The 144179-nt window shown below is 41.3% G+C and overlaps 5 protein-coding genes across 10 annotated transcripts; 3 read left to right on the top strand and 2 right to left on the bottom strand.

The window, feature by feature from the left end:
• Positions 1-2995: 2995 nt before the first annotated feature.
• TRHR (thyrotropin releasing hormone receptor) lies at positions 2996-14367 on the top strand. The gene is made up of 3 exons (XM_054167318.1): positions 2996-4117; positions 13093-13476; positions 14287-14367. The coding sequence occupies exons 1-3, from the start codon at positions 3317-3319 to the stop codon at positions 14290-14292; spliced, it is 1191 nt and encodes a 396-aa protein (XP_054023293.1). The 5' UTR covers positions 2996-3316; the 3' UTR covers positions 14293-14367.
• A 16113-nt stretch (positions 14368-30480) lies between these two features.
• On the bottom strand, positions 30481-48542 carry NUDCD1 (NudC domain containing 1). Its single transcript, XM_054167375.1, has 11 exons — positions 48355-48542; positions 45438-45592; positions 43168-43353; positions 42090-42273; positions 41694-41879; positions 40975-41182; positions 37910-37919; positions 35741-35878; positions 34920-35045; positions 33443-33602; positions 30481-31426 (listed from the first exon to the last, which is right to left on the bottom strand). Exons 1-11 carry the CDS (start codon positions 48470-48472, stop codon positions 31134-31136), a joined length of 1764 nt encoding a protein of 587 aa, XP_054023350.1. The 5' UTR covers positions 48473-48542; the 3' UTR covers positions 30481-31133.
• A 414-nt stretch (positions 48543-48956) lies between these two features.
• Positions 48957-52269, top strand: ENY2 (ENY2 transcription and export complex 2 subunit). The gene is made up of 4 exons (XM_009905779.2): positions 48957-49251; positions 49796-49866; positions 51046-51120; positions 52002-52269. Exons 1-4 carry the CDS (start codon positions 49184-49186, stop codon positions 52076-52078), a joined length of 291 nt encoding a protein of 96 aa, XP_009904081.1. The 5' UTR covers positions 48957-49183; the 3' UTR covers positions 52079-52269.
• Positions 52270-59183: 6914 nt separating this feature from the next.
• EBAG9 (estrogen receptor binding site associated antigen 9) lies at positions 59184-79422 on the top strand. 4 transcript variants are annotated; one of them, XM_054167227.1, is made up of 8 exons: positions 59184-59417; positions 65132-65305; positions 66194-66291; positions 69176-69254; positions 69463-69621; positions 71582-71689; positions 73137-73228; positions 78853-79420. In XM_054167227.1, the coding sequence occupies exons 3-8, from the start codon at positions 66209-66211 to the stop codon at positions 78971-78973; spliced, it is 642 nt and encodes a 213-aa protein (XP_054023202.1). In that variant the 5' UTR covers positions 59184-59417; positions 65132-65305; positions 66194-66208; the 3' UTR covers positions 78974-79420. The 4 variants fall into 4 exon arrangements, with proteins under 4 accessions (XP_054023202.1, XP_054023200.1, XP_054023201.1 ...); XM_054167225.1 differs by having other exon boundaries at positions 59184-59356; XM_054167226.1 differs by lacking the exon at positions 65132-65305 and having other exon boundaries at positions 59184-59356; positions 78853-79421.
• A 2494-nt stretch (positions 79423-81916) lies between these two features.
• SYBU (syntabulin) lies at positions 81917-121160 on the bottom strand. Of its 3 annotated transcripts, none has more exons than XM_009905782.2 (7): positions 120969-121160; positions 120590-120776; positions 106063-106257; positions 88853-88955; positions 86257-86460; positions 85170-85316; positions 81917-84002 (listed from the first exon to the last, which is right to left on the bottom strand). In XM_009905782.2, the coding sequence occupies exons 1-7, from the start codon at positions 120993-120995 to the stop codon at positions 82889-82891; spliced, it is 1977 nt and encodes a 658-aa protein (XP_009904084.1). In that variant the 5' UTR covers positions 120996-121160; the 3' UTR covers positions 81917-82888. The 3 variants fall into 3 exon arrangements, with proteins under 3 accessions (XP_009904084.1, XP_054023115.1, XP_054023116.1); XM_054167140.1 differs by having other exon boundaries at positions 120590-120779; XM_054167141.1 differs by lacking the exons at positions 106063-106257; positions 120590-120776; positions 120969-121160 and adding an exon at positions 90783-91268.
• Between the last annotated feature and the right edge of the window lie 23019 nt (positions 121161-144179).

Below are 144179 nucleotides of genomic sequence, written 5' to 3' on the forward strand. Positions count from 1 at the left end.
AAGTCAGCTATGATTTTTCATGACCCTGAGCACAAAGAAGTAATAAAATCTGAAATCAGCCAGTTTTTCAGAAGGGGAAAGTCCAGCTGGGGAAGCGTTCTGAGCAAGAGAAATTGAATTAAGAATAGTTTATGTCTAGTGGGATACAGTGAGTCATTGTTCCATCTCGGCATGTGCTTGATGTTATGAGACTGTTATGGGTTTGTTGTGCCTCAAGTGAGCAGAAGTGCATTTTAATTGAGACAAATGGGGGGAAAAAATTGGACAAGAATATTGTTGGCTAAGTGGTACACAGCACAAGGTGTCTCAACATGATACCTCCCCCTCCCTCCTACCCAAAGGGTTGTACCAACAGAAATGTGCTAGTGAATGTCAGTATATTTTGGGGGCTTTTTTTTCTGCCTGTTGTTGTTGACTTGCTAACATCTGTCCTCATTTGTAGATGTAATACCAGTCAGTGCCTGGATCAACAGGTATGTGTATAAAATAGTGTAACAGATATGCAGTTAAGAGTTTTGCGGTGATCTCTGGTCCATCTGCTCTCAAAATGTCTCTGGCACAGCTGCTGGGCTTGCATATATTAATGTTGAACTGCTTTAAAATCTAGCCAGTGTATTCAGACTGTTGCATTAACACAGTATTTACTGGGAGAAAATTCTGGCTTTTAATTGATTGCCAGATCCAGTTTCTGATCTCTGACTGATCACCACGTTAGAAGTCACAGAAAATGAACTGCTAGCTGACTAGTCTATCCTCTCTGATACAGACCAGTCACAGATGCAGAGGAGTGAGGCAAACATCAGATAATACATCTTCCAGACTTCTCATTTTCACTTCAAAGTCATGTGGGCTTTTAAATGCTCTCCAGCTTCTCTGCATCCCATATCCAATGGTCCCATGGCTGACCATCACCTCTGGCACAGCAAACCCTCAGATGCAGTATTTCCTCAGCCCCGGTTCAGACCATTGACATTGCCTAGATAAGGTAGCAGAACACATGGAAACATGAGGAACAAGGCTTTATGGTGGGATGGTGCGGTAGAAAGGAATTTCAACCCTGAAAGAAAAATCAGTCTATGGAGATGCCAAAAACCTTTGATGTAGCTGGAGTCAATGGTGTTTATCCATCCTGACAACTATCACAGTTTCCTGTTTTGAACAGTAGTTCAGCACCCTGATGGGTCCCTGATTACTGTCACTAAACCTGGGATAGCTTCTGCTGGGCTTCCTCCTACTGTTGTTTTTTCTTTTTACTGTGGGGTTGAGCATCTGGGGCTAGCCCCACTATTGCCACATAGCTTTAAACCATAGATGGTTAAGGGGAATTCTCTCCACTCTGAAGGATAAAATGTTGTAGAGTTTGAAGGGGTCTGGAAAGAACCCTTTTTATGACACCCAGGCATTGCACTAGCACTGACCTTCCTCTTTCAGCTGTGTCCAGATTAGTGGAATCTGCAGATTTTATGGATCAGAATCTCAATGAGATTCCATCAATAAACTGTTGGTCAAGTAATCAGTAACCTGAATTTTCCACAGGCCACTGCTAGGCCACTGGCAACAGGTCTGATTCATTTCACCCTGTGTCTTCATCTGTTAAACTGGAGTAATGGTATTTGCTTTACTTTGCCAAGTGCTTTGAGGTCTACAGATGAAGCCCATCTGAACACAACTGAAGTGTGAATATGGGAAAAATGACTGGAAAAATTAACTGAGTGGTTTCAAATCTCAGGAATTACATGAGTCTAATTTCCAGCTCTCATTCAGATGTCATTCTCTTGTCATCACCTCTTGTTCCAGTCTGTTTAAACCCCTGGTTTTATGAACGCCATACCGTGTGTCTATGCTAGCCCTTTGCTCTTAACACTAAAATTGGTTTTAAAATCCAAGTTGCCCTTCTCCACTTGTGCTATTTATTATTTTCTTTTTTTTAACCCTTCCTGAGCAAAGAGCAGATACAATTGTCCCGAATGGAAAAACAAGCAAAGAAAACCCATACAAACACAACAACAACAACAACAAAAGGCTGGGGGTGGGATTTTAAGGTAGCTTTAATCTTCAGCCTTCTAAGACAAAAATATAAGGAGAAACAGTGTGATGAAGGACAGCGATGAGGAGTTGTCAAGGGCTCTTTCAGGGAGCCCCGTAGAAGAGTTTGCTATTGTTCCTCTCACTCAGTCAGGAAGATTGCCAGCAAGTGAAACAGGAGAGCTCTGCATCCACCTCGGGGTGCAGCCAGGTTTATGAATACTGCTGCTGCATCCCTAGAGCTTTTGACGGTGCATCTTAAAGCAGATATTTCCACCAGCACTTGGTTTGTCTGTGGTTTTACCCAATCTGACTGAGCCAGAGAAGACTTCTTTGCAGAGGAAACGGTGGTGGATCAGTAATGCTTCGTGTGTGTGTGCACATGTGTGTGACTGATCTCATTAAGAGGCAATTTGTGCGCTGGTGGTTATATTGTTGCTCCTCTACAATCCCAAAAAGAGCTGAAGGGGCTCAGGAGTGATGACAGTAATAGAAAGAGAGGTTTTGAAGATAATTGTCTGTGCAGTAAAGACAGTCAATTTTTCCTGCTGCTTTCAAAAGCTGTGATACGAATCTGTAAGCTCTGAAGGGACTCTTACAGCTCCCTACAAAGCAGGAGGCAACTGTAAATTACCATCACTTTCACAAGGACAGGGCATGGAGGAAGTCAGAGTTTTAGCAGTTGGTGTATTTTTGTTGCCAGTCAATCTGCCCTTTGTTTGCCGGGGCGGATCAATGTGATCGATATGTGAAATAGACATCTGAAAACAGAGGGAAAGCAGCTTGAACCAGAAGACCCGTGGGGCTTCACAAATCCTTTCACCTCCCGCTGTTGTCTCCACCCTCGGTAAATTGTGACTCCTCCTGGAAAGCAGTGATGCTGAAGTCTGCCTGGGCTGGATCTGCTCAGTCCCGTGCCGTTCTCTAGCCAGCTGGAAGTGCAGCTCTGCTTTCTCTGCACCGCCTCCTCTGCAGGCAGGAAGCTCCCATCTCCACAGGCTGTGCTTTCATGAATGCCTCAACCCGGCTGTCAGAAAATAGCTTTTTCACCTGTGCAAATGAGCTGGCGTCTTAGAGGGATTAACCTGTCTCTGGTAGTTGAACTTACAAAGACCAAAAGTCCAGGTGCTTTTGGGGGAGTGGAGGACAGTACAGGAATGGGACTGTGACTACATGGAGAATGTGTTCTGGGGCTACAACTCACCCATGCTCTGCTCCACTCACCCCTTTGCAGGGAACCATGGAGAACACGTGCTGATACCAAGTGCTGGGCAGAAGCAGCAGTGGGCTGATGAAGATGGAGAATGGTACAAGGGAGGAGCAGAACCAAACTGGGCTGCTGCTGACAAGCCAGGAGATTGTTACAGCCGAATACCAAGTGGTTACCATCCTCTTGGTCCTCCTTATCTGCGGACTGGGCATCGTGGGCAACATCATGGTGGTTTTGGTGGTCCTCAGAACCAAACACATGAGAACTCCCACTAATTGCTATCTAGTGAGTCTGGCTGTGGCAGATCTCATGGTGCTTGTGGCTGCAGGACTACCAAATATCACAGAAAGCCTGTACAGATCCTGGGTATATGGCTATGTGGGGTGTCTCTGCATTACTTACCTCCAGTACCTAGGGATCAATGCTTCTTCTTTTTCCATCACTGCCTTCACCATTGAGAGATACATAGCCATCTGCCACCCAATCAAAGCTCAATTCCTGTGCACTTTTTCAAGAGCCAAAAAGATCATTCTTTTTGTCTGGGCTTTCACTTCCGTATACTGTATGCTCTGGTTTTTCTTGCTAGACCTTAATACAGTAGTCTACAAAGACACTACTGCTGTGTCCTGTGGCTATAAGGTGTCCAGGAGCTATTACTCTCCTATCTACATGATGGACTTTGGCATATTTTATGTTGTGCCAGTGGTGTTGGCGACTGTCCTCTATGTCCTGATTGCTAGAATACTGTTTCTGAACCCCATCCCTTCGGACCCAAAAGAGAACTCTAAGACATGGAGGAATGACGTGGCTCACCACAGCAAGCCTGTGAATTCCAAGATGACTAACAGAAGTTTCAATAGCACTATTGCTTCTCGAAGGCAGGTAGGAACAGCAGTTTGAAATGGCTTTCTAAAATCCAAAACTCCCTTGGTTATAGATCACTTGGTCTAAACTTGTGGAAGGGGTTAAAATATATCCTCCCTTTTTTGCTAAGTAGTCAGACCGAAATTCTGGGATATGTATACACATGCATATAAATATGTGTTGCTTTTTTTCTTTCCTGTTCACTATTATATGCCTCAAGGACTAAAAAAACCTTATATTTAATTTCCTACATAAAAAAAAACAAACCAGCAATTGGGAAGAATAGAGAATAAAACTTTTTTAACTGCAGTTTCTTTATATTGCCCTGTCAAATACACAAAGTGACTCATGAGTTGTTTGTGAAATCTGAAGAGAAGGAACTAACTTGGGATTTTAGGAGACTTGAGGCTTTTGTCCCATCTAAGGCACTATGTCATTCTGCAAATGTAGTTAAGTTGTTACTTTTCCTGCCTCTAATTCTGTATAAAAGTGGTTTGGAAATCCTAAGTGTATTGGTTATTCTTATCCTTCATGAAATGCTTTTATGCACTGATGGCTCAAAACAGGGACATAGGCTTGACTAGCTTCTGTTTATATTGTTAAACATGTATGCTACAACGTGTAGTTCTACAAGTAGAATATAGTTTTATGGTTACTTGCAATAAACCATACTGCCTGGTACTCACACAGCATGCAGCAGGTAGCACAGTTGGGTGCACTGCTGAGAAATGCAGGGTACATTGCCCTGGCAGGGGGATTGGACTGGATGATCTTTCAAGGTCCCTACCAACCCCTGATGTTCTGTGATACTATGATTCACAGCTGGCTCTCAGGAGAAGGGTCCAGCTGGGTCAGGCAGTGGGATGGGAGAGTTGGGAAGCAGTACTGCATGCTGACCGACTTGGCTTACACCCTTCAGCAGCCACTGCTCAGCAGCCTGGAGGGTCACTTTGCCAAGAGGGATGCTTCTACCTCCCTGTACTGTGCAGTCCCTGCAGGAAGCAAAACCAAGCTGTGAACCTTTTCAAACATGCTGAGTTCCCCCCTTCTGTGATGGGTTGAACTTTATTTTCTTCATATTTTGTGTAAATTGCTACTGTTTAATGAGAGGGACTGTTGTCCCTTATTACAGAGACAGTGCTGACCTCAAAGGTTAACTGAGCTACCCACTGGAGCATCCAGTGCTCACAAGAGCTCTAAAACCGTGCTTTGAAATGCACAACTGAAACCTGTGGGCTAGGTTATATTTCATTAAGTGTCCCCAGTTATAGCTAACCGTCAGATTAGAAGTGTTTAGTTTTGGTTTTCTTTGTCCATTATTTAGCAGCAGAAGAAAATCAGTATCACTTTATTCTGGATGCTTGATTACATGCTCAGCATCATTTTAAAACCAGTTTGAGCCTGAGAGAACAGAATGAAATGGTTTTGCTGTACACATTTCTTCAAGTTAAATAGGAAGGAAGTTGAGAAAGCAAAATTTCCCAACACCCTTCAGCTAAACCCAGGTCACAGAAGCTGAAACTGCAAAGCTTAGCAGAGGGGAAGGATCAATATGATTAGAAGATGATATAATGATCAAGAGTGTCTCTTGAGTCCATAGAGTTCAAAGTCCCATTTACTCGATTCAGAGCCAAAGAAGAAACTGCAATGCAAATTCAACATTAAGATTTATTTAGTAACTATGTGATCATGTGGATGGATGATCACAGGTCCTGCAACAGTGGACTGAAGTTGATTTCTACTCACTCACCAGAAAATACAGACTATGAATTTGGAGCTGCACAACTTAAAACATATTTGAATGTGTAAGGAATCCTGGACCTCAAGAAGCACTGGGAAACTGTAATTGCTGTCATAGAACTAGGGAACAAACTATGTGTGTCGGCAAGAAGGATTGAATGTGATCCAAAGAACCATGAGCCAATAAAAATCTTCTGGGTGGAGAAAAGCACAGTTATGGCCATGGGCAAAAGACAGACTTGATTTGGGGAAAACATAATCATAGAATCATAGAATGGTAGGGGGTGGGGGGACCTCTGAAGATCATCGCGTCCAGCATCCCTGCCAAAGGCAGGTCGCACAGAAACACATCCAGACAAGTCTTGGAAGTCTTTAGAGAAGGAGATTCCACAACCTTTCTGGGCTCTGTCACCCTTATGGTAGGGAATTTTTTTTTCATGTTGAGGTGGAACTTCTTGTATTGTAGTTTGTATCCATTGCCCATTGTTGTATCACAGGACACCACTAAAAAGAAACTAGTTTCTTCTTCTTGACTCCCACTCTTCAGTTATTTAGAAACATTAATAAGATCCCCTCTCAGTTTTCTCTTTTCCAGACTGAACAGCCTGAGGTCTGTAGGACAGTGATAAATACAAGCTGATAAGTACACCTTTTTCCCAGACCTCTCCTCTTCCCAGGCTCAACTTTCCTACCTCCTCCCCCCAAAGCAGTGTGGTGGGGCAGGGAATGGGTGTTGTGGTCAGTCTCAGTTAGTTTAATGCTTTTGTTGTTCCTTCTCCCTCAGGAAGAAAACTCCTTGCAGTCTTCCCCTGCCGTAAAGTCTGTCCCTCCCATATAAGGTATTCCTCCATGAACTTCTCTCGTGAACCTGGATCCCTTCTCCAGGCTGCAGGTCTCCCTCAGCCCACTCTAGTCAGCTGATCACAGTTTTCCCTGTTCTCCATTTCAGGGATTCTTTTCCCAAGCCTTTTATTAAACAAATGAAAGGGGGGAAAAGTTTCATTTAGTCAACAGAAAATGTGTTATTCAAAGTACTAGGAACAATTTTCATATTTATTATGAAATGAACAAAGGTTCACTGACAAGCAACACCAACCAACACTAAATGCTTCTTTACAGCATACAGTAAGATGGATAAAAGCTAATTCTGCCTCTCTTACTTTTTTTTTTCTATGTGAGTGCTTAATTTTGCTAACAGTGCTTCTTTTCTTCCAGTGGCATATCTCAAAAAGTTAGTTGTTTAGTCCAATCATATCATCTAAGGTCCTTCCATGGTTGATTTAAACAGGTAGGTTGCCCTCTAGAGAAAGTCCTTTCTTGGACATTGATGAAGTATAGGATGACTTTTCCTCTAGAGAGACCCTTCTGTGATCCTGCTTTGGCAGGGTGTTTGGACGTGGGGATCACTGGAGGTCCCTTCCAACCTCTAACAATCTGTGATTCTGTTCTCTCACAGCAGAGTAAGCATAGATTCCAGCTGCAATGCAAGATAACATTTGCAGAACTTGCATGAAGTTCTCCATCATACTGCATGGTTTCACTTGGGGTGTTGTTATCACAGGACTTTTATCCTTTTATTTATTTAACCTTCTTCCTCATTGAACAAGTTCTTTTGGATTACAAAATCACAGTGGCATAGACACATACAGAATCACAGTGGTATATTCCAATGAACACCACCAAGCACAAGAAAGATACTATTCATAGAATCATAGAATCTATAAGGTTGGAAAAGACCTCATAGATCATCATGCCCAACCATTAGATGCTTTTAAAACACCGGAGTGATTCTGTGCACAGTAACTCAGCAACTATGACTATTCTTTTGTCTATCAGTCTAAGAAAGATTAGTATTCAAAGGAGAAGGAAGCAACTACCAAAATGTGATTGCCATGGTAATGAAAATGTATCTTCCTTAAAGTGACAAGGTTTTAAAGCAGCAAGGAAGAGCAGAATACTAGTTTAGAAGTAGAATATTGGGAATCTGTTTAGTGAAAAACATTGAAAATATTTTCCAGAACATACTCAGAAACCAAAAGATAGGGCTTGATGTTGCATGCAGCCAAGAACACATTCTCTTCTCTTTGCTATCATTCAAAGTATACCTGAAACTGGTATGAAAATGGATTAGCTCAAAGCATGTCCCCAAGACAGGAGCAGTTAGTGTGTAGTGAAGGAGGCTGCTAGGGCCACTGCTTTCAGGGAGCTTTGGTGTACGGTCAGTTACAGGTAATAAAAAGCAGGTTCTTAAAAAGGTTTGCCCTCTTATCACTCACCTGACATCAACTACTTATCCCCTTCCCAAATGATGTTTAGTTACTGTGAGAAATTGTAATATTTGGCTTTTGCAAGGAGAATTGCTGGGAACTGTGGGGTTCAATCTTTGGGCTGATCGGTTGGTCATGGTCTTTATTGTGTGGGATCCTTGTGTATTGGGAGAGAAAGGTGAGGCACCGACATGTCTGAAGACTGGCCAGGTCAAAAGTGCAGGTTTTGTCCCAGCCCTGATGGAGAAGGGTGGGAGCTGCTGGGGGAAGGTATGAATGTGTATGTTTGACGTTTATGTAAGTTCAACTCGTGTCGTTACGGTGCGCCTCTAGCAAACCTGCTAGGGTAGTTTTGCCTTTATTTTATGATAAACTGGTTGTATTTGAAATTTAGCAGTGAGCTTGTTCCTCACATTACCTTTCATATGAAGTGATTTGGAAAAGGTTATGGCAGTTTACTTAAGTAAAGTGGGCCAAACTTTCCTCTAAGCTATTTCTGTGCAGCCCCACCCATTCCAATGGTTTCTAGTGTGGATAAGAAAGTAGATTTGGCCTAAATCCTGTGTTTAGAAGCTACATTCATCCATAAAGGTAAATTTAGGTGTGAAAAAGTGCAAGGTGGAATTGCAGCGTCTTCGCATCAGGAGCCATGATGAGTGCCTCAGCCTGCAGTCGGCTTCTGGCCACACTGGAGACAAAGTGAGTGGTGCCAGAGAACTCTGTAAGAGCTGCTATCATTTGCATGTTGGCCATGCTCTGAAGTAGCTGGTGGTGAAAATCCACTGCACCTGCAGCCAGCTTAGGGAGCATTTATCAACAAATAAATAATTGTTTCAACTCAGTGCCTTGCAGTCGGTCTCAGAGATAAGACTGCTACTGGTCAGATGGATCAGGCAACTGAATTTCTGCCTGGCAATAGAGGGCTTGTGACAGATTTTGTGCTTTTGGAGCTTTGGGAGGACATGCACTGCAGACAAGTTAAAATTATGAATCCTCCTCACTGTTTTGCACTGACTGAACCACTTGGAGATGCCACTAAAGAGGTGCCATCTGTGGGCCATGCTTCTGCCTCTTCTCTTGCACTGACTGTAGACTCCATGGCAGCATATGAATACACAAGCTTAGCAAACTGGAAACCAGCTCTTCGTAGAAGTGCTTCTTTGTCAGTTGGACCAGCAGTCTGATATGGACCACACCCTCAATTTGGGGGCCAGCCCAAAGAAGGGAGGTGAGAAGAGGATTTCTTTTTTAGCTGCACTCACACAATACTTTGTCTTCAGTGTAGGTCAAGACCAGGACTTAGCAGAGTCTGAGTGCTTCAAGGCATGAAGTCTACTGGCATTTTTAAACACATTTGAAACTGCAACTGACCTGCCCTGGATTTGTCTCAGATCAGGGCACTTCGTGCTGTGATCATAGCATCTTTTTATATGGTGCTAAAAGCCAGTTCTAAGATCTTGTTAAATCACAGCCCCAGCAAGCTGAACATGACAGCAGTACAAGCTAGTGTTGTTAGACAGAAGGAAAATATACGTCAAGCTGCCAGTATACACAAATTCAACTAATAGTTTGCACACTGCATACATGTATGTCTTTGAGGCATATAGAATGCAGCCACTTGAAGAGTAACAGCCTTTTCTCATTGCTGTAATGTATTAATTGTGTGACTCTAAAATATCCTCTCCCTGACAGTGAGATTAATTTGCTCTAAGTTCAACTCAGGATTCAAAATGACAGCTGTGTCATTGTAAGTAATTCTCTGAGCAATTTTTTGTTAAAGACATGCTCAGAAGAAATATAAATTGCCAAGGATCAGTAGGTATGATAACAGGAGTCTCCTGCTGAGCACTGAGCAAAGGACTCTGATGCCTGGGTAGACTATTACCCACTGAATGCCGGAGATGATGCAGCACATCTATTAGTTGGGCTCGGCCCCATTGTTAGCCCAAGCTCCACAAATGCTTGCTTTCTTCCTTTAAATGTGGGCCATTTTACATGGTGAATGATTATTCTCAGTGGAATGGATGTGCTCAATTTGGAGGTACAGGCTGGAGCCGAGCTGGAGGGAGGAGAGGCAGCAGGTGAAAATTCTTGAGTCTTCCTCAGCCAGAGCTGGTCAGTACTGGGCCACCTCAGTCCATGCAGCCATGTTCATAAGACAGGTCCCTTTAAAGGAAAATTCACCCTTTTACCTACCTGAGACATTCATATTTTCATTCTGCTCTGTTGTGATGATTATGCACTGCAAACATGAAGAGCAGTCTAGAAGTCATAAGAAAATGTATCAGTCAAGTGACAAAAAAAGAGATAATATTTTTCAGTCTTATTTTTCACTTTTCCTAAAAACAGCTATATGAAAATAAAAAGTCAGGTTGAAGGGAGAAGAATTATAAGATAAAATTGTACCTTTTGAATATGTACATTTAAAGATCAACAGATTAAAAACCATCAATTTGTAGAGTAATTTTGCTCATTATCCTTTTCCTTATCATAATATCTATAACAAAACCAACAAGTTGGCATATGTGTGTCTGTGTTTTTCTAGAGAGCTAGAAGAAAATAGATCCCTTAGGTAGTGAGATGGAAGGCTTTCAATACAATGAGTTATTTGGTATACTCTTTCATAACTTCAATCTAAAATACACACCTACAACTGGCATGAATGAAACTTTTATTGGTGAATAGAATAGAATAGAATAGAATAGAATAGAATAGAATAGAATAGAATAGAATAGAATCAATAAGGTTGGAAAAGACCTCAAAGATCATCAAGTCCAACCTGTCACCCAAGACCTCATGACTATTAAAGCATGGCAACAAGTGCCACGTCCAATCCCCTCTTGAACACTTCCAGGGACAGTGACTCCACCACCTCCCTGGGCAGCCCTTTCCAATGGCTAACAACTCTCTCAGTGAAGAACTTTCTCCTCACCTTGAGCCTAAACTTCCCCTGGTACAGCTTGAGACTGTGTCCTCTTGTTCTGGTGCTGGTTGCCTGGGAGAAGAGACCAACACCAACCTGTCTACAACCTCCCTTCAGGTAGTTGTCAAGAGTAATAAGGTCTCCCCTGAGACTTCTCTTCTCCAGGTTAAGCAACCCCAGCTCCCTCAGCCTCTCTTCACAGGGCTTGTGCTCCAAACCCCTCCCCAGCTTTGTTGCCCTTCTCTGGACACATTCCAGCAACTCAACATCTTTCCTAAACTGAGGGTCCCAGAACTGGAGACAGTACTCAAGGTGTGGCCTAACCAGTGCTGAGTACAGGGGCGGAATGACTTCCCTGCTCCTGCTGGCCACACTGTTTCTGATGCAGGGCAGGATGCCATTGGTCTTCTTGGCCACCTGGGCACACTGCTGGCTCATGTTCAGCCTACTATCAACCAGTAACCCCAGGTCCCTTTCTGCCTGGCCACTCTCCAGCCACTCTGCCCCCAGCCTGTAGCACTGCATGGGGTTGTTGTGGCCAATGTGTAGATCTGCATCTATCCTTTCTGCAAGCAATGGAATTCTAACCCATATAGCCAGAATGTACCCTGTGGTTACAGGAATATCTGTTTCATTGAAGCATAACTTCAGGTACCCAGAAAGAAGAAATCACAGAATCACAGAATGTTATGGGTTGTAAGTGACCTCGAAAGATCGAGTCCAATCCCCCTGCAGAGAAGGACCACCTCCAGCAGGTCACACAGGAATGCATCCAGGCAGATTTTGAATGTCTGCAGAGAAGGAGACTCCACAACCTCTCTCCAGAGCTCCAGCACCCACACAGTGAAAAAGTTTTTCTATAGTTTACATAGAACCTCTTCTTCTCCAGCTTGCACCCATTGCTCCTTGTCCTGTCATTGGAGCCTGGTTCCATCCTCCTGACACTGGACTTTCACATATTTATAAACATTAATGAGGTCACCCCTCAATCTCCTTCAAGCTAACGTGACCCAGCTCCCCCAGCCTTTCCATAAGGGCGAAAGCAAAGGTAAAGAGAATTTATTGAGACCAGTCTTTCAGCAGGCAACAACAGTCTTAGGTCAAGAAGAAAGGCAAAAAATAAAACAAATACAACCAAAAAAAGCAGTCATAGCTCCCTAAAATCAGTGCCAATGTTCACACACACAGAGTTAATAAAGTCATCTCCTGACTCAGAGGAGGCTATGCCACCACAATATCCCACTGTCACACCTCACTGTGCATTCTTTTATTTGTTAAAACAAATTTACAAACTGGATTTAAGTTCTTATAATAATCAAGTCATTGATAGCCCCTTTTCTCCTGGCTCTGTAAACTTTAACATTTCAGAGTAAACATCAGATAATGAAGATCTAATTAAATATTGAGGATTTGAGGAATAGAAATTGTTTCTTCCCCCCACCATTATTTTTGGCTTTTGGAAATTCTTTCATGGTGGCTATTAAAGTAGACAGTCTATATAGACTTCAGGTTCAATTACTCTACAGACCAAAATTATGCTCAGACTCCAGCTGGGAGTTTCTGATCAGCATTTGATTCAGAAAGATTTTCTAAAGTAGGAAGGACAAAAAACCCCAAACTCCAAATTCCCCCTAGTTTTTATTAAATGACTCTTTCCAGGTGACCAGCAAATTCAGTTACTCTACAGACTATAGTACAGATTATCCTCTCCTAAAGAAGGAGATAGAATGTGATTTGAAACAATTACTTTAGACACTTCCCCCCCCATTTGAATTAATACCTCCTGCAAGCTTGAGATGTTGCAAAGTCTAAGGCCTGCAACTATTAGCTTACTGGCTTGTCACCTGGAAAGAGTTATTTAACAAGAAATAGGCAGAAATTTGAGCCAGCTTTTTTTGTTCTTCTTACTGTAGAAAACTTTTCTGAATCAGACACTGATCAGAAACTTGCAGCTGGAGTCTCACCACAGTTTTGCTTTGGCCCTCAGAGAGGAATGCATATGTTCCTTTCAGGATGGGTACTAACCTTCTGCCCCAATTCTATTTATCTCTGTGTTCCTCCAGGTTACCAAGATGCTGGCTGTGGTTGTGATCCTATTTGCATTTCTGTGGATGCCCTACCGCACACTGGTTGTGGTCAATTCCTTTCTCTCCAGCCCATTTGAAGAAAACTGGTTCCTGCTATTCTGCAGAATCTGTATTTATTTAAACAGTGCCATCAACCCTGTCATTTACAATCTCATGTCCCAGAAATTCAGAGCAGCCTTCAGGAAACTCTGCAACTGCCAGCAGAAACGGGAGAAGAAACCAGCTAATTATAGTGTGGCCCTGAATTATAATGTCATCAAAGAGTCTGATCAATGCACTGAGCTAGAAGACATCACTGTCACCAACAGCTCCCTGTCCTCTACAAAATTGTCCCTTGGTGATACATGTTTGTCATCTGAGGTAAGAGTTAATACATTATAATATTTGGTGTAGAGTCCTCATGAACCAGAGCATGTTTGTGTGCACAGGGCTGTGCTGGGCTAGAGTTCAGATGTAGCAGTGCGGTAAAGGACCAGAGAAAGCTGGCAGTGACAGGTGATATGTGACTAAACAGGACATGTTTGGGAGGGAGAACTGCCCAGTCGTGAAAAGTGGTGCTCTGAAAGTGCCTTGTACCCAGCATGAGGCGTGTGAGGAGGATTCAGGGAAAGAGGTAGGATAAGCCTTAGCCTCGGAGGAGCAGAGTGCAATTGTGAAGCATCAGAAAGTAGTGTTTGGGCATCGTGCCTCACACATGTCTCTGGAAGGAAGGGGTCATTGGCCTCTGAGTTCAGTGCTTCCTCCTGGACATGCTCTAGCTACCTGCAGGAGGACAATGGGATATTTTCTTGTGCTTCACCCCCTGGCTCTAGCTTGGGTTTAACTAGCCTGGTGCAACCATGCAGCTGGAGGTAAGAGAAGACCTGAATCTCCCCCCATAATAGCACTCTGGTCCTTAGAGTGCCAAAAGCCATGTTCATTTCCATGCTACCTGCACCATTCCCATTTGTGGCACATCTCTCTACCTCACCTCTCTTCTGCATGCATGTTACTGTTTTCACCATGCTTTTTTTTTGCACAGTACTACTTAAATGCTGTTTGGAAACCTCTATGGAACTTAGATCTTACAATCCAGATGATCCACAGAGAGGCCTTGTTTTTAATTTTCTTTTACAAATTACATGAGAATGAAAAATATTTCTTTCTCAATTTGCTTCTTCTCATTTTCAGCCCTGAGACCCACTGTGTCCTGAATACTTGGTCATATAAAACTTTTGGATGCTCTGTTCTCACCAACCTGCATGGAATGTAAAAGAATTTCTGCGCAAAGAACTGCAGGAGTCACCAAGTATCTCTCCACACCTGTTTGCATTCAGGAAGAAAAAGCAGCCTCTTAGGAAGTGTGAAGAATATACTAAGTGTGACTGAGCCCAGCACTCAACATAACTTTAAGCAGGTGAGCTGACTTCACTGCAATATCCGAATCCTTTGTCTCATGCATTGGCTAAAGTGTGTTATCTATGTTCTCAAAAACCAAGGCTGCCCAGGACACCTCCACAGATGCAGAGTGGGGCAGTAGCTGATGCTCCCAGTGAAGGTGAGAGGCAAGGAGAGGAACTGCCCTCCTGTGTGGCTGTGCTGGGCAGTACCAGTGGAGCCCACCAGACAGCAGCTAGAGCCGCTGCTGATTACAAGAATTACTCGCCATTACCCACTCCCTCACCCCACAGAAGTGCAGTTCTACTTGTGAGCATCATAATCAGACAGCTGATGACAAAGACCCTAATATCTCTTTTATTTCCCCCCCTTCTTTTTAAAAACTTTGAACAGCATGAAACAGGGAGACCATTCAATGAATTTGCAGCAGAGAATAAACAAATTAAAAGTTAGTAGAAAATGAGAAAAAAAAAAAATTTACTCATTTTTTAACCAGCTAGTTTAGAGAAAATGTGCTGATTGAAATAGAAGTCTCAGCTAATACCGAATCCTGTCAGAACTTGACAGCTATTGAAGAGTATTGGACAGGCTTTTACCAGTTAATTTTATCTTGGTTCAATAGTAATTGTGTCTCAAACTGTTACAGGAGGGTTATAGATTCAGTAGAGATAATGTCCAGGGAAAAGAGGGAAATTCAATGAATAATGACACTTTTTTCATTTGTTAGAGGTCATCCATTAGAATACTTCAGGATACATAAAGTGTTTGTCAGAAGAGAGTCACCAGTTTCTCACTGCTTTCACTCGTGTTCAGCCATATTCTCAAGCGTAAAGAGAAAGCTGAAAATACCTTGATAGACCTTAGGTTTAATTTTGTATTTGAACCCATGGCTGATGTATCCAAAAGCCTCTGTTCAATGTTGTCTGGATGGCAAGGAGGAAGCAAACAGTCTTGTGTCCTGCTCCATGGGCATCCTTGCTTTGAGTCCTGTTTTAACTTGCAGTGCTCCACAGGTGTGTCCTAACTCGGTAGAATGATGGCAGGGCATGGAAAGAGCCAACAGCAATATGTTTCTAATCTAAAGTACAAACATGACAAACTACCCCCAGAAAGCTGTTTTACCTTTCATTTCCATCAGCACTTACCTTTCATTTTGGCAAGCATAGGGAGAGAAACCAAGGGAGCATCCTGCTTCTTTCAGGTAAATTATGGCAAGTCAGTTTTAAAACCAAGCCGAACACCACACCTGTGGGCACTTGCCAGGGGCAGGCTGTACACCAGAGCCCATCCCATGAAGCACAGGAGCTGGCAGACCTTTGGCTGGGGCAGAGCCAGTGGCTGGATCCAAGCAGGCTGTGTTGCAGCATTTTCTAAACCCTCTGCATTGGGGATCTTAGTTACTGGAGGGCTGGGGCTTGCCGGCTTGTCTGCCTGGGTAACACAGGCCACCAGACACATGCAGAGGGGTCTGTTTCTGTGCAGATACTTCATCACTGTGGTATCTGAACACCCACACAGCTGGAAGGGGGCTGTGCAGATTCTACTGCTATTAAAATAATAAAGAAAAAATACAATGACAGAGTCAGTCACATGGCAGTCAAACAGGTAAAGCTGACCAGGGTTCAAGAATCAAAAGTGAAGAATACCAATGTTATTCTACATGTTAGTACCTAGCAATCATGTTCCACAAATACAATACTGTAGGAGTGACATACACTCTTGAGTTTGATGTGTAATTACAGAGCTCTGTGGCATTTTGCTGTTCACACTTGCTTAAAGCTGCAGTTTGCCACCATAAGGGGAGATCAAGGAGAGATCTCATAGTCTGTGTTAACATTTTCTCCAAGGCAACTGTCACAGTAAAATGAAATTATCTGGGAAATATTACCTGGACTTTTATATTTACTTAGCCAAGAGACATATTCAAAGTAAAAGCCAAGGTACTGTTTATGACTGAGCAAATCCTTTGTGTGCAGTCAGTCAGCACTGCACACAGCTTATCCAAGTGAATACTGGAGGGAAAGGGTGAGGAGGTGGCTGCTGGGCACCTGGAAACCCCTTCACTCTTCAAATGCTGTTATCAGTTAGGCTCCTATCCAGACCTTTCAAACAAGGTCCTACCTTCTAGACTTTCTACAGAGGTGTCAGAACTAGGTCCTTTTCTTATTTCAAAATGAGCAGACCTCCAGGACAAGCAGCAGGCAAAGAGAAGACATGCCACAGAAACCTGGTTATGGTGTTGGCAGCACGACTGGCTGGGCTGAGAACTGAGCCAAGTATCTGTGTAGTAACAGCAACACAAACTCACACTTTTATCTTGACCCTTTTCAGACTACAGACCGAACTACAGCTCTACAAACTGAGAACATCAAAAGTAAATTCTCTCCTTTATTTGCCTTTTTGCTCAAAAAGTAGCTCGCTGCTTTCTCAGCACCTGTCTCCATAGTTCTTTTTTTCTCAGATGCTCAGGTGAGGTATTTATTGCTAGTGAAATTTCATCAAGGGCTAAAATCTTCGTAGCTGATTGTGTGTGCACCATCACTCGGAACAGCAAATGAAAATTAATGATTTCACACTGGTATTTATTTGTGCAAACAGAAATGATTATGCATGCAAAATTGGCTGCAGGAATGCAATAGCTGAAATAGCAGATTTCAGCTCAGGTGTGATTTTTAACTCATAATGTGCTGTGACTGTGCCTTTTTAGATGTTATTTGTGAGATCCATGCTAATGTACTGATGCCTGCAGCTGGCACTATGAAACTGCGCTAGATATCTTGCTAATGTGATTTAAGACCTATTTCTGTGTTTGCCCTTCCATTTATAACAACAAACTTTTTTTTCTTGTACCTACATATTGTAGATTAGATAAGTGGGCATGCATTTGTATAAAGTTCTGTGTGATTTAGAGTTTATTGATAATATAGCAAACTTTGCTAGAAGTGAAGGTGAATGGATGTCAGCTACTCTTTCTATACTTTGCGGATAACAAATTCCTTTGCGACCTTTAATTCAAAAGAATTGTCTGATTGGTAACAATGTTGAAATCTATGTCTGTATCTAATGGCTTTGATGTAAGAGCTTTCCTTGTTACTGCATTTTTATTTGGAAATTTGCCCAGCATGTAACAGAAGAGATGCTGCTGTAGCATCTGATTTTTGGAGCTACACTTCTTCCCATCTGACATGCTGAGATGTTGGGAGCTTCAGTGTCGGTAAGTGGTGTAGCTGAGAAACGTTTTAAAAAACACACTTTGGTTCAAATTAGTGCATGACCTCTTTGAGGTCAAAATTAAGGCTCTGTCAAAGTAGCTCCAATGTGTTGTGAAGGACTTTAAGATGCTTGGTCACAAGTCAAATGACTGAGCTCTCCTTAGCTTCCCCCCATAAACAGTTATCCAATACAACTGATTGAAGGACTGATCCTACTTCAGGAGCTGCTGCTTTAGCTGCCCTACTAGACAGCAAATGCTTGGATCAGTCACCTGGCCTTTGGAAGTGCATAAATATTTCTTGGTGGCTTTTTAAAAAGGTGTTCTACAAAATGTGCAAAAGTAAGTTGTTCTTTCAACAGTGCTGCATATGCTTATTTATTTTTCCACTGTTGTACGAATTCTACTGTGTACAATTCAATTTTTTTACAAACTGCAATGAAATTTCAACATGATCTTTCACCATTTTGTTGCCTCTTCTTTAGACAGAATTGTTTCTTTGATGTTTTGTTCTTTTCAATAAGAGATTTTCATCGCTGCTACTGGGATACAGTGACACAGCAAACACCGGTGATTTGGTTCAGCTGAAGCGATTAGGACTCCAGGATTCCTTAATTTAGGAGCTGAATCCTGGAAGTTTGATTCACACAAACAGTTAAAGAGCAGCTGATTTATAAGGAATTTCTTTTTCACTTACCCAGAGTGATTCTGATCTCATTCTGTCACTGCATGTGGCTTATAATTCTGTTTGTTAATAGGAATGTGAAATTGTTCAGAGAAGTGTACTGCTGATACATGTAGTCCTAAAAATGAAGAACAATTTTTGTTCAACAGAAGCATTTTTGTATTTCTTTGATGCATGCCACTGTGGAGATTAATTTGTGATGGATTTTTGTTGCTACTCTAATAAAACGTTGAGCAAGATAATTATACTGCAGCTTGAATTTCTTAACAACCATTTGAATACATACACCTTTTGCTGTGCTGTCCTTGGCAATGAACAGAAGATGTAACTTTTTTTTTGTCATCCCTAGGTGAATGAGCACCCTGAAAAAGCAGGGTTTGTTTCCTGAAGGAAGAGCAGTTTGTTAGTAGTCTACCAGTTACAGTGCTTAAATGGGAGAGGATTAATGTAATCCCTTGGTCCCTACTACAGGGATCATTTATGTATTTTGCACTGAACAGCAAAAATAAACAAAGTAGGGAAAAAAAAATTATATATATTTTGGGAACAGGGCCACAGAGCAGAAGGCAGTTTGTTCTTTAGTCCCAACAAAAAACTTCCCTACTCTATGGGTACTGCCTTGCTTTCTCAGTGATGTCAACCACCTGTGCTTGGACTCAGCATTAAGAGGACAAATGGAAGTACTTGGTCTGCCCTGACTTTCCTCCAGATAGTGCATGGGAGACTCTCACACAGGAGCAGGGCTGCATTAGCTAGAGGTTAGACTAAAGCCATATGCATGTCTTATTTCTTGGGTAAATGCTCTGTCACTAGTACTAAATACAGACAGCCCATTCTCCTATCAAATCTTGCTGATTGCTGTGAATCCCAGGTAGTACGCTTCATAATATTTTGACTTGGTACCCAAATCAGGTTGTCTACATGGGCATGAATAACCCCAAAACTCAGTACATGGTGGGAGCTGACCTGCTGGAGAACAGCTCTGAAGATATGAGGAGCTGTGCATCCTGGTGAACAAACCGACCATGAGGTTGTAATCAGCCCTTGCAGCAAAGAAGGCCACAAACCTTCCAGAGTATCAACAGCAACTGACTTAATTCACAGTCACCAAATCTGCCATGAAAACAAAAGAATGCGTGATGAGAACTTAATTCTCTCCACTAAAACATGAGCATCAAAGCCCATTTAGAACAGTTATGGAAAGATTTATGGTTTCTCCAAGGGCAAGCTGTACATTGTGTGGGCAGGCATTGTCATTCAGGATGATAATCAGCAGATATTGCAAAGGGCCAGGGAGTTATTCAGCACATATGATGCATGTTTAGAAATGAAATGGGAAACAGCCCTAGCTCTTCTGTGTGGAAGACTCTTGAAAATATGACTTTTTATAAATGAACATGATTTTTTTAATGCAATAGTGGAACCTACCCTTCTGTGCAAAACAACAATTAAAAGAGCAAACAAGACTGTGAGCAGATACAGTAGACATGTAGGAGAGGCAGATGACAATGTTCCTACTGCAGTGAGAAGGGTTAGTATAATTTTTTTAGTGGTCATGTTTAGAAATAAGTTGCACATCAAAGACATTTCAAAAACAGTTGCTGTTGTACTAAAATTGGATGTAACAAAATGCTGTGTCTGATGTACTGAAAACATAAGGGAGCATGGAGTGAGCTCAGGTAGGTTTTCTAAATTGCAAACTCCAGTTTTAATTTCCCCAATGATACGACCTTCTGGAGTGTCAGACTGAAGTTCAATAGCCTACTTCTTATTCTGACTCCTTCAATTAAGTATTTTGGTGTTAAGGAAAATTATTCTGTGGGTGACAGTTGCACGTAGTGGATAGCAGTGAATTAAGCAGCAGCAGCTCAGCACGGGCACCATCCTGCTGCCATCACCTCTGTTAATAGAATCATAGAATGGTCTGGGTTGGAAGGGACCACTGAAGGTTGTCTAGTCCAACCCCCCTCTGCAGTCAGCAGGGGCATCCTCCACTAGATCAGGTTGTCCAGGGCCCTGTCAAGCCTCACCTTGAATACCTCCAGGGATGGGGCCTCAAATACCTCCCTGGGCAACCTGGAGTCTCTGGAGTGCTCTTAGCCCATGGCAAGTAACACTCTTGCAGGAAAAGGGCAAGAGTCAGCCTGGCCTGGCAGTATGCCCAGTAAGAACCTTAGGTGTTGCCACCCTCTCTGCGAAGACAAGAGAATTTATATGGTATGGAAATGGACCACACGGTGCCTGTTGGGTCTGAAGCTAGCAAGCAGATTGTGCCCTATGTGCCCTAGTTTGAGTGTAAACATAGACACAGTCATTTCTTCATGGGAACTAAATGACTTTACTAGCTTCTTCTTTTTTTTTTTTTTTTTTTTCTTTCTTCCTTTTCCCCCCCTTTGTTTTAAAAAGCAAAGCAAAACAAAACAAAACACAAAAAACCCCAGCAAACCAACCTCCTCTTCTCCAAAGGTAGCAATGAATCTTTCTTCCCAATTTCCATAACCAGCTTAAACTTGTAAAACTTGTTCTCTGCCCACAGTTTGGCCCTTAACACCCAGATCTGGAATTGGATTTGCATACTAGAAAGCATGTCTACTTTCTTGATTGATAGTAAATGGACTAATAAAAGGTATCACTTCTCCCCAGGAAATATCATTCTGCTGTTATAAACAAGAAGAAAACAAACTTCAGTATAATATGAAACTGTATTTTTCATAGGGAGACGTGTTTTCTGTTTGCAGTTTGTGCCCTTCACTAAAAGTTAGTGAAAGGACAAGAGAAACAAGCAGTGCAAAGCAAAGACAGAAGACCAAGAAATTACAGAAGGGGTAAACTCCATCTAATTAAGTTAGTAACTAATGACAGCTTTTTAAGTGCCTTTCTCAAGATTCCAAGTTTGTGCTGAAGTGCTACCTGAATTCTTCCTATCCCCAAATCAGTGGAGCATGAGCATATGCTTGGTGACCTCTGTGTGCTGAAAAAGCCCTATAGAGCAGCATTCACTAATGAATGAATATTTTTTTATCTAAATGAGAAAGAATATATAAGCACTCTCATTTCAGTCAGAGGAATCCCCTCCCTTTGTACCCCACAGCTTGATCTCACAAATACAACTGCTGCCTCTGGCACAAAAAGCCTACCATTAGTGTCCTGTTTCCTGCCAAGGAACCCACAACATAACACAACCCTGACCATTCACAGAATCACAGAAAAGAATCACAGAATTAACCTTCAAGATCATCAAATCCAACCTATCACCCAACACCATCTAATCAACTAAACCATGGCACTAAGTGCCTCATCCAGCCTCTTTTTAAACACTTCCAGGGATGGTGACTCCACCACCTCCCTGGGCAGTCCATTCCAATGGCCAAACACTCTGTGAAGAATTTCTTCCTAACATCCAGCCTAAACTGCAAAATTGTTTTAGAATCATAGAATTGTTGGGGCTGGAGGGGACCTCAGGGATCATCCAGTTCCAACTGCCCTGCCATGGGCCAGGAGCCCTCACACTAGATTTAGGTTGCCCAGAGCCACATCCAGCCTGGCCTTAAACACTCGCAGGGATGGGGCTTGTATCACCTGGGCTTCTTCCAGTGTCTCACCACCCTCACAGTGAAGAATTTCTTCCTAACATCCAATCTGAATCTATCAATTTCTATTTTTTTTCCCACTCCCACTAGTCCTATCATTACCTAGCACCCTAAAAGTTCCTTACCTGCCCTATTTTCCCCCATTTCCCCCCTCAAATCCCAGAGCACCTGGGCTCTGTTGGAGTCTCCTCCCACCCCAGGTGTGGCCACTTGGTACTCCCCACCCACTCCCCTTTTTAATCCCCCCCAGGAAAGGCAGAAGCCCCAAGCTGAGCCCATCTGGGCTGAGGGATCCTCCTCTCATCACTGGTGAGTGCCCATGGTGCACACTGGGTGATGGTGGTGGTGACAACAAAGGCCGGGGGGCCTGGTGGCCCCCCGGTTGTTAGGAGCAGGATTGATGACTACTCCAATATCATCCACGGGTGCTGGCTGGGCCTCCTTACTGGGGCTGAGCTTCTCTGTGTGGTATCTTGGCTGGTGAGGGTCTTGCCCCTGGCTTTGGGATGGGTGCAAAAATGGTGGTAGTGGAGCAGGAACTGTTTAGGCATATGATATTATGCTAATTACAGGATTTTTACCTGGAGGCCCTTTGAGTCTGTTCTCATCATTCAATAGATCTCTGCTGTTGTGCCTCATTTACAGACCATTGCTCCCCCCTCACTCCTTCTTTTCAGAAATAAGGAGGGAAAGGAGGAAAAAAGCAATAAAGCATATCTGGAAAATGCATTCCCTTATCAATCAGCTCTGAACAGGAAGCCTTCAGGAAGAGGGCAGGTTGAAAAGTGAGAATCACTTATGAATCACAAGACAAATTTCATACAGAACAGATAGAAAAAAGACTGCTTCTTCTCCATTGTGGTTATGTTTCATGGTGGGAAATGCAGGGGGCGGGGGGGGAAAGCGTTCAAGCTGGCTTGGAAATCTCAGTCACACTTCTCTACAGAAAGAATCACTGAGAAAGGGATATTGTGACAAGTGAATACTCATCCTTCATATAGAAATACCAGGTTGGAAAAGACCTTCAAAATCACTGAGTTCAACCTATCACCCACCACCATCTAATCAACTAAACCATGGCACTAAGTGCCTCATCCAGTTGCATGAGTTCTCAAGATTATGACCTCTGCCTGAAACTCCTCACCGTGCAGGGGCACAGAGAGAGCACCCTTATAGAGAACATGTCCCCCTTCCTCCCACCCTTTCCCCTCCATGCTAGTTGTCATAAGTATGCTGCAGTGTACCTGAATAAGAGAAGAGTTGTGATGCTCCCAGAAATGTTACCATTTGTCAGATTGCCTACAGCAAACAATACATGAGCTCTGTCTTTTGCTAGAAGGTACGACTAGATCTGGAATAGGGGGTTATATTCTGCTCTTACCCCAGTAATAAACTATGATCCTTAATCCTAAATGCTAATACCATTCTGGGGACAGTAAGAGAAGACACTGGGATGAATTATCTCTTCCCACTCAATGAGAGCTGTCAGAAGTCAGATTTTTATGATAATGGTTTTAGGGAAAAAGGGAAAAAAAAAGTAAAAGGCAGAAGTTCTGTCAGTACTTTAGACATCGAATCTCTACAACTGTGCCAGAAGTAGCAACTCTGTATGAATGTATTATGAATGTATTAGATACACAGTGGGGAATAAAAGACTGCATTTAAAAAAAATACCTGGAATGGGAAATAAACTCTCTTAATTCCATTGCAGTACTCAAAGGACATTCTTTGAAGTGATGTGCCTCAGTAAACCCAAGTGCATTGATTGGATATGTAGGAGTGCTGCTACCAGCAGGGCAGCTAAATGCAAATTTCTGATGTATATCATGTAAGGCTAACCACCAAACCCATGTTTATTAACAGCAGGTTTAATCTATATGCATTCACATCTAAAGGAAATGAACAAGTAACCTCTGAGCTCCACAGCAGGGGTCCAATCTCAAGTCTTCTGAGCAAAGATGGTTTTTTCCTTTGGTCTGTTGTTAGAAGGGTTTTTTTTTTTACCATTTTCCCCCTCCCTTTTGCTCTAGGCCATTTAATTATCACTAACTGTGCTGTTTAAGCTGCAAATCCCACTTAGTGGTGTTTGGGGCTGGGCGGGAGTTGGAGTTTATTTTCTGCTTTTCCGTTTTTCGTTGCTTTCCTTAGTTCACTAAGATAAAACAAACTCTTAGAGCACCTAAAAAGTAGTACAAGCCTTCACAAGCTGTGTCCCTTCTGCTCTCCAGAGCATTGCTCCTTCGTGAAGCTGTGTTTCAAGACTGGCTTTGTGCAGGCTTACATTTGGCAGGTAGATGTCTCTGGTAAGTTGTATTCCTTGCTTTTATGAAAGGTATTACCTTCCTGATTTTGACTTCAGTAAGGATGTTGCAGGTGCATTATCCCACGGCACAAGCTCTCTACCACTATGGTTGTAAGAATCATGGGAACCTCCATGCATAAAATGTCTTTGAACATTTATTTCCATGAGTGTCACTTATCTTTCTGCTGCCTTGGATTCCAATTATTGCCGTCTCAGCAGCTTTTACTGGTCTCAGCTGCACTCGCCAGCACAGCACAGGGAGAGAGAGGCTATGGCTCTGTTTGTTGTGAAGGCACACAACACATTCATAACTAGACACAGTGGCAGCTTGTTACATCCACCCTTGATCCCACTCTGGAGCTGTCAGTACAAGTTTGGCTACAATGGCCAGGATGCCCATGTCCCTTGGCCGCATGCCATAGGGCATGGTCTGCCTCACAGGGAATGCTACAGGTTCCTTAGAAGGGAAAGTTGGGGAAGTCCTGTCTGTGCAAGATATGGAAGCAAGCTCCTTTTCAGAGGATTTTTCTGTTATCAGATGAGGCAGTTGTATTTGCACTCCAGTTCTTCTTACAGTTAAAAGTTTTCAGTCTTCTTCGTGCCTTTGGATTATGTCGAACAGAAAATTTCTCCCAATTTGTACATTCATTATTAGTTAAGTTTCTAATATTTAAAGAGGCTTTGTAGTGTATTTATTTATCTTCTAGGTTTTATTTCACTTATTTTCTTGAGTTGTTTATTGTTTCTCCAGTAATGTGTCTGGAACAGGCTGAAATACGAATTACAAAGCATATAGCTAGCTAACAGGTGTTCTGCATTAACAAGGACTGTGCCTTTATGAGGTTTGAGTAAAGTTTGCAAAGCTCCTCTGAGAAAAAGACTAATAGAAGTGTTGATTATCAGTGCAGCTACCCATGCTGCTTATTTTCCCCAGGAAGCAAGCCTGTAAAAGAGAAACAAGTATTGTGGGGGGAAAGGAACATTTTCTCTCTAATTAAATTATATATCTCTGCAAAGATCAGAGTGGTCTGTTACTCTGCTGTCTTTTACAGAATGAATAAGGGATTTAAAACCTTATTTTTGTGGCCTAAATAGACAATGGTACATGAATAATTCCTTGTCAGCATGACTAGGAGCTGTACCAATATAATCCATATCTGCTGCAATCTTCAGAATGTCTTTTTTTTTTTTCATAGTCCTTCATTTCAGGAAATTGAAAATTAATTGAAATTAATGGCATGTTTTACTCATCAGGAATGGAAGGGCAAGGCAAAAACACCTTCTGCTTCTACATCTGCTATCATCAGTTCCATCAATAAATAGCTCAAATAGCTCAAAAATTGGCTTGAGATTTTTCTGAGTTTCAGAACTTTGTTGAAAGAGACAGTACTAATTACTGATTATGCATGGAGCAATTATTCCTACAGGTGATCCAGCTGGTAGTGGAAATGAAAGCAAGCAGTGAAAGGTTTGTGTACTGTTTGCCTTTTGGGATGAGTAGTTTCAGAAATGCCAAGGGTGGGAGCAATGGAAATGAGATTGCACTACACTGTCACCTTCTATGTCTCCTTTAATAATGCCACAGGAAACCAGAGGATAAAACTTGACAAATAATATTTTTTTAATCTGAATGTTATATCAAGAACATGGCTCAAAACTTGCAGACTTAAGTCTGAGAAAATAAGGGTATCAAGGCCTTTGAGATCCCATTGCCCAGCACTACATGAAGCACTTCCAGTTCCCTCTCCCTGCCTTCACCTGCCACTGTTTATTAATAGCTCAGCATGAGGACTGGTCAAGGACCATCCTTGATTATACACAGGCTGTTTCTTTTGCATGCTATTTCACAACAAATAAACAGCAGATGCACTTTGAGCAAAACATCTGGATAGTTCAGAAATTGCCTTCTTCAAGTAACACACTTCAGCATCTCCAAAATGTAAAATATCAAACTAAATGGAAAATTTGGAGTTGTTATTACCATCTGCAATGTCAGATCCTGCACTTGCCTTCAAGTGCAGCGCAGTGGTGACCTCTCCCAGACAACTACATGGATGTAGCTAGGGGCTGAGTGTTAGACCTGGTAGTAGGTGATTGTAACCTAAAAGTACTACTTGCTGCTGGAGAGTAACTCCTAGTGAGTAATAATACAAAATAAAGACTATATGAGTCAGGAAAGCTGTTTAGGACTTAACAGCCAATACTGAGGAAGAGGATGTTGTAAGCTTTACATTACACTTGGTATGCTAATCACACCCCCTGGTTGCACTAAGAAATTTCCAGACATGATTCTATGAAGCCTTTTCAGTGTCCACTAAAAGCTGCTGTGAGTAAAGACCCAGTCAGTCCTGTAAGTTAATGTCAGTGTTTTGCTAACTAAACCTGAAATTTTCTAGACTCTTAACAGAGGCAATTCTCAGCAGCACTGAATGCCAGCTAGTTTCCAGTGTTATTTCTAGAACTCAAAACAGTAAAAAACCGCTGTAGCTTTCTCTACAATAGAGCCATGCCAGAGCACAACAGATTTCTTGAGAAGAGAAAATAAGCCTTCAGCTCTGTCATTTTCAAATCAAAGTTCTGCTTTAATTTCATTGAATATATCATCTTTCTGTATTGGAACTGGAAACCCTTCCTAACTACATGAGTAATCAAAGCTGCAAAGTGCTTATGCTTGGGTGGCTAATCAGAGCTGCAGACTGTCTGGTTGCTTAGAGCTAGACATGCTTTCATGTTCGGCTGACTAATTAAAACTGAATGTTTTCTCGTGGAAAATGAGATACTCGGGGCTTAATTTGCAAAATATTTAAGTATTAGCAGCTTGAAGACTGTCAAGCTAGAGAGGAAGAACTAAAGAACCCCATAAGTACCTAGGTTTTCAATTCATGTTTGTTTTCCCCCATCAGAAGTAATCAAAGTTGGGGGACTATGACTCTTAGGGGCTGTGGTCCTCAGAGATTCCATCCGTTTCAGCTAGGAAAGAGTAAAAATAAATCCATACCATTGGGTACACCTGTTTCAGTCACAGTAAATAGCAGAATGATGGAGGGCTTGGTAATCTTCTATAATATGCCTGGTACTCATGGAGTGCTCTTCAATGCTGAGTCTTTTGCAAGACTAATTTCTCATCATTTGGAGATAGATCTTAAGGTTATGCTGTAGAATGGGCTTTGAAAGTGGCTTCCTTTTAGAGTCTGAGCATATATGGCTCCAGAAAGTTCTCTCCCTGAATCTCCAGCTTTAGGTACAAGAATTTTCATTAACACATCCAGATCCAAAAATTGAGATTTAAAGTCAGAAGTAGGTATCCAAACTGTCTGACCTCAAGACTACAAAGGGAAATGTACACAGTTAACATTTATAATTTCCATATAAATGAAACTTTCTGCTAGCAAATAGTGCTAGCAAATGGTGACAACTTCCATTCAGAGATCGTAGTTTCATATGGGATCTTTAGGCAGAATTGCATGTAGACCAATGTGGATGACATACCATGGATATAGTTATGGTACCTTCAGTTCTAGAGCTGGTTGTTTGAAGTTAGCTTGGCTATCTATACCTGGGACTTGTCTTAGTGTTAACTTAAACACAGAAATTAAAATAAAACTCCCTTTCTTTGAGAATTACAGGACATGAACTGCACATTCTTACCCTCGTGTAGTACTAATCCCTTACTCCTTTGCAGTTTGCTGAGGTTCAAGAATTTTCTGTCAGTTTGCTAGCCCAAGTAGCTCTGATGTGCACTTCCAGGCAGTGGCCAGGCAGCCTGGGTTCCCCACACTTCTTCCTAGAGGAGAGACCTGCCATTGAGAGCAGGCTTATGGACAGTGACCCTGTGCTGATTTCATTCTTGCATTCCTTCGTGGATCAGAATAAATGCACAGGAATGGCATGAGGTTAGTATTACAGTGCAATTTGTTTGTGTCATGGTGACCAACCTTGTGCTGAAAACAGTCCTGAAAATTTTCCTGTTGTTTCTGGACATGTTAAGGCAGCTTTTTAATTTATAACTAGCCTGTTACTCTTAGACAGTCCAGACCCAAACCAGGCTTGCCAGAGAGAGTTGAGGTGTATGGGGAAGGAGACCTCTAGGAAAGATGAGATTGAAAGCAATTCAATGCATTCAAGACTTGTAGGGGAAAGCAGATAATACCCAGAACTGAAATGACAGAAAACAGATAGGAGCAGCAGGGAAGGAAAAAAGCAAACAAACCAACCCACCAACAGGCAACAGGGTCACAACCTGAAAAGGCAGAGGTTTAATTTATTTCAGAACTAGATAATTAGCTACATTCTTAGTCATGGTAATTAAGAGTGTAATTTGTGATGTCTTCCTGTCATCACTGCTGAAAGTGAGCTCAAACAAACCCACTCTCTCACTTAGTAAATAAAGGTAAGTCATCTGAATGAACCAAGAGTGCTTGAGTGTTTTCTTTTATTCCATTTAGCCAAGCACTAATCAAAGAGAGCTGCTCTTGTCTTCTGGTCCTTATTGCATCTGAAAAGCTTCTTGCATCTCAGATGTGCCAGTATATAGAAAGGGGACAAAAATGCACCTATATGATAGTGCTTCTGCCCATGTAAGTTACTCCCCTTTTGATCTCGAAGGTCTCTTCCAACCTGGTTTATTCTATTCTATTCCACTTGCTCTCAAACTTGTACCAATATATGGGCACAAACCATGCATTATGTGCAGGGAGATCCATCTCCCAGGCTAGACTGGGCTTCATTATACTTAATCATCAAATGCTGAGTTTCAGAGCTTTCCACATTACAGTCTGGTATTCAAGGACAGTTACAGCTAATCAGCATAGCTATCCTCTCAAAGACTGTCCTTTAGCATAAAGCTCAGCAGCTCAGTGTCCTTCCCATTCTCATGCACTTTCACGTTGTCTTGACAGTTAAGTCACACTCAGGATTGGACACAGACTCTGCCTCTTCAGTTTTAAGGATATAGTTAATGCTACACAGTCTTGAAACGAATTGTTCCACAGAAACTAAGGATTTGACTTCCCGATACTGGTGTGAAAGAAAACCGGTTCTTACAGATGCCTCTACCTCAGCTGTGCTATTTCTAAGGTTTCTTTCCCCCTGTCAGCAGCATGTTTTAATAAAATTTCTAGGTATTTTATTTTGTGGAGCTCTTCATGTCTCTACCATCTCTGTCAGCCAACACACAAAATCAGGCAAAAAGTAAACTAACTTTTCATTCAGTGAGAATGTACATTTTTAAATGTAGCTGAGAGTATAATCAAGCTGAAAGCATCCTTTACACTTCTTGAAAAAAATATTTATCCCTCCAAAAGATAATGACCAACAATTGCAAATGGTACTGGAAAGTCACATTGTATCAAAGGATCAAAGATTTCTTTCACAAGAGAATAAATAGCTAGTGTGAAGCACACCACAGAAAACACATCCATTTTCTTTTCCAGATAAAAAGATGAAAAAGGGAGAGAGAGAGAATACATCAGCTTGCTGAGCTCCATCTTTTTTGATGAATCAAGAGAAAAGAAAAAATCAACTTGAGCTTTTCCAGGAGTTACAGGAAGAGGAGTCATAGGCTTTATTACTACAGCTATGATACTTAGAAGTATCACATCCTAGATATAAAATATCTCTTTTGTGCTGCTTCTTAGGTTCTGATTGATCTTTTTTGCTTTTCCTCTCAGCTTTCTTGTACCCCCACCACAGCTGCAAACCTCCCCGAGCAGATAAAGCTATTTGGATGAGTAGTGAGCTGAAAGTGAGCTCTCATGGGCTGGTTTGCTGACAATAAAGGCACATGAAAACAACAAAAACTGTCTCAGTTTTGACTGTCTTCAGTATTTTGTTTTGCTCTGGCAGATGAAAAGGAAAAACTGAAGCATCCCCATGGCCTGTGTACTCTTACATTGCCACATTTGGACTTGTGCATCACAGACAGAATGGTTAATTAATAACAGTGCATCACAGACAGACTGGTTAATTAATAACACAGTATTTACACTGTTATCTGAGGCAGAAGCAGCACTTCTGAGTTCCCCATACCAGTCCACAACACAGGTGCTTTTCCTGTAGGCCATTTTCTAATTGTGAGATGAAGCACAATGTCAAAAGAAAATGACACAACCAAGAGTAGAACTACACCTTGACTAATTTAATATGTAATCACTGACCCTTACTTTACTTCAGGAAAAGCTATTTTGTTGCTCTTAGAACATGAACAGATGTCACTGCAAGTATGAGTAGGTTCCAGATCTACCCATACGCATATAGAATATGCATACACAATGAAACTAACCCCTTTGAATTAATCACCTGTATAATATTCCATCCATTCCATTCATTTTTTACTCATTACTACTGAATATTGAAATACTAAATAATCTTTTTTGGCCAATAGCATTTGGGTTTGGGATATATTTTTCCTTTATGACACACACGTTTTTTACTTTGCACATCAGATGATTTTAGCTGCAGGCTTTAATTTTTCCTTATCTGCTTACTTATTTCATAGATAAACTGTGGCATTTAAAAACAGAAGTGAATACTCCAAACTCAGGGCTATGGCAAAAACCAGTCACTTGGAAAAAACGATGCACCAATCTATTCACTCATGCAGTAGCAGCCTCTGACAATTGCTCAGGGAAAGCTTAGTGCAGAAGACATTTTCCCACAGCTCTGAAAAAACTTGGTTCAGTGACAGCAAAACTGAAAAGCTTGCTCACCTGCAGACAAATTCTAATGAAAAATTTTGATTCCCCCATAAAATCTCCTTTTTAAAATTTCAGCAAATTGCACATCTCAGATAAGTTACCTAGTCAAGACTTTACCAAGTTGTTAACACAAAGTAGAGCAGAATATACTAAATAATTAATTTCCAGAGTTCACCTTTATTAAAAACAAGGTTTTTGTTGTGAGAACAAATAATCTCTCACTTGTAGCTTGAAAGCCTAAGATAGGATCATTGGTTTCCAGGGTTGTTACTAGCTGCTTAGCAACCTGTCCCACTTGTCTTCCTTCCTTCCTGTTGTACAGCACCGTGGACAGAGGAGTCGGCTGGCGGTAGATGAAAATTCGTCGCAAGCACTCACAAAGAGCAGCGTAGGAGTAATCTGGAGCACAAGCCATGAACTTCTTGTCTTGCTTTGATGCTTGGACATAACCTACACAGCCCAAAAAGAAGCAGAAGGGATAAGTAACACAGTGGTTCCAATAGCAATGTATCTGGCTATGAGAAAAAGCAAGCTTAAAAAAGTACTATGCTTGCACACTGTCATGGCTTACTATTTTTCCAGCTCTGTAAACCCCCAGTAATAAGAAGTTGGGAGGGGATACAACCAGGAAAGCTGACCCAAACTGTCCAAGGAGCTCAACCCATTTGTTTCCCCTGTCCCACTGGGAGCAGAGAGGGAGAAGAGGAAGAGAGCTAACCTGTAACAGTACAGTCACACTTTAACTGCCTATTTTCATGCCTTGAGGTTGTCTTTATCATGGTTTGTTGGTGCTGGCTGTGTGTGGCTTTTGGTTTTGTTTGTTAGGTTTTAATTTTTTGGGAGCTATTCAAGGTGAGGCTCACCAAGGCTCTGCGTGATCTGATATAGTTGAGGATGCCCCTGCTCACTGCAGGGAGGTTGGACTAGATGACCTTTAGAGGTCCCTTCCAATCCCTGTGATTCTATGATCCTATGAAAATAGTAGTACAAAATAAGAGGATAGCAGAGGAACAATATTGGGTTTTATCCCCTGAGGTACAGAAAAGCTCAAAGATATAATCATTTCTTTCCTGTTATTTTCAAAGCTCTAGAAACATTCTTAAAACAGTACCACACAGTCAGTACAAAAACTTGAAACTAATAGTAATTTGAAAAAAAAAATAATCTTAATCCTTATCATCCACTTTTTTTCCCCAGCATAATGCAATCTGAAATGAGCAAACAGAACAAAGTGTGAAATTAATCTCTTTTGTTAGAGGATCTGTTAGGATGCTTACAGCTTGATTTGATCTTAATTTAAAATAACGAGCTAATAAAAAGAATGCATATTACAAATCCACAGAAATTGCAAAAACTCAGAACAAAACCAATTATGTGGTACAGTAACCTGTGTGAGCTCTACAAAACATCTAATATCTTCCCTTGAATTTTGGGCCCAGACTGAGTGGTGTGGTCAAACAAAAGTTTTTGGGGGAGGGCAAATTGTCACACTCAGCATTTTCTGAAGGAATGGCTCTAGAGAACGCTCAGAGAACATGAAGACTACAGCTGTCACAGAAGTAGTAAATTCTGGAATAGACTGAGGTTAATGAAAATCAATTCAGCTGTTTCTTACTTGATAGGTACAACACTGGGCTACACAGACCACCTTGATCTGATATGGCAGTTCTTACTATTGCATTTATAGTTTTTGAAGTACATTCTGATTCTGAGCTTTAGGATTCTGCTCCCAAAAATGGCCAAAACCAAATTCTTAAATCTGACTGCAAGAATACAGCAATAACTGTTCTTGACAATCTTTCACAATCATGGTTTTAACTTTTTGGGCAATCTGTAATTTCAGAAGAGTTAGAGGCTTCCTGGGCCAGAGCTGGCACAGTTCCACTCTTTATTGATTCTTCCTGTCACAGAGTTTTGTGGCAGAGGGCTCCATAGTTAAATGCACTCAAGAAGTATTTCTTCTAGCTTCATTTGTACCTGCTATGGACCAGCATCATTTGCTGCTCTTAGCTCATACAACAGAAGAAATGGTTACGTACAATTCTACAGACTTGTAAGCTGGAACAACAAGGCAGGAAAAATCTAGAAGCCATTTATGAAAACATCTTACCACAAGCATATATACACCTAGACATGTCATATGAACTGCAGCTGTTGCAGTGTGAGTGTTAAGGTAGTGATTTGTGGGTTTAAGTTTTCAACTGCAGATCATTTATCCAAGGAACTCTCCTTTTAATGTCCAGGAACGTGCCTGTATCCTATGTACCGTCTTTAAAGGCTTATCTTCCCCAAGGCACAAACATTTCATTTCTTATGTTGAAGTAGTTCTCAAGTTATCATGCTGCTATGAACATAATGATAGAAACTTTCAACTAATGTAAGATTAATTATCAAAAGATCCTGTACTAAGAGTGTTCAGGTAGAAAAGTCTCAGGCAGAGGAAAGGGACACAAACCAATTTCCTACCTAAAGCATTAAAAGTTGCAACATGTTCCCACATGTTCTCTGGCTGGTCAGCATGGGGCTGCCAGAGAAGAGCATCAACATCATGCCTCAAGCAAAAGCATGGCATTTCTTTGGGATCCACAACAACTGAAAAAAGATACTGGTTGCTTCCAAGATGAATCTGAACACAGAACAAAGAAATACAAAATACCGAGTCAAAACATTCTGTCACAGATACTGCCAAAGTTAGATGACCAACAGCTTCATGTTTGCTAGTTGCCAAAATGTTTGAATACATTATGCTGCACCCCTCTGATCCACAACTCAATACACTACAGGTAGCTAATACATTTCAAGCAGATGCAATTATGTTTCTTGCAATATTTAGGGAAACATTATGTTCACTACACAACAAGTGGGACAAACTTTACCTGTCATACTGTATCCACAAAACAGCTATTTTCTTGGTGCTGTATGGTAGCCTTTAAAATCAACCTGGTTTACTTTGGCAGAGCAGATTCAAGAACAGGCATACATAAATATATATCATAGTATCATAGCATCAGTCAGGGTTGGAAGGGACCACAAGGATCATCTAGTTCCAACCCCCCTGCCATGGGCAGGGCCACCCCACATTAGATCAGGCTATACATTTAGAAGTGTACACACACATATATATGGATATATACATAAAAAGAACCAAGTCTGCAAGACACAGGCTTAAGACTTCTAGAGCTTTTCTGAGGAAATGGGAAATTATGAACTGATTCACAATGCCATCCTGTAACTATGACATTTTCTGGACAAAACAGGTTATCCTATGTGTACTTTGTGTGACAGAAGGTAGTTGATAAGGTCCAACATGAATGGTTACTACAAGCTGAGTACAGACATCTGGAAAAAAAGCACAATAAACCCACAAAACTAAAAAAAAATCCCAAGACAAGCTCATCTGTGATGCTGTCACAGATTGTTTCCTGCTTTAGACAATGGACCAAGGTTGCTCACAACCCAAATCAAGCCTCCTGTAGAAACATTTTCTTTACAATCTGCTATTTCCAGTGTGATTGACAAATAAATGTCATAAAGTGATAAAGCTCCTTAGTAAAACCAGTCAACTTTCTACCAGGCTATCTGCAAAGTTCCTGAAAAAATGCAAACTAAGGAATCTAGAACAACTTAATGCTGCTGAAAAAGACTCCTGTCTTATAACTATCCTGACATAATTTTGCTTTTTACAGATGGCTCACTTGTGGAATTTTTTATATATATATATATTTATTTAAAACAAAAGGAGCCTTGGTTTTACATTAAAATGACACTGAAGAATATATATACTGGTAGGTAATTTCTGTTGCTACTCTGATTTTATATTATGGAAGAAATGTATATGTTGTTTTAAGAGTTTGAACAGATTTTTGTTCTGATAATAGAATTCAACTTGGCTATCATAAAAAAAAAGTTCCCAAGTATTTCTGTAGTACTTTGCAGGACTTACTACATGAGTGACTTTCAAGGTATCACCATCAAATCTGCACAGGCTTGCACTATCTTCAAGAAAAGCATCACATTCTTCTAATTCTTGAGCATTACAAGGGGGGTTCTCCTTTTCAGGGTTTGGATTCTGAAATAAAAAGACAACAAACTACACTGAAAAATCTGAGTTTATATATCTATATATAAATAAAAACCCATTTTAATTCAAAAAAGGTAAATATTGTAGGAAGAATCATTTGCATATCTTTACATACTTAAAAGATCAAGCTACTATGTATTTATTCAAAATTAATAAAAACATTTCTGTTGTGGAGGATAGCAGGAGTACAACAAAATGCATTTCAGCTTAAGGAAAGTATATAAGCCTCTAAAACATGGACAATAAATGCCAATCAACACTAATACAGAGTCATACTGAAGTTTTAGATGAGATGCCATTTTCTAATTAAACCAAAAAGGGAAGTATCAAGAAAATACTAGTTCAAAATGACATTTTAGTTTAAGTAGACTACTTGTATAACAACAATGACAGAAAGTTTGAGTCATGGGTATATTTTCCTAATTTTTCCTTTTAAACATGACTTTTAGATGGTGAATGTAAATGATGGCACAGAAGCCATCGTGTAAGCTAACTTCAGCCCCCCCATGATGATGATATTACCGTTCAAAGTGTATTCTCAACTCCAGTGCCATTATTTTGTCCAGTTTCAGTTAAAAAATTAATGTAGAGTTAAGACTCCGAACAATAAATGAACTGTCAAAGAAGTGAAAATTTGGGTCTCAAGAAAAGACAGGCAAATGCTCAGGAAGTTTAAATCTCACCATTACTTCAGAAGTAAGATGCATCAAGCTTTCAGATATTTTAGAGCACTGGGAAGGGTCAATAATGATCTCTCCTCTTGTGTCACCAAGTATTAGCTCTGGCCACTGGGGTCCCTCATTTTTCTTAATTAGAGAGATCTCCAAGCTAAAATGCAAACAGAAGACAACAAGGAGTACATGAAAACACTGCATCCATTTCTCAGATTAATCAAAAAAGCTCTGAATGGAAATTTGAGCACTTCTGCTCTTCAAACTGAATTAATCATGAAAAATCACGTGACAGAAACTATTAACTTTCAATTTACAAATTAAACTCTTCTAACAGAAAAATATTCTGTGGGATGTGTGATTCCTAAAAGCCTCAGAACAAAGATAAATAGATCCATGTCAGTGTGGTTAGTTTTCAATGTAAATGCAGCGTCCACTGAAGCAGTCTTATTAAAATATTTTAAATACCATAGGAAATTACCTGTAAAGAAACCCACATTTTACTACAGATGTTCATTTGAAATGTAAGTAGTACTTAGGAAAGGCTACTTAAGTATGCACTCCCTTCACATAACACCTAGGATCAAACTGTTTGTATTTTGTAGACCTCAGAAACACAACAGTTACCCAGGGTAGATAATTATCTCAAACCCTATTTCAGAAGCGATTCTATTTCTATAACCTGTTAAGAAAACCTAAATCAAGCTTATAACCATTAGGAATTCCTAACTAAAAAAACAGAGACACAATCTGATGTACCAGCAAAGCAATTTCATTTAATTACAGCATAGGACTAACACAAGGATTTAATGATAAAATGACCATTAGCTTTATTATACTCAGTTTTTTTACAGACACTTAGATGATCTACAGTGACAGTCTTTTACTTGACAGAACAGGAGAGCCTTCAAAGTTAATTACTGCATCACAGCAGTAACTATTTGGTTATATAACAATAATATACAAACATTTGATAATGTACAAGTATTAGTCACTATTTCATTCTTTTGGAGGATAACTATCTTTACAGTTAACCTTTTAGGGAAAAGCCAAGAATTTTGATAAGGGAAACCCAAGGAAAATCATAGAATATCTGAAGATGGAAAGGACCTATAAGGATCATGGGGTCTACACCCTGCTCCTTGCAGGGCTACCTAAAACTATACTCTATGACTCTCAAAAGAAATTGAAAACCAATTTAACTGGGAAGGTCCTACAGAAAATGTTATGCTAAGCTTCTTATTATGACCAAATTTCACAAGGTACATACGCCTCTGTACTATAAATAGAAGCCCAAACAAGTCATTAATGGAAAATATTGACCTCAAGCTTGTACAAGCAACCAGAACTCAGTGTTATCTCCATCTTTTTTTTCACTTTGCATTTTAAACTATTAAAATGGCAACAATAACTGCTGTCACACATATCACATACAAATCAATATGCAAAGCTATTGTAAGACACAGTATCTCCAGCATAAACAATCTGCTCCCCAGTTTCCACACTTGGGGAATGATAGTGAATGTGTATGTATTTACAAGTTCTGCCTCAAAACTGTAATGACTTCCCTCCCCCCCCCCCACTTCTTTCCCCTATGGGAAACTCAGTCTTATGATGTCAGTAAAATGCCTCCTTAAATGACCACGGTTTCCATAACTTTATGGTTGGAAACATTACCATTGAAAGACATCTGTATTCTCCCCACTTACACAGACTTAAGTGCTATAAACCTGAACCAGTATTCAGTATGTCAAAACCTCCCAGAAGAAACTAAATTGGAAACTGTGAACTAAAAAGGCCTAATGGAGACCCAAGGACAGATCCAAACAGATTCAGTTACTGGTTTGTTTTCATATCAGTAAGTTTCACAGACACAGAACTAACTTCTTGAACTGGGAGTCTGAGACAGAAAACTACAGTCTATACATTCTCATAAAACAGGTATTAGATATTGGGAAGTGAAGGGGATCAATAAAACCATTTGCCCTGCTCTAAGGCTCTATCTGGTAAAAAAAAAAGTTCAATTTTCCTATGGCAAAGAAGGCCAATGGCATCCTGGCCTGCATTAGGAATAGTGTGGCCAGCAGGAGCAGGGAAGTCATTGTGCCCCTGTACTCTGCATTGGTTAGGCCATACCTTGAGTACCGTGTCCAGTTCTGGGCCCCTCAGTTTAGGAAGGACATCGAGACACCTGAACGTGTCCAGAGAAGGGCAACAAGGCTGGTGAGAGGCCTTGAGCACAAGCCCTATGAGGAGTGGCTGAGGGAGCTGGGGTTGTTTAGCCTGGAGAAGAGGAGGCTCAGGGGTGACCTCATTGCTGTCTACAACTACTCGACAGGTTGTTGTAGCCAGGAAGGAGTTGGTCTCTTCTCTCTAGCAACCAGCACCAGAACAAGAGGACACAATCTCAAGCTGTGCTAGGGGAAGTTTAGGCTTGAGGTGAGGAGAAAGTTCTTCACTGAGAGACTCGTTCGTCATTGGAATGGGCTGCCCAGGGAGGTGGTGGAGTCACTGTCCCTGGAGGTGTTTAAGAGGGGATTGGACATGGCACTTGGTGCCATGGTCTAGTCATGAGGTCTGTGGTGACGGGTTGGACTCGATGATCTTTGAGGTCTCTTCCAACCTTGGTAATACTGTGATGCTATATGTTGAATAACTACACTGTAAAAACAGTAACAGATCTATCACAAAAAGGGGGAGGTAGTGTCAAAAAACCAAAATGGAGCAGAAGGTAAACCAGACCAAGTTACAGCACTAAAATTTGACTCAAATTCCTGTGGTCAACAACAGGATTTCCAAGACATAGGCATGGTCAAAGGGATAATTCCTCTTCAGAAGAAACTGTTAAGTACGTCACAACCACATTTTATTGCTAAATGCTTAGCAAGAACACTTCTATGATTACTGGGAATCTCTTTTAACACAGTACAGGTTTGCTCAGAGTTAAGTACTTGGTACCTATGAATCAAAGAAAGCTCAAAAATGTAGCAGCTAAGAACTCCAAGTTTTTCATTAGTAGGTTTAGTTTATGGAAATGCAAAAGTAACTGTAATGTAAGTGGCATTAATAATAATAAATATAATATATACCATATAATATTATATAAATTTATATGATATGTAATAATATAATATTAATGCTACCTGGCATTAATCTCTGTAATCTCTGCAATTTTCAGAAATCCACAGTGCTTCAAAGTAAAAATCTATTGGTCATTGATAATTGGTATTAGAAAAGTAGGAGCCCAATCAAAGAATAGAAGGCATTTCAAAATGCCTTGGAAATGGATACAACTAATGCATTGCCTCCAACAGGAGGCATACTGTTGCTGTTAATACATTAGGAACTTAAAGGCAGATTTCTTTCCTTAAACAAAGGATTTATTGATCCTTACATCTAGTAAACAGTTAAGTGTTTCTGTTACACTTATGTATTAGCTTTGGCTGCAACAGTTAATTTTCTTTGCAGTAGCTTGTATGGTGGTCTATGGTGGATTTGGCTTTGAGTAGAATAAAAGACAAATATGCTTAGTGATATAAGCAAGTTTGTATTTTGCTACAAAGCTGTCCTTTATCACAGAGTACTTGCAAATCTTCCCTAGTGAGAAAAATTAATTTTTATTTAAAGGAAATACCTCTATTTCCACAGAAACAATTCCTTTCTTCTGATATGATTTCACATGATGACACCACATATGGAAATTACGCTTTAAGCAACCATTTAACCAAACCTGCTTGTTTCAAGAAATAGTGGCTCATTACTTTATCCTAGGAGAAAGCAAGAGCAGTAAATGTCCAAATATGTACTACATACTGACAGACCCTGCTGCTTTTCTTACACTTACTGGAAGGTCCATGACAAATTCCATCAGGAGCAATGAAACTCATTGACTCATCTCCTTGAATTCCCTCCACCATCACAGCCTGTATCTTTTTCCTCCATACTTTAGCTAATGTTTAAGTAATTCCTTTGGCTGAGGAATTAGCCTATAGTTCTGCATTTACATAAAAAACAACACAAGTTGTGCCCAGTCTGCAACCAGCCTTACATGTCACAGAGCTTGTGACAGACTAAAGCTCTGAGAGAGGAATGTGACTTACTGAACAAACCTCTACAATGGAAGATCACTGGTCAAGATGGGCAAAGAGAATGTGCCCATAAAGTTCAGGGAGTAATGGGAAGAAGCTTACCATATTGCAACACAAAGTGTGGCCTTTGTTTTAGATAAACAGCTATCAGCAGCTGAGTGGATCAACTGGTGTTGAGTTCACTGAAAGAGTGAGTATCACCCTGAGTCAGACTAGCATGGGGGGCATGAAAGAAGTGGCTCAGCCCAGGCAGAGTATAAAAATCAGACAACTAACAAAAGAACTGCTTATGAAGCTGTTTAAGGTTTTAATACCTGTGTTTCTTGGTTGGTTGTTTTGGTTTTGTTTGTGGGGTTTTTTTGTTGGTTGGTTTGTTCATTTTTCCCCTGGACAGTTGGTAAAAATTTAAGTTTTTCTTTAGCACTTCAAAGTATTACTAAATTTATCAAGAAAGTTTCATAACTATATGATGCACTATTTTTATGAAAATCATTTAGCAGTTTACCTATTCACTTTTCCACTGTGATCAACTAGAGGCAAACAGACAAAACTACTCTCAGAGAGAATAAAAAACCCCAAGGTAACCATACAGACATACATGGGGTAATCTCCAGCAGCTGGTATCACCATGTATTGTTTTGAAAAGGAAACTGATCACATTAGAACAGGCCATTAACACTGGCTGCCAACAACTAAAGCAAAGCATATGAAAATAGTGTGAAGAATTTAACTTTGAGCATCAAAAGTATGCATAATGTTGCAAAGAACTCTTCTTCACAGCTCAGTACAAGAAGCTCTTAATTTCCTGGTCTGCTAAGAGGTACAGCTATCAGTATAGTTATATATAATGCCTTTTATTTTGTGAAATAAAAGAACTTACTATTCTGGAAAGACTCTTCTATGTTGCAGAAAATAGCTAGTCATGTAGCTTGTAAGCAAGTAACAGTGAGAGGAAGGGATTACTTTCACAACAGGCTAGAGAAACAGCTTTGTGAGACAGCATTGCAAAAGTCAATGAACTATTTTCAGCAGCAGAGACAAGTTCCGGTAAGGAGGGTGTAGCATTAAATAGGATCATTCCTGGAGAGGTCCCAAGTCAGTTACAGTATATACTTTGAAATTAATTCCCATCAATAGGAAATCTAGAATATACAACACCTTTTGTCCTCTCTAATTATCCACGTGCAGCTTTCATGGTCCACCGATGAATAGAGTTTCCCTTCCATCAAAGGAGGCTGGTCCCTCAGTGTAACACAAATGTTATCAGGGGAAAAGCGTACTTTTATGTCATCTTTAGTGATGTCTTGAGGAATGTGAACTGTTATTGTCACATCATCTTCAGTCTGCTGCCAGTAATAGACAGGCTCTGTAATTGGAAATGTGCAAAAAAATGCAAACTAGATTACAAATACTCTGCTGGATTGCACAGTATGCAGTGGTGGGAGACACTGAATAGAGGTTTGAGGAAGAGTGAAAATTAGCTTCTACTCTGAACAATTTATATAAAACATATTCTTGTTATAAAATGAAGAAACATTTGTGTCCTTTATATTCAGTTTATATTCATGTGTATGCTCAAGTATGCTTATAGAGTTATATATGGGCCTTAACGATAACTCTATGTTTACTGTAGCATTAAAAAATTCATAACCCTTTGTCTACAATCTAAAACAGCTTCTCGTATGTTTTTACACAATGCAAGTTCCCAGGCTGAAAACAAACCAAAAAAAGACAACCTGTCCTTAAAAAACTAAAAAAATCTGGAAGATAGGTATTAAGACATTTATTGCTGCAGTTCCCAAACAGATGCTAACCTGACAAGCTATTTTCTAAGCCAAAAGAGAGCAGCCTATCCCAATCGGCCAGACAAATCTTACCTTTCTTTTCATTTGTTGTTTTTGCATCATCATTTTCTTCTGGTTTGTCTTCTTCATCATGCATAAATTTGAATGGTTTGTAAGAAACAATCATTAGACCATCCCCACTGGGCTCTATTGCTGCATAATGAGGGACTGATTTTCCTTGTAAAACTCTCCTTTTAAAGATTTCATACCTGTGATCACCTATAAAATAAAAATATTAAAAAATATTAGCTGTGCTGCTTTGCTAGAAGAGAAACTATGACATGAGAATCTCATTACACTTAAAATATCAAGCAATCCTAACAGTTAAATCACAGTATCATAGTTTCAAAAGGAATCTGTCTTCTATAAACTGTCTTCTTCCTAATGAGTTTGTTAAATATGCAGCCCTTAAGTTAATCTAACACTTACCCTCTTTGCTTATCTCTCCAATTGTAAGCCATTCCAAGGTAACATGAAATCCACTTCCTTTTGTGTCCGATTCATCTTTTTCTACCCTAAGCAGCAGCACAGCTACTGAATGCACATCAGATTTTACAAATGAAACACTATGTGCTATAATGAATGGACTTCCTAGTTCTTCATTAAACACAATCTAGAAGACAAAATTGTAGTAAAGAGTCAATCAGTTGAATCTGGAAGTCTTGCTCTTTCTGAGAAAACAGTGAAAGGCTTCAGCAAGTGGCAAATCAGTTAAAATTTGCTTCCCTCAAACCTCTCTGACAACATGAATCCATGAACATCACACAATTCTGGTTCCTCCTTCCTTGGCTATCGACCCACAATTCTGAAATGCTTTCAGTTATTATTGTTTATATTATAAAAACATTTAACAAAGCACAAAGATTCACAAACCCATCTGCATTATGGCTGTTTACTACCACAATAAGCAGAGATACAAGAACTGCCAAACAGATCAGGATGCATAAATGCAGTCTTTCAAGTGGGGGAAACAGTCTCACACTTCAGAAAAAAATGCAAGCATTTCACCAAGGCCCTCACTGCTTCTTTAGACACCCCAGCATCCCAAAAATCTTTATAAGTCTTGACATGCACAAACAAGAATGAGGGGAGAGGGTTTGCTTTACTTGGTACTATCTTTACAGAGATTCAAATTTCCTTCTCTACAAAGTTTCATGAAGGGGAAAGAAAGACAAAAATTTTAACAAAGAAGTACAATATTCATGTTTAGGAAGTGCTAGGGTTAGAAGGTTTTGAATTTTTGTGTCTGCAGTTTGGAAAAGTCCATCCAGTGTTTGGATAGGACTGGGCAGACAGAGTGTATTACCATCATAGTGCAAGGCTTTGATAAGCACCACTGTAAACATAACAGAATTTCATAGGGAAGGGCTGCACATCCTGCAGCTTGAGACATTTAGCACTTGGTAGCTATAGCTGAACATTTTAATTCTAGAAACTACATAGCACAGCAAGAATAAGAATTATTTGGTAGATGTACAATTTTTAAGCATGCTATAGCAAGACTTACCTCCCACTTTTCGGATGCACTGTTTCCACGCTTGCCTGATTTAATTAAGTAGAGTCTTCCTGTACCATCAGAAAGGGTAACCCACGTGGAAGATGGGAAGTGTATCGAGGAACAAAGGCGATCATCATAAGCTGTTAAGTCGGTAGGTAGCCTGAAAACTTCTCTTGGCTTTTGTAGAGCAGTGTCCTGTAAACAAATAGAATAAACAAGGTTGGAAAAGATCTTTGAGATCATCAAGTCCAACTTATCATCCAACACCATTTAATCAACTAAACCATGGCACTGAGCACCCCATCCAGTCTCCTCTTAAACATCTCCAATGATGGCAACTCCACCACCTCCCTGGGCAGCCCATTCCAATGGCCAATCACTCTTTTTATGAAGAACTTCTTCCTAACATCCAGCCTAAACCTCTCCTGGTGCAGCTTGAGACTGTGTCCTCTTGTTCTGGTGCTGGTTGCCTAGGAGAAGAGACCAACCCCCACCTGGCTGCAACCTCCCTTCAGGTAGTTGTAGACAGCAGTAAGGTCTCCCCTGAGCCTCCTCTTCTCCAGGCTAAACAACCCCAGCTCCCTCAGCCTCTGCTCATAGGGCTCGTGCTCCAAACCCCTCCCCAGCTTTGGTGCCCTTCCCTGTACATATTCCAGCAAGTCAACAACTTTCCTAAACTGAGGGGCCCAGAACTGGACACAGTACTCAAGGTGTGCTGAGTACAGGGGCAGAATGACTTCCCTGTTCCATTCTGTTTTAAGGACTACTGACATTTGTAGCTGCTGCTAATTTGTAAGCTATACTTGGCTGAAAACAGTATTTGCAATATACATTTGACTAATATATGGCCAAGCACATTTGTAATAAGACACCTTGTTGATGTTTCTGAATACTCATTCCTTTCTATACACATGCAAACATGTTTCCTTTGCAAAGCAGCACTGTGCTGTGTATCAGAACACAAGATGGCAGTTATTTATTTCACAGTCCAGTGGAACTGAAAATCATGGCAAAATATTAAACAAGTACCATTTTCTAAAAGATTCCAGTGGACCCACCAGTCCTAGGGATGAATATTTACTATTTTGATTTCTTGAACATTAAATTCCTTTACCTAATTTATTTGCTAAGAAAGAAACGTACACACTTTAGTACCCTCCTAATAAATTAATGTATTGGGTTTCTGTGTTGTGTTGGCAGTGGGGAGCTGCTTCACTTTTTACTACAAAGAACTGACCAACACCCACCTCACTACAACCTCCTTTCAGGTAGTTGTGGAGAGCAAGAAGATCTCCCCTCAGTTTTCTTCTCTCCAGACTAAGTGCCAGTTCTCCAGACACTTCATCAGCATTACTGCTGCTACAGGCCAGGATACTGGCCTTCTTGGCCATCTGAGCACACAGATAGCTCATATGCAGCCCACAAACACTTCAAGGTCTTTCTCTACTGAGCAGCCTGTTGAATCTCATACCATTGGCCTTGCCCATTGATCCAGCCTGTCCACGTCCCTTTGCAGAGCCTTCCTACCCTGAAGCACTCAACTAAGTGTCATCTGCAAACTTATTGAAGGTGCACTCAATCCCCTCATCCAGATCACTGATAAAGACATTAAAGACAACTCGCCCCAATACTGAGCCCACTTGTGACCAGCTGCCAGATGGATTTAATGGCATTCACCACCGCTCTTTGGGCCTGGCCATCCACAGTTTCTCATAGAATCACAGAATACCAGGACAGAGGGGACCTTCAGGATCATTTGGTCTAACCTTTACTGGCAAATGCATGGTCTAAATAAGATGGCTCAGCCCCTACTCAGCTGAACTCTGAAAGTGTCCAATGCTGGGGATGCTACCACCTCCCTAGGGAGATCATTCCAATGGCTGATTGTTCTCATTTTTTAGCCAGTGAAGCATCAACCCATCCAAGCAATGAGCAACCAGTTTCTCCAGGAGGATGCTGTTGGAGATAGTGTCAAATGCTTTAACAAAGTCCAGGTAAACAACACATACAGCCTTTTGCTCACCCACTAAGTCTGTTGCTATCTTGTAAAAGATCCAAGTTTGTCAAGCAGGACCTGCCAGTCATGACCCCATGCTGACTGGGCCTGATCACCTGGTTTTCTCCATGACCCTCCCCAGCATCAAGGTCCTACTGACAGGTCTGCAGTTCCCCAAATCCTCCTTCTGGCTCTTCTTATAGACGGGCATCACATTTGCTACTCTCCAGTCAAATGGGACATGGCAATGTGTATTTTCCATGCTTCCCATGTTTATTCTTACCAGAGTCACTGATAGATTCATAACTCTTCCAAACTGATCAACATAGTAGACATTATCCTGGTACCAGGAATCAAGGTGCAGATAATTATACATGCCAAAAGCACGCATGTGGTCGAGGGTATACTGATCATCACGAAGTTTCACTTCTGCTACAGCTGAGGGGGGGGGGAACAAAACAACAATAAACAAACAACATAAAAACATCTACTTTAAATTATTACTAAATAAACAAATGTTAAAGTTCAAGTACATGAATTTCAAGTAATTCTTCCATCCTCAGTCCATAGTCAGCATCTCAGGACTACTCCTTCTCATAGCAACAATTATTTAATTTGGTACTTTTTCAACTTCCTCTTTCTTGTCTGCTCAAAACCAAATTATTTCCAGTATTTCACTTCCATGCACCCTCCAAAGGACCATTCACAACTCTGTGAAGCAGTCTTCATTTAAGATTCCTTATACTTTTCTTCAGTATCTACTTAAAACTTGAAGAAACAGTAGTTTATTCTATTCCACAGAACATTAACTAGTGCAAAGTAGTTCCTTTTACAGTGCAATCACTGCCACTGCAAAAGTTATCACAATGCCATCAATCAGAGAGACACTAAATGGCTCAGAACTGACCCCACTGGAGATACTGGCTATAAAAGAGGTTGTAGGAAACGATGCAATTTGATACTACCCGATTAATAAAAAACCCCAGTCATACTATACAGAATGCTTGCAAAATAACAGTATTATTACCAATTAGTCTCCTAATCATTGCTGATATTTGCAAACCAAAAGTATTAATTCCACTCAGTCCAAATGATTATTCATACTCACCACACAGGAGGGATTTACTGTACCTCTGCAAAGCATAAATTACTGTTCCCCATGCCATGGCTTTTCAAAAAAAAGCTGGAGCATCAACAAAAGAGTGTCAAGAAAATACACCTGTCATAATTGGAAAGACTGCCACCCATTCCAATTTCTACTTCAACTGATTAGATTTTTTTTACAGTAAATTACACTGTAAAAGAAATTAGAAGGATATGTTGTGAAAATGGGTTTTAAAGTTGTTTGCACATCAAGCTTTATCACAGAGATATTTTTCCCACCACAACAAGAGACGATGTGACTATTCTGTAGACAATTAAGGACAACCTCAAATATAAGCCAGGATAATTATTTTCAGTGAAATCAAGAACATGTCATCTGTTTCCTGTATTGACTGGTCTTCTGAAATCAGAATATATATGCAGAAGCATATAAAGTTTTAACACCAAACACCTAAAATGGCCTTATTTTATTAAAACTTCCTTTCTCTGCTTCTCCCTCCCTGCTCCCCTAAACATGTTTCTGCTGTCAGAATTGTAACTAAAACACATACAAGTAGTGAAAACAGTCCCAGCTAGATGCTTCTTACAGCATATATATAACCTTTCAAGAAAATTCTTGGAACAATATACTTCTGATTAGTTGACTGTACAAAAGCTGGAAAAACATTAATAAATGCTCTGTCCTTCTTTTTTTTTTTCAGTCTGTAGTCCTCAAAAGATCTGGAAAAAATAAGAGGTTGGGAACAGGAGATCTTAATCCCTTGCATAATTGCAAAGTATAATTCTTCATGATCTTCTTAAAGTTATTACTCTGCACTGAAAAAAAACCCTTTCATTCTCCTCTGAATAAGGAATACTGTCAAGGGATTTCTAGTTTAAATGAATAGTGAAGTCTGCCATCAAACACTATAAAGGAAACTGGGGGGGGAAAAAGGTAGAGAGAAAAGGGTGAGGACCCCCCTTCATTTTGAGATGTTTTATTGAATATGGCTAAACAACTTTAGAATACTGGAAAATAATTATATGAACATATTACTTAAAGGCATCTAATGTTCCATGCTTGTATGTCATACTTTGTTTTGCAATGCCACCCGGTGGAAGCAACGTAGTATTTCCTATAACTTGTATTAGTGGAAGAGACGACATGATTTTCTAGTATCAGCATTCAAAGATCCTTCTATCCCTGCATTAATCGTTTTTCTTTTTATATTAACATATGTGGTGTTATTGTCCATTGTTACATGTTCCAAGTATACTCTAAATCTAAATAGGTTTACTGCATGAAATCTGGGATGTCACACAGGCAGATAAAATCTGAAACAGCTTCCTAGAAAACAAACAAAAAATTCAACAGCCATTCTACATTAATCTACCAGATTCTACTGTCACATTTTTGCACAGTTGTGAATAAAATCAGAAATTAGTCATGCTGACAGTGTTCCTAAGTATTTTGTCCAGTTATTGTACTTTTACTCACTCCCATCCTCAGGAAATAAAAATCACTCTTTGCTCAGTAAGTAATATTAATTTAATAACCCAGCTACCAAGTTCTTCATCATGTTCCTGATATTTTTAATCTGCTGGCAAACGCGCTGGAAAGCAGATGCTGATTTCAGACACATTTCTCTAAACTGCATGTACTACATCCCGCTCAGGTGCACACTACTTCGGCCGGCCTTGCCACACATATTTTCTTAACGATTTATGAACCAAGTTCAAACTCACAGGGGCGGGTAGTTGTAAAGCTGTGATGTGACAACAGAGAGAGACCTTGGTCTACCAAGAAACACATGCGAGGAGGACGGGGGACCAGTGACAATACCACAGCCAATTTTAACGAGCAAACACGAGACGAAATGCTGAATCTCCTCCCGTCGTTCCCCACACCGGATCGGCGCGCAGGCCTGCCGGTGAGGCAGGACGGGCTTTCCCCAGCTCAGGGCACGCTTACACCGACGGCCGCTAACCAGGCCGCGGAGCACCGCAAGATGACAGAAAAAAACCGCAGACGGATCCGGCGCCCTCTCCGCCGCCCAAGGGGCCGTCTGGGCCGCAGACCGAAGCGGAGCCCCGGCGGATCCGCTCCCGCTCCTCACCCGCATCGATCCCCAGCTGGTAGCAGGCCAGTGGCTCCAAGGACAGCTTGTAGCCCTCGAACTTGGGGTCCAAGAGTAGGCGCTTGGCCTGCAGGGAGCAGTGGGCGGTGCCCGCCATGCCGCAACGCCGGGTAAAACTTCGGGGAGAGGCGGCAACTCGGCGGTCCCTTGGGCGACGCGCGGCAGCCGCTGCGGAGCACCACGGGAAGGGCCGCCCTGGCGACTGGCAGCTGTACGGCATGCTGGGGGCGGTAGTCCAGGCCAAGGGGAACAGTTCAGGCTGCGGCACTGTCGCAACGCTTTCCAGTACTACGATTCCCGGCGGCGCTCGCAAGAGAGGGAGGGCGGGCCAGGCGGCGTGTTGCGCGTTCGAGCCGTGGCTCCGTTTCCTGCCGCCGGGGACTGGCGGCGGTGTGGTGTGGTGGGGTGAGCTGAGCTGGGAGCGCGGTGGATCGGGGCCTGGCGACATCTTTCTCAGCGGCCGCTTCCGCGCTCCGTCCGCGGCGGGTGTCGCTGGCGGAGGCGCGAGTGAGGCACCAGGCCGCTCACTGGCGAGGGTGGGCGGCGCCCGCGCAAGCGGCCGGTGACCTGCCGGTCCCCCCGGCGCTAGGGCAGCCTGGTGAACACCGTTCCGGGGCTGCTGTGTTCGCGCTCGTCCCCTGAGCTGGTCATATACTGGTATTCAGATCATGCACTGGGGGGATGCGTAAAAGGACGTCGCATTGCCTGTAGTTCTATGCAAGTGACTTTTTGCTGTGTTGGTGGCACCGGTGCCTGTAAAAACTCTCTTTTGCCCTGTGTAGGTTTTTGAAAAAAACTGATTTTCAAAATGAATAAAGATGCCCAGATGAGAGCAACCATTAACCAAAAGCTAATAGAAACCGGAGAGCGAGAAAGGTAAGTAGGCTTCCTACTCCATGCCACTAAGACATTTTAAATGTCAAATGTGAGATATTTAGAAGTAAACATGAAGCAAGTTGTACAATTCTTAAAATGCCTGCATGTGCAAGTCCTATGTATTCTATAAAACTGTATATAGAGGCAAACAAAACCTCAGCTTACTTTTGCCTTTTGAACAGTTTTCTACACTTGAAAAACTGGGAAAATAAAGGAGTGATTGATTTACTTGTGAACTCTAAAGGTTTTTCTTTTGCTGTTTTGTCTTGAAAAGCTTTTGGTTCATATGGAAAAAAACCCCAAACAACACAACATTAAATGCAATTGATAAATAGAATGAAAACTTTTGTTTTCAAGTTTTACTTGTCATCCTATCTCGTGTCTTGTTGGGGAAGGAAATACACAGTGACAAACATAAAAGAGCACTTGTGCAAATTGCTAGGCTCAGGGAAGTAGTTGTAGGCTTAACTTTCACATCAAAGCATGTTTAAGATGTTGGGAACACTTTCTGTTTCCTAGTAAGTTTTTAATATTGTCTTAACAGGCTTAAAGAGTTGCTGAGAGCCAAATTGATTGAATGTGGCTGGAAGGATCAGTTGAAGGCACATTGCAAAGGTAACAGTCAAATAAATAATACTCTTTGTAGTCAACTGAGGTTTTGGCCAAATAAAAGTCACAGATGAAGGCTTTACTACCTAGGAGTCAATTTAAGTGAGATGGGCAACAGGAAAGTGCTCCTGGCAATTCGTTTGACGTGCAAGAGAGCATTTTGCCATCTTGGCAAAAAAATAAATCTTAAAACTTCTTTGATCTGAACCTTATTAAGCTTCTGAGAAGAGTATTGGAATTGATTCCCTAAATATTCATGATGATGCAGCTTTTTGTTTTTGAGAAAGATAACTTCCTTACCACAGGAGAATAAAAACCAAGATAAAGGAAAATGGAGCAAATACACTGAAGAAAATTTCCTTGTCTGCATATAGGAAAGAACAAAGTGTATTTGTACTCTTTCTGAATACAATTCTTGAAAATAGGGTCATCTACTTAGGGAAAACAAGCAGATGAATCTTTAAATAGCCACATCTCAAGAAGACATATTTAATGTCTTGGGGACAATCAATTCTATGGACAGACAGACAGTTAAAAACAAACATTTGTGTTGAGACAAAATAATTTTGGGTTTATGCTACTCATTTGAGGTTTCTTCTCACAACTGACTTTGTATTTCTCAGCAGTCTTCAAGGCATTATAGACAATTGTTTAAATACTGGTATGAAATAATTATGCAGTCATCTCAATCATGTTAATCATAGCTTTCTTTTTTTTTCTGTAGATGTATACCTTTCTTTCAGATACACTTTTATACTTTGCTGAAATACATAGAGTAGAATTTTCAGTTTCTGTGGTCTCCCTTGTTGTCTGCTCCAGTCTTTCAAATTGCATCTTTCTCACTATTATGTAAATAACAGTTTTGAAGAGCTGAGTGGACTAATTTGTGAGCTACTACAATGCTCCAGTAATACACATACCTAGAAATGCTCAGATAAGCTTAAACTGCAATGTTTGATTTTAAAATGTGAGCTGATCAAGATGTATCAGTGGTGACAAGTACCCATGGTGTATGGTGTGAAGGAGAGACTAAATTGACTGCACAATGCAGTAGTTACCGAGTTAGGTCTACTTTATACACTGATGACTGGTGCCTGCAGGTTTTGGTTTTTAATCATTGGCATAGGTACTGTCTTCTAATGAATGAATTAAAAGATTTTAAATACTGGTCTTGTTCTTCCCCAGATGTCATCAAAGAAAAAGGATTAGAGCATGTTACTGTTGATGACTTGGTGTCAGAAATCACTCCCAAAGGCAGAGGTAAGAGAATGCAAACACGGATGTGATAGTGCATCAATAAACAGTATGAGCTTACCTGTTTTGGATTAAAGGACTAATGTTAATAGTTCAATAATAACTACAAATAAATCATGTAAATTTGTGTTGTGTAACAGCCATTCAAAATCTGTAATGAGCTGTGTGTGTAGACTGCTTTTGTAGGTTACGTTAGTTAGTTGTGAGTCTGTATTCATTTATGTAACTCTTAATGGCACCCAAAACAATTGGATATGCAGCAGAGATGTTTTGAAATTCAAGTTCTTTTTAAGATGGCAAGTCTGAACTAACAGTACTAGTGTAATGGGAAGTGGGAAAAGGGAAAGGACATAGCATACAAATACAGAAAAATGGTAGTCTCTAAGGAAACGCTGCAGTCGTCTTTACGTAGAGTTCTTAGACTTTCTAATAGGCTTTGGTGTTAGTGGGAGAAACTTCTGTAAATCTTAAATAAAAATAGGCCTTCAGAAGCTGAAGACCTTACTCTGAGGTAATGGCTGAAATAATTTTTTAGGGGTGTTAAAATTTGTGAACTAAAAAAGGCAGGATAACCAAATTAGTTTCTAGTCATTGTCCTGTTTACTGTTGACTGATTCTTTCCCATGAAACTTTCCAATTCTCTTGGCTATGACTAGATAAAAAAAATACCAATAATAACAGTGTTCTCAGCAGGCTTCAATTTTGCTGTATTGTAAATAGAAAAACCAAAAGATGTGCTGTATGAATATCAAGTAGCTTCAGCTACTTTTGGTATTAATAGAACTGCAAGCACAAAGAAAGAATAGAAAGAGCTGTTGTAAAAGGTTGGTATTAGCATATTTTCCATTTTGTCTTTTTTACTTCTTGCTTTCGTATTTGTGTTTCAGCCTTGGTACCAGACAGTGTAAAGAAAGAGCTCTTGCAAAGAATAAGAACCTTCCTTGCCCAACATGCCAGTCTTTAACTTGGACATTTGTCTGAGATACAGTGTTTCTGGTTTGATATTATGTCAATTATGTCAGGATTGGAATGCAGTTTACATGCTTAAGGATGGAAAACCTTCTTTTTTTCTTTTTTTGTATGATGAGTTGATGCTTCTTTGCACTGCATTGATTTCTTAAACATGGTGTTATTTTAATAAAAAATAATTGTGGACTTGTGGTTCTAAGGGTCTTCTGTCAGTGCACTGTAACAGGGTGTCAGCTATTAATAATTCACAACTTTACAGTTGTGCCGACTTGCTCAGATTTTCTGCAAAGACGCATGCTTAACAGGTACATTAACTGGAAATGCAGAGGGTAGGGGAAAAAAAGTCTGTGGACAATGGGATACAGTGTACTACAAATCATATCCTATTTAATTTTCCCTGAGTAGCTGGGCAGCATGAAGGACTACATGAAACTAGGTGTCATTCCTGTTGAAAGTGAATGGTCTGAAGTCTCTGACTTGCATTGCAGATGCTCAGTTATTCCTAAGAGGTTGAATTCTTCAAACAAAAGCAGTCATCTCTGTCATCAATAATTCTCTCTTCACATTTATTTCATGAAAGAGTCACAAGTCTGATCCACAACAGCTACTGTTTCTTAGCTTTGCTGCTATTTTTGGTATTTTTCAATTTTATGGATCTTTGTGTCCTCTTGAAATTTTAAATGCAATACAGTAATTTGCCAACATCTCTTAAGATGCTACATTTAAAATTCTTGTATCTGGAACCACAACATTAGCCAGGTCTGTAAATAGCTGCAAAAATAAACTTTATGAAAGAGATGTTTAATACATGCAGGATCAATTTGATCTAACATTATGAACTGCAGGAGATGTATAAGCAGAAACTGACTGAGCAATTAGATACTGCTGTGACGCGGCTACTGTTAAAAATTAACTGTCTCAGTGTGAATCTTTATACTCCTAATTAGAGGAATACTTTGAAGAGCGGCTGCTCTAGTGGTTTCCTCTCCTTCCCCAATCACGGATACGAATTGCTGCCCGAGAAGCCGCTCGGGGGCACCCGTGCCTCACGCGTGGTCCAGGCTGTGGCCGTTCCCCGCTGCTCCCCGGCTCCGCCGCCTCGCAGCAGAGAGAAACTTTCCGCGTTGTGCGCCGGAACGAAGCGCCTCCTTCCTGCGCTGCCTGCTCGCCGGGAGCTCTGGCGGTGGGTGTGCTGAGCTAGGCACCGCACTGCGCTGGGAATACATGGCAGCAACAGGATTATCTGTGCTAGGCTGCGAGTAGCATGGTAACTTGTCAGCTTGGAACTGGGGGACAAATTTGAGAGAGTCTAGCAACAGCTGAAGGTGAAGTCTGGCAGTAGACAAAAGTATAATCTGGGCAGTACTCACAGTGGGTTAAGATGCAACTGGCCATGAACACCTTTTGTCAGATCTGTCTGAAGCTGCAATGTCTCAGGAGCCCGGCTCAGGGATCTGCTACAGTATATGGACACAGCTCTGAGGGCCTGTGTTGTACACTTTTAAATCTACTTTCATGTCAGTTTGACCATATGTATGCATTGTCTTTCTATGGAGATAGATTTCGTAATGGAGGATGTCAGAAAGAAGAAAATTCCTCTAGTTAGAAATCCATCTTGTTTTTTTAAATTTATTTGCATAGAGTATGTTAATTCAATGTTTGATTGCAGCTGAATTTGCAGTATGTTGTTTGAATTGCATATTCTGAGCTCTTTCATTCTTGACTTATGCAATGCTAGTAACTGATGGGGTACAGAATGTTTCTTCATCTAGCAGAGGGTATGTATAATACATGAAGAGGCTGTAAAATATCTTCCATATTCTTACTCTGTTGTTCTTAGAGGTCTGCTGATGCTCTTTCATATTTTGCACATAGCCTTAAATGTCTGCTTGATGAATAGCATAACATTGTGTCATGGGCACACAATAACTTGCTCTAAAACTTCCACTTATTTCCTTCACTTTGGTGGATCAGAGTAAGACTTAAGGTATTTATATACTGAACTGTGGAAGTCTTGTCTGATTAGTAAACACCTGAGATTCCATATAGAACGTGACAGTTGAAGTGCAGCTGCTGTAAGTGTGGTGTGCAGGCAGCTCCTGCTTGGCACAGAATAAAGACTGAATGCTGTATGAATTTTTAGAAAGTTGTGCTGACCAATCTGAAGGTAAAAGCTTGACAAACAGCTCTTTCACATGCTTCCAAAAATAAGCTGTAAAGTTCTGCCCAGACTGGCTCAGTATGCAAGAGCATTTAGACACCTAAAAGGAAGAGCAGCGATTGCCTTCCAGTCACATACCAGCAGCTCCCATCTCAGGGTAATGCTGCTTGCTCTGTGAAGTGAAGATGTGCCCAATGGCACAAGTGCTCACAGTGAGTTCTCTTAATCATACCAGCGCAGCCTCCATTCAGTCATTCAGTAGCTAGGAAAAAGCATGTTTTACAACATATGCAGATCCAATTAAACTGGAGTAGTCTGGTTGGAGGTATCTTGATCTCCTAAGAATTAAATCAGATTTGGCATGATAGCAGCAATGGGAGGTGGTTTTTTGGGGAATAAATAGGTCCACTTAGTGGCTTCATTTTTCTTTTAAAAGCAGACTTGACTTCACAAATGCAGGGGTTGGCTTTGTTTTGCAAACTTTTCTCTGCACAGTCTCAGTTCCTGCTCATTTGTTTGAGTATTGACAACCTGAAGGGACGTTGTAGCCAGGAGGTTGGTCTCTTCTTGCAGGCAATCAGCACCAGAACAAGAGGACACAGTCTCAAACTGCACCCCGGGAAGTTGAGGCTTGAGGTGAGGAGAAAGTTCTTCACAAAGAGGGTTGTTAGCCATTGGAATGTGCTGCCCAGGGAGGTGGTTGAGTCACTGTCCCTGGAGGTGTTCAAGAGGGGATTGGACGTGGCACTTGGTGCTATGGTTAGTAGTCATGAGGTGTTGGGTGACAGGTTGGACTTGATGATCCTTGAGGTCTTTTCCAACCTTATTGATTCTGTGATTCAGGGTTCAGCCAGAACCTACTGTCCTATTGCGTTTTTTTTCACACGCTGAAAACAAAGATGATCTGTGCTCTTAGAAGTTCCATACCTATAATATTTACAGGCAGATAGATGCATTAACGACTTTATCTTCAAAATTTCAGCATTTCCAGTGTCATGAAATACATCCAGTCTTTACTAAGGCAGACAGCACCCAGAACTAGATAGTCAAGAAGTGACTATTTAGGATTAATGTGAATTAGCTGTGGGCCAATAGCTCTTTTAGGCAGCTGCCCTGTATGTACACTCTAGTGGCTGATTCAGCTTGGCCTTATTGTATACAAGCCTGAAAAAAAGAAAATCAGTTTGTACACTGACACTGAAATAATGGGTCAGATAACAGCTAGAGTAAATTAGTGTAGCTCTGGATGTGCACTAATTCAAATTCCATGTGACAGTGAATTGAATAGTCCTACTGCTGTCAATGAAAGCCCAATAGAAAAAGTTAGCTTAGCCTCTCCCTTAGTCAGGCCCTGAGGGGTATGAAATACACAATGAACTGAAACTGGCTAGATTCTATTTTGTTTGCTAGTTATTTGTCCATAAATACTTCTCCATATTGACATAGTACAGTAAAAAAATGTTATAAAACAGAAACATCACCAAGAATTCTACTGGGATGTCAAGATTCCACTCAGATAGAACCGTAGCCTTTTGTTTACTGCCAGAATGCTTCAGGATGGACCTTTACCACTTGGAGAACAAGTATGTCAGAAATCTTTTTAAATCCAATAAGAGTCCCATCAATGGTATTAAAAAACTGCCTCTCGGCTCTTCTTTCTGGGGGGTTCTTCTGGGTAACAAGTCTGTACTACCTAGTTCATATTTTCTTTCACATAATGGAATATGTTTAATTGTCATGACTGTGGCACTTCAATCTTTGACTTACTTAGGGATGATCAGTTTTTCACTGGAGCAATGAAAAATAGCCAATGCTTTTACCTGCTGGCTTCCTTCAAATATTTAAATATTTGCAGTTGAAATCAGAATTGTGTTGTACTTGGCCAGTTTTTCTCAGCTATTCAGTTTCTAAAGGAAACAGCTGTAGCTGCAGAGCCAAATTTGGAATGACTGAAGCCCCAAATGAGGAAAAATAAATTATTTTCCTCATAAATAATTTATATTTCACTACTTTTATGTAATGAATAGGTAAATCAGCATTCTGCTTGGAATAAGAAAAGGCCTAATCTTGCTTTAGTATTTTTCAGATTTACCATGGTTCTTTCCATCAGAACAGTATTATTCTTTGAAGTGTTTTTTATGTTCCCTTTAGAACTAGTGAAGTGATTCAGTAGTTGATCATAAAAAACACCTCTCTAAGAAATCCTTGCTGTTTGCTGGAGTTACTTGGAAAGAGGTTATCCATGCTTTCAATCATTGATCCTGAGGTAAACAAGTTGCTGCTGATAGAATCTGGGCCTGGCAGCCTGTGGGTGAATACTGACAAGGGCAGCACAACCTGGCCGCTTTTGTTAGCTGGCTCCCAGTAACTGCTTGTGCACAAATTCAGCACAACATTGAATTTTTACATCTAGTTTAGAGGGAAAAAGCAACACTTAATCCCCTGGACAGCAGTGATGCCAAAAATCACACTCATCAGCTGCTTCCATGGGATCTTTGAATACATATGAAGACAGATAATAGTGACACTGATTTCTGCTGTGCGTACTGCAGCGGTGAGACTACACTCATGATGTATAACTTGCAGTTTTGAAAGGAAAAAGGGAAGAGAACTGACAGAGGAAAGAACATTACTGGGGGATAACACTGTTAGACAAGTTTTAACATTCTCCCAGGGCTGGTTTATTGAAAAGAAAGCTGATAGAAAATATGAATGTGATGGGTCAGAACCTCCTCAGGGAGAACACAGGAAACAAAGGGCACTTTAAACAGAGAAATGCAAAAATTGTTGGTGAAAATAGAAGTAAAATTCAAATTTTAAACAAGATGGTGCTGGTAGAAGTACAGTTGCTTCATCACTGGAACAAACTATCAACAAAATGTGGTGGATGTTTAATTTGTCAAGGTTTTCCTGAGTACCATATGACTTTTGGTTAGAGCTGCTTTAGTTCAGAGTTACTCAAACTTTCTGGGAACACAGTACTCACCTATGAGTGTTCCCCAGAGCTGGCAGCAGTAGCTGAGTTTCTTCCAGCTGAGGAAGGAAAACCAGAATAAATACTCCACGTTTATATTTCTGCTCACTTGGAAAGGAAAAGAGGCATCCCCAAAAATGTAAGGTCCAGAGCAGTTCACTGACTTTTATAAATGTCCTCTGCCTGGAAAATAACTTTTCTGTCCTGGAAAAGCTGATTGGCATCTTAAATGTTTTCTAATACTTTCCAAGGTAAAGCTTTTTAAAACGTTTCCATAAAGAGAAATGCTGCTTTAGCTGAACACAAGCTGAAGTTGTTATCCCCACTACAGGTGTAATGCAATGCCCTCAGAATCTACAATGGAAGTGGCAGTAGCAGTTAACCATTAAAAAGAAATCTTTCTTTAGTAACTTTGATAGAAAAATGCGCCTATCCAGCTAATCTGTTTGTCAGCTTTTTCATGTGCATTTCATTCTGAGATGTTTCTGCCCAAATCCTGAATCAGTTTGCTGATATTTGAATAATTCAGATTACATTTCAAAATACCTGTTGACATATTCTTTGCAAGATGTTTCATCTAATAGTCAAAGACTTTGTTGAATAAGGATCAGAAAATTATCTGTGCCTGGTTTCTGCCTGCTACCTGCTGCAGTGATAAAGATGACTTAAAAAGCTTCCTCACTATCATGAGATAAACAGCAAAACTTCATAAAGAATGAGGGGAAAAAAGTATTTATTTTGCTTCCTCATTTCCATTCTTTGATTGCTGTCTCCTATAGACTAAATATATATATAAAAGGAAGCTTGATTCTGTAGCCTCTTGGTTAGCTCATTCATATGGCACTAACAGAGAAAACTGGGTTCTGGTACCTACTCCCAGAATCAATTCTGTATATTAATGCATCATCATTAAATACAGAAACACGCTAGAAAAAAGGAGCTGATGCTGGTCACAAAAAGAACTGAGGATCATCTCTCCAGGAAATTTCTTAGCATCAATCACATATTAGCACCTCCAAGTTCTTTATAGCACTGAACAAACCAGAAACTTGTTCAGTTTGAGGCAGGTATTCCTCTAGGCTTACTACAGGTTCTGCCCTCCTGAAGGTCCCATTGGTTGTCCAGGCTCCAATATGAAGGTCAGTGCCTCACAGGTAGATGCTAAAGGAGACGGACCCCCACGATCATTCTCAGGGGAACAATGAAAAGTGCCCAGTCCAGTAGAGAGTCAAACTCCTGCAGTCTGCTTTGAGGTCAGGAAGACCAATGCAGTCACTGCTGCTCTTTGGCCTCTTTTGGCAACTCAAATTGCTTCAAGTGTGCACCTTTTCACAGGTTCAAATATGACTTTTTGTGTATTATATGCTTCCTAGAAGTCAGGGGTGTGGTGGTTTTGTGTTTTGGTTTGTTTTGTTTTTTTTTTCAGATGAAGGGACTTTATAGCTCAGAAGTTGACTAGGCCTGCCTGTGAGGAATGACTACACTGTACCAGAAGGCCAGACAGTGAATATGTATAAGCACTTTTAAAAGCATTTGGACGTACAGAGACACCCACTGCCAGCTGAGGCTTTACTCTCTCAGAAGCTACTTCAGCGATTTTTCCTTTTTTAGTAGCTTCCAAATTTACAGCTCATCATCTAGCTAAGCACACAGCAATACCTTTACAACCACACATTAAGCATCCTGACAACACTGAAAACCACTGGTTTTTAATCACCCTTTCCCGAAGTGACAAAGACCTGCCTCAAACCCTCCTCAATGCTGTAGCGAGACCTCAGGAGGAGGGGAGGAGTGAATACAGCTGGTGCCGGCGGGCAGCTCGCCGCGCCTGTGCTACTGTGCAGAGGGTTGTCTCCGCTCGGCTCGGCAGCCGTTGGCCCACCAGCCCAGGGCGGGAGCCGCAGGCACAGGGGCGAACGCCGATTGGTGACGCGAAGGGGAAGGAGCGCGGCCGGAAGGGGCGGGCCCGTCTCCCGGGTGACAGGAGGCCGAGATGGCGGCGCGGGAGGCAGCGGCGCAGCGGTGCGCGCCCGGCTTTGAATGAGGGGCGGCCGGCGAGGGCGGAGGCTGCGGGAGCGGCCGCTTCGGCTCCTGGCGCCCCGTGCTTTCTGTAAAGCCCCCCGCAATCCTTGGGGCAGGTGAGCGGGGAGGGCTGCTTCCTTCGCTGCTGGGTGCCCACTTCCGCCTCGGCGCGGCTAGGTAGGGGTCTTAGCCTTGGCGCCTTCCCGCCGGCAGGGAGGCCCTCGCGGTTCTCCCTTACTAACACCCGCCCCGTTCCCCTCCGTGCCTGGGATGCCCCGGCCCTAGGGCTTTGTGGCCGCCGCCTCGCCCAGTGGCAGGCCGGCCTGGCTGCCCCGGGACAGAGAGGCGTCTCAGCGGGGCGGGTCCGGTTACCTTGTGGCGGGGAGGTGCGGGGGAAACCTCGCGCCCTGGGAAGAACGTGAAGTGACTGACGTGTAGATAGGCAGCGCTTGGGCACCGGGGGATCTGACGCGTTGTGGAAAAGATGGGGATCTCGTCAGAACTGGCGGGATTTAAGTTTTTTTCTGGTGGGTTTTTTTTTTTTTTTTTAGAGATTCTATAGGACTAGACTGCGTGGGGTTACATAGTCTGAAATTTGTATTTTTTCTTGCTGAGCCAAATTGCATGAATGTTAATGTGCAAGTTGCTTAGTACACTTTGGAAGATTTAAGAATCTCTTAACAGGTCACAGAAAACTTAAGTGCTACTATCTGACTATTGTGCAGCCTCTAATATCACTCGAGCCTGGACTGTGCTGTAGAACGGTGGGGCACTGTTTCGTGGTCATGAATTCACAATGGAAGTGCCCCAGTTGTACATCTAATGAAAACCAGTGCATCTTTCTGCTCTGTAGTCCTTATGACTACTCTGGAAACATGAAGATGTCTGGTAGCGACTTCTTCAAGCCATCTTGCACACCATGTCTTGTCATGTGTCTTGTCTGTAAATAGTTCATGATACTTGTTGAGACAGCATATGCCACAAGATGATTTTGTCGTATTAACAGAGTGTGTTAATCTGTCATCTCTGTCTTTCTGTGTAGCTGCAGGTAACTTAAGTCCAGGATGACTAATAAGAACTGGAACAGAACTGGCATCTCTTGAGCTCTGATTCTGTGTCCAGTGTTGAAAAGGGAGTTACATGAATACTAATTCACTATGTCAAAGACTTCTTGTAAATGTGAGCAAAGTAGCAGTATCATGGGGTTGCATGACTTCAATCTTCATATTCTGTGTGCTGATTTTTAGAAGGCAGTAGCATATATAGGTAAGGGGTTGTCAAAGAATGATTGTGATCAGTCTATTTTAACTAACATTGATTTGAAAATTAGAACTTACTCAAATTCAGAACATAAAGCTTCAAGAGCTCACATTAACAAGATTGGAACCATGTTCATTTTCCTGGAGGGATAGGCATGAGAAGAGGGTATTACTGGAGAATTTTTTTGTGTCTCCAGAAGTAGCATGTTTAAAAAAAAAAAAAAGTTGTTTAGCTAGCCATGAGGTGTTGGGTGACAGGGTGGACTTGATGATCTCTGAGGTCTTTTCCGACCTTATTAATTCTATGATTCTGTATATAAGTTAGGAATTACCAATGTGCACTGCTTTTTTACTGCCTTTAGTTAAGAGACAAACATACCTTCTTTGATTTTGATGTCTTGTGCAGCTCCTGGTAGTCTTGAAATCTCATCCTGAATGTGAGCGGTTTTCACTCACTCCCATAAATCATAGGCGAGAGTAGTCTTCACTCACAGCTACCTCAAAGCTGCCCAGTTGGAGTGCTTGGACTATAAGTTACAGCATTACTGTTGAAACTATAGTATCTATTGCAGACATTCCCCAACCCACCTACCTACAGTGAGGAGATGTCTTGAAATATCCCTTTTGGATTCTGCTCCTTTAATGCCATAATATGCTTTCAGGGCTCATTCCTGCTGTCATTTGATCTATTTATCAAACTATTAAAATCATGGTCTTGATTTTTGTTTGTGGTTTGGTTTTGGTTTTTTGTTGGGTTTTGTATTTATTTGTGTATTTTCTTTTTTCTTTTCTTTTTCCTTCTTCCTTCAGTGTTCCCAATATTATGCTTCTGTATGAAGTGATTAAAAAGAAAACAACCAACCAAAACCAATCATAAACCAAGGGGGGGGGGGGGGGCTGAAACCTCCTCATTAGGCTACAGAATCATAGTTGCTGTCTTTGAAATGCAGGAGATGTTGGGTCTTTCAGTACCAGACTGGTTGCTGTTCCTGAGTCATTATGCTGCCTCGTTAAAATTATAGAATGTTTTTATACATCTTGTACATAATTAGGAGAAGGGGTTTTGTGCTTGAAAATAAACAGATTTTTCAAGCACTCTCTACTATTCTTCATGAGATTCCACATCTTATAAACTTGGGCATCTTTAGGTTGATGTGACCACTACTTTGGCAAAAAGTTGTACACAATGAACTTTTAAGAAATCCTACCATTACCACTGAAACTTTGGACTAATCATAGAGTACTTGCTAGGGTTTTATCAGCTGCTCTAGTGAAAGCATACTGGTTCTATTTTGAAGATGGTATCTAAAGAAAACTACAAAGTACAGATTGTTTGGAATTGTAAAGGAACGGAGGAGGGCAGGATGGATGCTCTGTGAGTGTTTTGACATCTTTTTCAGTGGAAGGAGATGAGTTTAGTAGGAGAAAACAAGTCTTTGAAGTAATTTTGGTGCCACAAAGTGACTTGACTTTAGAATTATGTCTGTCCCTTGAAATACTGTTGAAGTAGTGCTTGTGCTATTACGTATGAAATGCTTTTTCAGATGACAGTGTGGTCATTGTACAGTGATGGCCAGTGAGAGTCTTGCTTATTGCACCATAGTTTACTTACTCAAACAGACCGTGCATGCCATGGACAATTTGCTGGTTAGTGTCAGTGAAGTCAGAGGTGACAGGAGTTTTGACAAGGCCAGTGCTGCAAGCAATGTAAAATGTTTCACTTCAATAAACTTCTCAACTTTCCCTCCCTTCACTGTATTTCTTTTATGGATCCATAAAATGTTTTTGGAGATTAGTTACATCATTCTTCTGACTTGACTCCAGTGTGTTTAACATTTTGCTGCTGCTGTGCTTAATCGTTTGTGTTCTCATCTTCCATGTGAGCAGCTGCTGCAGTTTTTTGCTAATAGCACGCAGTATGAGCCACACAAAGTCAGACTCCATCTAAATGTGGTATCAGTTACAAAATTGTTGCATTGGCTGCTAGAATTAAATTAATTAGAATTCATGTCCTGATGTGTTTGCTTATTTATGTTTCCTGTAATGGAACCTGAAAGTTCAGTTGATAGTAAGTCTGATAAATGTAGTATTTTAGAAGCGATCTCGCTATATGAATGAAAGCTCTACCCCATTTTGCAAACTGGAAGCTGAGGCATGAGGTGTGGTATGCACAATGGTGTATCAGGCTGACAGACAGCTATGAGGTTTATTACTTCATTCTAGCCTGGTGTTTCACCTTTGCCTTCATCTCTTAAGAAATGTTTTGATTATTTCTAGAGCATGTCTGCTTTATAGGATGTCATTGTGCTCTCCTGTGTCATAGTTGGCTGCTGATTTAACTGTAGTTCCTTTTGGGGGTTGAGTATCAGGGAAAGTCTTCAGAGAAAGAAAAGGAGGAATGAATGTCGTGGCCCTGCCCTTTAGTTTTACACAGCTCAGTATTTGTTCCTGTTCAGGAGATAAGGAAAATACATAGGCTGTCTCCTTTCTTGTGCTTAATACAGACAGTCAAGAAAAGAATGAACTCCTAAGTTTAGTGTAATGGTATCAGGTGAATTAGGTTTGTGGTGACTTCAGGAAACACTAAGGTTTCAGTGCATTTGTACTCATAAAACTGCTTCAGAATATAAAATTAATTTATTTTCTCAAAGGTAAATAATAACTTTAAAACCCCTCAAACCTAAGACACCCCCTCCTCCCCTCAAAGGCACCAATAAACCTCAAAACCTTCAGCTAACTTTTCACTTTTCTTTATGGGTAGTGCTGTCCTTAGAGTGAGAATACAAATTCTTCTAAGTGCTGTTTCAGACTTTGGGGAGAATGCTTGTCTTGTCGTAATCTTGAGGCAGTAAACGGTTCAAGATTCTGTTTTAAACAGTTTCTAGCATATTGCTAAAATTGATGCATATATAACTGCTTCATGTCTTCTATTAGCATTATAAAAAGTAGGCACACTGATCAAACTACTTTTGAAAGATGAAGGCTAGCTACAGTGTATTGTTGCTGAAATTTGGGTAGTGCATCTGACTGTTTTTAGTGTGCAGAGCTTAACCTTATTGGAAGACTACCATCAAAGTTCAGAAGGGGCAGGCAAAACAGCTGCCACAGTTGACATGGAATACAGCTGCAACACAAATAGGTTATGTGATTGTGTGTGTGTGTGTGTCTCTAATAACTGTAATTCTTGCATGACACAAAGTGGAGAGGAACAAGTTATCTGATTGTTATGGGGAATGACAGTAGCTATTGAGCCCTGCCAAATAGGCGTAATGGTGATATTGGAAGTATAGTCACTCACATACAGCGATGTCCTATGAAAAATCAATTAACTTCTGGTGGCTAACTTGTCAGCAGTGGAGTTCACAATCTTGCAAGCCAGACTTCTTGTGGATTCTAATTTTAGTTAACTTTATATGGAGAAGACAGCGTAACATACAATTTGATATGTAGGGAGAAGGGGAGAAGTTGAGAAACTGATGTTACACATGTATATGTACACCTACCTATAGATGTACACCTAACTGATACACTTGAATGCTGTTTTTTATTGTAGTTCTGCATTTAGGTAGTAAACTTTCCCTTGAAATTTGGCACAAATGATACTGAGCCTGCGGAGGTTTTCGAATTATCGTGATTTCCTAAACCAATGATTTGAATCAGTACTTTGTGGTTTAATTTATGATCTCTCTGGAACGTCCAGTGTGTCAGTTAGGCAGGCTAAACAGTGGGGAAAATGGCTTTACTCTTTTTAACATTGAGTGTTTCCTATGCATTCCCTCCTGCCCCCCAAGTTTATGCAAGAGTGATAGAGAGGGGTGGAGTGAGCTTCTAAACAAGCTTACTTTCAGAATGGTCTTACCTTTATTCTTATTTCAGCAGATCACTTGCTCTTGATGCCTCAAATCCCAGGTTGCCTCTTTTAAAAGTAACAATTTCTTTTGCCAATTCAGCATTAGTTTGCACTAAATTCAATCTTCAGAACTGAGAACTGTCTATTTAGTTCCTACCCACAGTTTGTTTTTTCCCCCCACTAACTTCCCCTGTTTGTGAATCTTTCAAGCTCTTGATGGATGCATTTTCTTGTTACTTAAATATTTTCAAAATTGCTTGTTTCAAAAGGTCAGAAAGTTCTCAGGCACAATATGAAATGGTAGTCCTATCTTTAAAAGCTAATTGCATTGGACAGTGTCCGTGGTGTTCTTTGTGGGAAATTTGACTGTTTACTATTCCTTTTAGAGGAGGAACCCAATTAATACTCTTGTATAAGGTTTTCTACATTGTCTCCCATGAAATGAGATTAGTACAATGCTAGTGCTGAAGTAGAGGTGAATCATAGCCTATGAGGCCATTCTCCTGAGCTGCAGCTTAGTGGTGAGGCCTGTACTTTGATGGTTACCAATTGACTTAAGCCTTCAGTTTTATAGTAAAAGGACCCATTTGTTTAATAGCTACTTTGTATTATTTTTCAGTAGCAGAAATTCCTGACCTGGGCTGTATGTGAGGCAATATTTCTAGTACTATATTACTGCAGTGTTTAATAGTAGTTAGATGATCTAGCAAATGAGCACCAATAAAAAATAAGCTCCATGAAGCTCACAAATCCCATTGTGTACTTTTTAATAAAATCCTCAGGGCAGTATTGGAGCAGCCTACCTAATGATCCACCTTCCTGACTCTTCCTAACTTAAAGCCTGGAATATAAAATGTGATTTAAATGCCATAGCATAATTGAAAACAAGCTGTCCTTCCATGGAATCCATGGCCTGAGGAAAATGTCACAGGTCTGCCTTCTCTTCTCACCAGGAGGTATGTTAAACTTGCAACAAAAAATGTTGTTTTAAGTGTAGATATATATAATTAAAAGCTGTTTTTGAAGCTTAGCCTCTTTTTCTTTACTCTGAAATGTTCATCTGTGGAAGGGAGAAAAGCAATCTTTGGATTACGCAGATTATTCTAACTTGGTTTGCACCTCTTTGAGGGAATATTCTGGAATAATGCGATACATAAATTCTCTAGATTATCAAATTGACATTAAAGAATAGCTACCAAGATAAGTGGCTTCAGCCAAAGAGTAACTTTTCCTTGGCTAAGTTTGTTAGTACAATCCAGTCGGGCATAGGAGCATTGCTAGGTCTAGGGGTTGATTGATGCTATACTGCACACAGGATGAGCAGAGTCTCTCTTTGCTGATGATTTTTCAGGGACACTGGTTCTAAAATGAACAACGTTTGTTCTCATCATACATTGCCATCAAAATGGGAACTAAATTTAAATGTCTAGTTGCAGGTTTTGTTTTAAAGTCTAAATTTGTAATTTGTACATGCAAGATCTGCTGAAGCATGAGCTTCTTGCTGACAACTATTCAGTGAGCGTTCAGTGCTGTTATTAGTGCCTAAAACAGTTCAGCTGTACAGTCAATGCAGCTGATTACCCACAATTCCCTTTTAAAAAGATCTTTAACTGACTTTACCTTTGATCTTTAAAAGCTCTATACATCAGGTACTTGTATTGTATACATGAGTGAAGTGCCCTGATAGTAGGCAGGTAGCATCTTTGGTCCAGATACCTCCTCTCTTACCCTGCATTAATACTGTTTCAGAGAATGCTCCTCACTTATAAGCAAGTGAGGAAATTAAATTTCAGAACTATGTAAAGCTGTATAATCCTCTACATTTGACTTTTTTTCTTTTGCAGGAAGGGTTTCTCACCATGGCCATAACACAGTTTCGACTCTTTAAAATCTGTACTTGCCTGGCCGCAGTGCTTTCTTTCGTTAAAAAGTTAATATGCAGGTAAACAAGTCTTACTTAATTTGGTTACCTTTTTGGTTGGAATTGTGGGTTTGTGCACTCCTTTCCTTCTCTCAGCACCCACTCACTGCTTTTCCCCCTTCTGATTTTACTAATTTCAAAACAATCAAGACAGATCAAAACTAAGTCAATTGCATTCTTTAACCTGGATATTACTTCAGAATCCAAACCTCTATAGTACATTCACACCAGAATGCTGGAAGCATTCCAAAAAACCGCAGGAGTTAGGGTTGTGTAATAGTAGAACTCAAGGGTGCAGCAAGAGAGTATCTTTTTGGCTTTGTGCTGTTAAGTGCTGTTGCTTCTTGCCACTCTTGCAGAATGTTGTTTTGCATAAACAGCAATCTAGAGAAATGTATTCTGCTTTTGTGTATGATGACCACTGTTTTGCTAGCAAGGTTAAAGCATATGCAGAATGTGGTAGAGAAAAAACAGCTGTTTATTTCTCAGTCACCTTTATTCCAATAATGAGAGCAAGATCTCGACTGATTAATAAATTCACTACAGATACAGTTGCACTTTAAAAAGACATATTTTAATGCTGCATGCAATTATATATATATATGTATCTCAACCTTAGCACTGTGACTTGAACACCAAATTTAAATTAAGAATACTTGCTCTTCCAAGTTCTACGAAGTAAAAACACTGAGTTGATGATAGCTTCTGTATTACCTATCTTCTATATATTCTATATGCCTTCTATATTATTAATCTCTTTAAGTGTTAAGATATCTTTTAGACACAGATAATTGTTTACTAGGTGTAACTAACAGTATGTTTCTCTGCTTTTCAACTTTTAAATGAACTAAATCCTTGAAATGAGTAAGTAAATAAGTAAAAAGTAGGAAAAACTTTTCATCTGTGAAGAACAAGTAGTTGAAAGAATGAAAATTTAAAATCTTTCCTGTAAGTCAGTGGATCAGATTAATTCAGTCTGTTAACTACAGATGTTTTTCCTGTCCAGTGTCAGCTGCAAACCATAGCTTGCAAAATTTTGTTGTCCTGTAATGCACCCCTGCATGTGGGTATGCCTGATAACCAGCAAATGTGATTTAATTAAATGTGCATTTTAGTTCAATGGATATGAGCTAGTAGTTAATCTTCTATATAGTTTATACTTGCTTTCATGTAAACAAGTGCCTGCAGAGATCCTGCATCTTTCTAGTCAGCATAAAACCTACATACAATATTAGTCATCCCCTTAGTTAAATTTTTTTTGATAAACAGCCTGCCTGAATCTGCTGTGTTCTAGGAAGTAAAAGATACAGAGGTGAAACTTCATTCTCTTTAAAAGCTGTAGTTATCTTCTCTAGTGGAGAAGTCTGGGTGCTGCTAATTAGTGAGAAGATCAAAACCAAGATTTCTTGAGACTTTTGATGTTCAGAGCAGTGATCGATATCTGTAGTGATGCTTGTGAAGCAGCTGTTCCTAAAAGCATGTTTTCCCCTGTGTAGGATAAGAAGTGGAGATATGTAGCCTTCCTCAGTGCTGCTCTGTGTAGCATGTTCTTTTCCATGTTTTCTGACAAAAGCCATTTCCTTCCACCTTTAGCCTTATCAGTGTAATCGTTTTGGCTAGGTGAATGTTTGTTTTAAGCCACTTAACTGGAGTCTTCCAGGTAATATATGAAATTGCAGAGGTGGTGGTTTAGACTGCTATTGCATATTGTACAGGTCTGAAGAAGGATGTTTCTTTTAGAGATATCAACTAAATCTAGTCAGATTTGTAAGTCTCTAATGTGTTTCAGGGAACAGTGTTTTTACCTTCCTCTACCCCTAAACTGTGTTGCTTTTCAGCTTAAAGGAACAGTTTCTAAAGGAGCTAGAATTAGTTATATAAAGCTCGAAAATTTGATGGTAGCATCTGAGCTTTCAGAAGGCAGAATCTACTGGACTTAAATTAGGAAAAATATCTAATCACCTACCAGCCTGCAGCAGAAATAGTTTTACAAGCAATTCAGCTATTCTGAGTTGATGATAGATCTATAATGGTAAAAGCAATGGATCCAAACACCATATTGCAGCTTCCCAATTTTACTCCCATCAGTAGTAATAAATAAAACTTTTCAAAGCTACATAAAGTCAATTACATGACTGTCTTGCTATAAGAGCTTACACTCCTTATGGAAAATATGAGTGTAAGCCTGAAATTCATTTCCTGGTGTTGTGAAGTTTTAAAATACAGTGAATGCCATCTAAGTATATTGTAGTTGTTATTTTTGAAAACTAGCATGAAACAAATATCTAAGTGGTTTGTTTGCAGAGCATTAGTCATTGTTTTCAATTAAAAACAGTTGATTTAGTTGCTGAAATGCTTTCACTGAAACTGTTCTTTTAAGTAGAAGTGTGTACTGAGCAGAAGCAACTGACTTGTCTAATCTTGTACTACCTCTGTTTAAACTTTGAGGGAACAAGACCTTTAGAGAGACTTTCAAATCAAGCAGCAGATAGCTTGACCTCTAAGACAAGCAGAAAGAATTTTTCAGTTTGCAGTAGAAATTGTTATCTTACAAATGTAGATCCATCATGTTTGCTTCAGTGAACACTGGCAATCTAAAATCTTTAACTGACTATGCAAATAGTTGAGTTGATTTGTCCATTCTCTTAAAGTTGCTTCTCTATTTCCACTGCAGTTTGAAAAGTAAATGGCACTGTTGAAAGTCCCTTGAATGCTACTTTAAGTTCATGATAAAATTCCCTTTTTTTAGCAGACTTTTAATGGCAGTAATTAATACTAAATTTAAGCACTTGATATTTTAGCCATGACTTTTTCAGTAGTGCTGTTCTCAGACTTCCTTTTTGTTTTTTTTAAACTTAGTGCTCATGTTTTCAGAGCTTGGAGGAATCCTACATTTTTCTTTCAGGTCTGGAAGAGGGCGAAAGTTAAGTGGAGACCAAATAACTTTGCCAACCACAGTGGATTATTCATCTGTTCCTAAACAGGTAATTGCTTAAGTAAGTGGTAGGTGACTTAACAGATAATCACTTATCAGTGATTATACCAGTCCTACAACAGGATTGGTATATATCTGAGAATCATACCATATAATTATATATGCTAGATAATATCAAGGATGTATCTTAGCAAAATACAAAAGGACAAGTTTTTGTTTGCAGATAATATTAACTTGTACCATATGGTTCTATTAAGCCTGAAGTAGAAGATTGGTCTTCATGGGATGAAGATGCGCCTACCAGCGTGAAGATTGAAGGTGGCAATGGTAGTGTGGCTGCTCAGCAAAATCCTTTGGAACAAATGGAACCTGATTATTTCAAAGACATGACACCAACTATAAGAAAAACTCAAAAAGTATGTATTGCACTTTCAGCTCTGTTTATGGAGTGTATGTAAATTAGGCAACTTATGGGAAGTGCTGCTGGTAAAATTAAACTCTCCCTGTTGACATGAAAATGATGCTGACGTGTAGTCTAACATGTCCAATTAAGAATACTGACTCTTTGAGATCTAATGTGATGCTAATTAATGTTTGTGTTTTTAATGTTGATATTATTAGAAACTTATGAATAATTTCATGGTCTGAAGGCTCTGGCACATATAATGTGAAGAACCCTTAAGTTACTTCAATACTGAAAGTGGAACCACTGCACTTGGATACTTGAGCTCATTATTCTGATGTGATAACCTTTCATGTCCTGTTTTTTACTAGAGTTTGATGTAGCAGCACTGTTGGTTCAGAAAAGAATGGTTACTTGTTACACAAAGTTGTACTGGGAAGGTTGAAATTGGAGGGCAGTTATGTCAAAACAGTTTGTTCTTCAAATATCTGTTTTTACTGTGGAGACAAGACAGAAGGGCATATCCACAAGAGCATCAACACTGTAAATATTTAAACTAATGGTAATTGCAAGTTTTGGTTCTATGGAAGTCTTCCAGCTGAGTACTTAGAGGACTTTGAGACAACAGAAGGATCAAGTACTAGAACAGATTACAAGAAAGGTTGTTCAGGCTTCACCTCTGGACATTTTCAAAGCCAAGTGAATAAGCCCTGAGTACCTTCATCAGCCTCTGAGTTGACCATGCTTTGAGGAGGAGGTTGGATTACCTCTGAAGCCCCCTCCAACTGTGAATCTCCATGTGGTCCTGTGAACTGGATATGATACTGGGGTCAGTTTGTAATCATGATCTGCAGTATTCTGTGGACTAAATTCTAAGAATTTTGATCTCCCCAAACCTGCAGAGCAGAGGAAGACTGGGGAGAGATAGATTTCTCCTTTATACCTAATGGCATTTTTGCCTGAAAGAATGAGCTTCAGGTTCAGATCAAAACTTAAGTCTATGCTGTTTGAAAACTGTATACAGGATTCAGTTTCAATATCTATCTAGGGATGAATGCAAGCACTGTAAAGAACATTCCTGCTAACTTGACTTTATTACCTCCCTTAAATACTAATTTGCATTTGTATTTCCACCAAATCTGGGTTTAAAATAAACCCTAAGATCTGAGGTGGAATCTACTCAGGTTCTGACTCATATTTACAATGTTTAGAAATGGAGCTTCAGTCAAGTAACATAGTCTGTTGTTCCTAAGTAAGATGATCTAGCCCTGTTTCCTTTCTTGCATTGGTAATAGCATTTGTGCAGCCAATGGAGCTCTGAATCTATCTCTTCTGGAAGCAGCAGAGACTTAAAGTAGGCTAGACCAAATGAGTGAATTCCTATCTTGAGATCAAGCTAAGAAAGGGATACATGATCTTGGCAACTATGTTCAATTTGCTAATAAACCTTTTAGGATAAGTATTAGTGTATGTTTTTCAGCCAGATCAGTACAGGGCTTTACCAGTTGACATTATAGTGAATTAGACTGCAACTATTGAAATACAAATTGTCTGCACATATGTGCTGTTGAAGATGTTAAGAGAGCTCATTCTAAAGCAGTATAGCTGTGCAAACAGCACAATCCTCAAGAGCAGTATCTTACAGTGACCCATTGTAAAAGCAGGATTTCTCCACGGAATATGTCACATAATTTATAGTACTGGGAGATGTGGTTATTTGATCTGTAATTCTTTGTGCTGTTCTCTGTCTTAGTCGTAGGTTTCCATGCGATCTAAGAAAAAGCTAGTGGGAGAGGAAAGAGTTCTTCTGTCTTGCGTTTAGCTTCTCACATGTATCAGTTTGTGTGGCTTCCCAAATCCGAGGATATCTGAGACAGTGCAGTGTTGTATAGCTATAAATCTGGTTTTGAAGGTATAACAAGGAATCTGTGCTTTGACTTACCACTTTTTGTTGCTTTCTTGAATATTTTCAGATAGTTATTAAAAAACGAGAGCCTTTAAATTTTGGGATTCCAGAGGGAAATGCAGGATTCTCTAGCAGATTAGCAGCTACCCAAGATATTCCTTTTATTCACCAGTCTGTAAGTATGCTTCAAGTATTGATCTTGTTTTTGACAGCTAAATCATAGAATCAGTAAGGATGGAAATGACCTCAAAGATCATCAAGTCCAACCTGTCACCCACGACCTCATGACTACTAAACCATGGCACCAAGTGCCAAGTCCAATCCCCTCTTGAACACCTCCAGGGATGGTGACTCCACCACCTCCCTGGGCAGCACATTCCAATGGCTAACAACTCTCTCTGTGAAGAACTTCCTCTTCGCCTCGAGCCCAAACTTCCCCTGGTGCAGCTTGAGACTGAGTCCTCTTGTTCTGGTGCTGATTGCCTGGGAGAAGAGACCAACCCCCACCTGGCTACAACCTCCCTTCAGGTAGTTGTAGACAGCAGTAAGGTCTCCCCTGAGCCTCCTCTTCTGCAGGCTAAACAATCCCAGCTCCCTCAGCCTCTCCTCATAGGCCTTGTGCTCGAGACCTCTCACCAGCCTCGTTGTCCTTCTCTGGACAAGGAGTAGTGTGCCTAAGAGCCCCATTGTAGGGAGCAAGAGGAATAGTTGTAGAATAATGTAAATAGTTTCAAACTTGAGTATTTGGTTCAAAGCAATGAAGTAGTTAATCCAATTTTAACTAATTTATTCTGCTGAGAAAATTAACCAGATCAGTAATAGATGTAAAAATCTTCCACACACTTGTATCTTTGCAAGTCTTCTGAAACAAAGGACAATACCTTTTCTGGATTCTACACAGTAAGTTCCTAGCAAAAGAGTAGTAGGCTTTTTTACGTGATGATTTGGGATTTCATGGGTTGGGTTTTTTCATGGATTGGGTTTGGGTTACCTTTGCTTTAACCTGGTCTCTTTTTTAGCTTTCTGCTGCTTGCTTCCTTTCTGTAGGAATGGTCTTCTAACAGCTTCCTAATTTTTGCTCTTTAGTCTTTAAATTAGTGTAGTTAACCTAACAACCAAACCGTTTAGAAGGAAAAGCTCTCTCTCTGTGTTTTTTCGACAGTGCTTCTGCTTTGATTAACACAGTGCACAGAAGATTCTAGACAGAAAGTCATGGTCAGAATAGTCATACCACTTCCTTAGACTGTCCATAATGAAAATTATTCAGGGAGCTGCTTTTAGTGAAGTAAAAGCAGCACTCAAGTGATACTGGACACACAAACACATGGATGTACATGTTGGTTTGTCCATGTAACTTCCAGAAATCTCTTGCAGCATCTGTTCATTTCATCTGTACTCCAGTCCCTGCTCTCCCAGCTCTCTTCTCTTCCCTTTCTAACCGACAATGGAATCAGGAAAACCCTCCAAAAATAACTGGAAAAAGTCAGTACTGGGCAGGGGAAATGTGTAGCTGTGAAGTACTGTCATATCTCAAATATGTCTGGAAATTTTAACCTTGATGCTTCAGAAAGTGTTTTGTCTATTTTCCCCATGTGCCTAGAGCCTCTTTTTTTTTGTTTCAGCCTGAACTGGGAGACTTGGATACTTGGCAAGAAAATACTAATGCCTGGGAAGAAGAGGAAGATGCTGCCTGGCAGGCAGAAGAAGTTCTTAGGTAACTGAAAAGAATGTCAAACCATGTGAACTTTTTATATGTAAAAGAGTGAAATACAGATTTGTTTGTTGTAACACCTTTCTTGTAAGTGCTAAGAATTGTTAAACAATTAAGACAAATTATTTATATGCATCTAATCTCTATATAACTGGTACTTGGTAGAATACATCTTATACCTGATCAGTTTAGTAGAGGAGATAAGGGAAATCTGAGAATCACTGGAGCACTGGAAAAAGAAACACTGCCTCTGCCCACCTCCCCCGTCCCAACACTTAGTTATGTACAAATAACATGTTTCAATTTAAGTAAAATACCACTGGATGTCCTTAAAAAGGATCATAACCATATGCTCTAAACTAAAAATAGTTCAGGATAGACCACGATAGAAGGTGAATCCTGTGAGTGATCTGTGGTCTTCTGGCAAACTTTACTAAACTAGCTGATAAGGCTTGAGTGTAAAATCAGTGTCTTGCACAAAGCTCGTGTAGCTACTTCATCTATTCCATTCATGTTCTCTTTTTTTCCTTTTGATAATGTAGGGAAGGAGTATGAAGGGTCAGGTCGAGGTTGAGTTTAAATTAATCACCTAGAGTAATTTGAATTGTTAGTGATTTATGTTAACCTGCTTCATTTCAGCATTTATCAAACTTCTGATTGCTTTCTACATCATTAGATGGTCTGCCTCAGACATACAGTTATATGGTAGGACAGTAGTGATAATATGAAATAAGGATGCGATGTATTCAGAAATCATAGAGTGGTCTGGGTTGGATGGGACCTCTGAAAGTCATCTAGTCCAGCGCCATCTGCAGTAAGCAGGGCCATCCTCAACTAGATCAGAACTTTGAAGCTTTAAAGGAAAAAAGGTGTATTAAAAAAAAAGGAGGATTCTAGTCAACTATTTACTGTTGTATTTGGAAAAAGAGACCTTTTTTTTCCCCCCAACTAGCATAATAAGAAGGAATTCACCAGCACACTTTTGATGCCTTAATGATCGAAAATGTAGTAAACCAATTCTCATTCTGTCAGTCTTGATCTTCAGTAGCTTAATGTGTGAGAATAGGGTTGTAATGCAAATATTTTTGTTAACTCAGTCAGATACCTCTGTGAGTACATTCTGGTCAGCATCACGGGTTGTGGTTTGGGTTTTGTTTGTTTGGGTTTTGGTGTTGTTTCTGTTTGGTTAGGGTTTTTTGTTTGTTGTGTTGTTGGTTGGTTGGGTTTTTTGTGGGCTTTTTTTTTTTTTAACTTCAGTACTGAAACTGTTTCAATTCTTTCAGTAATGTAGCAGAAAAGTACAAGCTGTGTGGTATGAATGATGTGCCTTTAGGCTGTTTTTGTTCCAGGGATAATATCTTTTCCTGTAAAGAATATCAATAAGCTCAGCAACTGCTCTCAAGTGCAGTTTTCTGAGGCTTAATCTGTAATGTATCAGACAAAGAAAATGAAAGATGATGCAAAACACTTTTTAATGAGAAGTGAAACAATGACTTTTGCTAACAGCATTTTACTTGACTTAGTCCTTACTCTATTTTTTTTCATACTCCTAAAAACATCTGTAATAGAATAATGTTCAGACTTTCCAAAGGGCTTATTTTATAGTAATTAGCCACTGAAAGCAATCAGGTGTGTACACATACCAGTTTATTTTTGGTGTATAAAATTTGTGTAATGGATATTTCCAGAGTGGTCCAAAGTACTTTATCTGCTAGGTTTGTGCTCTAGAATACTTAGGGATATCTCCTATAAGGTGAAACAGAGGCATTTCCCCACAAACTGTTTCGGAAGTGTCATTTTTTTGGTTGAAGCTGTTCTAAAGGTTCCAGCCTGCCATATTTATTACTGCAAGGCTTCAGCTCAAGTAGTTAATTTTTCTTAGAATTCCTCCCTGGCCTTACTAGGAAGTATCAAATTTTACTTGTTGTAAAAGGAGTGTGTGTGTGTCCAAACAATTCAACTAAATAGAAGGAACAGGATCAGAACTGTCACTGTCTCTATTACATACCACTTGGCCAGCTATGAATGGCCATCTCAGTACAACTGATCATTGTGTAAGCTATATCCCAGATGTGTGAAGTAAAATCTGTTTTATTTGTGACACATCAAATGACAACGTTTTTCTTTTAACTGGGGAAAGTGCTGGCTGATTTTCAGCAAGATTGATAAGGAAAAACCTTTTGGATTTACAGTTGCTCTTGCAGTAGACATCTGTGGTATAGCTAACACTTGACATTTAATATAAAACTTAAGTACAGTACTTGACAGGCCTGGCTCTATTTTCAACAGACTGTAGCAAAGTGACTTGAAGTCTCTTTTAATGCTACATCATGGTCTACAAAATGCTTTGAAGATTTCAGACTGCTAAATGGGGGACAAGGTCCCCCTTGCCCTCCAGAGTGTTAAAGCTGACTGTACTCCAGCGGTTCTTACTGAGATTAAAATAAGTGTGCAGAAAAAGGATCTCCCTTATCTGTCTCTGCCTGGGTACCTGTTGGTGCTCAGTTAGGTTCTCAGATTGGAATAATTTTTGTGTACTAATGGAGTGCTGACCAATTGTGCAGAATTGGTCAGGGCTGTGGCCTGCTAAATAGCAGAGAGGACTGCATCCTGTGGCCTCTTGGGTGACTTAATGCATGTGTCTAACAGTTGCAATAAGCATGTATAGTAAGCCAAGAGTTTCCTGGAATCAAAGCTTGATGAAAGACAGTGCTGAGGAGTAGGTTACTAGTGCCTGACAAGTTCTGTGGTCTTACTTGTTTTTCACCCAGTCCTCAGCAGGTTCTGTACTGGGATGCACTGAAATTTTCCAGGGGGGTGATGAATTGGTACAGTGGATAATAAGCTGGATTTTCAGTTAATTGAAGTTAGTTAGAACTTGATTTCTTCTGCAAATTGTGGATAACTGTCCTTTTCAGACTTAGTAATACCAGTGATGTGTTTTTCCAGTGGGAACAGATAAGTTAAGTGGTGGTGCATGTTTAGTTGTGAAGTAAAAGCCAAATGATATGAAATCATTCTTCTTCACAAGGTATACACTAAATAAAAAACATTCTGGAATAAGAATGTCTGCTAACAGACTTTGGATTATAATTCCTCTAATTTATGTTCTTCTAAGCAATTAAATTCAGCTTTTTTTTTTTGGGGCATAACTTGTGTTAGGAATGCAAAGCAAGGTTGACATCAGGAATTAATACTTTCCAAATTTAAACGACTTGTATCATTCCATCTGGACTCTGCTGAATTCCTTGTTCTGGAACCTAGAAAAGTGAGTCAGAGACAGCTTCAGTTCATCACAGGCTCTAACTTTATTGTGAAATGAAACCTTTTTGGATCTGAATGGTAGCAGCTTTATGTTGAAAACATACAAGAAGTGTGGAATAGAGATCCAGGTTTTGAATAATGGCCAAGTAAACGAGCAGTAGAAAGATAATCACCTTGTGCTCAGCTACTGTAGCTGGGAGGGGGATTGGTCTTTTCTCCCAGGCAACCAGCACCAGAACAAGAGGACACAGTCTCAAACTGCACCAGGGGAAGTTTAGGCTCGAGGTGAGGAGAAAGTTCTTCACAGAGAGAGTTGTTAGCTGTTGGAATGTGCTGCCCAGGGAGGTGGTGGAGTCACTGTCCCTGGAGGTGCTCAAGAGGGGATTGGCTGTGCCACTTGGTGCCATGGTTTAGTAGTCATGAGATGTTGGGTGACAGGTTGGACTTGATGATCTTTGAGGTCTTTTCCAACGTATTGATTCTGTGATTTCTAGTTGTTTATATTTTTTGGTGACCAATTTGTCTGAGGTGAAGTCCAATAAAATGACTTGGCCAGCAGAGGGCATGGAAACTACTTCTCTTGGCAGAAGAGTTCTGTGTGGGTTTTTTGTTTGTTTGGTGGTTGTTGGTTTTGTGGTGGAGTTTTGGGGGGTTTTGTTTGGTTTTTGTTGGTATTTTTGCTCTTTCCCTATAGGAGGGAAACATGGTCTGATAGGACTTTCCTCATTTTAAATTGCAAATGAATAGCAGCATTGATTAACATCTCCTGTGGCTATTTGGAACTGTGCTTTTTAACATGTGGCTGGTGTACACACAGCTTCCTTCTGCATAAGTTCAGAGGTGTGGGGAATATAATAAAATCTACTGTAAACAGGCAAATATTATTACCCTGTATATACTTGACTGACAGTACTGTCCACTGTCTGAGTTTCTGGTGGAATAGTGGGTCACAATCTCAAAAAAAAAAACCATCCTCTGAGAGCTCCCATTAACTTGGAATGTGGATGCTGATGTGAGTGACTAATTTCATTCTTCTGTGGCAGACAGCAGAGCAGCTTAATGTAGTATAGGAAAGCTTCTAGCCATTAATATTCAATCAAGGGAAGCCATGAAGGTATTTAAATGCAGTCCCTGTGCTTTCCAGTAAAAAGATAATGTGTAGTCTTTGTACCTCACACATTTCTAAGTTTTGTATACCCAGTTTGTCCATAGATGGAATCTCCTAGAGAAGTGTTTGACACACTTAAGTAGGTGTGCACAGGTTACTTAGATACATTGAGAGTTAATGCCATACTGCCTTGCCTATTAACATTCTTTATTCTTTTACTAAGTAACTCTTTATTCTTACTGAATAGTTGTTACACTTCCTTTTCAAGTTAATTAAGCTAAAATTTTAAAGTCCTCTTGAAAGCAACTTAGATTTATTTATTACTTTTCATATCTAATTAACTGACTCCAGAGCAGAAGCGACTTCCTTAAGCCATTCTACTACTACAACACAGTCATGTGCCAACTGGAGTGTGAATGCAGGAGTATGGATCTAGTTGCTACCCCTGTGCCACTCAGTGAAGTGTTGTAGCTGCAGCTGGGCAGTAAAATGAGTGGATTTTTGTTGTGTGGGGTTCCTCCCCCCTCCCTCCTTTGCTCTAGTCAGTTATGTATCTGTTGAAATTGGAAGCCTATTTCTGTAGACAGCTAGTAGATGAGCTAGCAGATAGTGATGTCTGGGGTTTTATAGCAGTGATAAGAAATAATGCTAAAAGGATACACAACTGAAGAAGACTACATTATTTCCTTAAAGGCTACTGTTTATATATGTACTGAACAATAGAGTACAACACATCCTGAACATGTGAAAGAGGGTATTAGAGGTTGTCATTTTGTCTGATCATGAGGAAGATGTTTGTAGTATTTGCTTTACAAAGAGGATAACTGCTGATGCCCCTGCTGAGGGAAAGGGAGGGACATAAGTCAGTGTTCTAGACAAGCTGAACTGTTTGGTCTGTATCTGAAAAGACAGCTAATGCTGCTACTCAAAAGCATTAGGGAGATTTGTTCTTTTTTGTAAATAGCTCTAGGCCTCAACTGTCCTACACTTTGATTCACTTACTCTGAGTCTTTGAGAATAGAATAGCTTTTAGGCTGTAAAATAACTGAATACTACTGCCTAAGACTACATGAATCTGAAAAAAAGACTTCAGCATAATACAAGAGTAACTGTTCTGGGCTTAACTTCATTCAGTAGAATAAAGCTCTGTTTCTATTAGTTATATTAATCTGCTTTTTTGATAGGAATTTAAGGTATGACCATGCTGGAAATTGGATTCCTGTTATTTAGCAATTCATGTTCTCTTTATTTACAGACAACAGAAGATGGCAGAAAGGGAAAAAAGAGCAGCAGAACAGCAACGAAAGAAAATGGAGAAAGAGGCCCAAAGGCTAATGAAAAAGGAACAAAACAAAATTGGTGTAAAACTGTCCTAACAGAAACCAGACATCAGTGGCAGTGACAGTGAAAATGAGAGTTTCATCTCAACAACATACATATTGGTATTAAGTATTTCTAGGACTTCAACACACTGCTTGGTTTCAGTGCATTCTTCAGGTCATCTCAGAAGCCAGGATTCCCCCCAGATATCTTGAACTACTAGTAGGTGGTTCTTAAAAGAGGAAAACATCCACAGAAAATCATGCCTTGACGGAATGATTTTTCCTGCAATAGTTTTATTCCAGCACCCTTCTTTGCAGCAAAAATGATTGAGCAAAGATGCTGATTGAAAAACACTCAAATGAACAGCTCAAGCCTAGAGAAAAGAATGTAAATACTCAGTGGTGGGAAATCTACTGTATTGTCTGTGCTTACCTGAAACATGTAATTAAACAGTTTTAAAGAACCCCTTGCTTCCTGCCTGATAAAGAATGGCTGCTTTGGTCTTTTTCTAAAACTGTTTATGAATACTTGAGTTTCGCATAGGAGATCATCTTTGCCTGTGCAGAAGAAAATTACTTGTTATGGATGATCTGTAACTCTGAATGTGCTTGTGGCAGAGTATACTACAGCAGAGCACAAGCTATAGCTGAATGCTAAAGTGGATTTCTTGTCACTGTCACTTGCAGCTTCCTGTGCTGCCGTGCCCACTTACATGAGACACTGCACTGGCTACCAGCAGTGGTATCCCTACATAGTAGTGGTGCATATTGCTCCTTTCTTACGAAGGCTGATGTCAACATAAGGCAGTGATTTAATCACTTACTTGTATTGGTAAATTTGTGTGTCTAGCAGAAATACTTTTACTTCCTACAGTTGGGGGTGAGGGGGAAGTAAAAATCCTCATACCTCATACTTGTTGCATATAACTGGAAAAAAAAAAGTCCTGTTAATTGAGCTAGTGTGAAAATTCTTAGTTAACGTTCCATCTCAAATTCCATTTTTTGTGGTACACTTACTGTGTGTATTTACACTGGAATTCCTCTGAAGTGGGTATGGTAAATATGGAGTGGAAGACAACAACACTTTAATGAAGAAGGAAAGTTCAATGTCTGTTGGAAGGGAAGAGGGGAGTCTGCTGCTTATGTGCAGCTCAGAGCTTCAGTGAAAACCCTTTCCATCTTCTGTAGTATGCATGCTATTATGCCTGAATTCATTGGGATTCATGGATTTCTTACCTTGTGACAGATGAGTGAAAACATCAAGTTCTGTGCCTGAGCCTTGTTCCCTGTGCATACAGGGAGCAGTGTTTTACAACTTTGGTGGGAAGAGGTGGGAGGCTATCTGACTAGGTCATGCCTGCTGAGAAAAACAGATGTTTTGATGAAGTTGTAGTACAAGTTGTGGCACAAGCTTTGCTTTAAAAAGTAACTGAGGAAACAAGATAATAAGAACTACCATTAATGGTCTTAGTCATGGAGAAAAGTTAGAAGTGTTTAGTATGCTTCTGTTGCTCCTTAAAATCTTGCACAAGTCAACTGGCTGGACAGCAGGTTTTAGGTATGAAAGAAGTCCTTGAGAAAGGCCACCTTCTAAAAGGCATTTTAAAATTGACCAGTATGCACTTTAGTGCCTATTTTCTGCACAAGTGTTCTGGCTGGAGCAGAATGGATGACTACAATCTGTGCACACTGAAAAGTGGTATAACAAGCAACTCCCCTAGTACACACCTTTCTGATGGGGGAGAGGAGGTAAGGAGAAATCTGTGACTAAGCTTTGCTAACCATCTGTGTCCTTTTAACTGCACCAATGAAGTGAGGAGGTACAAGTTGCATTTCTTTCACTGTTGGTGACGCAAGGTAGGGAAACCTGGTCTCTATTGCCTATTTCAGGTAAAACCTGGAAGCTACATCTCTAAAAGCAAATAGTGCTTACCATTGTTATTTCTCTGGCAATGTCAAATAGATGCAAATAAATACTATTTATTAAAAGGAACAAAACATGGGCTACTTAATCAAAAGTTAGAAGTAAAGCCCCCGAATACATCATGAAAGCACATTTGTATTTTGGAGCCTTGAGTCATTTTAAAACCTCGTAGGTGCCTCACCTTGCATGTTAGCCTTCCTGTATTGCTTAGCTGTGTGCTGCTTTGCTGTTCTTCCCTCCATCTTGCTGTCCATATCTTAGTAGAGCTGCTCTAGGAATTGCTCCCATTTCCTCTGTTATGTGCTGATTTAATCTTAGAATTGTTTCAGATCATCAAGTCCAACCATTCTCTCTCTGCCAGGTTAGTGCTAAACCATGTCCTTTGCACCACAGCTTTGCACTTAACGTTTTCAAGAACGTCAGGGGTAGTGAATCAACAACCGCCCTGGGGAGCCTGTTCCAGTGTTTGGAAACCCTTTCAGTGCAAAATTTTCTAATATCCAATCTAAACCTCCTCTGATACAACTTGAGGCCATTTTGTCTTTTTTCACTTGTTGCTTGAGAGAAGAGACTGATCCCCACCTGGCTCCACCCTCCTTTCAGGTAGTTGTGAGTGAGGTTTCCCTTCAGACTCCTTTTCTCCAGATTAAAGAACCAAATTGCATCTCATTGTGCACACTGAGACTGCATGACTCTTGTCCAGGTCTGTCCAAGACCCTCTGGACCTCTGTTAAATGCCAGGAAGACTGGTAGTTTTCTGGGAACACAGAAATAAGTTTCAAGCTTTCAGAAGTCTGCAGTGGGTTGAATATGAGGTCACTGGCATTTGTTAATGCAGGGTAAGTGCTGCAGAGTGGGTGGCATGTGTGTCTGCAGACCAACTGGAGCCTTTTTCTGCAGCTGAGTGCTTATGCTTGCAGATCTGCTTAGGCTTTCTGACTATGTTCTCCAGGTCCTGATGGTTTCTTTTGCCCTCATCTGATGCCTCCTCCCACTCAACCTGTGCCCAAGAGCTCAGCTGAGACAGGGCATTTTTTATAGCTTAGCTGCAATGAAACACTCACACATTTGACATTTCTAACATGCTTTACTGAACTTGTGATTATAAAGGTAATTTACAATAAAGCAATTAAATAAACAATAAGTTAAAATACAATACATTTATACATAGTATTTCCAAGGGCTCGAAAGACTATTGGGTTCCAATACATTAAGACTTTAAAACAACATTGAGATTCAAAGTGTATCCACACCTATACTGATCTTTGCAACAAGTTTCAAGACTCCCAACAAGGTACATTTTTGGTTACAGTCCCCCCTATATGTGTAAAACCAGTGAAATGCTCAAGCAATTGTACGACTGAGAAGAGCACTACACGAGACAGGCACAAACGATGTGCTGGAAGCCGCCTGGGGAAGATGAGTTTCACCTCTAAGTTGAATCGACACCTTGGACAACGAACGGAAAGCGCTAGCATGCTTTCTGGAGCACGTGTGTGATACGCTTAGTGGGAACAAGACTCCACCTCACTTGATGCTGTAGTTTCAAAAATGTGTGAAGTTCGTGCTGCCTAAAGAAATTCCCCCACCTTTCCCTGAGGCCATTTGCTCCCCTGTGTATCTCATGTTACTCTTGAGCCAGTGCAAAGCACTTGCCCATTCCCTCAGTGAACCAGCTAGGGAAAGAGACTGCCCTTAAACTTGGCAAAAAACCAAGAGTGCTAGCTGTAATTCACTCCTCATGTCCTCTGTGCAGCTGTGTTGGCAACACAGAGGCACCAGTGCAGGGGAGGGCCGAGGTGCCTGGGTGCAGGAGGCCAACTTCTGTAGGCAGCAGTACTGTTAAAAACATCTTGTGGAACTACAGGTTTCGACTTTTTTATTTCCAAACAAGGAACATGTTTTCAAACCGATTTATAGTGCAAATCAAAAGAGTCAAAAGCAAAATGATGGACTCTGCCAGAATATACAATAACTTTTTACCGTCTATCTCAACCCTCTTTCTTTCTGCCTCAGCCAGTTGGTTTCCAGGGACAAAGTGGACTTCAGGCTTTGATATCGAAGGGTGTACGGCGTAAGGAGTGCAGGGCCACAAGGCAGCAACCACGAAGCAACGCTCCGATATTGTAAATGGGATCTGTTCCTCCTCTCTGAGTACTGAAAGCCCACATGATAGTTGGTACAACAGGGGCTGCTACAGCCAGGACATCTCTGAGGAGACTGCTGCTCCAGTATCTCCTCTTTATTCCTATCTGAGAGGAAGTACTGATGTAGCCAAAGGTTTCATCATCATGTGGCTCTGTAAAATCAAGTTCTTTCATGAAACGGTTCTTATGAGATCCATGCTCTACCTTCCTGCAAGGAGACTCCATAGGAGACAAAAGGATGGCAGAGTTTGGATCACTTGGGGTTAAGTCCACTACGACACCAGAATCACTGAAGCTTCCAATAGAAAATTCACCCAGTTCCTTCAGTGAAGAGGGTGGGCTTAGAGGACTGGTATCTTGAGCTCTGAAGATGTTTTGAATGAGCTGCTCCACATCTAGGCTATATGGCACCACGTCAGTCTGGACAGCCTGCTCCACTGTCATGTAGCTATATTTCTCTTCCACCCAGGAAGATGTTATTTTTTCATCCAAAACATTTTCAAGCAGCTCCCTCTTCACAGAAGAACTGGAGGGAGCTGGATCACTCCAGTCAGAAGTTGTGTTGGTCAAACTCTCTCCAAATGGATCAGTCCCATTAGTTGTATCCTCAGTAAGAAGCAGCCCACTATCTGCCACCTCTTCCAAAGCCTGGTCCTCTGTGATAAGGCTGTCTGGCACCATGGCACACAACACTGACGGCTTCCCATCTGAGCCCCATGTGTACTCCAGGCACTGCTCATCCCTCGCAGAGCTGTTCTGAGCTATCTCCATGCTCTGCAGCAAAGATTCCAGTTTCTTGTTTTGAATATTTATGTCTGTGAAGTATTTCTGAATTTTTTTGTCTTTCTCAGCCAAGCTGTTTTTCATGGTTTCAATAACCTGTTTGAGTTGTTTAATTTCACTTCTTGCTTCCTTTAAGGCCAGCTCTGCCTCCACACGATTACACTCTTCTTCAATCCAGTCTTCCCTCATCCGCCCCAGCTGAGCTTTGAGCTCTTCTATTTCTGTTTCCCTGTAGCAAAATAAAAATGCTGTTAACACTTTAGCTGATTGGTCAGCTAGAGAGTCAATGTAAGGCTCCACCACACAGGGATGACTATGCTGCAGAAATGTGCACCACAGAAGGAAGCAAATTCTTCCATGCACCATTACCTGCCACTTCTGAGACAGCTGACAGAGGTGTAAACCAGTTGCCAAGGCATGCTGGCTGACTGCTAACTGGAATCACTGACTTTGCCACACAGCCAGCATCCTTATGGGCTCTGCTGTGATCTCAGACATTTTGAGGCACAAGTGGTGACCTCCAGGTCCAGTCCAGCCAACAGAGGGGTTAACATATCACCTACTGCCTTGACCTGGATGAAATGAGGTCAACAGATGTGCCTCCCAACAGCTCATCATGAAGGGACAGAGCCAGAACTGGCCTTGGGCAGCAGGACAGCTTGGGGATGCAGGCACCCAGCTTGCTTTGCCCAGTGTGGAGTCAGAGGCTGCTGTCTTGACTTGCAAGCAAGTGGGGAGAGGGTCCCCTGCAAGAGATTTAGCTCTTGCAGATGCAGAGGTCAAGCTCTCCAAGCTGGACCATGAGGTAGGTCTCTGAAACTCTGCCTTGGGACTCTATTTAAAGACCTCTTTTTGCCTGCTTTGGTTATGTGTGCTGGAGACCCAGTTCTCAGACTGCATTTTTAGCAAAAGAGACAACATCTGTTGCTGTGTAATGCACATTGTCCTTTCTATGCACAGCAACCATGAAAAGGGCTATTGTGAAAAATTCAGTATCTAAGTGACAAAACCACAAGTGGGCACACTGGTTTGTGTAACAGCTCTTCTGTCAGCAGAAGAGAAGGACAACCCTTGTAGTCATAATTCACTAACTGAGGTAGAACAGGAGACCAAGGTAAAACACACTGGCAGGTAGAAACTGTTTCATATAAAAATAGGTCTCAATGCTAAATGAGACTGGTAAAAAATTAGCCTTTCAAAATATTCTGCTGGGAAATCCATATTCATAACTACTGAGTGGTACATACTGAGCATGCTGTGAAACCTGAAATGCCTGAAAACAGTTTCTTAATGAACAATCTCTGCAGTCAAGAAATAAGTAAAAATGTTGAGGATTCCCACCCCTAAATGTTCCTGAATTGATCTTTCTAACTTTGATTTCTGAAGTAACGTGTACCTTTCTTTAAGTTTGCTCTCAGATTCCTTCAGCTTTGTTTTCAAATGCCGTACTGTAACTTCTTTCTGCTGCAGAGGAGTCAAGTACTGCTCTGGATTTTGTGGCTTAATGCTGTGATTATCACAAGAATTGTATCTCCCTGATCGCCTGAAAAGAAAAAACAATAGAAGAGCACAAACCATCACATAACATCACTCCTGTACTTCTTCAGACCTGGCGAAAAGAAAAGCATCCCATTGAATGATACAAAACTGAGTCTATGTTTGACTCATTTGGGGCTCCTCAGGGTCCACTTAAGTGATTCCCTCTGTCAGAAATGGATGATTTGTGGCTATAGTGCAGATTTGCTATTTGCTATGCTTAGTTTCAGTGCCACTACATCAAATGAGACATTAACTGTGGAATACCTAGATATCTCCTAACCTGAAATGGGTGGTGTACCCAAAAAACATTCAGCTGGACCATTGGCAAAGACACCCAGCTGTAGACACAGCCAGGTGAGGTAGCATAGAGACTGTGTTCACACATGATTTATGAAGCTGAAACCTACATCTGTCCTATCTAGCTTTAGGTGTGTATCTGACATACTTGCCTGTTGAGCTGCCTGAGACAGTGCAGGAGACAGGGGCAGGAAATGGCAGCAGTGTGGTGGTAATTTCTTCTCTGCAATATGTGGTTTGTACTCTGACAGGTATCTCTTTTCTTTCCTGTACAGGGACTGCACAGAGAGGTGCCTAAGGCTGATCACAGTGGTCTTTCACCTCAGTGTATAATGTTTGCTACACTACACCACCTAATGCTCTCCAAAGTGAAAGGACCCTTACAGTAAATCCTCATGAGAACTGGTGGCATGAAACCACATGAAGGAGCCTGCCTTGGAGTGAAAACCAACTATAAGGGGCTTTGACTAAAAGAAACCTTGAATTTTACAGCACCCTATTGACTGTTAAGCCACCAATATGAGGAGTCAAACCTATGCTGAGGAGCAAGGTGACTTTCTCAGCAACCCAGACAGCTGATCCCACATTACAGTGCAGAGAAGGTAATTCAGAGTGCTGAACACCAGGATGATGAAATAAAAACTTGCCTCATCACTGGGCTGCTGTCACTTCCTTTGTATGAGCCTGAGTTGCTGCTGCTGGCTGAAGAAGCCCTGTAACTCTGATGGATGTTAGCAGGACTCAGCTGGTTTTTGCACAGTGTTGACAAAGGATCCTTTTCACGGTTAGCAGGTGGGCTGGCTCCAGACTTGTAGGATAAGGATCCATTATTCCGACCATAAGGGCCACGACTAGAGGGAAACCAAAATGGTTAGAGCATGTTGCATTATCCTCATTGGGCAGCTAATTATGTGTCTTATTTTACATACAAAGTTGTCTAAACATGGATAACTGTGAGTGGTAAGGAAGAATGTCCTGAAGTCATCAGCCACCACATGCTCCCATGGGGCTCTTAGTTTGCATTACATGACTCAGGGCATCCTTGGCCATTTTCACATTTCTTTGCAGGTAGTGGGGTTCCCAGTGATCATCCATGTTCCCTCAACCTCCAACTCCATTAAGCAATGAGGGAATTGAAGCCTGGACTGGCGCCAGAATAAATATGTTTCAGCATTCCTTGGCCAGGTCTGTGGAGAGGTGGCCAGCCCTGGAGGTTTGCTGTAAGACTGCTTTGACGCTCCTCAGCAAGCAGCCTGAGGGATTGCAGCATGCAGTGAAAACAGATTTTGTTTTGCCACTGTTCTTTTCTGCCTTTGGCATGCTGGACACTTCAGCTGTCATTGTCAGCTATTCATTCACTTAGATATAGTCTGAACCCCACTGACCTCAGGCTGAAATAGTATTAAAACAGACAAAAGCATGGCATTTTCTTCCTTCCTTCCTTCTTGTTTCCCTCATACACATCTATCTTTCTTTTCCCACTCTTTGTAAAATAATCTGACTGTCAACTGTGAATGTTTGAAAGCAATTGGTATGCACACTGCTCGAGAGCTGCCAAAGGGCTGAGGTGCCCTGAGGACAGCTACTCGGGGTGTGTTCTTTGCTTGCCCACTTGGTTTGCCTTTCCTGCACTACCGTGCTGCTACCTTCACCCTCCCATGCAAGAACACTGTAATGAAAGCACAGGTTTCAGAAAAATACAGAAAAAAAGGAAAATCCGGCCAGCAAAAGACAAGGCTTGAACGCAAAAATTTAAATACCACAGAATTAGGAAGCAAAATATCTTCTTAAAATTGTCTGACTTGGTTTCCTCCCTCCCCTGGAAATGGAACAGTTTATAAGGAACAGATGGTTGAGTGGCTGCTGCAAACCTTCACCACATTGCTGCGGTCTGGGTGATTTTATCATTATTTTACAACAAAGTGCGGGGCTGTGGTTTGTGACAACATTGAAGTATTTCATATTCAGTTAAGCCAAACAGTTGAAAAATAACATATTGCAAAGAAGACATCTCATTCCACTCTGTACAGCAGAGAATCTACCCTGGTGTGAGGGAGAACTTACATGGACTGTGCAGAACACAGCAAAGCATTCGAAGGAGCCTTCTTACAGAAGACTTCTGTCCAGTTGAGCAGGTCAGTGTGCTCTAATTTGTAGTGATATTTAAATGCACAGTATGAAATGACACATAATATTAGTGAAAGTAAGGCGATTTTAGGGCTTCATATTATACTTAGTACTGTTTTTCCCACAGCCAGTAACTTCACTTGGTAGATTTTATCTTAAGAGCTTAAGTAATGTTTATTTTTCTAAGAGTCTCACGATACAGATAGGAAGCTGCTCATTAAACAGCATTCTGCCAGTTTCTCTACACTGAGGCGCACTGAGACCTTGGAGTCTGCGTGACTCAAGCATACGTGTATCTTGCTGCTAGTCCCAGCCTCCCTGCCAGCTCTTCCACAGAGGGAAGGAAACCAGTCCTGTGAACTGGAACTCTTTCCACCTACTTCAAAAAAATGCAACCAGCAGGGACTGCGTGGGCAGAGCACAACAAGCGCTGCTCCCTCTCAACGCCCCCATATTCACAAGCTGTCTGGATTTGCGCTTCATACAAGGAAAAATCCTACAGAAATCTTTCCTGGGAAGTTCATTTAGACAGATGACTATGATAGCTTGTTATTTTATTATTTTTTAAAATCATTTTAATTTGCATACAGTTTTAGCAATATAAAGGTTGGGCAAGGGTGTTTAAGAAGAAAGCATCAAAGCCAGTATGATCTACTTCTTCCTACAAAAAGTAAGGTCATGTTCTGGAAAGGAACACACTGAGTTGATGATTTATTACTGGAAGAAGACAAAGTGGTAAGACTAAAAGGTTAAAGTTAACTGCTTAGCAACACTGCTGTTAACTAACATACACCCAGTTTAACACACTTCTCCTCTACTCCTGCCAATGCCTCTTCTGCCTTACCTGATTGTGTCTCTCATACTTGTCAGGATTAAACAACAAAACAATACCAGTTGGCTGATCTGGCACGCTGACAACTTTCGTGCTCCGAATACAGCATTTCTTTCAAGCCACAGTTCTCATTAGTGTAAGTGCTGCCCAAGAGCACAGTGTTACCCAAGTTGTTTTAAAGCTCACAACACTGCCATTGCATGTATTAACTGCAAGACCTTCCACAGCAGTCTGTCTTTGCACTAGCAACACTTGAAATATTCAGGAGAAACTGCTTCGCTTACTTGCGAGAAAAAGATGATCTTTTGCTTCCAGCAGCTGACATGTGGACTTCAGGCGCTGAAATACTGCCCGTGCTGCTTGAGGAGCTAAAATCGGCTTCACTCCCTGGAAAAGAAAAGGGAGGAGTGAAAGCACGATGGAATTTATAACTCAAAGACTGTTTTCAAAATAACAATGAATCACAAGCATCCTTCCTTTGTCCATCCCATGTGAATGTCAGAAGTTGCATGACTTTCCAAAGTTGCATGACTTTCCCTGAGGACAAGCACTGGAGTCCATCCAGATTTGCAGCATTTCTTCAGAACTGGCACTTCAGCAGCAGCAGCAGAAAAAAAACATTCAGACACAAAACCCTCATGCTACAGAAGCCATTTTAAGGCTCAGCTAGGAACATTTGTTATGATAACCTGTTTGCTTTCTCACTGCCATCAACACTTGAATGAGGCTGCTCACATGGCTCCTTCAGGAGCACAATGATTAGAAGCACACACTTGTAACTGGAGATCTCATCTTGCATTAAAACCATATGAAAATACTTCTTGCTGGGAGGAAAGCAGCTTCTGTTTCGGTTTCTGAGATGATGTACACATACATGTATCTATGCATTAATATGTGAAGGCTAACAGAGAATACACACACATATATAGGTACACACATAGCAGGTTTTCATGTGTCACAGAAGCATAGTAAGGCAGTTCTAATAGCCTTAAATAATCCAATAATCACGTGTGGCTCTCAAGTGCTTCTCAGGTGCCAAGCCATCTATCAGACTACTGACTTTCTATGGATCACAGCCTTTTTTCCTCCCCAGGCTCTGGCATATGCAAGGAAAACTTCTCACATTTTCCTAAGGTCAGTACTTTGCTAAGGTAGATGTACAAACAAAGTCTTATCATCTGGAATCTCTCCCCCCAAGTTAGGATTTTTTTTTAGTCTGTCACTCAGATGGCAAACATCCCAGGCCACATCCAGGTCTCATGCTGCAGCATCACAATAGTGGGTGGTAACTGCGTCTGAGGGGACAGAAATAACTTTCCAACATCCTTTAAGCAGCCAGGCAGGAGAAACGTCTCTCACTCCAGAATTACCGGGTGCTGTCCCCTGCATAAACACTCAAGGCCAGTTGCTGCAGACTAGCCACAAATCCATTTCTGCTATCTTTCCCATGAGGGGAAGATGCAGCTGCATATACCATCATCCTCATCACAGCAGATAAACCTCCAAGTGCACTATCTCTCTTAAATCACTTGCAGAGCTGATGGTTATGGGCATGTCTTGAAGTCCTGAATACTCAGGACTGGGAAAAGGCCTTAATGGAGCTGTCCTCACTGCCTTGAAGAGGATGAGATCCAACCATCTTCATTAACATCTGGCAACTCATACCAACTGGTCTTAGGATCAGAGGTGTTCAGATTTAACCCAATACTTTCCCAACCTCACCAGGTCTGAGACCAGCTCCTCTTTCTCTGTGCCTCTGATTTAGCCCAGTCCAGAATACTCCTCAGCCCCATTTCAGAGTGCTCAAATGCAAAGCTTAGCTCTTCAAAAGAATATCCTCCTTGGAACCCAGTTTTATCATCTCTCACCAACTCCATGCCCAGAACAACACTCCTGATGATCAGATCCAAGTCATCACAGCTGTAACCAGATCAGAACTGCATGTGAGTTTGAGAGGGGGAGCAGCAAAGCTGCTTTGTTTCACAAAATATTCACATCAAGTCTACAGATGCAGATGTCAGTGACCTTCTCCTTGGGGAAGCAAAATGATCGTGGGATACAACATCCAAAGCTGCAACAGTGCTTTCCTGATAAACAAAACATTCCCATCTTCAAAACTAAAGTACATTCCAAATACTGTCTTGGTACCCCACTACACCCCAATCTTTCCCAAACAAGACCCAAACAGGAAAACATGTCACACACATACCATACCTCTGCCGTCTGGGCCCCCAAAGCATTCCTGCCCTTACAAGATGCCAACAGCTTTCCAAGCCAAGTCCTGGCTGTGACAGAGAACAGGAGCCCTAGCCAAGGCTTATCTCTGCTTAAGTAGACCACATCATAATCAGATCTTGCTATCGAAAGCATGTCAAGGAAGCAAGGCTTAATAATCACCTCTCCCTGACCCGCCTGGCTTGCGGCACTGCACAGGGAAGGGCTGCCGAGCCCTGCCGATAAGAGTCAGCGGAGCCTGAAAAGGCAACCACCTCTAAGGCTGAGTTTTCTGAAAGACTGAACTGTGCCAGAGACCAGGAGCTGTGGCTGCAAAGCATGAATTAACCTGTCTGGCCCCAATTCTGATAATAGCTGCACATAAGCTTAACAGTGGGCACAGGAGACTACTTATGCTTAAAATTAGGCGTGGGGCTATTTATAGGATCGTCAAGAACATTTCATAAATTAAAGGGGTCACTGCTAGTATTGTTTCCAAGTGTGTTAGTGACGTTAAAGCCGACTCTGAATGCAGCAGAGCTTGACAGCGATGTTACTAGGCAAATTTGCAAAATATTTTCTCCTATTTGGTAGACATCTCTAAGTAAAAGAACATCTCTCCATTTAATATTGTCTGCAACATATTCTCCTGAGTAAGTGTGAATTCTGTCTTACAAATGTCTTAACAAAGAGACAAGACTCCTTGCACAGCATCAACGTGGGCAGGAGGTGAACACAGCCTCTCATCTCTCCTAACGCCTTTCTACAGGCTGACAGCTCCCTCAGGACACCTGTTGACTATTTTTGTCACTGTGACAATGTGATTGCAAAAGTTCACACAGGTAAGCCCCAGAACAGACTGCTGATCCAATGTTAACCTTGAAAGAGGTTGAAGCTTCTCAAAACCATATTTTGTCCTAGGTGGCCATAACATTTGTTTGGCTCTAATGTGACTCTCCTGTTAAGGGGACTATCTTACCCACCCTATCTCACCTACCTGCGAAAGATGTGTTGGGCTGCTGGATTCAGCAATATCTCATCTGAAATCAATTCATACATATTCTTCCATGCTCCAGCCACTCAGTGCCACAGTACCAACAGCCTTCTGGCAGATGAGCCAACTTGGGTATATGCTCTGATGGAAAAGTTTGTGCTGTATGAGTGGCATTTGACACTAGGAGGCTGTTGTTCTGGCTTCCCCTTGCCTCACAGCAGGCTCTGAGCACAGCACACCCACGCCACAGGAGGAAAACTATGCACTGCTCTGTGCAGTGGGAAGAACAACACAAGGATGGCCAATAAAGTACTGTAACATTTTCCTGCATTGCTCTTTCCCTGGAACAGCTCTCTGAGAAGCGGGAGTGGAATTGTGTAATGCCTAGTACTGCCCCTCCACTTTGCTGTTTGATGGGCCATATCACCAAGCTAAGAGTGTGACGCAGACAGCATCCTGCTTTGGGCTGCCTTTGGAACACCTTGCTGCCCTGACAGGACCACACCAGTCACCCAGCTCCATCTGTCATGGAGGGGAGGAGAAGGCAGCCTGCAACCCTGTCACTGCATGGAGTGCAGATAGCATGGGCAGGCACAACCCAGGCAGAGAGCCATGAAGGTGTGGCAGAAGCCTCATGCTCCTCTGGGCCATGGGCTGGGGACATTGCTCAGGGGGCTAATGCTGTCCTGCCACAGCATGGGAAACAACTGGAGAACTTCCTACTAATTACTCCAGGGCAGGTTTCACATCCTGCAAGTGATGAAATTACAAATTTCAGGGTGGGACTGAGGAAAGCTAAAAAGAGCTGCCTGGGCAAGGGCAGGAACACAACCAGCTAGCTCTGGTGCATGTTTATTCCACTCATGCAGTGCAGACATTGTGCCTACATTTTGGGTGCAGGAAAACTCCATCTTTAACTCTGCTCTTTGCATTGTCTCAGTCACAGTGCAAGGATAATGACATAGTGCAGTGACCACATCACACACTGCATTCACAGCTTTACAGGTATGTTTGGCTTACTGGGACAGTATGCAAGTACAGAAACACCACGTCACATCTGTATGTGTGTACAGAAAGACAGTATACGCATCTCACAGAATCAACCAGGCTGGAAAAGACCTCAGAGATCATCAAGTCCAACCTATTACCTAATACCTAACACCTCATGGCAACTAAACCATGGCTCCAAGTGCCACATCCAATCTTTTTTTGAACACCTCCAGGGACAGTGACTCCACCACCTCCCTTGGGCAGCACATTCCAATGGCCAATTACTCTTTCTGTGAAGAATTTCCTCCTCACCTCCGGCCTAAACTTCCCCTGGCACACTTGAGACTGTGTTCTGTTGCTGGTTACCTGGGAGAAGAGACCAACCCCCATCTGACTATAACTTCCTTTCAGGTAGTTGTAGAGAGCAATAAGGTCTCCCCTGAGCCTCCTCTTCTCCAGGCTAAACAACCCCAGCTCTCCCAGCCTCTCTTCATAGGGCTTGTGCTCCAGACCTCTCAGCCTTGTTGCCCTTCTCTGGACACATTCAAGTATCTCAATATCCTTCTTAAACTGAGGAGCCCAGAACTGGTCACAGTACTCAAGGTGTGGTCTAACCAGTACTGAGTATAGGGCAGAATGACTTCCCTGCTCCTGCTGGCCACACTATTTCTGATACAGGCCTGGATGCCATTGGCCTTCTTGGCCACCTGGGCACACTGCTGGCTCATGTTCAGCCTACTGTCAACCAGTACCCTCAGGTCCCTTTCTGCCTGGCTGCTCTCCAGCCACTCCAAACCCAGCCTGTAGCACTGTATGGGGTTGTTGTGGCCAAAGTGCAGAACCTGGCACTTGGACTTGATAAGTGCTATCCTGTTGGACTCCACCCATCTGTCCAGCCTGTCAAGGTCCCTCTCTCTTACATAGAGTCACACAACAACCACACATGCATGCCTGGAGCATGGCATCCCACTCTGCTATTTCTAGCCATAACAGACGGTTGGCTACCTTGTTTGGTCTTCTGGCCTTGATATTAAAATTTTGCCTGCGCTTCAGCATTTGATCCTTTTACCTCTATGAGAATAAAGCTCAAACTTTCTTGTGTACATTTTGTTATCCAAAATAGTAAGATTAAAATACAGAAAAAAATGGAAAAAGTTCAAGTAATATCTGTGACAGGACCACTGACAGCTGAGCAGCAGAACTGGATTTCCAGAACTCAGGATGCATATGGGCTTAGCAAAATTTAGTCTTGTTGGTTAAGTCTTTCCTATTAGCAAGTTCACCACTGTTTCATAGCTGCTAAGGTATATAAACCACTGAGCTTACCTATTTTCTGACTTCATAAACATGACCTCTTTATATATATCTATCTATATATATCTCAATGCTAGGTTTTGCATATAGTCACCTAGTGATACAGGGCTGTAAATAAAACAGTGCTGACAGAGACAGCTTGTCCTGAATATGTAAAGCACTTAAATTTGCTGAGTATCCTTATCTTCAAAAACATCCTGTTATACAGCAAAGAGACCAAAATATGCATATATGTTCACCACTCTAGTGTAGCAACTAAGCAGTCAGTAGTTTGCTATCTCTGTAGATAACTTTGTTTAGAGATCCCAGGAGAGGAGACTGGGCCTAGCTGTGTAATAAACTTCAACAAAGCCATTAGAAACAGCTGGCAAAGTAAAGAGAATGAAGCTGTAATGCCCACTATTCAAAGGACCAGTGTTTTCAAGAGATTTGGTTTCATTTATCTTCAAACCTTTAACCTACCACTACATCTGTAGTTCCTGTCTTTCATAAGCTGTTATGCTCTACCTCTGCCCATGTCTTACATCCTCCACTACCATGAGGTCTAAGGTCAGTGGAGGAAACTAAGGATGACTAGTAGGTTGCAGTGGTTCAGGAACTCCTATGAGAAGAGTGGATTTGAACTTTGGTCTAAGGAAAGCACTGAACTCTGATCTTTTCCCCAAGCTCTAACTGTTCAGCTGGAATACAAAACTGGGTAGTAACTCTAGCATTGGCCATATTTCAAAGGAATGAAATGCAAAGGGTGCCTCCACTCATGGAGATGGTAAGGGTACAGAAAGGAGGTTCAGAGTGAATCTGAGGAACACACATGGGCACACTGAGAAGTAAGTGACTAGGTCTGGGAGATGGACACTTCCCTGGCATCTTCTGTGGACTGGTGAAGGTGTGTCCCTGCCTGGCATGCTCTCTGCTATGGATCTTGTATTTCAAGATTCCACTCTTATTTTGCAAGCACTCCCAGGATGATGACAAGAATCTGGGCACTGCAATGCCTGGCAATGTCAATCCTGAGAGTATCAACAGGCATTGCCTCCCCTACTCACTGCTGGCCAGTGAAGCCATCACTTCCCACTCTTGAGTTGACACCCACCCAGCTGCTTGCCCATGCTCACTCATCAGACAGATCTGTTAATAACATCTCAGCTGACTGCACACCGTGCAGTAACAGCTGGTAGCTTGGGCAGCTGGCAAAGATGCAGTCAGAGAGGATGCAAAGGAAAATTTTCAGTGTGACTCTCCATAAATCTTTCAAACCTGCTGGGTGAAGAAAATTCCAGTTCAATACCAAACTTTGGGAAAAAAACTGCACTGCAGATCCTGCTTCCCTGTTGTTTGGATCTACACTTGATGGTACAAATGATCAATTCAGACTGATGGTTTTGTGATCTAAACTGATTATTTACCTTGATTTTTATTCATCTTGTTTGCTTACTCCTCTTACTTTAGAGGAAGGGTCGTTACCAAATCATTAAAATGTATCCCATTAAGCAGCTTTCTGATCTCATCTAAATATCGCAGTTTTGGTAGCAATCTGAACTACATTAATGCAAATTGTAAGCACTGTGGATCTCAAAATGAATACAGAATATGACTTGTGTATGCTGTGAAACCACAATCAATCAAGTTGAGAGCCATCATGTATATTCTGCACATCACTCTGATCTGGGTTTGTGTTTTTCTTAATTGGTTTTAATTAATGAATTTGTAGACCAGCCACAAGCAGATGTTGGAACAGACAAAGAGCACTGTAAGTTGCTTTTGGTGTTTTGATGCTTTATATACTTTAAGGACAAAACATCAACCTCACCTAATTATTTTTTTGTGTGCTTCTACATGCAGTTTGAGCTAACAACACCTTTAAAATGGCTCTCATAAATTTTATCTTCTCAGCCTGACATGACCTTTGTCATGGGGAACATATGTTCAGAAAGGAACCATCTGGGGAACTTATCTTCCTGTTCAAGCAAAGAAGCACTTTGGATCAGAGATGGAAGGATGCTACTCAATAGAAAACAGCCTCAATAGAAACACTGAGAGTGGAGGTTAGAAAAGTACAGATAGTTGTATATCTGATGAGAAACATGAATTTGATGGTTTTATAAGATGTATGTGCAAATCCAGCTACGGAAAAGTATCTTTGATAAGCATGTAGTATCACCTCAGGACTTTTTTTGTGTATATGGTAATGGTATTTGAAAGGAAATGGATAGGCTGGTCAAAAGTATTTTTAGGAGCTGAAAAATGTCATCTTTGGCAGGGATGACTCAGTAGTACACAGAAAGGGAGTGAACTCCATCACAAACCAGGAAAATGTCCCAGCCCTCTCATCATGTTGGTGACAGAATTTCAACAAAGGGCTTTCAGAGGCCCCTTCAACACATCTAGATCTGCTTCCCATGCACAAGGAGAGAGGCTGGCTGCAGCACTGCATAGGCACGTGCTCACAGTATGTAAGCAAATTCATGAAATCACATGTTAAACCTGATTCAGCTGAAAGCTTTTGCACAGTCACCCTTGACATAAGACATATGGCTTCCATTATAATGTACATAAAACATTTTATATCAATTTGACATGTTTTCAACAGGCAAGGAGGAAAAAAACCAACAAAAACCCCCCACCCCAAAACACTGGAAGGAGAAATGTATCAGGGAGGTAACTAACCAAACAACCCTGCAGTTCCAGGATGAAAAGCAAAATTTGTCATAAGGTAATCAAGTATTTAATGTAATGTGCACATTGAAGACAAGAAAAATAATTCAGCTCAAGTGACATCTATTGAAAAACACAGTGAAACTCCACTTAGTATATTGATTGATTGCTTTAGCTGTATTTTTTACAGTAATAAAGCCAAGGCAGGTCCAAGGACAATCCACTTTGTGTTATGACTGCTGTCATTTGCTGCTTTATTTCCTCAGTAGCACTCTTATCATTAAGAAGCACAAGTGACAGACAAGAAACCTGTGCTTTTTCAGCTTATTAATCCTTGTAGTCCTTGGTCACAGTGTATTCTGCCAGCTCTAGCAACAGTCACAGCCTGCCCAGATTTCACAATCTAACAGCTTCCTATTACAGAATTTCAGAAGGGAGGAACAGAGACCTATAATGAAGTGCCTCAGCACTCAAAGCAGGACAAGGCTCATAAAACTAATAAAATATGAAACAAACCCTGCAGACTTTTCATTTCCTTTAAATATAATTTATGTAATGGTATATAAAAAGTAGGTTCCCTGGTTTATTATGTCACATTAAAGGCCATGTATTTCAAGCTCCTTGGGGAAGCAATGTCCACCTTGCAGTGGCTGGAGGCTGGAGTTATACAAGGATGACACGTCTGACACGTCTGCTGCATCACTTGGGACATATCTTGCATCAGTCTCAACCAGCAAAGCTTTTCAGCTGTGTAAAACTCTTGTTTCTGGGCATGCCAAGAAACAGGTCAGCTATAAAAGCTCTCAGCGGTTTGGTGTCTGGCTCCTGCCTAAAGATCGGGGTGGGTGTTTCACACTGCACCAAATACGTCAGGTTCCATACAAAAGCTTCCCAAGGAAAGCTCTTTTCTGGTGTTTGATTTACTGGGGAAAGAAAGGATCCACCTGGGATTTGCAGGGCCAGATTAAGCTTTGAACTGGGATTAAGCTTTGAGGCTGCACAACATCTCCCTGTCACACTACTAGGAACATGCACTGCATCCATCCTCTCAGCTTATCATGCCCCTCCCCAGCTCCTCCATAGATCCACCCAAATTTGGATATCTGCCTGCCTTCATTATTCCCTGCTACATGGAGTCATCCAAACAAGACTGAATTTCCCACCGCTCCCACCTCCATCAGGACAATCTACTCAGCCCTGCATCCAGAGTCTTGGTCAAAGTTGGTCAACCTGCTGGGATTTATTTAATGTTTTCATTTTTTGCTTTATGTATTGGAACACATATTGGACACGTATTTTCCCCCTTCTCCAAGGCTCTTCTTGATTTCAGAATAGTATCTTCCAAGCTGAGAACTAAACCAGAGTGAAGGTATCTAAAACACAGCTTCACCAGGATTTAGATATCTAGGCAGATAAAAGCAAGTAAAATGCGACTGCTTTGAATAGGCTTAGTATTCAAAATGGCACCACTACCTGCTAAGACATTAGATGTTGAGGCAGTAACCACAATGAAATCAAGTGAGATTTGCATGACTAGAATAATATTCCTTTAGCTTTCCATGCCTATATATAAAAACATAAGGAAAATATTGACATATCCACTTGTGATCCACTAAACAGTCACACCACTCAATACTGCTGCAAAAGTATTTAGTTGGAAGGCAACACAACATTTTAAGTAGTAATCTGGTCACCAAAAAAACAAAGTTCAAAGAACTATTCATGATTTAAAGTAAAATCATAAATGGACAGGACATAGAAAATCAGAATTCTCTACTTTCTGTTTGAAACAATGCTTTAACTTTGCAAACCAATAAATTCGTTCCTTTTATTTTTAAAGGGGGTAAAAACCATAACAAAAAAAATCTCCAAATATTTTAAATATTTTAGGTTGAACATTGCCTTTGTTCACTCTGAAACAAAGGTTTTTCTTTAGTGTTTTGATTTGGCAGCAAACCTCCAAACCAGTTATTTGCATAGCTCCACTTTGAACGTGGTAAGATGTCAGACAAAACAGAAATAGCCCCTGCAAAGGAAAAATAGAAGAGGAAGCAATCTATCAATTCTCGAGTAAACACTGCTCAGAAGGCAGTTTAAATCCCAGGATTCTCATTAAAAAGGCATTAATAACCTGGAGGAATTCCAAAAAAGGTCAACAATAATGATAACAGGATTACAGGTCACTGTTTCTGGAAGGAGATTAAGGGAATGCAATTTGTGTATTCCAGGATGAAAATGAATACTGGCAACACTGTTTATCATGGGGAGGAAGAATACAGCTGGAATACTGCAAAAAACCCCATGTACCAGCAACACAGGATTCTGGCTGTGATGTGTGTTATTTAATGAAAAATTACTTGAAATAAAAACTGATGGTTGGTGGGAGCTGTGCACAGTAAAATGTAGCTGAAGTAGGTTCAGAATACTTTAGCTGGGCAATCAGAAAGGTATTTTAAACACTGGCATAAATAATACAGATTGTCATTTAAAAGCTGAGCACACACACACACACACAAAAAATATCCTAAGGGAACATTCATAATGGCCTCTTTTGTATGCACAGTGTTCCTGTGGAGGTGAAGCAGGGGCTGAAAAACCACAGAAAAAAGCCAGAAGGGGCATCAAATTTGTTGCGGTAAATACAGAAATTGCAATGCGTGTTCCAGCTTGACCTCACTCACATCTTAAAACAAATACTTAGAAGTGTGCAGTGTGTACAGCATTGATTTGTCTTTTTTTTTTGCTCATATTCCACTCTGGATTAGCAGAGGAGAAGGGAAAAAAACCCTGCTTGAATATAGCAAAATATATATTTTTTTAATCTAAATAATCTATAAATATCACTGCTGTAGGCATCTTCCCTACCTGCCTCAGCTCTGACTTCTAAACTGCAGTGTTCTTCTTGCACCAGGCACTCAGCCCTCTTTTTCAGATGCAGAAGCACATCCCCACAATCCCCAGGAGACCTGCATCTCTATCAAAAGGCATTTGGAACTAAAAGATGAACTGGCTGGCACAGATCTCACCCTGTTCAGCAGCCCAGGCACTCCCTGCAGAAGTGCCATGTCCACATCCTCTACTCAGTCCAATTTGCAGTTTGAGCTGTGGCTCTTCTGGACAAGCACTAAGTTTGAGGCTGCAGGCATCCTCAGGTGAGAATCTCCCTTTAATGGTAGCTGTCCCACTTTCTGTACATCTGGAGCAGTACTGGGACAATTAACTGACCACAGAGAGAGAATGGAGTTACTGTGAGCCTGCTGGGAAGTCAGTTTCAAATCTCCAATAAAACAGTTACTAAATTAAATGAAGTGGAACAGCTTCCCTGGGAGCAGACTCCTTGCATCCCTTCAGCCTGCCCAGCAGCCTTGTATGAGAGCACTCTTCTGCTTTGTCCTCAGGTCCATCCTCAAAAAGAGGTACAAACAGATCTAAATATAAGTTTCTTTTCTCTTTACTGAGCTATTTAAGGAGGATCTCCTTTTATTAGGTTTTTCTTTTTGAGGAAGGAGACAAGTACCTAACCTACTGCAGACCCTGAATTGCAGGTGGACTGTGCCACCAGCACACAGATGGGCAGGACATTATCTAGGACAGGTAGGATTCAGGCTTTCACCTTTCACTTGCCAATTCCTCCTTTGCAGCTTGCAAAATGAGATACAGAATCTCCCTGTGCAATGCTAGGCACCTTGGGCAGGAGGTTTCAGAAATAGGACAGAAGGTGCCTAAGCTTATCAGTGATCAACAGAAGAGGTAAAGGTATCTACTCAGATCTACTTGGAGATCCATGCATGATCTTCAAACACAAATTTCCTCCACAACTGAGTATGTAAGATTGACTATCCTTTCTGTAAAAATCAATCAATATATAACTGCAAAAAGAGACAGAGACTTTACTTGGCTTCAATAAGGGCTAACAGCAGAATTGTCAGAGACCTGATGAGGAACACAGGAGATGGCAGTGGGATTTATCTGACTCAACATGGATGACTCTAACACAGACACCTACATCTGAGCCAACCTTGGTCCCACTTTCAGCCTTTAGTCAGTGTTACCAGGGACTTCAAGGTTCTCTTTTATCCTAACATAAATGCTGATATACTTGTTTAGAAAGAGTGCACACTAGATTCACCAATTTTGTTACGTCTCCTGTAAAACAAAACAGGACATTAGTGCACTTGTGTGGGCAGAGGCAATTACAACTACATTAGAGATAGGGAATTGAGGTTAAATGACAGAGCATCTCTGCTTTATCCAGCTTGGCTCAAGATCATGATTTCACATCTTGCTCATCTCCAGAACAGCTCCTTCAACCCCCGGAAGAAGATAAATAGGAGATTCACCTGTTAAAGCTTTTCAACCTCCTTTGAGCAATGGGGCCAGTCACTAAACCAGAAAGTCAGTCCCCACTGACAGCCCACAGCTCCTGAAGATTGTCTAAGGAGACCTGTAGACTGAGATTTCACCTGTCCTACATCACAAATCTTGTGGGATTTATGCCAAACAGAGCAGGTCCCAATAGATCTACAGGCTGTGCTGGGTCTATTGGCCCACAAGGGTGCTCTTGGAGGGCAAGATGTTTATGTTCATCTCCCCACAAAGCGCACCCTGGTCCTCTGGTACCCATGGCGACCGAGGCCTTAGTAATTCCCTGTGCTGGCAGGTCAAATAAGCAAATCTGCACAGCACCATAGCAACAGACATGAAATTAAAGCGTATCCCATCAGTAAAATATGCAGGAGGGCTCAGTGCATACAGAATTATTGTCTGGAAACACCATTCTTTAAAAAAAATCAGAAAGAGCTAGTTTGTGTGGGCCCAAAATTAATGATACAGAGAAGGAAGAAAAGCAACAGTAAGTGAGAGGCAGGAATAGGGTCAAAGACTGCCACAACTGTACTTGTTAGACTCTGTGTTTGCTGTCTCTGTTGTTGCCCAAAATAAAATTATGAAGCACACATATAAAAAGGGGAGAGGAATGAAGTTAAAACCGAAACAGGAAAGAAATGTTGCATCCCATCTGAGCTGAACATCAGAATGGTTATGTTGCCATCTTATCAGGTGTGGGATAGAAGTGAAGCATTTGAACCGTGTGCTTATGTCTCAGGAAGACGGTGCACATTCAACTGCTTCCTCTCTTTTTATTGCTGAGGTGCTGTTTATAAAACAAAACTGATGGAAAACCTTCCAGAAGTACACAAAATTGATCACTGTGTTGATCATTGCTCTTTGACACATACTGAACTACTTAAAAATTCTAATACTCGAGTTAAAGCCATCCTCATCAGGTTTAAATTACTCAGGGAACTTGAGCTTCTACTTCCCCTCTTTTCACTTGCAAGCTCCTCTGCACACCCTAGAGAATTTATGCTTTATATTTATCAGTGAACATTGGTACATGAAGAAAATGCTTATTATAAAATCAAATACCTTAAGAAGGTACAAAAGACACAATCTGTGTGTAGAACTTTAGAGTAATAGGCAATAAGCTCCCATCTTCACTGCACAAGTAAGGTTATGATTGACTGCAGCATAGTGCACTCTGATTAAATCCTGTGCTTGTAACCAAGTTAAATGTTCTTTGATATACCCTTGCTCTTAATTACCTCTCCTCCAGGAAAGGTGCAGTCTTGGAATGTGGGTTATAAAGTACTGCTAAATAAACCATTGCAGAAGGAGAGACCCATTATACTGAGGCTGCCAGTCTTATCACTTTCACCTTTGTGTGGTCCTGCTTTGCAAATGAAGCACACCAATCTATTTTAGGGATCAATATTTACAAGGTTTGGGGGATAGACCCTGGCTCATCTAGGTCTTCTTTCAAGCAGTGGTGCTGAACATCTTAATGTTTTCTCTTAGCTCTTAATAATTTCATGTGAAACCTGAGCAGTTCCATGGGCCCTAAAACACAGCTCCAGTAGGAATCCCAGGTCATTTTTGTAAACTGCCCCAAGCATGCCCTAATGACACCTGAAGCAAGAAAGTAAAGACTAGCACTTTTACCAGACATGCTGGACACAGTTCACCAGGTGTCCTTCTTGAGTTATGATGCTCACAGACATTTAAAAGAAAGTACATCTTTTTGACTTGAAACATGCAACACTTTAGACAGTTATTGGCACAGCTCTTGCCCAAGATTTTTTTTATCCATGATTTTGCTAAATTTATCAGTACTTTGCACCTTGCAGACGCAGACTTTGAATCCTTACACTAAATATGATCATATGGAAGTCAAAAAACAAGATGAGAAAGACTGTCAAAGAACGCAAAGTAGTTCCCGCTGCTCTTAACAAGATGCAAACATAAGCTGCAGGAATTCAGGATGGATCTTTGCAGGAGGAGTACACCAAGAATTGTGAATACTTAGAAATGTTTATGCTCCAGTTTATTCAGCTACTAAAACTAGGATTCAGCACAGCATCTTGATATAGATCTAGGCTTAGTGTTAATCAAGCCTTTTGTGCCTTTTTGGAAGGCCATTTTCTACAACATATTTTCTGTTCTTTTAATATTACATGAATGAATCATGCCCCAAAGAGGCAACATTTTCTGAAATCCTGAAATTAAAAGGCTCACAATACTCCTGGACTGGATACTTTGCATCTTCCTTAATGTGCCTGTCCTTCCCATCCTTTCCTGGGAATACAGTCACTGATCACTGATTTTAAGCCAAATTCTCCTATAACACTGCTGTGATTTGGATTTAATGCAGAATAAAACCCATTATCATCTATCCCAAATGAATAACACCTTCGTGATTATAAATGTTTCAGAGGTTTAGCAAGATGCAGTGATAAAGCATTCCAGGATTAAGTATGACTTGCTGTGCAAACAACATGAATTATAAATGATACCCAAATCTAGTTTCTTAATACTTCAAGAGATAGAGATGACTTAGATCCACATAACAAGGCCTTAGGTTGTTTGAGAATAAAAAGCAATGTAATAGTTCATATTTTGAAGTACAGAAAAGAAAGATGAAGTCATCTTGCTAGAGTGGGAACAGCCTAGAAAAAAAGAGTTCCAGGGTTCATTCTCGGTGCAATCCCACTCCGACATTTCCTGAATGATCTAAGTATTAGTGTGAGTGTTATTTGAGATTCAGCATGTTCCAAGAAAGCCCTGGAAATAGATACCTTTTCAGCAAAATGACAGGCATTTTGAAGGTGCACACTGATAGATGTTCTTGCCTAAAAAAATGTAGTGCAGGACAGAGTCTGTAAAAGATAGTAGTAGGCTGGATTTTTTTGTCTCTTGTGTCTGGCTCCTGGTACATAGTCATTATCACTAGACAAAGAAAAAGTAGAGATTATCTCTGTAAATCAACAATGACTTTTGGTAGAGAGATGTTACACACAAGTCTTTTTGTGCTGTAGTTTGAGGTAGCCAGCTGCATGCAGAACTAGGTTATGTACAACAAGGGAACATTGCTGTTAACTCCTCTCCCACATCCCACTTCCCTTCTACTGCTTTCCTGTTACTCCCTGTGTGTTTGGCTACACGATGATGACTCCTCTTTGCACAAGGGCTATATCTTCCCGACTGAGTCACCAGAAATTCATGCACAAGTAGGTCATGGGGAAGAGACTGGATCCACCTGAAGCCAAGAAAGAGCAATGAGAGAATTACATTAAACCCTGTGGCCAATATTGAGGAAAAGGAACCCCAGTTGTCTCTTGGCACGCTCTCTGTTTCAGGAATGTCCCCAGCCCATGTCAGCTCTCATACGGAGTATGATGTAGCTTTTGACAATTTTTCACTAAAAAGTGTGAGGTATTTGCCAGGAGGAACCTGGCAAATGTCTGTAAACCAGACCTGTTTCCTGTTGTGAGAGTTTTGATGGACCTCAAGAGCAATATGCTTAAAGACTAGAAAGAATTTTTTCAACCTTAAAGAGATCAATCAGTGAGAGGTACTGACAGTTATGGAATGGTCCACTTACAAGGTATCTAAATACCTAAACTAAGTCTGTCCAAAGACTTGAAATAATAACATCAGCTGAAAGGTCTTATGACCCTTACTGCAAAAAGGCAGGTGACATTACAGTGTAATAGTTGAAAACAACAAAGCAATTTATTGAAACGAGTGTATAACTCTTTCCCATGTGTACAGAAACTTGCAGCAGAAAATTCTTCATCCACAAGCAACTTCCATATTCATATCCAAAATGGTCCTGGTAGCCATGGCTGCAGATTTGACTGTGATGTACCATATTCACTGCATTCTGTCTGCATTCGATGCCTTGCTTTTAATGGAACAGAAAACAAGCCTTGAAAACAATGTTATCTATCATCCATTATGCAGAGACTGGAAACACTCAAGTAACACAGTGCTATGAAATGAGCAGAAGAACTTCCAGGGTAGTAATAAGTCAGATTTAATCAGCCCTCTCAATGACTAAGCAAGACAGTGAAGCTTTTTTTTGCAACAGATTCTCTGCTGTTTCTGGATTAAACACAGCACTGGTAAATCTGAGCTGGCTCTTCATGAAAGTATCTAAATTGCTTCCAGAGGTAAAATGACTCTGGAAATGGTATAGCCAGGATGTACCAGAGCATATAAACCATGTCAGCTCTGCAGCTGTCTCTGTGCAGGGGCAACTGCTATTAAACAATAGCACAACTAAGAGTTGTCTGTACAAGAATCACAAGAATATTTTATATCTGCTTCTTAAAATCACAGCAGCAAATGACACACCAGCACATTTAGTCTTGATGTGTGACAAGCAAGCACTAATCTAGTTGGTGATCTGAAGGGGCTCATTAGCCTGAGGCAACTGATGATGTCCTCTTAAATCAGCCAGTGTGGTATGGATCTACACCTGCCTAGCTCCCACAGATAAGCTATCCATTATCTTACCTTTGTTTGTCACGTTGTATCCCCAGAGCTATCATAGCCTGGATGGGGAAACTTTAGGCAAGATCCAACAATAAATCTAACATCAGAAAACGAATTCTTTGCTTTGATAATAACAGTCATTTATCTTTGGCCAGTTAAATATGTGTGCAATTACCATGAAACAGGATAAAATCCATTTCAGTTGTTATTTGACACCACCATTGAACCTCATAAAAGAAAGTGAAGACATCAACTAATCATATTTCCATGAAAAAGCCAATACTGAGAGTGTTACCAAATCCTGCAGATGAACCCACAGAAAGAACTCAACTATTGTTTTGCATTCATTATCAGCATTAGTGATATCGCAGGCAGCACAACACAATGTACATAGACACCTATAGATGTACTAGTTAATTAGTCAATTAGACTAGCTAACCAATTAGTTAGAAAGTGTAATTACAGGAATTGAAGGAACCATACCCTACTCACCAGGCTTCACAAGGCTTGACTTTGTTTCCTTCTTGTATCGAGTCAGCTGTGGGTTCCCTTCGCTCATTGTCCCTGGACTGAATTTCTTCCTGGAGAAGTCTCCATCGCTACCAGTGGAAAAGCTGATTGGGCTGTTTCCAGCATCAGGAGTCTTAACTGGAGATACTGACTGGCTACTAGGGCAGCCAGTGTCGTCTAAAGACAAAAAAGGAAAACATCACCATTTCTAACTAATAAGTACATGAACACTAGCAGAATTGAAACAAACTAAGAAACAAACAAAGAAACAAAAAAAAAAAGGGAAGAAAAAAGTTTGAATCGCAACCACTTGCAGCCAGCTCTGAAACATGTGAAGATGTCTTGAACACCTTATGGCAGACTAAAAGGGCAAAATACAAAATCAGGGGCTACATCATGAAAACTCAGATCCAAGATAAATTCTTTCGACTTAGCTAGGTTAGGGAATATTATGGCAAGAAGAAGTGCATAAAAGACAAAAGAATGGCTTGTGTAGCACACATGGAATGAAAAGCAAGTATGAGCCACGTGCTCTCTTTTAAGGTATATTCCTCTCTGAACAACAAGAGAATAACCTACAGCCCATGTGCACAAAGTCATATTTTTTGGTTTTGGCATCCATAAAGGTTTATCAGAATTCTGGTTTTAAAGCGACCATGATCACAGAGCTCTTCCACTCTTGACAAGTGGTTGTGAGATACCTGGTTCTGAAGAGGGTGCATGATACACAGACTGATTTTGTTCAAAGCTGAATTCCTCTGAGGGCACACCAGCACTTTATGGCATCATCAGTCACCTCAGGAACAGACCCACTTTCTTCACCTCCAGGAATACAAACACTCCATCTCTTAATAATTAAATGCAAAGCAAGGAGTCTGAGTTCAGATGAAATTCACATATCAAACACACCCCTCATCTAATAATTTTCTCGGGTAATCACAGGTATCCAAAAAGTAATGGTGGTTTTGGAGATATAAACCAAAATCAAATAGCTTCTCTGACACTGGGAAGCCTTGAATATTTACTCTCCTGGAGAAATGCAGTTGTTTTTCCTTTCCCAGGATAAAATGAAAGCTTAAAAGCTTAATTATGCAACTGCACTCTGCTCCCAGTGCATTATCTTTACCTAACATGAAACTCAAAGATGTATCTGCAACTGAGCCAAACAATTTGCATGATGTTATTGCAACAACCACTTCAACACCATTCATAATGTAGGTCAAGACTGATCTTACAATGAGCTCTGCATGGACAAATGGTTTAAAAAGTCAGTATATGACTGTGCATTTATGAGGCAAAAGGGGCACCCATATCTAATTCCCTCCCTGCCCACCTCCCCTCTGCAGGAAAGTGCAGTTTTTGCTATTGTACATCCTTTCATGTGAACCAGTTTTCCTTCATGCCTGGCCAATTACCCAACCCTCACCTATTTGTTCCAGTATTCTGTTCCTCATGTCTACATGTCCTGACTTCAATGAGGAGCGAGTGTTGACCATCCATGCTATGCGTATTAGCCTGTAACAACACTCAGCAGCCTCAGGTGTTGCTACCCAGGCCTCTGCAGACTGCCAGCCATGATGCCAAGCCGCAGGGGCAGCCCAGTCTACTGCCAGAGTTATGTCCCAAGGCATAAAGGGCAGCAATGGTGCAAAGCAGCTAATACACCTTAATGATATCTCATTTCTTCAAATCACCTCAGTTAATCACCTTCTTTTGCCATCTGGCTGGTGCCTTCTGCAACTCTGTCCCTAGAAGAATAACAGGAAAGAGAAGACTTCTAACAAGGTTTTCAGCCTGTTCCCACATTCAGCCTGGCTAATGCAAGACTGTTGCCCACATGATTTTAGTGTAGTTCTTACCCTTTCTGTTCTCACCAGCATCATAATAAACTCAACACAGTGAAGAGACAAAGTGGCAACCTCCTCCCAGGTTAGTGCCCATTTCCTCTTCTCCAGGGTTTGGTCTCTCATGCATGCTTAATCCTACTTTCAGGGCAGTGGGTCAGCACATCTGAGTGAGCTTCTGAATTACATTTAAGCAGCTCCTTTAGGTGTGTCCTAAGTTGTCTTCTCTTTAGAAGCACACATTTATAAAGAAATACATTCAGACAAAAAAAGAAAGAAATGAGAAGTGAAGGTTCCTGCAGTTTCTTTTTAATTGTGACCTTTCCACTTACTTAGATATGTCTCTACATGGCATTGTTTTCAAAATTGTGGTTAAAAAGAAAAAAGGCAATAAACTATTTATTTAATCTCTTCACCAACAAGATCATTGCAATGCCTGCACAGGTTCTGCAGGCTGCACAGATGTCTTTTATTTGGGAAATGGTATGTACATCTACCTCCCAAAGCTATAGAGATGCTACCTGGAAGAACCCCAGGAGTTGGTAGAAACCTTTAAATGATAAACAAACTAAGTTACAGTTGCAAGAATTAGGGCACCAAAACCAACCAAGCAAACCAATGCCCCAAATATGCAAACGTAACTGCAGTAAGGAAATTAGCTAAAGAAAGTATGCAAAATACTGTATGGTGAAATTATGTCATACCTGAGTATCCTCGTTTTACCCTGAAGGACTTAGGCTCTCATAGAATCATAGAATCAATAAGGTTGGAAAAGACCTCAAAGATCATCATGTCCAACCTGTCACCCAACACCTCATGATTACTAAACCATGGCACCAAGTGCCACATCCAATCTCCTCTTGAACATCTCCAGGGATGGTGACTCCACCACCTCCCTGGGCAGCACATTCCAATGGCTAATGACTCTCCCTGTGAAGACCTTTGTCCTCACCTTGAGCCTAAACTTCCCCTGGTGCAGCTTGAGACTGTGTCCTCTTGTTCTGGTGCTGATTGCCTGGAAGAAGAGACCAAACTCCACCTGGCTACAACCTCCCTTCAGGTAGTTGTAGACAGCAGTAAGGTCACCCCTGAGTCTCCTCTTCTCCAGGCTAAACAATCCCAGCTCCCTCAGTCTCTCCTCATAGGCTTGTGCTCGAGGCCTCTCCCCATCCTTGTTGCCCTTCTCTGGACATATTCAAGAGTCTCAATGTCCTTCTTAAATTGAGGGGCCCAGAACTGGACACAGTACTCAAGGTGTGGCCTGACCAGTGCTGAGTACAGGGGAACAATGACTTCCCTGCTCCTGCTGGCCACACTATTCTTGATGCAGGCCAGGATGCCATTAGCCTTCTTGGCCACCTGGGCACACTGCTGGCTCATGTTCAGCCAGCTGTCAATCACTACCCCCAGGTCCCTTTCTGTTTGGCTGCTCTCCAGCCACTCCAACCCCAGCCTGTAGCACTGCATGGGGTTGTTGTGGCCAAAGTGCAGCACCTGGCACTTGGACTTGTTGAATGTCATCATTGCAACAGGGAATTTATTAAAGGAATAAATGAATCTGGCACAGAGAACAATAGCTCTTCTCTATTCATACCCCTTGTGCCCTTTAGACACACCAATAACCAGGTGAGCATCCCCACAGCAGCTGGACTAAATGAATGATTTTATTGTACTCCTCTCCTTTGATCGTTGTTTTTTATCTAACGTATGACTTCTACTCCTTCTATCTTGTACGTGGCAGAAATGTGAACAAAATTATGAAGTTTCTAAAGCTTGAGGGAAGCTTTAGAAAGCTTCTCTCAAGCTGCAGAGAAACATTTTTTCTATGTCAGCTTTTTGCAGTGCCTTTTGAAGATCTAACTGTTTACTATCACAGAAAGGAACAGCTGCATACAAGATAACAGTGCTTGCCACCAAAGGCAAGCAAAGCTCTGCAGTACAGCTGGGACAAGGAAAAGTCCTGGTGAACACTGATGTGTCATCCAGTTACTTAGTGCAAGCCAAATTGTATGCACTTGCTTTTGTTATTCCCTGCTACCACAACTTTAACAAGCTATTTAATTGTCTTTAATATTGTAAGTGAACTCTCCACAGAAGTGTAACAGACTTCCCCCTTGACCCTGACCACACATCAAGCTGATGGCCCTTCTCTCCTGCAGAGAGCCTGACCACCCACCCCTCTCACTGCTGTAGTGAACACCTCTGCTTCTCATCCACAAGAGGAAGGATGCAACCTCAGCAGTGTGGCTTCAGCATTTCCTACAGACCTCTAGGGTTCTCCAAAACCCTGCTGACAACTCTGACAGAAGACCTCCACCCACCCAGAAATGAGCCAAGGTAAGGAGTCTGTCATGGGGGAATAGGAACAGACAAGCTCACAATGTTACTCACTTCACAATGTGACTCAATTTCTGCTTAAGACATGAGGTGAATTAGTTTTCAGCAAGGTTAGTTAAGGATTCAGTCCTATAACTCAGCAAGAGCTTTGCCCCAGTGAGGATATCGGGTCCAGGCTTCTCAGGAGTACAGATAGACCTGATTTACCTTCTTAGGCACATGAGGAAAACTGGAAAATACTAAGTGAAAGTCCATACTTCTGACCCTGTCTGCATTATTCATTTGCATGGGAGGGAAAACTGCATAAATTCATAACACACGACTTTCATTGCTTTCTTAGCAATATTCATGGTGTGTTTGTCACAGCAGCCTTCTAAGAGCATTCTGGGAGTAGACTTTCCCTTTGAACATCAGCTGGATTTCATCACTGAAACTCTATATCCAACCCCTTTCCCAGATCAGACGTGTCTGCCAAGTTTCAAAGCCAAGCATGGGACAGTCTCTCCTCAAACAAACAATCAGGGAAGTTGCTCAGAGCGCTCTGACATTTGCATGCTCTGACTAACTTTCAAATAGTAAAGCTGAAGTATAAACAACAGTGTTAAAGATAACAATACTCTTAACAACTGACAAAACTATTATTCTCATAGACTTTAAGGCCATACATTGGGCCATGATGATTATCTCTGATTTTCTGGGCGCTGAGAAGTTTCACTGGAAAATGCCTCAGAACCTCGTTTAGAGAAATACTGCCTTCTCCTAAAGGCTTTAGGAAACACTGCATGTTCAATCTCCTTACATGATGTAGCCAAATAATTAATGATGCTCTGGCTCAAGAACCACTGACTCATTTCTACTTTCACTGCTAGCTGACAGATCTTGTTACTCACTTTTCTGAGCCTGAACTGTCCACTCCCTACCTGATTCCACTGTTCCACTTTCATCTTCTCTTATGGTTGCCTTGAGCAATGTTAAGGCTGCACATATTCTGCACTTCCACTAAGAAATGTGGATTCCAGAATTAAGCATGGGCTTCTAATGAACTTTCAATGTGCATTGTACAAGGCAAAAATAAGTTTCCTGACTCTTATGGGACAGCTCCCTTTCCATTCATCCCAGGAACTGTGAGTCTGTGTAGCCATGGCTCTGCTGGGATGGTGCACTGTAGGCTGGCTATTGACCATGGGGATATCACCAAGGGCATTTCAGCATTTTTCAGGATATTCTGCCACTCTGCTTGTCTGCTCCACATTTTTTGACCCCTTCCATGTTGCTTTGGTCTTCTCAAGACATCTTGTAGTGCAGGGCTGCTTTATGCACTAATGAAGGTTGCTGATGTGCCAAAGGGAATATGTCACCTAGCTTCCACCTGTAAGGCTCTTTCTGTATTAAATGGAGAGAAGGACACTTCTCTGGAGGGTGAGTCTGAACGACAGCCTAATTCAATCTCAGACATCCCCCTACTCTGAGTCTCTCTTTGGGGGATCTCACTTCTCTCCACTGATTAGCACAACCACCAGTCTGACTTGGGCAGCTGAACCACTGAGGTGTAAGGGCTCATCACCCAGTCAGGTATCATTGCTATCAGGAGGTTCATATCTGGAACATTCTGGAGAAACTGGGCAACAAAGTAAAAGCAGTAGGGTTAAACATAACAGTGCAAAATGAGTAGTGCATACAGAAAGACAGAGATGGAGCATATTCATGTCCACACCCTCAGGCTCTCAACAGATAGGAGTCTGAATCCTACCTCATCACAACACTGAGCAGCTCTCTGAGAACACCTTCACCTGCCCAGCAACAAGTCACACAAGCAGCACAAATATTGTCCTCAGCTCCTACTTGTACTAAAACATTCCATTTTTACTGCAGCTATTCCAAGAAGAGATTTGACGTACTGCAGAGGATTAGCCATTCGTCACTAACATTTTGGAACCTGAAAACCTTCAAAAATCACACAGGTTGTTGAAAAAAATTATTTAATAAATTCACTAAAAGTAGAGTCTTAAAAATGTTACTAGTTTTCATCCTTCTGATCAATTCTAATCTCATTTTACACCTATTTTTAAGACCTGCTGGGGCTGGTATTTAATAAAATGAATCAGAATGTCATGTGCTTGTGAAGCAATTGTTTTACTACAAGTCAAGCACGTTAAAGCAGAGCAGAAGAGCAACCAAAATTGTGGCTCTGTCAGGAAAAGAGAGGAGGCCAACTTATATGAAATCCTGCTAAGCAAATTAATTCCACTTTTAATCTCCTTGTGGCTACAGACAGAACTTGAATTAACTGTGCTCCATTTTGCCTGTGAACTAAGGCAGAAGCAGCTCCATCACTCCCCTGAGGTCACCTGGAGAGTCTGTGCAACTGCTTGTCCTTGAAGGTTTTCTAGACTCACACAAAGCCATGGCTGATGTGAAGTAGCGCTGGTAACAGCCCTGCCTCAAAGAAGAGGTTGAATTAAATGATCTCCATTGCATTCAATTTGGCAGGAGGTCCTCCACGCTCACTCACAGCATGGCATGAGTGGTGACAGGATCAGATTGTGTAAAACAAGGGAGACAAAGGTGAAAGAAGATGGACTGACCCACTCCTTGAGCTTGGACATCTTTTGTCTTACAGTTATTTCCCATAAACATGTCCTTACGGGATTGAACAATAGCAAAGTTACACCAAAGCAGGAAATTTTAACTGCCTTTAGCAGCAAATGATGCCTCTACTAATCTTCCTTCTATTTGAACACCTCACTAATAAGCAGCACTAATGTGAGTTCTGGGAAACAGTCTGAAAAAAAGGACTATATAATTGTGGCTTACTGGCTTTGTCATGACATTTATAGTACCACTAATGGTATCAGTACTACAGAGCAAATACATCAAGGCTTACTAGTAAAAAAATAGATAAAAATAGTACTGTTACTAAGGGAGTGCTGTAGTCAGGAACAGAACAGCTCCCAGAGTTTTCATATTGCAGATTACATTTGGAAAAGGAGGGTGAGATGATAAAGGACTGAAAAGTCTATTTGAAGACTGTAAAGAAAAGTTTTAGCTAAAGGTGAGGACAGGAAAAAGTGAAAATCATAGAATCATAGAATTGTTAGGGTTGGAAGGGACCTCAAAGGTCACCTAGTTCCAACCCCCCTGCCATGAGCAGTGAACCCTCACAGTAGATCAGGTTGCTCAGAGCCACATCCAGCCTAGCCTTAAAAACCTCCAGGCATGAGGCTTCTACCACCTCCCTGGGCAACCTGTTCCAGTGCCTCACCACTCTCATGGGGAAGAACTTCTTCCTAACATCCAATCTGAATCTACCCATTTCTATTTGACTATTTGATTTCTGTTTGTCTATGAAACAAATAAGAGCCTTGGCTGTTTGGTAAGATTTTTAAAGCACTTGAGAATGAGAATGAGAATGAGAATGAGAATAGAATAGAATAGAATTAATGAGGTTGGAAAAGACCTTTGAGATCAAGTCCAACCTATCATCCAACACCATCTAATCAACTAAACCATGGCACCAGGCGCCCCATCCAGTCTCCTCCTAAACACCTCCAATGATGGTGACTCCACCACCTCCCTGGGCAGCACATTCCAATGGCCAATCACTCTTTCTGTGAAGAACTTCTTCCTAACATCCAGCCTAAACCTCCCCTGGCACAGCTTGAGACTGAGTCCTCTTGTTCTGGTGCTGGCTGCCTGGGAGAAGAGACCAACCCCCACCTGGCTACACTCACCCTTCGGGTAGTTGTAGAGAGCAATAAGGTCTCCCCTGAGCCTCCTCCTCTCCAGGCTAAGCAACCCCAGCTCCCTCAGCCTCTCCTCATAGGGCTTGTGCTCCACTTTAGTAGACCTCAGTATCCTTTTCTAAGGACAACAGCTGAAGCAAAACCACTGCTGCTGCCTCTGGTGAGAGAGCCCTCACTGCATCTCACATAGGAAATATTATCCATTAAACATTAACATAATGTGAGATACAGATGTATGTATAGATGGTTTTCAGTGTGTGTTTTTTCATGTGTTTAGTTCCATTATGCAGCAAACAAAGAAACTATAAATATTCTGCCTGATTCTGAAGGTACCACTTGTGGAAATAAAAACTTTCAACAGACCACATAGAAATTTGTACCTGTTCTTCCAATCACACAACATATTGCACCCCTTTGCTCTCACATAGCTCTGCCTCCATGGCTGACAGCATACGACTGCAACCCTCACAGTTTCAACGTCACCTCATAAAGCTTCACAGTTTGCCTTCTAATGGAAGGAAAACAGATATATTCTATCCATTGTTGTTCTATGCATTTTATTTCCTTTTTTTTAATGTTCTCCAAGCCCAGACTTAGCATCACCACAGAACCCACTCGTTGTATTTGGAGATACTCGTCAAAACACTGGTTCAAAATTTCAAGGACTGAGATTAAACCTACAAATGTAGATTTAAAACATATTATTTTCAAACATCAAGATTCTATTTTAATAAAACAGAAAAAAAACACCACCCCAACCCAAAGACTTCAGATTGAAGTTGTGATGTTCTTCAATATGTGTGATAACATCCAACTCAACAGAAAATTGCACGAACAGCTTAGAATTCCGTGTGTAGTACACATCAAACTGCCACAAACAGGGTAGAAGAAAGGGTGAAGTACTGACTGTTCTCAGGACACCATCCAAAATGTGCCAGAGAGAACAGGAACTCTTCCATTGACCTCAGGAGGCTCTGGGTCAGGCTTTAAAGGTTCATAGTGCTGACAGATACATACAAAATGTGACAACAAGCATTCTGAAGTTCAAATATTTTGGCTTCCAGATGTTGTGTGGCATAGGAACAAAAAGATAGTTACTTAGTAAGAGGGAATAATTAGTCAAGCTGAAAGGGATGCAGGCAAAAGCCAAAACCTGAGGAACAGCCAAGCTTTGCTTTGCAGTACCTAGGCACTTTCCTCATTTCCATGTTTGGAACAGATCTGTGCACTGCAGGAACAGAACTGGTAGTTAACAATATGAAGCAATAATAAATTATTGCACATAAGCTGGCCCAACAGGAAATTCTCCAGGGAAGCAGCAGTGAGAAAAGGAAGCATGTCCCCAGTGTCATCCTTCAGCAAAGGCCACACATGCATTTTTGAAAGCAGATTTTGTGTCAGTGTTTTTGTAAGCTAATATCACTGTGATTACTGAACTGCCTTACAGAGTGCTGCAAACAAATGTGCTGAAGAAAACCTCCACTTCAGAAATCTGAAAGAAATGACTAAAAGATTGTGGCAATGCATAGAAAAAACGACTGCAGGACAGGTTGCCCGGGGAGGTGGTTGGGGCCCCATCCCTGAAGATGTTCAAGTGAGGCTTGACAGGGCTCTGGGCAACCTGATGTCGTTGAGGATGCTCCTGCTTACTGCAGAGGGGGTTGGACTAGATGACCTTCGGAGGTCCCTTCCAACCCAGACCATGCTATGATTCCATATCACCTGATTAGGAACTTTTAATACCTCTTTGATTCAGTAATTCAGACAAAATCAAACAAACAGAAACCCCACAAACAAAACAACAACAACAACAAAACAACTCATTGACAAATAATAAGGAACTATATAAACAAAGTATTTTTTCCTACAACAAGCAAAAAGAACAGGAGAGTTCACTGTTAATGATAATAATACTACATACAGATATGCACACATCTATACACACACACACAAATAACAGAGGCAATTATTTTCTGTAGTTTATACTAACCCTCTGGCCTCAAGCTGTTGGTTTGTTAAAACACTGCAAATGTGTTTTCCTCTCTCTTTTTCTATTCAGAAGTATATATTTAAATAGACACACTCTAATGGTGCAGCCTCCAAGGCTAGCTGGTTTACAATATGACCTCATTCAGTGCACTAGCAAAGAAATGACTTCCAGAGTGTGAGAAGATACAGCTTTTCATCCAGTGACACCCATACAACCCTTTTCTTCTTGCCTTAGGCTAGCAATACAGGTTCCACATTCACACTGACTCTACTAAGCCTGCCTCAAGCATACAGGCTTTTTTCAACATAGCACTGCAAATTCAGCCCCAGCATCCATCAACAGCTGGGCCAATTGGCAGATAATCTGCAAGCTCAAGGAGACAATGCACAAGAGCAAGTGAGGAGGGAAAGACAACACTGAGACTCCTGTTGCATCACCTACACCCTGGGGCTTACAGTGAAGCCACAGTACTAGAGTACATTTACTGTGCCATGCATGTAAAGAACAAGATCTTGAAAAAGCCCAAATTTTACACCAGAGAAGAACAAGTTTTGAAATAGGCACTGAACACAGCTCTTGAAGTTTGAAAGGGAAAGCAAATAAGAATCTTGACCTTCTATTTCTGAAAGCTTAGATGGAGTAAGTTACAGTCATTCCTATTTGGAGGTGCTATGGGTTTTCAATGGCCCATAGTACTATGCAGACTATGTAAAGAGGGTTTGCAGGTAAGGTCTAGAGAAGAGCTATGGGTATAAACCAGGTCCTCTGGCTCATGAAGTCTTTTGCTGAAATGATTATTAAATGCATAAGTGCTTCCTACAAAGCTGCATGTCAGTTGTCAAGGCACTGCTACATGGCTTGCAGAAATTCAGGTGGCTGGCTTCTGAAGAAAAGGTATTATAAAGGGTGTTGTTATAAAGGTAGCATGTAACAACTCTTCTTCATAAGAACAAATTTAAAAACTGAGCTGTTCAGAGACAGAAAATAGGGGGGGAAAGTATATCCCAAACTAACTTTCTTTTAAAATGAAAAGCTGAACAGGCTGAGCTTAGCACATCCAGGCTCTCTTTGATCCAATATGCAACTGGCTTGGCATCAAAAGGACGTGTACAGAAACCCCCAGGATAACACCCCACCCTAAGTATCTTATTTCTTACAAGGCAAGCACTGTAGCTGGAATTGCCAAATGCAGCCTTGCTCCTTCTCAGAGCAGCTATGCTACCACGAGCTCCTGAGCAGATAAATTGTTCACAGTGTTTAAAGTTGTGCTCTCTGCCTAACTGACAAGGTAAGCACACACAGCCTCCTCAAAGTCAAGTGCAGCTTAGGAGGGGAATACGCATGACACATATGCTTGGTAGCAGCTGAGTCAGATGAGGCTGCTGGGAGAGTGTTTTTTCATCATACAAGTTCTATGGCCAACATCCAAGCCAAAGGAGGGCAGTGGCTGAGGAAGAGAAGTGCCCCCCTATCAAATGACAAACAAGAGCCCAGATGTGCTTGTATTTTGAGGAAGGATTGCGCACCATGAATGCTGATACAAAAGCCCAAGTCACCTACACAGCATCCAGAGGGCATCCATGTTCACTTGGCAGAAACAAAGAATACTAAAACCACATTTCATAGGGAATATCACTGGTAAGATTAACAGTCTCACTGTGTTTCATCTAGACTTACAAAGCAAAACTGACATAAAATCTATTGCAAATAATTGCCCAACGTGATCAAGTGAGTCCCTTATTCAAACAAGATAAAAAGGGAGATGATAAAGCAAATGTATAACTTATTTCAGCCAAAACTAACAACCAAAAGAGACTAAGCATTAAAACCAGGTGTCTTGTCTGTTGCCAGGAGGAATTTTTTGCTGTTGCCACCATGCTTTTAGCACTGTCACGGTTCCCCAGGGCTCCCCCTACCTAAACCAACCTCAGTGATACCTGGAAGACATTGTCATTTGGAGAGAAAGGTTCTCCAAACCTTCACAATCCAAGCACCCAGGGAAAATAAGCAACCTCAAAAGCTCTAGGGGATCAAGGAGGAAATAAATATTTAAATTGACAAAGGGGAAAAAAAATATTACAATTGCTATTGAGGGTAAAAGAAATCTACTGATCATAACCACTTGGTATCAATAATAAAGAGAGAAAGGTAGAAAGTAACTTTACAAGAGAAGTGTAAAGAGGAAAGGAATTGTTCCAGGGTTCTGTTCACACTATCTGCTGGTTACCAAGGACCTTCTGGAGTGTAATGCTTCAAAGTAGTAACAAAAAAAGACTGAATGCTTGCGAGCTTTTTCATGCTGCCATCATACTGTCGTTCATCATATCACATTTCATCTGCTCACCTATTCCAAATGTATTACTTGCTAATTTAAGCACACTTTCTGCACATGCCACTTTTCAGCCAAGACTGAAAGCTCCTAGCCAGGTACCACAAAAGGCAGGTTAGAGGCTTGTGGTGGGTTGCAGCCCCTCTACTCACCTCTCCATGTAGCTCTTCACCATGCTTCCCCCCCAGCTCAGAAAAAAACCAGGAACCAGCAGCTGCCTGCTGCCACTGGGGGATTTAAATCTAAATTATACATATGATTGTAAGGAAGGATCATAAATGGAAGACAGGGAAGAGACATCAGAGAACGAGGAAACCAGCTGCTGCACCACAGTGAAAAATCCATTGAACCTATCAACAACAAAACCATGTAGTGGGATGGAGGACAATGTCTTGATGTAAGGTTTGACCCAGCAGTCAAACTAGGTAGTGCATACATGTATGGGTGCTGCAGGCAGCTTGAGAAGCACAGAGCTCTCAGGATGGGGAAAAAATCAAAGTAAATCAACACAACATTCATGGAAGACTAGAAGATGAATAAAGCAAATGAAAATATGAGCAGTTGTGCTTAAGAGGCAAGTTAAGAGACCAGCTTCGCACTCTTGAATACCGCTGTGAAAGGGGCCTTAAAACTGTCAGGCTGTGAGATCAGACACACCCAAAGTAAATGCAAAGCTCTGCTGGAACTCAAGACAGCCTATATAGTGCAGTGAGCTAGCTTTGGCAACTGTGTTGACTAGATCTGAAGAACATGATACAAACCCAAAAGATATAAAAAAGAGTATCAGTAACCAGGATGAAAGGCTAGTCAACAGAGAGGGGGGAAAAAAAATCAGGATAAAAAGCAGCCATATAGGAGAGACCATAAAAATAAAATATTTCTTGAAAGCTTCAAAGGATTTTAGTTCTCTGTAACAGGCAAACTCAAGCAGATAAGGTGGAGGGATTCAAAAGGCATGGGAAAAAGACTTCAGCATTCTTACAATAATATATTGTTTGTTTAATGCTCTTCTTTGTTCATTGAACAATAAATAGATCATTCCACTCATTCTGAATTGCAAAATCTGTCCAAGCTATGAAGGAAATGGTAGACTCAGACATGGAGATTGTGTTTTTCATCTAGGAAAGCTGACTGTTCTCGTACACTGCTTTAGGTTGAAGGCATTTACAAAAGATCTGGTCCACTGTAGTGAAGGCAAAGATAAATGTGAGTGTTTCTGGCAGTTCTCAGGAAAACCCTTGGTAGCTGAAATACTTTTCAAATAAATGAAAAGGTAGCTTAGAAACTTGCTGTCATATTAACTTTTACCAAAATACTTGCTACATTTCAGATGATTAAACTATGCTATGCTTTTCAAAATACTATTAGAATCAGAGTGTTCATGATTCAGTGATCCTCAGTGCTGTTATCCACATACATAATGTCACAGTGAACAGTTTAACTGAATTAAAGATTACTCAGCACTAGTAGTTATTTGAGTCATTCACTGCTAGTTGAGGCATTTAAACTGGGGTAAACTCTACACAAGACTAATATTTAGCATGAAAAAATATGTTTTCAAGTTGTTCCTGATGTAAAGGGATATACTTATTTTGAAGAGCAAATGCCATTTCTGTGGTCTACAGTTGGAGAATAGTAATTTCATTCTGGTGTATCACCCAGACATTGCCCTCTCTACAGAGAAGACATCATGCACCGTTCATGCCTGGTGACAACCTTGTCAGTGAAGCCTGAATCCTCCTATAGACAAAAATTCAATTCAACATGGCAGTGAAAACCTCACCTACATATTTCACTTTGATTCATGAACAAGAATCATTGTCACAAAACCAAAAGGAACTGCAGTTTTTGATGTCTGATACCCTTAACAGCAGCTCCCCTGTTTTACAGACTCTGTGGCTTACAGGCTTTTATGGAATGCCTCAGATCCAGGCTGCAGGTTCTAAGGCAAATCTTTCTCTTTAAAACAACTATTCTGCTGCAGTGAATCCGCCAACTTTTTAGCAGGAATGGATGGCAGAACTCGCAATAGAAACATCTGGTGTTGCTTATGGACACACATTAAAAGAAGGGAAACTAGATTTCCCTCCAAAAGTCAACCGTTGTCCTTCATCTGCAAAGCAGGATGCTCGTCAGGGCTCGGTTAAGAGCCCGACACACAAATGCTGTATCTCAGGGTGACTGCAGAGCCTGGGTCGTCGGCGCGGTGGGACCTACCGTGACCCCCAGGCTGAGGACTTACAAGCGGGGGGTCTGTCTGCGGTACCTGAACAGAAGCTGTTGCTGCTGATGGTCCTGCCGGAGCACCCGGAGGAACTGGGCGGGTTGAATTCCCGGCTCTCCTCTTCGGAAAACGGAGACTCGGAGGCGGGAGATACCTTTGGCTGCGGCCGCAGGACGAGGCGGGGGATGCGGCTCCGGGACACCTCCCTCTCCAGCTGAGTCTTCTGCTCCTGCTCGGGAAGGGACACCCCGGCGTCAGGGACCCCTCGGACGCTCCCTCCTCCTCCCAACATCCCAGCAGAGGCAGGCAAATCCTCCCCCCCTCCCCGCCCTCCCCCGCCCCTGCGGTGCCTGCCTGCCCCTGCCTCTCCTCTGTCCCCGCAGCCCCAACTGGCCACCCCTTTCCCTCGCCGGCTCCTCACCTTACTGCTCTCCCGCAGAGGTCCCATCGCTCCTCAGTCACCGCGCAGCCGGGGACAGGCACCTGGCATGGGCGAGAGGGATGCGCTAAACTGGGCTCGCTGCTGCGGCTTCTGCTACTGCTGCAGCGCTAGGGGTGGCGGATCCCGGCCCGGCCCCGCCGTCGCAGCTCCCCGCCCCGACACGTGGTGCCGCCGCCGCGTCCGGGGCCGCCGCCGCGGATGCTGCCGCCGCCCTCCCTGAGGGTGTGGAGCAGGTGCGGGGCCAGGGGCGCAGCCCCCTGCCGCATTCGGTACCCTCGGGCGGCAGCCGCGTCTCCCCGGCACCTCTTGCCAAGGGCCGGCCCGGGGAGGTCGCTCCCTGCCCGCTCCCTGCCCGCTCCCTGCCCGCTCCCTGCCCGCTCCCTGCCCGCTCCCTGCCCGCTCCCTGCCCGCTCCCTGCCCGCTCCCTGCCCGCTCCCTGCCCGCTCCCTGCCCGCGCTGTCTACCGCTGGTCGCAAACGGCTGAAAGGACCATGAGCGTCTTAAAACCTGGGCAGAGTAGCGAAGGCTGGGTGGTACAAATTTCACACTGATTCACCAAACCAAATACATAACAGCGGGCAGATGTTACCAGTGGAGATATGATGGATCTATAGCTATATAAATAGCAAAATGCGTCAGATGCTCTCTGATCCTTTTTATGCAGTGAGAGCTTCTAATGAAACATGTAAAAACTTCCTTGATTCTCAGACAATACATTGCACAGAATAGTTAATTACTGCATAATCTCCCTTACCTTTTATTGTGGTAATTGTTGACCCTTCTATTGATTAATGCCTGTGTTAACCTTGTTCATCTGCTCGCCACAGTGGGTCTGCTTAAAAGACATATGCATTTATTAGCAGGGCTGCAATCTGGGCTGTGTTCATATCCACATAGTGCATGAAAAGGATGATGAAATTCTCAGTGTGGAGCTCATTTGAGGTTCAACATAAATGTTTGCCTGTAATATTTAATAAGCTTGCAGAAACTCTACTCTCAGCAATAGTATTTTTGGGCAAAGGTGCCTTTTGCAGGTATGTGTCCTGCAAAGGGCCCCAGTTCCTGTCAGGAACTTATGTTTGCTATTGGAGCATCAATATTAAACATGTCTCAAAAATAATTAAGAGCAAATGTGTCTTCTATGTGCAGTGCAGAGAACGTACAACCAGTAATAGGAAAGGTGATGAATTCATCTAGTCCTCAAAGAGGAAAGAGGACACTGGTGAGTACTGACACACTGATTGCTGCATATACAAAGAGTTATAATTACTAATTTATTAACTTGCTGCCAGGATTAGATCCATTACTTATATAGAGCTCCAAGCTATGCTCTGCCAAAAAGATGACACCATCCTCCCCTGGCAATGTCAAGACATCTATAATTCAGAGGAATGAGGTAGTTACTGCTGAAAGAAATGCTTAAAAATTCTGCATTAAAAATTCTGTGTGCTTGTATCTTCTAAGTGCTGGAATATACCTTCCTGAGGCACAGAAGGGCAGGAAGAATCCTAGACCTTTCTCTACTGCTTTGAGACCATTTCCATGGAAAAAGGAAAATGGCAAAGCATATAATTTAATCACACAAATTTACTCTTCCCTTCAGTAGAGACTAGGGCACCTGAGACCATGGGCTTCTCCTGCAAGCTACACGTGGCACATGTGCGGTGGAAATTTCCCATGTACATTTCAAAGCTGTTGCACCGGTGGACAGAGTAAGAAGAAGCTGTGCAGCAGCACTGCCATTGCCATAGTAACTCAACTCGAGTTGATGATGATGATTCAATTGTTGGGGCCTGCTTTATCTTTTCTCATTTTAAGCTCAAATTATTTCCTTGATAAGAAACAAGATATGAAAGTGAAGTCTTCGGGCTGCCTCAGGATGCATAATGGGGTGTGATTCCCTTTGATCTCCTCTCCTCTTTGCATAGAGATTTATAGTCTTATCATAAATCATAAAGCAATCATTAACTTTCAGGCAAATATTTTTTTGCCCTTACAGTCCCTATATATCTAATAAATATTGAGAAATTCAGTCACTTCTCAGCTTGTTAAAATATTTTTACTCTGCACTAGTTAATCATCAAGTACTGGGAGGAGCACTTACTTGACACAATCCTGTGATATCACTCTTACTCTCTCTTGATGCCTTTTACAAACTAGTGGAATTGCTGTATTACCTATAAAACCCATTTTTGTAACCAGTGTGTACCTCTGACCAAACCTGCATTTGCTGTGGATAGGAAAAATGCTGTACATTCACGAGGGCCTCAGAAAACCCACAGAACACAGTATCTTCTTAGGCTTTTTCTTGGTCTGCTCCCTCCTGAAAAATAACAGCTACAGGAAGCCACAGAGGGCTGCAGATTCAGCAGAAGCGCCTGGACTCCGGGAGCTGCCAGGGAAAGCTGGGCACTGAGCCAGGCCTCTGGGTTAGACCTTCTGCTTTCCTGAAAGGGGAGCAAGGTACATGAAGCAGTTTTTATTCCAGGCTTTGCTACTAGGAGCTTCACTCAGATGAAGTACTCTTCCTGAAATATTTGCAAGGGATAGAGGATGGGAAGAATTATAGCAGATCATAGAGTATATTTTGCTGTCAGCTCTACTGTTCTGTTGTTGCCTCTCAACAGGAGGGGGAGTGGGGTTCTGATTCAGCAGAGTTTTGCTAGCCAGTAGTTAGCTATGTCCTTTATTCACAAACACAAGGAACTCAGTGCATTGCTGCTTCTACATCTGAGCTGCTAAGACAAAAGTGTCACCTGGTTTTTGCAAAGCTTTCTGTGATGCTGGTTTATTTGTTCCATATGATGACACATTGTTTCTAGACATCTGCAAATACTGTTTTCCAGTTTGCTTTCTTGCAGTGTAATATTTTTGCTCATGAACTGTCAGAATAACAGCAGTAATAGAAGTCCAGTAAAGGTCTTGGTGCCCTAATTAAGTATGCAAATACCTTTGTTCAGAACCAGGTGCTTCAGAAGAACAAATGAGAGGAGTACCATACCCAGGGGAGAATCACTTAAAGTTCTGCAGTGCCTTTGCACCCTGAAGCAAAAGTGGTTTGTTTATATGAATCTATGAACCTATGCTGCCAGCAGAGACCAAGTCCCAGCTGAGGCCTCCTCTGTGGTACAGCCTTGTATACTGCCTTTCTGATCACAGGAATTTCCCATCTCTTCTGTGAAGTAGTTTAGAATAGAATAGAATAGAATAGAATAGAGAAGAATAGAATAGAATAGAATTAGAATAGAATTAGAATAGAATAGAATTAACCAGGTTGGAAGAGACCTTTGAGATCATCGAGTCCAACCTATCATCCAACACTATCTAATCAACTAAACCATGGCACCAAGCACCCCATCCAGTCTCTTTTTTAAACACTTCCAGTGATGGTGACTCCACCACCTCCCTGGGCAGCCCATTCCAATGGCTAGTTCTGCTTCAGCAAGAAGGCTTCCACTGCTAACTCATTTTACTTTTGACCAGTCCCTCACAGAGTGGAAAAAAGCAGGACTTCTAGGAAGTCAGAGGCTGTAGTCCCTCCAAGTGGCAAAAGAAGTGAAACCTGTACATTTTGTTGTGTTTTAATTTTTACTTTGGTGTAAAGATTAACAGGTTGAACAGTGATTCCTGCCTCATGTGAGTTCTCACTAGCAGTCACCTGCTTGTGCACCTTTGCTGTTTTTATGCTGTCACCATTTTTCAGTGTTGGATATACCTGTAAAATTTGGTTTTGTGGTAAAAAAGGCATGATTCTGCACTCAATGTATTGCTTGGAGGGTGCTGGTCCAAAACCAGGCTGGCTTGTTGCTCAGCCCAGGACAAGTTTTTGTAACACTGAAAGCACTTGTGGAAATTTGGGATGAAAATCAAAGAGGCATTTTGTGACCTCTTGTTCATTAGAATTAGGTGTTTTTCTTGCAAAGTTATTCTGACTTGGAGAGCTTTGGCTCCTAAATCTGTCAAAATTCAATTTCAGGTAGGTGAATTTTTCTGTTAGCTTTGGCACTGAGCTTTACTCATCAGTGAAAGGCAGACAATACCTTCTAATGCTTCAGGACCATAGGTCAGGTTTTGTTTTTCAACCACATCTTCCTCTGAGGTCAAAGGAAAAGCTGAATGGGGCAGAGGGCAGAGCTGGGCCCTGTAATACTGATGCTACATGATTTCATTAATGCAGGCATATAGCTGATAATTCTTCTGTCCATGCCCTAGAGAGCATCTGCACTTTGCCAGCTTAGGCCTTTGATGCTTTGACAAATTTTTCCCACCCAAAACATGAAAATGATGTTGGAAATGGGTAAAAATGTTGAGAAGATTATGAAGGCACATGAAGATGAAGGAAACACTGTGAATTGTCAGTATTTAAAAGAATTGAATTGGGAATCTCCATTAAACATCTACTTTGTAGCTATGTGATGAATATGTAGGTGAGCAATCAGAGTGAAGAGCACTGCCAAATACACAAGGCACTTAATTTGCAATCATGAGTATCAGTATATTAATAGGAACAGGACAGATAGAAATGGTGGAGAAATTGCATCTTGGAGAATTAGAAGATTACAAATAAATCCACCTTCAAAAAGCCAGACTCAAAATGCTTTTTCATAAAGATTATAGCTAAAAATATTTTAAAACCAATGCAAACCACAATCAGACAAATGCAACAAAAGAGAATAATAAAATAGATTATGCAAATAAATAGTCATTGACTATTACACATCTATATGGATTTAATACGTATGAATTCTACTTGTATGTTTCTTATTTTTGGTGGGTGGTGGAAATTGGACATTTTTTCTGCTTTAGAAACCAGAGGTGAAATAGAATTGAAATCCAAATGTGAAGTCCTACACTTGAGTCAGGATAATACCCAGTATCAATGCAGGCTAGGGAAGAGATTGAGAGAGGCCCTGCAGAGAAAGATTTGGAACACTCATGGATGAAAAACTGGATCTGAGTCAGCTGTGTGTATTCACAGCCCAAAGAGCCAGCTGTATCCTAGTATGTATCAAAAGAAGTGTGGCCAGCAGGCCGAAGGAGGTGATTTCTGTCCCTCTACTCCACTCTAGTGAGACCTCACCTGGAGTGCAGTATCCAGTTCTGGAGTCCTTAGCACAGGAAAGATATACACTTGTTAGAGCAGGTCCAGAGGAGGGCCAAAAAATGATCAGTGGACTAGAATACCTTCCCTGTGAAAAAAGGCTAAGAGTTGGGCTCAGCCTGGAGCAGAGAAGGCTCTGGGGAGACTGTACTGTGGCCTTTCAATATATAAATGAGGCTTTTAAGAAAGCTGGAGAGAGACTTTTTACTAAGTGACAGGACAAGGAGAAACAGTTTTGAACTGAGAAAGGGTAGATTTAGATTTGACATAAAGAAGATTTTTTTATGATGAGGGTGGTGAGACACTGGAACAGATTGCCTACAGAAGTTGTGGGTACTTCATCATTAGAAATGTTCAAGGTCAGGTTGGATGGGGCTTTGAGCAACCTAACCTAATAAAAGGTATCCTTGTCTGTGGCAGGGACATTGGACTAGATATTCTTTAAAGGTCCTTTGCAGTCATTCTGTGATTCCATAATCTCCTAGGGGTACTGGTTGATAGGAGGCTGAGCAAGAGCCAGCAGTGTGCCCAGGTGGCCAAGAAGGCCAAGGGCATCCCATCCTGTATCAGGAACAGTGTGGCCAGCAGGAGCAGGGAGGTCATTCCGCCCCTGTACTCAGCACTGGTTAGACCACACCTTGAGTCCTGTGTCCAGTTCTGGGACCCTCAGTTTAGGAAAGATGTTGAGTTGCTGGAACATGTCCAGAGAAGGGCAACAAAGCTGGGGAGGGGTTTGGAGCACAAGTCCTATGAGGAGAGGCTGAGGGAACTGGGGTTGCTTAGCCTGGAGAAGAGGAGGCTCAGGGGAGACCTTATTGCTGTCTACCAACTACCTGAAGGGAGGTTGTAGCCAGGTGGGGGCTGGTCTCTTCTCCCAGGCAACCAGCACCAGAACAAGAGGACACAGTTTCAAGCTGCACCAGGGGAGGGTTAGGCTGGATGTTAGGAAGAAGTTCTTCATAGAAAGAGTGATTGGCCATTGGAATGTTCTGCCCAGGGAGGTGGTGGAGTCACCATCACTGGGGGTGTTTAGGAGGAGACTGGATGGGGTGCTCGGTGCCATGGTTTAGTTGATTAGATGGTGTTGGATGATAGGTTGGACTTTATGATCTCAAAGGTCTCTCCCAACATGATTAATTCTATTCTATTCTAGTCTAGTCTAGTCTAGTCTAGCCGGTCTTAGTTCAAATGATTTCCATTTCTCCATGCAGAGTAAACACCCTGTATTTTGCTTACCAAATGTGTTGATCCTGTTCTTTCCGTCAATGGCTTACATAACATAGTGGCTGATCTCACTCAAACACTGCACAAATGCTAAAATGAGCACGTGCTGTAGCCAGCCATTTTCCTAACAATAGTTTACGCTGGACATCTCCAGAGAACATCTTTAAGAAATACTGGAAGAATAGAAAGATGAGAATACTATGAATATCACTGCAATATACAGAAAAGAGCTTCATGCTGGTCATGGGTAAATAAGAAGATAACTAAATTAGGACTCCAGAAATGGAAATCAGAGGTAAAAAAATATAACTACTAGGTATCAGAATGTCTTTCTGTGCTCAGGGGGAATATCTTGTATGTTCAGACTGTGGAGTAACATTATAAAAAACTGTAGCCAAATTGAAAACATCTGGAACAAATAATAAAGCTCTGCCAATAAGATGGGAAACTGTTTTGGAAGGCAATTATGAGAGAAATACTTTGGACTCACAGTAGTGAATGTCTCAATATGAGTTCTTAGACCATGGCTGTGCTTAAAAGAACTAATGCCGAAGAAGTGGATTATTTAGCTGAAACAGGGGAGTGATCTTGCCTGTGTACACAGTGTAAGACATCTGCTGGAACAGTGCATTCAGTTCTAGTGGGGAAGAGTTCAAGGGAGATGTTGTTTTCTGCAAGACATTTATTTAATCTGACTTCCGATAAGAGCTGTGTGATCTGTTTGTACTGGACAGATCTCTGTCAGTACTACTCACTGTGATGCAAGCCAGAAAGCAACCTGAAGCACTGCATACCCACAGCTCTTTGTGTTATGGCCTTTATATGTAGAAAGGGTTTGAGATGGCTTGTCTGACTTCAGGCATCTGAAGTTACTGCATGAAATTCTGAGATACATAGAGACAGAGTCATGAAAATCAGACACAACCATGCCTGTGCCCACACTGGAGAGAGAGGTGCAAGGAAAGACCTGTGGCCAGTGACTGACTGGATTTAAGCTTCCCTCCCCAGGGGTCTCAGATTTCTGCCAAAACTGGTGACTCAGCTCTGAATCCAAACAGTTTGGGAAATACATAAATTTGGCTTAAACAGAAGTTTGGACCTGCTTTTCAAAGATAGCAAAAACATATTAAAAAATAATCTTCCTAGAAACAATTGCTAAACTGCCTTACTATAACAGGCACTCCCATCACAGGCTATTATTTTGTAAGTGTAGGGTCTAGGTGGCCAGAAATATCCTGTGTCTTTTAGACTTGAGCAATTTCTGGTCTTGTGTAGGACAAAATCTGGGTTCTGTATGGGTTCAATATATCTAACTCATAAAATAGCTCCACATAGCAGGACACATATTTTGATAATCTGAGAAGCTTATTGCTTGATGCAGTGTCAAACTTGAGGAGCAGCCACAGAATCACAGAATCTCAGAAACATTCAGGTTGGAAAAGACCCTCAGGATCACCAACTCCAACCAACAACCCTGCTCTGCAAGGTTCACCCCTAAACCATACTCCCAACCACCACATCCAAATGACCTTTAAACACATCCAGGGTTGGTGACTCAGCCACCTCCCTGGGCAGCACATTCTGACAGATGACCATTCTTTCCGTGAAATTTCTTTTCCTAATATCCAGTCTAAACCTACTCAGTCACAGCTTGAGGCTGTTACCTCTTGTTCTATCAGAGACCTTATTATGTGACCTGAAATTCAACCAATCTGGGCTGAATAACTGTAGCTTGCTGTACCATCTGGCTTTATTTTTAAGATAGTGTAAACTCTATACAGAATAGAATAGCATAGCATAGCATAGCATAGCATAGCATAGCATAGCATAGCATAGCATAGCATAGCATAGAATAGAATAGAATAGAATAGAATAGAATAGAATAGAATAGAATAGAAAGAATAGACCAGGTTGGAAGTTGCAGTAGAGCTTGGGACACAGCTGTGGTGAGGTCCTGAAAAAGATGAGGGTATGCAGCTAATTCTGCTGCATGAGCCCGGGTATAATCAATAACACCCATTGCTTTTGGGTTTAGTATGAAATTGCTGAAACATGAATACCTAAAGAAGACAGCTTGTTCTGAGGTGGAAATGTACACAGTGACTCCTACCTAATTTTGAAAGCTCTTTTTCTTTTTCTTTTCTTTTTTGGTTTTACTCCAGAGCAAGTGTTCTCCACTTTTATCCTGGCTCAGTGGATATCAGCCAGCCATCAGGCCACACCTTGAGTACTGTGTCCACTTCTGGGCCCTTCAGTTTAGGAAAGATGTTGAGTTGCTGGACCGTGTCCACAGAAGGGCAACAAAGCTGGGGAGGGGTTTGGAGCGCAGCCCTGTGAGGAGAGGCTGAGGGAGCTGGGGTTGCTTAGCCTGGAGAAGAGGAGGCTCAAGGGAGACCTTATTGCTGTCTACCACTACCTGAAGGGAGGGTGTAGCCAGGTGGGGGTTGGTCTCTTCTCCCAGGCATCCAGTACCAGAACAAGAGGACACAGTCTCAAGTTGCACCAGGGGAGGTTTAGACTGAATGTTAGGAAGAAGTTCTTTGGCCATTGGAATGTGCTGCCCAGGGAGGTGGTGGAGTCACCATCACTGGGGGTGTTTAGGAGGAGACTGGATGGGGTGCTTGGTGCCATGGTTTAGTTGATTAGATGGTGTTGGGTGATGGGTTGGTCGTAATGACTCTTCCAACCTGGTTTATTCTATTCTATTGTATCATTTAATGTGGAGGATACAGCTATGGTAAATCTGAAAGAGACATTTTTGATATTAAGTTAGAATGAGTGAGAAAGTAAGTAGCAGTAGTTAATTATCTCTCAATGCTGCATCTCCTGGGATTATCAAGAAAAAATATTTAAGTATCTTGCCTTGTTTCCTTTATGTTTCTTTACATAGTAACACACATACTTGCAGGACGGAGGGGACAGAGAAAACATTTGATTTGGAATCCAAACCAAAGCATCACTTGGAGAGGCATAGTTGATGTTTTGTGTTCTATCTGGAGAAAAGTGATTCTTGATGAATAAAGCACTTGTGAAAGGAGTTTTATGACTCCTGAATGGGTGTCTGAAAATTGTCTTCTCATTTATCTTGCATGCCTAGTTGGGTCTCTACATTCTGAGGAGTAAAAGATTTATTTCTCAGTTACTTTTATTCTGTGCTTACCCTCTGGGTAGAGAGGAGTTTGATTTCAAATGCTCTTCAGTGTGGGAAAGACAAAGGATGCAGTGATACCTGCATATCAGAAAGTTTCCCAGGAACCAAAGCACACTCAGAGATCTTGAGGTGAGCTTGAAATTGGTTGATGACATTTAATATGGTTAAGAGGATAAACTCTCACTGACCTGGAATCAAAGTAATGCTGTGCCAATTTTTATATGCTTCTGGCAAAGTGTAATGCTTTGAACTAGGACAAATTTAATCAATTTATGGAAACACTTGCACAGGAGCAAAAGGCAAAATGAGAGACTGTTATGGTGGACAAGAAGATGAGGTCTAGAATGTCCTCACACTCTGAATTATGCTGCAGCCAAGTGAGATGTGATATAGGAGGTGACGATCAGTGCTAAGTCCCTGGGGGGGCAGACACAAGATGATGGGGAAAGGATATCTGGGGTGCAGCTGTGATCTGAGGCACTGCTTGGCAAAATAATATGATTTCCCATGCTCACTATATGAAGGATGAATCCATCTGAACTGCCACTGAAATAAGAAAAGCAGGATAAACAGTGTACAATTGCCAGTGTCAGTAGCTGTTCAGCTTGAGGGAAGAGCAGAAATTGTGTTAACAGAGCACTGTAATTTGAACACAGGTTAACTGGATTGAATTTTAACCATATTTCACAAGTACTGGTAATGAATAATGGTCAAAAGCAGAGGCATTTTGCCACATGTCATTTTAAATGACAAAAATATGAACAATACTTCCATCCCCAAAAACACACTGTAAAAAGTAATAATCTTACACACTCTTTTAGCCTCATTATGTTATTAAGTGCTATATTAGTCCTGGGATTGCTTCAATAATAAAATTTGGGATATGCATGGGTCTGCTCAGTACTGAGATCCTGTGCAGAACAAGTATACATTTGTATGTAGGTATTTATGTATAAATTGAGGAACTACAGAAACATGTACTGTTTACACTTTGATCTTAGCTGTCCAAGCCCAGCATTGCTTCTATCAACTTCACAGTATCAATATATATAAGCCGAGGATCATATCATAGTCACTCTCATCCTTCTGCCCTTTTTGCTTTCTGCTTTTATTGATGTTCTTGGCTAGACACTTATCCAGCAATGCCCTCCCCACAAGCACTCTCTTGGAAGGTGTGGAGCCTGAACTATGAACAAGGGCAAGGCTTTTTGGTCTGTTTTTTTCAGCATGTATTGCAATGTGGTCTTGAACAGGGCCTTGAAATGCCAACTCCATATAAGCAACAGATCATAATATTAATAGGAGTAAATGATAAAGGCTAATGCCTTCAACATCAAAGAGATTGTCAGGATGCCAGCTGGGTTATAAGTTCTTCAAGCAATCAAGCAGGTTGTGTAATCCTTGACAGCTTTTAAATCACTAGCATAAGGTTTTTGGAGAAGTGTGCTTGTGGTTTCTTTGTGTGGCTCCTGAAAGGTACATTTCTGCTTGGTAACATCCCCCATGTGAACAAGTTATCTTGCTACCCTCCTCTTACTCCCTTTCAATAACATATTTGTGCTATCTGGGGCAATTAAAAGGCAACTGCCACTTTTTTATCTACACATCTACTTTCAGACAATGGTGGTATCATATTTTCCACAACTGTCAGTAAATAACAGTGACGCTGCTTTGATACAGAGGCTTGCAAAGCTGCTGAGAACACTGAATATGCAAAGGGCAGAAATAGAGCACTCCACTTTCAGGAGAAGATGTGTGCTTGCAGGGCTGCCTGAGATAGTTTGTGTTGATTAGAAATGTCAAGAAGAGGAAAAAGAGATTCTTAATCTTCTTTTTCTTTTTTTTTTTTCCCCCTTGCAACTGGTTTATAATTTTATTTACCCTGTGCATGTGCAATTTTATTTACACTGTGCATTTGCAATTATATTTTTCTCTGAAAACAGACAAGAGAAACAAGAAAATATTTTAATGGTCAAATATGCCAAATATGCTGTTGATTTATAGTGTGGTTATTTAGCTGAAAGAAATGGGTCCAGCCTGAGCCATGAATTTGCATTACGGGTAACAGTCAAACACTGTATCACCCTCCCTTACGTTTTTGGTCAGACTCAGCTGCGTTTCGCAGACGTTGCCCTTCTCTCCGGACGGGGCCCTTTGGCTACAGACCGGCAGGATGGCAGCACTCCTGCTGAGATATGTGCTGGCTCCTGCCATGTTGTTCCAAAGTCGCTGGGGGAGCCCAGCCAGCAATCCTAGCTCACGTCTGACACCCAGTTTGATGCAGTTTAACTGCTAATTGCACCAAAACCCTCCTAGAATTTGAGCGCAGGAGAAGCAGGGACACAGCAGGGAAGAGTTTTCTTGCATTTACTCTGAACAAGCCATTATTAAATAGTCAGTGGGAATTGGGAACGGCTCCTATTTTGATTTCAATAGCAAAAAAACAACAACAACAAAAGGGATCTTGTGAAAGTGTAGAGGACAAGCAGGAAACTGCTCAGAACTGGTTCCCCACCCTGTTCCTCGCAGGAGCTGCCCTGGGCACAGCATAACCTGGCCAAGCTGAATCTGCTGCAGTACAAAGCAGGTGCTGGGCAAGTTTCAGTTCACCAAAGAGTATAGGATTTGGCCCAAATATTTCTGAAATGTGATTCAATCTCACAGTCCGTTTGTAGCAATGATTAGCAGCATAGCTGAAAATTTACATCCTGGCCTGCAGTTCCTACCTGAAGTAAAGGCTAAGCTTTGAAAATCACCTGCTGAGGAATTCTTCTACATACTAGGAGTAATTTAAATTAATATAATTATTTGCACCCAGTGGTGATATGGATTTTGGAAGATTCAAAATGTTCATTGATAAAAGCATCTGTTATTAAAAATTAGCTATTCTCTACATTTATTTTCTGATTTTCATGTATGTTAATGTAGATGTCAAATCACCAGTGGGCCTTTCAACAGATTTGAGGGGTAAGTAATGCAGATTCCATCTCTTAGTTGAAAATTTGTCCCTTTTTCCCTTGTAAATGTGCATTTTCCTGGATGTATTTAATACAGATGTTTTATAAGTCGGTATGAGAGACAATCAATACTGTTTACTGTTGCCTTGAATTGTGTTTATAGCAGTTAAGAGTGCCCAGTCAACCCATTTGAAACATCAGTCTTGAGTCTTTGTGGAATACAAATTCATCCTGCATCAACATGTGATCCCACAAATGCATTATCCTGATGGAAGAAGGACTGCCTTTTTGTTCATCAGCAGTTGTGTACTGGCACAATCTGACCTCAGCCCAGTATTAAAATTACATTACTGCTGGAAAATAGCTTACAAATAAAATGGGCACAAACAATACTCAAATAACACCCAGTGTTAGTTTTTGTGGTATCAGTAGAGTTAAAAGAAAGATTCTTCCAGCCAAGAGTCAAGAGAGAACTTGTGACAAAATGAAATATAGCCTGCTGAAACCTACTGTAAGCAAATACCACAAGCTGTGCCAAACAAAGATATTAGTTTCAGTGTAGAAGTAACACCAAATAGAAAGGGCAGACTTGGGACTTGCATGTTCCTGCCACCATTGTTTTTTAAATGGTATGTGCATGAAGAAGGCTTGCAGTCAGCTGGCTAAAAAGCTATTAACCATAATCTGTTTATACAAATATCCATCACAGACTGAAGTTTAAAGGACTATTTTTTCCTTTTTTTCCTTTTCCTTTTTTTTTTCCCTTCTTTTTTTCCCCCTCTTCTTTTTTTATCTTCTTTTTTTCTTCCTTTTTTCCCTCCTCCCCCCCTCTATTTTTCCTTCCTTCCCCCCTATTTTTCCTTCCTTTCCCCTCCCTCTATTTTCCTTCCTTTGCCCTCCCCCTATTTTTCCTTCCCTTGCCCTCCCCCTATTTTTCCTTCCCTTCCCCCCCCCCTATTTTTCCTTCTTTTTTTTTTCCTTCTTTTTTCTTTTTTTATTTCAGAAGGAAAAATTCATGTGAGTATCAAATCTGCTTCCTAATCCTATTTAGGAATGTTTATAAACCATGTTGTTATTTCAGAATTTAATTCTTGTTACAGTTTAAACACTGGTTGGCTCCTCTGAGCCTCTATGCATGCTGACTCTTTTTCTGCTTTTCATTTTGGAAAGCTATGGTGTAATGCACCTGCTATTTGCAACAAAGCAGCAAAAATGGGATTGGTGTTTAGATCTTGCCTAGTACATGATAACATTTATAACTCTATAAATGGGTTTCTGTGGACACTGCTGAAGTGGTGAGGTTATGTGTACTTAAAACACTGGGTGAAAGGTACATTTGTCAAAACCAACAGGAGTATTCTGTGCTTGTTTAAAAAAATAAAAAGGCTGTCAACTGGTCTGGGATCACACACTCCTGGCTCAGGGCCCTTGGTGCAATTTCTCATCAGATACTGCCTGTAACCTGACCTCAGCTTGCAGAGAAACTCCCTTCTCTACCCCAACAGATGAAACTGGACATGACTGGAGAATACAGACCTTGATAATGGGGGCACTGTGGGGTGTGACTTATCTTTATAGTTTGCAGAGCACACTGCCAACGATTTTGATTTCAGAGCCAAGTTCAACTTCTTTATGGAACCCTTCATTTATGCCAACTGGGACTCTTCCCAAATACTCAGATTTAGCAGTGCTTCGGTAGGAGTACAAGTATCTGAAGTGTTTTATATTTTTCAAAAGTCTGTGTATCAGTTTATTTGCAGCCTGGAATGCATTGCACCTCACTAAACGTGGTTTTCATAGTCTTATCGTCAGTCAGAAATATCCACATGTCACTAACCTTGCTCATTCTACCTCCATCAAAAGTTCCTGCACTTGAGTCATTTTTCTGCAGCACCTAGAAAATCATTCAGTACATTGCCAGGGTTCCCTTATCCATCAAGTACTGTAAAATTTCTCACTGTTGTGGCACGGGGTAAGTCATATATATCGCTGAAAAACATAAGGTGAATAGAATAGAATAAACCAAGTTGGAAGAGACCTTCAAGATCATCGTGTCCAACCTATCATCCAACACCACCTGATCAACTAAACCATGCCACCAAGCATCCTATCAAGTCTCCTCCTGAACACCTCCACTGATGGTGACTCCACCAAGTTCCAGCATTGAAAGTAAATAAAGAATTAGCATTTTTAGCAAAAACTGCAATGCAAAGTTCAAGCTTGTAGTCCTGCCTTGTCCATAGTATTTTATTATTTTTCTCTCTAATCCTGTTTTCAAGCTGCAAGAGAGAACTGAAAAGAGCTTTCTTTGCTCTGTTTTCTTTTTTGCTTCATTTACTTTCTATAGTTAGTCTAAGCTACAGTTTATTCCATGACCTCAGCTAACTTTCAAAATCACACTGACTTTCACGGGTGCTTTGGCACGAAACATAAAATGATCTAAACATTTTTAATGACTTCACTGAAATACACATATTCAAAGTGCTTTTTTTCCTGCCAGCTCCCTGTGACTTACAAAACAGGGTCCTGAAGCTGTTAATGACATACATTTTTTGAAGAGGGCAGAGATTCCTTTCTTCCTTTCCAGGTTAAAGATGTTGCCATCTCCCACAGTTTGCACAGGTTTATAATTAAGGGGCACAACAAAGTAGAAGAACTCATTGAGAAGCATGCTTCATGCTGCAGCATTTTTAAATTTATTTAGGAGCATTAAAATATGAGCCAACAGTAAGAATAAAAAATGCAGAAACTGTTGCATCAAAATGATTGCTACTAGTCCCATAGCTTGGATGATTATACTAGTAACTCCTCATTCCTTATTCTGGTTCCATGTGCTTGTCCCCATTAGTGCTTCTCATTTGGTTTTGTGGTGCATTTGAACTTTTTCTCTCATGTGACCAATATCATGCAGTTTGGTAAAAGCCCATCTTTGGTCTACTTCAATGCATAGGAAACATTAGTTTGGAATTCTGAAGTTTGTTTCAGAGCATTTAGGGATTCTAGAAGCAAGCATTTAATTTTTTTTTTTGGTGCTTCGTAAGGTGGAAACATTCACTGACAACATCCACTTTCAGTGACAGGCAACTAATAACATCAGCTGAAGTGGTGTCATTTCTTGCTTCTCTAATTCTCATGTCCTGGAGACACAGAAAAAACCCCAGTTGCATCTCTTACTAGATGCTTTTCACACTGCCTGGCTTTTTTTGCAGTTCCTGCATGATGTGATGCCTTTTCTAATTTTCCTCAGTGATCACTTATTTCTGCCTTTATTGAAGCCCTTGTAAGCTTCCTCCAGCTCCTTGTCAGGAGCCATTATTCAATTCTCAATGAGCCTAGAAAAAAACCCATACTATCAATATGAAATCATACTTGGAATTTTTCCCATTCAGAATATGCTTTTGGATAAAAGAGTCTGACCTCAGCTGATATTTAAAATTATGACAACATTAAATAAATCTGCATTCACTTGGTTCTGTGGAAGAAAGACATTAAATTGTACCTTGTTCTATAATCAAGAAGTTTTCATGGGAGTTGATTTAATGTTTTTAATAACAAGATTTTTAAAATTTTTTTTTAATCATAGAGTGGTTTGGACTGGAAGAGACCTTTGAAGGTCATCTAGTCCAATCCCCCTGCAGCGAGGGGACATCTTCAACTACATCAGGTCAATAACTCATGTTTGAATATTATTTTAATATCTATTCTTTTACAATAACAGTGAGTTCACAATCTGCCCCTTTCCCTTCCCATCTCATCCCCCACACCCCCCACACCATTTTCCTCCTTTTTCCCCTCTAACCCAGAGCACCTGGGCTCTGTTGGAGTCTCCTCCCACCCCAGGTGTAGCCACTTTGCCCTCTCTGCCCTCTCCCCTTTTTATTCCCTCCCAGGAGAGGCAGGAGCCCTAAGCTGAGCCCATCTGGGCTGGAGGATCCTCCTCTCATCGCTGGTGAGTGCCCATGGTACACACTGGGTGATGGTGGTGGTGACAACAAAGGCCGGGGGGCCTGGTGGCCCCCCGGTTGTTAGGGCCAACATTGATAACTACTCCAATATCATCCACGGGTGCTGGCTGGGGCTCCTTTCTGGGGCTGAGCTCCTCTGTGTGGTATCTTGGCTGGTTGAGGGTCTTGCCCATGGCTCTGGGTTGGGTTCAGAAATGGTGGTGATGGAGCAGGAGCTGTTTAGACAGCGGGGAGGATGAAGGGGGGAGCAGGAGCTGCTTTGGGAAGATAAGGAGGAGGGAGGAAGGCAGGGGGGTTAAACTAGATGACCTTTTGAGGCCACTTCCAATTCTGGTGGTTCTATGACTCTTCTAACCCCCTTGCCATGGGCAGGAGCACCTTCCACTAGACCAAGTCAGCATCTTTAAGGGCATATTATTGTTTGGTGTGTTTTTTTTTTTTTTTTATTGTCCATGGAAATCAAAATGTAATATGGTAGCTATGATGAGCTGATGGATTTTGAAACTACCTTATTTTGAAACTAATTCTGTGTCTTGACATAAGAAATCATAGAACCATAGAATCAACCAGGTTGAAAAAGACCTCAGAGATCATCAGGTCCAACCTATTACCTAACATCTCATGACAACTAAACCATAGCTTCAAGTGCCACATCCAATCCTTTTTTGAACATCTCCAGGGACAGTGACTCCACCACCTCCCTGGGCAGCACATTCCAATAGCCAGTTATTCTTTCTGTGAAGATCTTTCTCCTCACTTTGAGCCTAAGCTTTCCCTTGTCACAGCTTGAGTCTGTATTCTCTTGTTCTGTTGCTGGTTGCCTGGGAGAAGAGACCAACCCCCTCCTGGCTACAACCTCCTTCAGGTAGTTGTAGACAGCAATAAGGTCTCCTTTGAGCCTCCTCTTCTCCAGGCTAAACAATCCCAGCTCCCTCAGCCTCTCCTCATAGGGCTTGTGCTTGAGACCTCTCACCAGCCTTGTTGCCCTTCTCTGGACATGTTCAAGTATCTAGAAATCCCTCTTAAATTGAGGAGCCTAGATCTGGGCAACTGGTACTGAAGGCGTGGTCTAACCAGTGCTGAGTACAGGGGCAAAATGACTTCCCTGCTCCTGCTGGCCACACTATTCTTGGTACAAGCCAGGATGCTATCCTCCTGCAGGTTCTGGATCTTGACAAATGTTACTGCCTTTGTAAGAATTATAAATGCATTAAAAATGCTCTAAGTGGTAGAGAGAACATCTTATCCTGTTGCTTCTAATAGGGATGTTGAAGAAATGTGAGCAAAGCTCTGATTTTTCAGGCAGTGGTGTGCATTCCCCAGGGCTGTGTAAAGGCACAGACATGCACTTATCTCTGAAAGCTCAGACTTCCTGCTGCTGCACATGACAGATCAGGTTCCTCCCTAACATCAGTGCATGTGGCTTGGTTTTCTCATTTGTGGAATACATCAAATAGTAAATGTTCTCTGTAAATGGTAACTGAAATTATTCTAGTAGCAAGAGTTTCAACCACATCTGTGTTGTTTCTGGAGGATACATCTCTTAACTTTTGGTAGTTTCTAGCTATGTTTTCCATAATGCCCTCAATTAAATTATTCTACCACTCTTAATTGTCTTTACTAGGTGATTAGTATGAGCTTTCTATTGTGAAGTGTTAAACTCATTATTACTTGTTCTGTCCACCACGGCTGTTAAGACCAGGTGTCCTTTTTGTCCTTGTAGTGAGTCTTTGTGCACTTGCTAAACTCTTATGTATGCCTAACAGTTGTGCAAACCATTGTTTGAAGGTCTTGATTTGTAGTTTCCATTACACTTACAGCAGCTCTAAGTGGTATCCAAACCTGAATGCTATTCCAGCTGAGCCCCTGAAAGCTGAAGAAGTACTTCACACATAGCATCTATAGAAACCATTATGTGTTTTCTTCCTGTTCACAGGACAATGGAGTTAGCTTGTGTTTCACAGCAGCCCTGATCCTGTACGGCAGAACTGCCACCTAATGAAGGTACAGAATGAGAATGAACTTATTTTTCATTTCTCTTTTTTTCAGAAAGTCATCTTAATCTACTAAGATGCTACTATTTTTGTTAGATGACTTTTAATTCTAAGCCTTCTTCAAAGGGGTGACAGTCCCATTCAGCTTGGAGTCATCTGCACATTAATAATATATCCCTTATTTCATCGTGCAGACTATTAATGGAACTGCTTGCCAGAACCAGAGCAGATCCCTGAGGACCCTACTGAAATACATACTGCCATTTTTTACAGTGAACCATTGATAATTGCCCTCCTGGTGAGATTTTGTAACTGTTTTCGCACTCCATCGGTGATATTTCATCTGCATCATGTGTCCCTGGTTTGCTTTCAGAATGCACTGTCCTTACAGTGTCAGAAGTACCAAAGTTAAAATACATGACATCAGTGCTTTCTCTCTTACAGGCCTGTCACAAAGGAATTTTTATTGGCTTGACATAATTTATTGGTTCTTCATCATCTCTTGTTCCTCTGGATGCGTCCAGATAGTTTGTACAAAAATCACCATTTTGGTTAGGACTGGAGGGGAAATTGAAAAGAGACCAGCACTGTGGCTGGCTCCCACTTGAATATCACTGGATATTGCAGGAACAAATATCTGTCTCCAGGCTCTTCACCTGTTGCTGTTCAGACAGCAGCAGGGATCATTGCTGCCCAGGATGTCTGTGCCAGTCAGCCCTTGTACCAGGGACAAGCTCCTCCTCTATCAACTCCTTGGGATGTAGCTTCAGTCTTCTTGGCCTCTTGTATCCATTTTCAAAGCTGAGATCTTTTGCAGTTGTCACTAGTGGCAACTGTTGATTGGAATATGTCATTTGAAAGGGATAGAATGGGCAGCAAGAAGTTTAAATTAGTGAGGGAAGAACGCAAAGAGGTGGGATAACGGGAAAACAGAATAACTTTAATGGGCTTTGGCTTGCATTTTGAGGAACATAAGTACCCAGGCAGCTGTCTGGCAGCCTGCGTTCTCCAGCGCCCTCTCCTGGCTGGCTCAAGAGTGGCATTAGAGCCTTGAAAAGCACCAGCTCTTTCAGGGAGGGAAGGTGTAGACCACAACTACATCTTGAATGGCAAGTCAAAATGGGAATGAAATTGATGAGAGAAATGAAATAATTTCCAGAAACTCTGTGCCTATCTACAGGATCAGAGAGAGGTTAAATTTGTCATAAATTATTGTTCATGTCATTTTGCTAAGGCTGTAGGGGAAATAAAATCAGACAGTTGCGTTTTCACATGCTCAGAAACAGACCAATAATAGCCACCTGTGGCCTGTTGTGAAGCCACGGTGCTGTTGTAGAGGAGAAAGCAATCTCGTGGGTACAGACAAATTCACCTCCTTGTGCCTTTCTGAAGAACAGATTCATAGCTTCTGCCACTATGTTTCTCAGGGAACCAAGCACAGGACTATTAGCTGTAGTTCTTGAAGTGGAGCAGTAAACCAAAACCTTTGTACTGTCAAAGTTAGTCTCAAGTCTAACATGAATAATAATCTCTACAGAGTATGCACAACAGAGAGAGAAAGAACACTTTGTAATCAGGCAAGGGCTGATTTCAGCTGCACATATACTCCTAAAACACAAGAATTGAATTAGTCTTTTGTTTCATTTGGGGCATGTGGTTGCTAAGGTATCATGAAAGGAAGACTTTTAAGATCAGGTTAAGAACATGTGCACAAATTCTATATTGTAAAAATCTCTCAGAGCAATTAATCATAGGATATCAAACCATACATTCTGGAAAACAAAGATTGAGTCCAAGCATTAACCTTACACAATCAAGCCCATCACTAAACATGTCCCTTAGCACCACATCTATGCATCTTTTAAACACATCCAGGGATGATGACTTGACTATTTCCCCAGATGCCCTGTCCCAGTGCTTTACAAACCTTTTGGTGAAGAATTGTTTGCTAACATCCAGTCTAAACCTCCTTCTATCCTATAATGTATAACTTAGGAGAAGAGACTAACACCCACCTTGCTCTTATTTATCCCATGGCAGTGACTTTAATTAGGTTACGAGGATGGGAATGGCTGCAACAGGAAGAACCACATTTCAATGCTGTGAAGATATTTCTGAGGAAGTACCCTGAAGCTTGGAAAACAACCAGAGACTGCTAAATTTCAGGAAGAATGCAATGGCAACCAGGATAATGACTTCCATATCACTGGCCAAATGGAGAACTCCATCACTCATCTTTCCAGTGGGTAGGAGGTTCCTGTGGTTGTACCTCTAGCTACTCCTGTCTTCTGAGTACTGACATCCCCAAGTTGTGTAGCACTTAGAATGAATGTAGCTGAGTGTTTTGGAAATATTAACCCAGGGGCACAGGAATCTATTTCCTGATATATAGAATTTGCTTTGGACAAAGGCTTTACATACTTTGGGAGAAGAGGGCCAGAGCAGAGTGCCTTAAAATGATGTTTCTGAGAAATGTGTGGGGTTGTTTTTGAGTAGTGTTTAAGTTCTAATTGCAGCTTTATTGTTTTATTTTGTAGTATTATAATCATTTCACCTTGAAACAGAGGTAGGAACTTAGGCCACGCTTGCTGAACACTAAATGCTGAAACTGAAGTAAAAATATCTGCACTCTTCAATCCCTGTATTTTTCATTAGTTTGTGCAACTTGTCAGATCTTAATCTCAGTAGAAAGCACATTTGTTATTACTTGCATGTATATGTAAAGCTCTCTATGCATACAGATGCAAAGATAATTGAAGCAGGTGTAAGAAAATGAACGTGTTTTTTTCCTTAGGATCATTAAATCAGTCCTCCATACTGAGTAATTACAGTTACACACCAATGTCTCCAGATACAGTGATGTGACATCATGTGATAGTTTTAGGCCATGCCTTTGCAGTAGTAGAAAAATGTAAATAAATCACTATTGGGTGTGAAAAGGAAACCAAAGGTAATTCTAAACAACTTCACTGGAGAGAGAACTGCCATAAAGCTGGTTGTACTGAAACAGTGTGGGGGGCTTCTCATCTCTTCTCACTTTGCTCTGAGAGGATGTTAACCTGCTTCTGCTTGACCCTGGCTGCATTGTTTTGGTTAAGTCTAACCCCAAATTTCTCTGCCCCTTCCTCCCTTTTGGACAGGGGGTGGTGGGGCAGAGAGATAGCTTCCCTGGTTTCTGACTGGGGGTTCTTGTGTTGTTTGTTAATTGTAAATTTTCTACAATATTGTAAATCCTGTGTATTTTGTACATCTTCATTGCATTCCATTGTAGTTTTGCCTGTAAATACAGCTTCCATTTGCTTCCAACTGAGCTGGTCTGGCAAAGTTAATGTTGGGGGTGGGATGGTTGGGGGGGTGGAACTTCAACCCACCACACATCACATAACACCCCTTGTGCTGTATGAACACCCCTTGTGCTGAAAGAAGAGATTTTTTTTTTTTCCCTAGTTCACATCTGTTTCAACTGTTAGAGAAGGTGTTGCTATGTGAATAGGAATAAAAATTCCTTTTAACTAATTTATCAGTTTTCTTTCTTTTTTTATTAGCTATTTTTAGGGCTTTAGAGAAATCACTTTTTTTTTTTTCTGGTAATTATGCAGGGGAAAAGAAAGTCCTTTAAAGACTCACTTACTTGCATTAGGAAGACAAAAGCAACTGTTGAATGCATTAGTTAGGAGCAGTCTCATGGCACCAGGCAGGTAGCAATGACTGATTCCTAAGAACAGGCTGGTAAACTGAAGAGCTCAGAGAGAACAGGGAGCTCTGACCAGAGCTGCCCAGCATGGGCTTAATCAGAGATCCTGACATCCGTGAGCTAATACTTTTTGGTGGGTAAAAGCACTGCTCATTCTTCTAATATACTGAAATTTCCTATGATTTGTTGTAGAAAGTATTGCTGATCAAAAGGAATGTGATCACTATATCTGCATGAAGAATAAAGTAGGGTTAGTGCCAATCAACTTGATATCTGGAGTGCTGCAGAGCTTTCTGTAGTAGCTGACATTTCATTGCCAAAGCCTTCTGTCTTGAGATAGAATTCATAGAACGGCTTAAATTGGAAGGGACCTTGAAGTTCATCTAGTTCCAACCCCACCTGCCATGGGCAGGGACACCTTCTACTAGACCAGGTTGCTTAAGGCCTCATCTGACCTGGCCTTCAACATCTCCAGGGAGGAGGTCTGTTCCGGTGTCTTCCCTGTAAAGAATTTCTTCCTAATATCCAACTTAAATCATCCAGTTCAATAGTCAAATGAAAACTGCAGTGGTATGATAGAATGAACATAGAGCATTAGATATCAGGTTCTGTGTTTTCAAAGAATAGTATTCAAATCTGTTACACCTTGCTTCTAAACCCCACATCTGCTTCAAAGCAACTGCATTAATGCCTTGCAGAAATGTAGGTCAGGAAAAAAAATCCAGTGCTGCTCCCAATTTTGCAGAATTTAGTAGTATCACAGAAGATTTTAGGCTACACTGAGGAGGTAACACTATTTGAGTGTCCCAGTCACCACAGCAGTGCTGTAGCTCATGTGACTTGAACTGGTTGTTCTCATTTAGGCTTGAATTCAATCTCATGAATAATGTTGCCAGTTTTCTTACTGAGATTTAAAGACAACTGATCTTTCTAAGCTTAGTGTTCTACAGAACTATAGTAAAAGCTCACTTGATTTAACCTGTTCTCAGCATGCTCAATTCTTCCAACTTTATAGATAATTTTACAGGATTCAAAATGGATTTACTGTTTAGCTGCTCTGCTTCTAGGCACAGAAAGTGGTAATGTGAGCTTTACAGCCTTTGA

This window comes from Dryobates pubescens, chromosome 14 (assembly GCF_014839835.1).
Source record: "Dryobates pubescens isolate bDryPub1 chromosome 14, bDryPub1.pri, whole genome shotgun sequence".
NCBI lineage: Eukaryota > Metazoa > Chordata > Aves > Piciformes > Picidae > Dryobates > Dryobates pubescens.

What these genes read in the sequence shown, in the direction of transcription:
- EBAG9 (XM_054167226.1), top strand. Translation starts at nt 66,209, where the DNA reads ATGGCCATAACACAGTTTCGACTCTTTAAAATCTGTACTTGCCTGGCC. An exon ending in GTTAAAAAGTTAATATGCAG is followed by an intron (nt 66,292 to 69,175) that starts GTAAACAAGTCT and finishes TTTTTCTTTCAG; the next exon opens with GTCTGGAAGAGGGCGAAAGT. An exon ending in CTATAAGAAAAACTCAAAAA is followed by an intron (nt 69,622 to 71,581) that starts GTATGTATTGCA and finishes GAATATTTTCAG; the next exon opens with ATAGTTATTAAAAAACGAGA.
- SYBU (XM_054167140.1), bottom strand. Translation starts at nt 120,995, where the DNA reads ATGGGACCTCTGCGGGAGAGCAGTAAG. An exon ending in CTCTGCGGGAGAGCAGTAAG is followed by an intron (nt 120,780 to 120,968) that starts GTGAGGAGCCGG and finishes TCCCTTCCCGAG; the next exon opens with CAGGAGCAGAAGACTCAGCT. An exon ending in AGATCATCTTTTTCTCGCAA is followed by an intron (nt 86,461 to 88,852) that starts GTAAGCGAAGCA and finishes GTTTCCCTCTAG; the next exon opens with TCGTGGCCCTTATGGTCGGA.
- NUDCD1 (XM_054167375.1), bottom strand. Translation starts at nt 48,472, where the DNA reads ATGGCGGGCACCGCCCACTGCTCCCTGCAGGCCAAGCGCCTACTCTTG. An exon ending in CCAGCTGGGGATCGATGCGG is followed by an intron (nt 45,593 to 48,354) that starts GTGAGGAGCGGG and finishes CCCCCCCCTCAG; the next exon opens with CTGTAGCAGAAGTGAAACTT. An exon ending in GTGCATCCGAAAAGTGGGAG is followed by an intron (nt 42,274 to 43,167) that starts GTAAGTCTTGCT and finishes TTTGTCTTCTAG; the next exon opens with ATTGTGTTTAATGAAGAACT.
- ENY2 (XM_009905779.2), top strand. Translation starts at nt 49,184, where the DNA reads ATGAATAAAGATGCCCAGATGAGAGCAACCATTAACCAAAAGCTAATA. An exon ending in GAAACCGGAGAGCGAGAAAG is followed by an intron (nt 49,252 to 49,795) that starts GTAAGTAGGCTT and finishes TTGTCTTAACAG; the next exon opens with GCTTAAAGAGTTGCTGAGAG. An exon ending in GTTGAAGGCACATTGCAAAG is followed by an intron (nt 49,867 to 51,045) that starts GTAACAGTCAAA and finishes GTTCTTCCCCAG; the next exon opens with ATGTCATCAAAGAAAAAGGA.
- TRHR (XM_054167318.1), top strand. Translation starts at nt 3,317, where the DNA reads ATGAAGATGGAGAATGGTACAAGGGAGGAGCAGAACCAAACTGGGCTG. An exon ending in CTATTGCTTCTCGAAGGCAG is followed by an intron (nt 4,118 to 13,092) that starts GTAGGAACAGCA and finishes GTGTTCCTCCAG; the next exon opens with GTTACCAAGATGCTGGCTGT.